Source organism: Plectropomus leopardus, chromosome 8 (assembly GCF_008729295.1).
Source record: "Plectropomus leopardus isolate mb chromosome 8, YSFRI_Pleo_2.0, whole genome shotgun sequence".
Taxonomy (NCBI): Eukaryota; Metazoa; Chordata; class Actinopteri; order Perciformes; family Serranidae; genus Plectropomus; species Plectropomus leopardus.
The window spans coordinates 14164334-14308512 of record NC_056470.1 but is presented as its reverse complement, the minus strand read 5'-3'; the positions used below and the strand labels follow the sequence as shown (position 1 = coordinate 14308512).

At 38.5% G+C, this 144179-nt stretch overlaps 1 protein-coding gene across 1 annotated transcript; it reads left to right on the top strand.

The window, feature by feature from the left end:
* Positions 1 to 37887: 37887 nt before the first annotated feature.
* cntn3a.1 (contactin 3a, tandem duplicate 1) lies at positions 37888 to 141090 on the top strand. The gene is made up of 23 exons (XM_042491562.1): positions 37888 to 37903; positions 48690 to 48833; positions 60497 to 60629; positions 64299 to 64474; positions 76106 to 76201; positions 89583 to 89786; positions 91908 to 92010; positions 92388 to 92572; positions 95354 to 95493; positions 103725 to 103857; positions 107952 to 108102; positions 118084 to 118211; positions 122549 to 122724; positions 127467 to 127584; positions 130811 to 130969; positions 131174 to 131323; positions 132025 to 132095; positions 133186 to 133420; positions 134628 to 134743; positions 135012 to 135198; positions 137306 to 137418; positions 139795 to 139963; positions 140791 to 141090. Exons 2-23 carry the CDS (start codon positions 48779 to 48781, stop codon positions 140880 to 140882), a joined length of 3090 nt encoding a protein of 1029 aa, XP_042347496.1. The 5' UTR covers positions 37888 to 37903; positions 48690 to 48778; the 3' UTR covers positions 140883 to 141090.
* The last annotated feature ends 3089 nt before the right edge of the window (positions 141091 to 144179 follow it).

The following is a 144179-nucleotide window of genomic DNA, read 5'->3' as shown; positions in this document are numbered from 1 at the left end:
AGAGAAATTGGGTAATTGCTGAGTGACTTCTTTAATCGGAGTGCCTGAAGACACAGTTGGACACCTGGGGAGTCCTCTGAGGGAAAGTTCACCGCAGGAGAAACTGCAAGTTCACAGCAGGGCCTCTCCTTCTAAAGCCATGTATGCATATCAAATATATCTCACATGCATCCTGCATGGTAATAGATGTTTTGCACACCAAAGCATAAAGACCATTTCTAACCTATTTCAATTCTATTTTGAAGTCATTAAACAGGATTTAATTTAGATTTTTCAAAGGCTGGCAAAGAGTAAATGCTTTCCTCCTCATTTGTTGTGATCACCACACTCAATGACAAAATAATAACTATTCGGAACAAATTTAAGTTTCCAAAATCAACCTCTAAGTAATTATTTTAAACTCTTTGGAGCTCTGAGGTTTGAAGGGTGTTTTGACAGGCAGGGTGCGTTTTGCCGAGGAAGCTAATTGACTTGCAGCAACTAATTAATTCAAAGGTTGCAAGGTTGTGATAACAGTGTAATGAGAGAAGGGAATGTCAACACCAGTTGATATTAGCCATGCTAACTATAGGCGAGATAATGTTCGACAGCTTTTCTACAGGGAACTGGGGTTCCAGATGTAAAAACAGATGGTGATGACACAATGTGGAGGCAACGGAAAGCTCCACGTTGTACGACAGGTTACAGCATCGTGTTAGAATGGACCTACAAAACTCAGAGTCATGGGAGAGTAGTTAAAAACAAAGCCTCTGTTATTGAATTAGAAACAGCTCACTAATGCAGTAATGGACACAAGCAAAGTGGAAACTGCTACACAGTCATAAAACAATTGCAAAAATATATTGCAAAGCTGTAACAATATTGACTTTGTAATCAAATAAAGGCATTCATTTTTTCCATTACAAAGCTCTTGTTTACCTCTGTAAAAGTTGAAGTTCCCAATACTGAAAGTAGTGTAGCTTCTTTCCTTCAACACGTATACACAAAATTAAAAACTAGAATTCAGCCGTCTGGAGTTTATTGTCACCCTCTCTTGACATGCAGTAGGTGGATGTGGCTCTAGCATTGGTTGTAATAACGCCTTTCTGCATGGACTACACCTACCCGTTGTAATCCAAACTGTCAAAACCCCCGCTGACTTGTCTCAGTGTCGAGGCAGGCATTTCTACCTGAAAGGCAGCGAGCCTTTTAATAATCCCTTCCACTCAAGAGACCTCAAGCATTCGACTTGTATTAGAAAGTTAGAAGATCATGGCGATTCACCAGGTAGCACAGTGACCAAACAGAGCTGTCAAAATAGTGACACGTTATTTGAATATTTCAGTGTTGGTGCTGCACCATTGACTGTCAGGTGTTCAAGATATCATCTGACATTTTGCTGTAAATGTGATTGATGTCTACCAACTTTTTACTGGCTATTACTGGCTGCATCACTCATGAATGGAGATTATTCCCAAACATCTGTTCTTGACATCTGTAATACTCCATTTAAAGGTCCAGTGTGTAGGATTAATAAAAAAAAATTAAAAATGGCATAATATGAAAAATGGAAAATGGAAAAATTCCATAAAAAATGTAATAATGATATATTAAATATGTTTTCTTTAGTGAGTAACCACTTAAAAGTACTCTCCATATATCTGCAAAGGAAGCAGGTCCTCATCCATGAAATCTGCCATGTTGCGCCACCATGTTTCTACAGTGGCCCAGAACAGACAAACCAGACCAGTATTTTTACCAGTTTTAATTAACAGGGTTGATTTATTTTGGAGAGGGGGAGACCTCTGCAATTATTTGGCTCCTGGTAAAACCTTCAGAACATTGAGAACTAACAGAATCCTAACCTGGAGTTCATGCACATCGGAGAAGTTTCATCTGGTGGCAATCTGCAGTCCTCCCCCTCTAGATGCCACTAAATCCTACACATGGCTCCTTTAAATACAGTTTGACTGAAAATTATATTTTAACCTCTATAGGAGGAAAAGGTGGCCAGTTGTGAATATATATTGCATGGATCACTGCCTTTGGGGTCTGAAAACAACAACAACAAACTATTAAATCAACTGGTCAGGAATCAATCTGTTGTAATAGGGACAGTTGGGGCCCATTTGGTTGACCTTGCAGTGAGGCTGACCCAATTGGCATGTCATTGTCTGTTACCAAGAAAACCACTATTTGTCTTACTTTAAGCTAAGATGAATCCTCAAGGGTACACAATCTTGGTACTTAAAAAAAGAGAGAGAGAAAGAGAGACGGAAGCTAAATAAACCAGATGAGCTACAAATTAACTGCTGTTAAAAACACATTGTTCCTCGAATGTGTCTCGGAAGACAAGCGATGCTGAAAACCTCAAGAGGCATCTTAGCTCAATCATGTTTTCCTGAGCTTGAACATATTTTCTAATTATGCCCTGTCCCCTTTGGCTGACAGAAATGTTTTGTGCGCAATAAAGTTGTGACATTTAAAATGAGGGACACCAGACAATTAAGGCTTATGGTGGGTTTCTGCTCATATATGACCCTGTTGCATGATGGGATGGAAAGCTGAGTTCAACCCAGTAATAATGCTCTTAATGCTTGCTGCCTCATATGCTTTATTTGCTTGTCCAAATGTCACATCAGATGGGGGATTATATTTTTAATTTTTTTTTGTCAGGGAGTGCTGCGGTGAATATGGCATGCCGCATGACTGTAACGCCACTGACATCAGTTTAACCCAAGGGTCCGCCTGCAAAATGTCAAGTTTCTTGGCAATTTAAAGGAATAAACCCCTGAAATTGTGATAAAATGACAGTGGCCAAGATGTTTACAGTGGTTGGATATTTTTCAAATTGCCTTCACATGTTTGTGTTAATGCAAAATGTAAACTCGTATTATTGTGCTTATCCATATTGGCCAGTTCTTCTACAAGAAAATGTAGAGGAGACCTGAGGACACAGAAAAAGAGACAATTTATCATGCCATCTTGAGTCAGTGTCAGAAAGTAACACCCATCCACTGCCTCCTCTTCAGTGGCTGCATAAATAGCTGCTGAGATCGCTGATTGATAATTATCCTTATCTCCAAATGTCTCCTGTTACGAGGAAACAAATAAGGGGAGAGGGAAGCAGGAGCTGGCAGGCAGAGGTCAATGGGAGGACTTCTACATTTCAGCCGGCACACATTGAGAGATGGAGGTGCCACAGAGTGACAGTCTCCGACCCGTAGGTGAGATCTGAAAGGGATGATAAAGGCAACTGACGGAGAGAAAATTGGCAGATAATTACAAAGGCTAGAGGGGCACATTTTGTCTCCCCCTGTCCCTTTCTCTCTGTCATATAACACACACACATTCATCCACACACAGACACAATCTCACACACACACACACACACACACACACACACACATAATGCAACCACAGTGACCAGTCAGTGTGAACACTGTGCAACATCCACAGGTGGGCACTGAAATTACCCCAAACTCCTGTTCCGCCATTATACCAGCTTGTTATTTCGTGTGCTTTGGCTTGTTTTCCAAAGACACGGGGAAAAAGATATTTTATTTCGCGATCCTTCAGAGGAAATATCCTCCATTAAAAGCATATATGTCTCTGCTGGAGACGCTAATAAATTGGCTCTCCCGTATGGCGACTCTGCTGGTTTAAATAACATCAAGGACAATGGAACATTTGATTTTATGTAATGTTTGTGAGGTTGCTTCACCTCATTTGGGGTTTGAAAATATCATCTACTGATCAAGTCACATAAACTTAGATTTGTTATTTACTGAAGAAACAGAGGGAGACTGCAGCGTCATTGTCAAACAGACAGGTGCAGCACAGCGAAGCTCTCAACTACTAACAGCAGAGAGTGTTGCCAAACAAACCCCATGTCCCTATAGGATTAAGTCCATATTGGATGATTCCACACCTCACGATTTACATCCAATGTCAACACGAAGTGTCAACAAGTAAAGCAAGGGTGTGGCGGTCAGAATGATGTATGGTGATGCCTGTCTGACTGGAGTTCACCTCTTGTTACAGATGAGCTGTAGAGTGCTCCAGGGATGATGGTTTTCATGTAGGCTGAAAGCGTATGTTAGTATTGCCCTGGTTCCCTCAACTAAAAGCTGATGGGATTCGTCCATTGGATTTCAGACTTTTCTGCAGAAAAAAAGCCCTGTGGCAAACCAAAGTTTATGATTCTAAATGTTTTGTTCACTGAGATAATTTACAAATGTAAACCACTTTTATCATTTTTGAAGAGTAAATACAATAACCATAAGTAAACAGCTGACATTAAGCTAGAAAGAAACCACCACCACCAAATGTTCTGTTTCATTACCTGAAAGACATGTCTTCTTTGAACATAATCCAAGCGGTGATTATGTTGCCACAACAATCTCATAAAAAAACAGTTAACATACAGACGTAATTTCTATGAGACAGGGTTGTTTAAAGACATTTAAAAGCTTCAAAATTTGTGGGTGTGATTTTTATTGATGTACTTTATGTCCTAAAACAAAACATGAAAGCCTCCTAAGCTTTTGTTAACCATGGACCTAATTTCAGGCAAACCAAAAATCCATTCAAAAAAACCCATTGACTTCAAGATGAGGGAACCTGGAGCGCTAAAATGCTAACTCATGCATAAAACATTCTACTCATGTTAGAGTTTTTATCAACTTAAACCACAATCTCTATAACCTCAACCAAGTGTTTTTATTGCTGTGCTCCATTTAAACCTTAGCAGAGCACCACATAGATGTACTAATGTGCTTCTATAATATTGTTAGATTGACAAGTAAAAAAAAAATTAATGCAGCAGAAACACAGATATCACCTTTTTCATTCCATGCATTCTTTCTTCTGAAAGCCTGAGGCCTACATTACCCACAGTGCATCCAGAACATCCACAGCTCAGTCTGAGATTTGTGTGTGCCAGTGGTGGCTAAAAGAAATTATATTTTTCATTTTTAAAATCGTAGTCTTCCGCCCCAGCTGTTGCTGACTCAAGTTACATCACATGAGGCAATTTATCAGATTCTGTGTAGCTCCCTCTTCAGCCACAAATGGCTTCATACAGCTCATTTCACAGTAATACCCTCCAAGACCTGACTGCCAACCTTAACTGTATCGCCTTCTACAAATATTACAGTGAGAAAAACTAAAACTAAAAAAACAGAGTAAAGAAAACAAAACAAAACTTTTTTATGCCCTCCAACAGCCATATTTGAGTAAAAGACAAACTAAAATTGAATATATCAACCAAATCTACTCAGGGACATTTTTCACACGTCCTGACCTTCTACCTGTTTATCTATAATTTCCCTGAATTTTGTGTTTGTGGCTGTTTTCCATCCTTTTTCTCCCATCAACCACCTCTGTTACCCATTAATCATGTCATGCGTCTCTCACTGGACAAACCCCGGGGAGTGCTGAGGGGATAAGTGGACTGAACTGCACTTGAACTGGAAAAAATGCACCACAGCAGCTAGACCAGCTGCACCAAATCGTGTCTTAAGAAGAGAGAGAGAAAGGGAGAGAGAGACAGTGAGAGAGAGAAAGTGGTGTTAGCTCACTGGCAATACGGTCCGAAAAGGATATGCTTGCCTCTTTAGTAATGTTATTCCTCCTGAAGTATTTGATTAATCCCAAACATTGTTTTCTTTTCTGTACAGCAGCCCTCGCTGATTCAGACTGACAGAGGCGAGGTGGGCGCAGATTTATCACATTCTGTTTCAGAAGTGATGCCTTGGTACACACGTATAGTCTTCACCTAAAAAGTGAGAAAAATGGCAGAAGACATTGTTCTTTTTAAACTAAATTACATGTAGCTGAATAAATCGGAGGCATGTGATGTGTGGGTGTCTGAGCTGTAAATCTTGACTGACTCAAGAGCTGAATCCTCTCGCTGGACTGCTGGGAGTTAGATTTATTGTTCTCCACACACAAGGTTATTGTTTTGTCTCTCTGTGCTGTTTTATGGACGGAAACAAATGAGGAATCCTCTACTTGTTTACTTGATTAGTTTAAAGGTCCAGTGTGTAGGGGTATATATTGGCAGGAATAGAATATAATATAACAAGTATGTGTTCTTCAGTGTATAATCACCTGAAACAAGGAATTGTTGTGTTCAGTTTCTGTATAGGGAGCTGGTGCTTGTTTATTGAGATGTTGCACAGCTATGTTTCTACAGTAACCCAGCACGGGCCATTTGTCCGTTTTACATCGACCACCATAGTAATAAACCCAACTGCAAAGAGTGGCGTTGGAGATAGGCTGATTTGTAACTTTGAACTGCTTTATTCTGTGTTTTTCCTGGTTTAAATCACCTGCTTCATTTGTTTTGAAGAGGAAGAGCCCTTTGTGGATAATTTGGCTTCTAGTAAAAACGTCTTGAGCGTCTGGATCTTATCAGAGAAAAATTGTTAGCACACATTATCAGGTAGTGCATGAGCCACCTATTAATTTAATCAGTGTTGTAGTGTCAACACTACAAAAGGGTGTTGCTACAGTCTATTAATTTTGAAGAGGAACAGACCTCTGTGATAATTCAGGTCCCAGTAAAAACCTCCTGAACTATGAACACTGAAGGAATTCTAATTGGGAGAAGTTTTAGCTTGTTGCAATGTGCAATCCTCAGGGCTAGGCGCCACTAAATTTGCCCACGTTTTAAACACTTCACCTTTATGATGTATAACATGGCTGACTCACAACTTACACATTAAAACAATAGATCAACATTTTGGGCAACTTTGCTTACTTGCAGAGAGTTAGATCAGAATTAGATGTCACTTTCATATCTGTCTACTGAATATAAAGCTACAGCCAGTAGCTGATTAGTTCATCTAAGCAGAGAGGAGCTGCACTGTTAAGCCACTGATTCACTAAGTGTCAATGGTGATTCAGTATCGTCACTTTGTACATGTACTGAACACCTTGTATGAGAATGTGTTTGTCAAAAGGTTTATTATAATCCCCACTGTAGTATGCCAAATCAGAATACCATGGAGGAGGATTTCTTGGCATCTTGATAAGCAGCTTAAGTTTGATTGCTCAATTTCATTGCCAATAAATACTTTTATGATTTTTTAAAATATTTTTAGTCAATATTTCATCCTTCCCCCACTTCCTGGATTCAAAGTATGCAATGCAAAAAAAAAAAAAAAAAAACCTTTCCATAACTCAGCGCAAGAAGACAATGATTTGACACTGATACCTTGGCAGATCAATAGCCTTGTTGACAGAGAATCCAGACGAGCCAGCATTTGCTTTAGCAATGGAGGGCTTGCTTCATTATGCTGAACCTAAGACTAGGGAGGATAGCCCTAATTGTCCAAACAACACACACCGCATTCCTCATGTGATGCGGCATTGACATCTAACATATTGGATTCCATGCTTGAGCAATCAGGCCAGGACTGTAGCGTTGGGGCACTCGGAGACCCGACCAGGAGCCAGGATAATTAACATTTATTGATACATGACTGCTGTAAGCCTGTTTGCCCAGTGAATTAAACCAGCTCATTACAGGCTTAATGGTGGGTAGGGGAGATAAATAATAGATGCCAGTCCACTCACTGGCACTTTAGCATGCATCAGGAGACCCCTCCACCACTGCCCCCACCCCCCATCAACCACCACCCCCTTCCACCACTCCTGACATCAATTTGCCCTACACAAAGTCAAGACATCCTCCCTTGAAACCAAAACTGACATCACCACTTCAATCCAATCAAGTGGTCTCATGTGGGTTCAGTTGAAGGTTTTAATGATGGCGGCTGTGGATAAAGGTTGAGTTTGGTACTAAATCAAAATTATGTGCACGTGCAGACACATTTTCAATAAAGTGAGGATGTAATAATCAGTAGCACAAATGTTTATGTTGCAGCTCATGGGGATTTTTTTTGTACTCCTGGGGGCGTTTGATGATAAAAAACACAGATGTCAAGACAGAGAGAGAGAGAGAGAGTTGTTTCTAGGTGTCAACACTACAAAAGGGTGTTGCTCTGTTTTGCCCTCCCTCTCTTCTGCCTCACCTCTGCTTGCAGAAATGAAACAGGAGAAAAACCAATACATTTTAGTGGAGCGTTACAGCAAGGCATCCTGACAAACAGATGATGCTTTTTGTTGTGCTTCTTATCTTCTGTGCCTCCCCTGTCCTTTCCAATTGTTCTCCTCCCTGACAACATAACTTTCACACTCCTGCTCCCCCACCTCTCTCCTGTAACCCCACATGAAATGCTGCCTTATCCAGTTTAAACCCAAAAAAACGGTGCATTTTCATCTGCTGCGCTGCCTTGTAAAATCCACTCAATTCAAAAGCTCACCAACAGCCAATGCTGGGTGCAAGGTGAGAAGTTTGTTTTATTTCTCTCTTGATGCATACCACTACCAGTCTCATCTTAATTTTTCTATTGTCCAGACTTTTTTTTTTACTGGCATTTAAAACATTAAAGGGTGGACTATGCTTTAATGAAAGTTTCATAGTACTTTTCTGATGTGATGCAGCTAGGGGGAGACTTTCAATTGATTATGATAAAATACTTTAATAATAAACTTTATTTAAGAAGTGCTTTCAAAACAAAGTTGCGATTCCATTCAGTATTTGATTTTTTTTTTTCCACATCGGAGGCCATGTTAGTTAGACCATATAGTCTTGATTTGTAAATATTATTGGTTAGCCCTAACAAGTACAAATTCTTCTTTAAAAAGACAGGCTACATTGTACCAAGTGTGATAGAAAAGCCCATTCTCATTCCCAGGAATGCTGTGTCAAGCCCCTCGAGGTGTGATATCAATGCCAAAGGCACCCTTTAGCATGTTTATGAGACACTAAACTCGACTACACAACTAACTCTTGCTCGAATACTTGATGCTAAGAGCAACTGATATAAAGAGTAAGAAAGACTGCATAGGGTTGATGGAGTTGAGGTTGATGGGTCAAACAAAACCAGACTTTCAGCCAGGATACCACAGTGTGTTTCCCATGTGAAAGCAAAAGGCAGCATGGTTTTAGCATTATGCACTTTATGTACGGTAGTTTAGGTACGCACTGGCGTCAGTCGTGATGTATTTACTTCACATTATCATATGTAACAAACCTACTTATTTTAAAACATGATGTTTCTTTTTAAAATCTAACCAAGTAGTTCTGATGCCGTAACCTGACCGCAGGCAGTGGCAGGGAGGGAGTGAGACACTGCACAGTCAGGTGAAGATGTGGTGAATTTACAGCTCACAGTTAATAGCATACAGTCTCTGGCTTTTGTTGATATCTGAAAAAAATTTTGTTGTGCATTTGCGACCTGTTGTTTGCGCAGTTAACTTGGTTCCTACTTGAATGTTGCTGTCACACTGATGTCCCGTGAAGCCCATTCAGGCTTTAAAACTTGTATTGAAGAAAAAAAACCCAACGCAAATCATTGAATATTCATATTGAACAGCCAAATCCTATTTGCCTGGCAAAATTCTGAGTTGGGTACAGCCCTAGTTTCAGCTGTGTGTCACATAAAGGGTGCCTTGTGTGTTGCTCAGACGCCAAGTGGAGTGGCAAAGCGTTAGTATTTGATGGCCACAATGAATATAATTTATTCTTTTTCAGAATGCACCAAGCTAAGGCCATATGGCCCAGTTAGAATAATTTATGTCAAATTTCAGAAATGACATCCTATTTCACCTGCCAACTGAGCGAACACAAAAATAAACAACACTAAAGGAGAAGGGTACAACAACAACAACAGGTAAAGTTTCCTGACCTGCTAAGAGCCACTTTCATTTTTCTTCAGTTTTGCACAGAATGCAAACTTTAATCTTTCTGTCAAGTTCTTCTGCATCACAGCAACAAGAATAGATGTTAAACCAGTGGAAGTCAGCAGAAACAAATTTTTAGTGGTTGTTCAAACTCATTAATGGTTAATTTCTCGTTATTTTAACCTGAAACTTATCTTCATAGGTTAGCCCTCGGTTTGTCTGAAATTATATTTTAATGGAAACACATGTTGCCTATCTTACTTAAATATAAAATAAGTTAAAATAATGACATTCACTGCTTCTTTTCCCAGTCTAATGTAATCAAGGCAAGTCTTGATGGTGGGTGAATCCTGTGGCGCCTGTGTGGAAGAAGCCTCTCTTTCGGCCCAATAATTGCGTAATATCTTAATAAAGGCCAAGTTGTTTTCTTTCTTCCCTGTTGCAGTTTAACATTTACTTCTTCGGAGGGGCTATTTAAAGGCTCCACAGAGACTATACTGTATTTTGCCACTTCCCCAAATATTATTATAGGAAATGTAACTAAAATCTGCTTTGAATATTACCTGACAAAAGCCGCATTTTATTTGCTGCATAATAATATGCTACATGACAATTAACCTGTATGTACAGTTACAGAGAAAAATGGGAGAAAAAAACAACATAAGAGCAGATGCATTCATTTTCAGTTGTTGCATCACAGGTGACACAAAACATACTACTGAAGATTTCACACAAGAATAAAGATGATAATGAAATTTTACATGCAGGACGTTTTTTTTCCCAATAATCTTTGACAGTTTTTTAACTTGTCAACATGAATACGTTTCTCAGATGCTAGAATCAAACAGGACAGATGTTTAGTAAGACACAAACTGGAGCTGTTCCCCAGACAATGAACGACTCAGAGCTTTCATAAGAAGTTGGATTTCACAACAGCAGATTGGAGTTCTAAGCAGCACCTGAATATAGTCCTCATGCACACAAATGGTCATCCAATTGGCAGGTCCAGGCTGCATCTCCAAGAACAAGAACTACACTTAAATTAGTTGCACTTAGTTATACTTAATTCAATATTATATAAAGATTGGAGCCAGGATTTCATCAATACACTTTATATTCTGTTATTTTCTACAAAGTGACGTAAAGGTCAGGGGATGAAAATTCAACACTCTGACCATGTCTCATGGACTCTGACAGCATTCAGTATTCACTTGTAAGAGACGTACTCTCATTGTCCTCATTATGTCACTTCTGACATTTGTGATACTTTTGCTGGCTTGTTTGTTCTGGTTTGTAGGAGGACTCCTCCGGTGCCACCCATGAGGGTCTATCAGTATCAAAGCAACACGTCAGAAACCTGACACACATCACAAGGCTTTCTCCAGCACTGCCAGGGCTGTGCTGGGAGTACACTGAAGTCTATGTGAAGCAGGCTCTTGTGAATCATATCAGAGGGATCTAAGAGCCCTCTCTAACTTATACAGTTATGGTGCAAGTGAGCATATAGATGTGAGGGTACAAGCAACTGTATGGTGTCAGTTTATTTTCTTTTTTTCTGTTAAAAGGATAGAAATGAAAATGTAGAAGCTGGCAGTTTTGGGGGGAGGATGCTGACATACCCAGAGCTTACCAATCTCCTTAAATATTGTGGCTAGAACTTCCATTCTAAACACATATTACACTGAATGTAATTTTGGCAATATTGCTACTGTTTTCAAAATTTATTATGACTGATTGCAGGATACCTTTCACTAGAAAAGGCTGATCTTTTCAGTTTTCAACATATATGAAAAGAAAACAACAATAACAGCGGCCATAGAGTAAGACTTCAAAATAAAGCCTTGAATACTAATTACTCACCGGAAGATACAATTGTAAGCAAAATGGAAAAAAAATCTAAGCAGCAAAAGGGTCAGTATTGATGACTTTTTGATTTTTACAGTTTCAGTTATGATGTAAAACTGAGGGACAGATTTAATTTGGACTTTGCCTGGGCAGCTAGAGAACTGGCTTGCAGGGAGGCTGAATGCAGACACTTCGCAATAAACTCTAATGTTTTAATAATTAGAAAGTTGAAATATTGCATTATTGCAAAAAAATCACCATTTAGGCTTTACTAAGGTGAAAAAGTGGTTGTATCGATTTGGGATTTCTAACGAAATGGCATATGATAATGTCCACAGTGGCACAATTGCCACAACTGATAATTGAGACAAGGACGGAGACAATAAGGACTGAGCGACACTGCGCTCTCCTAGGTGTGTGTATTTGAGAGAGGGCCGGAGACAGAGAGCAACAGAGAGAGGGAAAAGAGGGTGTAAGGTAGACTTGCAATGTCTGCAAGAATAAGTATTAATAACTTACTCTGAATGCTGAACTGTCAAATAAAGAAAGATGAAAGATGATTGCATTATCCATCGGCCCAACCCTAGCCTCAATAAAAGCAAAACGTGACAAAGTGCAATTGAAACAATAAATAAATGATGATGAACATGAATCCTGTCGCATAAATGTCCAAGGAAACTTCCACTCCATTGAAGAGATAAAAAATTGCAGCAGATGAAAAAAAATCCCGTTTGGGGCGATTGGGGTGATGAGGAGGCTATAATCTTCCTCAAATTAATACGTAAAACAATCATGAATGCCATAATTCATCCACGTGGGATGGCTGTGGCTTGGGAGGTACATCAGGCCGTCCACTAACGGAAAGATGAGCCATTTGATCCCTTGCTTCTCCAGTCCGCAGGTCCAAGTATCCTGGGGAAAGATACTGAGCTCAAAATTGTGCTTAAGCTGAGTAAGAGATAGCACCTGTATGGTAGCCTTGGCCATCAGTGTTTGAATGTGTGTGTGTGAAGGGGTGAATTTGGCATTTTGTGTAAAAACGCTTTGAGTAGTTGGATGGCTAGTGAAGAGTTAAACAAGTGCAAGTCCATTTGTCACATTTTTATTATGTTTTTTGATCATTTCACATTTGACTGATGCTCTTTTTCATTACATCATCTCATTGCACTGCATGTCTTCAATTTAGTTCAATTCAATTCAATTTTGTTTGTAATGCCCATGATCACAAATCACAGTTTGCCTCAGAGAACTTTACAGGATACGACAGCCCTCTGTCCTTGGACCCTCACAGCGACTTAGAAAAAACTCTTAATGGGGGAAAAAAAAACCCGGTAGAAACCTCAGGAAGAACGACTGAGGAGATACCTTTTCCAGGGCAAACAGACAAACAGACAAACAGACAAACAGACAGACATGCAATAGATGTTGTAAAGAACAACTCCAACTCTTCTTAAGCCTGTTCCTGGAAATTAGTTTCAAATGAATCAGTGCCAAATGTGGATGGGTTATGATGTTCTGGAACAGACAAATTTACAATGCCATTTGTATGATATCAACTCAGTAGTGTTTTTTTGTAGTACTGTTAGCAGACACTCGACTTTTATAAGGTCTTTATTGTATGGCTTGAATGGTGCTTTTTAGAGCCAATGCTATAAATGTTCGAACCATTCTCGCCCTGTGAATGGATCTTTTCTGCTCTCTGAAGTATCAGCACTCAGTTAGAAGGAGCATTACAGGATGGTGTGGCTCTTCAGTGGCTGCGACTTTGATGATTCCTGACTCTGACAGGCCAAGATGACTTTTGGAACTTGTGGCGAAGTGGTATCACCCCTGCGTTTGGAACAATTTAGCTATTCCAAGCTGTGTTGGAGACATCACTGCAGAGTCTCTGTAATATTGCCTATGGGCTTGTGTCTGACTAATGGTTCCTTCCTCTTTTCTTTCTGTCAGTACTTCCCTTTTTTGTGACCTGCAAACGGATGTTTTCTCTGTCGTACCATCTGTCCCAGTAATCTAGGAGACAAAATAAGCTGATTCACTGTCTCCGTATGAGGTTTTTCGAAGGAATATAGGGAGTTATTTTTATATGCCAAGCCCTCATCCACAGGCAAGATGCCCTGCTACTTCCAGATAGAGTTTAAATTAACATCAGCAAAAAGCCTAAATTATTTCCTTTGCACAAATATAACTAATTTAAAATGATAGGTGCTTGTATTTTAAGCAGTAAATACATGTCAGGAATGGAACTTATTTTCCTGCCTATTTGTTTGCGTTAGTCGTCCCCAAAGAATACTAAAAGTAAAGTTAAAAACAAAAATTCAACATGTACAACATGAAGGCACCAATACACAACACATACACAGCTATTAGTTATTTATGATCAGCACCAGCTGTCAAACCCAGTTTAGCAAGTAGTGTGATGATCGTAGTGTAGTGAAAATAAGAGTGTGAAGGTCAGGGTGGTGGAATGGCCAATAAACATTCACCTTCAAAGTTGGCTGCCCACTTTTGTGTCGCATCTCATAGTAGCAGTCAAGGGTGAAATCTTCAGTGAGACAGGGAGGGTGGGAGATTTGCTTTCTTTTACCTTTTGGAGGGATGTGATGACTGATCATTACAAACTTAAATGCTATACTTAAGGTCCCCCACCATTCAGAATATATTTCTCTTAGTTTATGTCCCCTAAAATGTCTGACCTTGACTATACTGGCATGTTTCTGTACCAAGTTTGTCACTAAAGAGGTGTTCTAAAATCTCAGATTCAAATTTACCCTGGCCAAGCTAGATTGGGTACATCACTAATACAAAAGCCAATTAAAGTCTAATAAAGGAAACAAACATTAATGAGGGAAAACACTATTACAAAACTTTGGTAAAGAAAACCGAAGTCTCAATTGCAGAGTGGACTTGTTAGTACAGAGAGCAGAGTTTGCATGAGTATAGTGAAAGTTTTGACAGAAAACATGGTGCACAATTTTTGGACCCAAATTGAACCATGGAGCTTCTTTCTACTATTTACCAAAAAACTGCATCATAGCAGATGTTCGTGTGTGTTTTGAAACCATGAATGCTGTGTTAGCCACTGCCAGTTAATCTGCAAGCCAACAAACAATGTAAACAAATAAAAGATTCTAACTTTACTTAACATTCTGATACGTTGACCAGTTGTTGATTTTGATGCACAACAGATTCCTGATCTGAGTCATGGTTTCACTGAGGCTCAAACATGTCTGGTTCAATCAACATCTCCAATGTTTCCCCTAACGCCAGCCTTCTTAACGCACACAGCTCTTTCACTGGTCAACCTAGTGCAAACAGTACTTGAGTGAACAGACGGCGAAACCGAGTGCAAGCAGTTGTGGGCGGAGTGGAGGCCAGATCCAGGATTTCTTGTTATGTTATTGGGTATCTTAACTGTCTAAAGAATTTATTTTATTTTCTATGAAAAGCTTTAGATCCATCAAAAGAAAGGACACTGTGGGGAAACTCATATGTCTACACGAAGCCAGATGTGACCAGTTTTGGCTTTGGCTTTTTTGTCAAACCTCATGGCATTGTTTGCTGTGTTTATAGCCCAGTGTGAAAGCATGCCATACCTCAGATTCTGGACAGCTGACAATCGTGGACCATATTTTTTAGAAGATTTCTGCTGGGTAAATAGCAGGCTATTTCCTGCTCTCAGGAAATCAGATAATTATGGTATGTTGGTTTGTTTATGACTTCTATTCACCCACATTTTTTCTCCTGGGTTATGAAGCAATTAATACTGCAATGTTCACTTACAAAACAGCATGTGCAGCAAAGGTAAAAAGTGCACAGCATAAATGGACTGTAATCAAGATAACCACATTAAAAAGGCAATATTAAAACTCACTCATTTAACAACTAGCAATTATAACAACATAATGACACAATATTCTGTAATTCCATAATTGTCTTTATCCATTTCTAGTTAAATTTGTGTTTTTAAGTATTCAATTACAAATGGACTGACTTCTGATTAACCTTAAAACCTGAGCAAATTGGCTTGGTTTTTATCAGATGATGGGAAGACGGCAATGAGCCACTTAAGAAGAAATTACCCAAAATTAGCAAGAAATTAGATGAAAGTATCAAAAATTACCTCAAAATTAGCAAAAACAATAAAAGAAAAAAAGATAAGAAAAAAAGCAATTAAGAAAATTACCTGAAACAAAGTGCTTAAAAGTAACAATAATATGAAGCATAATTTAAGATATGTAATAGTAAGAATTATAAAAAAAAAAATTGCAATATTTTCCCTAGCTTTTTAAAAAATCTACTTAATCTTGCAATTTGCGTGACATTTTTTTTAAGTTGCTTTTTGCCCCATGTCTTTGAGGAAGAAATTAAATCAATTTGCCCTGGGATCAAAGGTTTAAATACTGCGTTCAGCAGTATTTAAACCTTTGATCCCAGGGCAAATTGATTTAATTTCTTCCTCAAAGGCGTGAATTTCAACAGTTCAAACATGTGTGTCATTATATTCCTGTTTTTCACACCAAGTTTTGGTGATGTGGTTATGCTGTGTAGTCGTGCTTTAATAATACCGCTTTAATATTGTAGTATATCCGAATAGGACAAATAAAAGGGATGCATTTCTCTGATTTAATAACGAGAAATCACAAAAACACATCATGAAAGTAGAATACGTTGTTGCTGCCTCCAGTCCCACATTGCACACAAGTTTGAGGAGCACTCTGGTCAAGATGAGTCAAATAAATTTTCTTTTGTAATCACTTAATCCCAGTCTGTTGTTGAAAAGAGGCCATTGCCTTGATCTGCAGTTGAACACAATAAAACCTATTCCCTGTATCTAACAGTTTTACCCATGATGATTGTTGTGCTAAATTATTCTTGATTAAGCTGATGGTGGAGACAGACAAAGGTAAAGTTCCTGAATAACTCATTTCACCTTAACAAGTGAGCCTCACCTCATTTAGTCAATGTTAACACCCACGGTTATTGCTGGCAGAGGAACAAATGTAAATTACAATCAAATTCGGCATTAGCCATGCTTCACTGATTTTAACTGCACAGAGGAACAGACGGAAACTAGCAGCCACATTTAATTGAACTGCTGCAACTGTTGCAAAGTCATTTTCAAGAGGAATGCTGGTCAATCTCTGCTGAACAGCAAAACAACATGTGTCCAAGCTTTCCATTTGTGGACTAATGGAGCTGTTGCGTCAAGATGTTGGAGACAAAGTAAACCTGAATGACATCAAAACAGCTGGTGAGGTGTGATGATGATTAACTTCTGCACCGCAGGGTTATATAAAACAGGAACAGCATGACAAGCATACAAGCGCACACGCATAGATGCTCAATACACACATCTAACCCACTAACCTCTCAAGGGAACACCTCCCCAACCTTCTGTGATTTTATCATTCAGCGTTTGATCCTGCTTTCCTTCTCTGTGTGTCTCTCCTCAAGCCCGGCCAATTCAAGTGGCCAGGTGCAGCCTCTTCAGAGAAGCTAACACAACAGACCCTCCAATCACTGTGTTCTCACCAGCACCACAATCATATGCGACAAATCATTCTGCTTTTTCACACTCTGGCACTGAAAACATCAAATCAGCTGTCCAATTTTTCTCCTTTGAAATTTTGTGAGCGGTGACTACAGCAGATATGCTGACATGCAAGAGACCTTTTCCTCTTACATCAGTCTGAGAACATAATTCACTAAACTATTACTTAATGTGTCACAAAATTGTATAAATCCCTGAGGTATGCTTTTCTCATGTATAATTTTTATGTATATACCTACGGAAAGTAATGCACCACAATTCGTATGCAACCCCTGTGTAGAATCTGTACATTGACGCCCCCCCCCCCCCCCCCCCCCCTTGTTCATTATAAAAAAAAAAACAAAAAAAAAAAAAACCCTAAACTGTTGTTAAGTCATTCAGGCCTCCACTACTTTACCATGGAATGAGCACTAATTTATTCATACAAATTTATGAAACAACCTCTAAAATAAACCTATTAAACATGAAAAACATTTTTTAAAAAAACTGCTTAAAGGCTTTTTCACAATGTTATTCCTTCTCTAATAACGATTTTATATTGCTATGGAAACTAGGGGTGTAAATTGCTGGTTTCATCATGATACGATATTATATCGACACTTTAGACAACGATACGATATTTGCTGATATCACATAGTCAACCATGATGCGATTTTGATTTGATTCGATTTAGGGGCCTGTGATCGATATGTGCCGATATTATCTGGTCATTTAACACAGTTGATTACAGGAGAAGCTTCCACCCCTGTCTTTGCTTTAGGCCTGAAAAAGTAATAACAACACACACATAATTGGAAATAATTAAAACTGGTTCATTCTGTTTGAAAACACTGTAAAAAATGTTTCTACTATCAAGTATCACAACAAAACAACTTTCTTTTGTAGGTCACATTTCCCCCACATATACAACATGCTGACGTTATAAGAATAAGCCTGTGGCATTTTACATTTGATAAATTAGCTTAGTGGCTAGCAAACTTTTCCTCTACTTATAATTTAACCAACTTACTATTATTTATGCTTTTACGTACTCACCGCTGGTTTAAGTCCCTGCATCTCCCGACAAAACAGCATGGATGATTTTCAGTCTACATGCATGTTTTTTCAGTCAAATTTGCTGAAGCAGAGCAGCTAATGTAACATTAACAAGGAGTCAGTGAAGTGGCCCGGCAGGTATGTCGTGTTTTCTCAGTACGGCTTTTGTTAACACATGACGTGCTCTGTTTGTTGACCCGAAGTTTCTCAGAAAACAAAAGATTACCACACTGATGATTTATTCCTGAGTAAACAGCTTTATCCTCATCATCTTTACTTCTCACCATCATCTTCCTGACGCTGTGTGCCCTTTACACAGAATTTCAAAATAAAAAGGGCGCGCCTGAAAGAGGATGATATGGATTGATGTTTGCACTTTGCATCGATGTGACGTCATCATTGCTCATTGAATCGATATATCAATGGATCGTTACACCCCCAGTGAAAACATCAGCAAATTTCTCCTTCAATCAGCTGTATTTATTTAAGTTTCTTGCCCCCAATTACATTTTATAACTTTCTATTTGAACACGAGAACATTATAATTTACTTTTGCCAAAAGGTCAATTATAAGGTATTCATTGTTACCAAAGAGAACTTGAACACATCAAATTGTAACTCAGTGCAACCTCCGTCAGGAGTAAGTTCTGACTACTAACAGGTGACATCAACTAGCTCTCCTCGTGCCAATTTCAAAACAGAGTTGTTGTTTGCAATGTGGAATTATTGAGAAATTATCATCCCCTGACACGTCGATAGGGAGTTTACCAAGTCCTTTCATCCAGACAGTGTCCCAGGGAAGATCTCTGGTTATCCACACACATTTTCCATTGTCCCTGTGACAACGGGACGCCGGTAGTCTCGAGCCCTGCTTTTTAGTTTCAGAAAACTGATGTGACACAACAGAGAACAGCAGTTGGGGGATTTTTCTAGAGGGCTTTCTATCAGGAAAGGATTTCAGGCCTGGAAAAAAGTTGTGGATTCTGTTAACATGAAAAAAATCTGTTAGAAAGGCTTTTCTGGCAGGAAACCTACAAGGAAAAATTCTGCTATCTGCCACTATTATCATTGAATATTATTTTATTTGCCGATAGGCCAATGGCAGTCACGAAGGTGCCTATCGGCCAATACTAATATTCAGCCAAAAAAAATGGTGCATCCCTTTGCGTGTTCATGAGCCAGTAATCTAACCTATATAATCTGTGAATTTTGACTTTTTTTAAGGTATTAACCTACAGAACTTTAAGTTAAGTACACAACTAAACATTAAGTACGTAATGTCATTTGTGGGACACTAATTCGTTAGATATCACTCGAACTGTTGCATGTGGATATGTTGCATGACAAAACTTTAGTTACATAAAGTACAATAGATTTGGGGTGCTTACAGTTTTTATAACAGTGTATCAGATGACAATGTAAGGGAGGTGGCTTGACTGCCCGAAGCTGCAGCTCCCTTGGGCTTTGGAGAGCTTTATAGTGAGTTATTGGCTCATTGTTTAGCTGTCTGTTATTGCAGGTAAAAGGTCTAAGTTGTGGTCGGAGGATTTACTGTACAGTAGTTCAGAAAAAGTATTTTTCAGTATGGTGTTGTAAGGTCAAGTTATTGACCCATAACAATGCCTTGGGGCTATCCATCCCTAAATCTGGGTTAGCTAACAGTTGATGGGACTGAATGGGGTCAAAAAGTGAGGTTATTGGGATAAAAACCAAATCAAAGTCAAGCTACGGTCTTTGTCTGTGCTGTAGCATGACCTATGGCTACTCTGTGGTTGCAGCTGAACAGGAAACATAATAGGATGCATCTGACATTTCCCACTGGTAGACAGGGATAGCACAGATCCTTCCAATAACAACTAGCGTGCCACAACATCACCACAGTCTCATCTATGCGCTAGCCAGTGTAACTATACAGTCACAAACAACATCTGTTTAATTACATACCATTAAATCATTAGCTGATGTTCACGTAATGAGGTCATCAGCGGGGATGTTACCGCTTGATACACACCTTCTCTAGCCTTGCACTGACTCCACAGCCAGTGTTTGCCGGCTCAATGTAGCAACCTATCTAATCAACCCCTGCCTCGCTTACGCCCACTACCGCCACTGCCACAACTACCTCTCTCAGCCATTATTCTGCTCCATTGAGTACAGAGCCACTCGTGCCCCTCTTCTTCTCTACTCAAGCAGAATCATTGGCAGTGACAAACATCATTATAATGTTCCTCAATGAGCGCTCCACCTTTAGCTGCATGTTGTAGCCTGCGGGGGGCTCTTCTCCTGAGTGGCATCTATGTGCTGACCCGTGTTTGCATGCTCACGGTTTGAACGTCCACTCCAGTGAATCACACACTCAATTCACTTCCCCGTTCTCTCTGCTTCTAGAATATTGAGCATCAGCTGGGATTTTTTTTGGGGGGGGAGAAGAGTGACATGATGTAGCATTAGATTGTTATTTCATTATAAGTTAGTGAAGTCCTGGTGACTCCTACATGACTGATTGCTGAGAGTATGAAAAAAGTAAATAAAGAACCAGATTCCTTTTTTCTTTTCACATGTTTTTGGAAAGGCACTGCAAAGTAGTTTAGGCAATAAACATGACACGAAAGTTCAGTAAGTTTACATTTTACTAATAAATAAAGCTATTTTCAGCAGGACATTAGCAGTAAAAGTACCGTGTACTATCCACAATTTTTGTCAATAGAAAACCAAAAAAGAACAGTTCCAAACAAGTCAAATCAAACTGTGCCATACCATTGCTATGGAAATTTGACTATTTATGCCAGAATTACTGCACAATATCCTAAAATGAATGGGACAATTGGTACTCTTGAGAAATGTTCTGCTTATACAAATAATTAAAGGCTTAAAATATATGAAAAAATGTATTTAGGGATTACAGGTTTGTTAATAGATGATGAACAATCACAGGTTATAATGTGCATTCAGGTTTTTTTGCTATTTTGTGGTTGGGTTCCTCCTGGAGAAATTGGGGGTGGGGGGGGGCAAAATACACATTATGTGGAATTAAAGCTTTGAGTATTGATGATTTTCAACATTTGTGGAGCTGTTCCAAATGCATCTTATACCAACATGATTTCAGCATTTTTGTAAAATGATGAACTATGGTACAAGACCTGGCATCCTTGCATTCAAGTAGAATGAAACAAGTTAAGATTATTATTATAATATAGATGTAATAATATGTACATACTATTTGTATGTATTTGTGTGATTATGTCAACTCAATCTAAAGAAATCTGAATTTTCTTTCATTTATTAGTGTTCTTCTTCATGTGAATTACAGTAATTTAAGGACCTAATATGCATTAAATATTAATCTTAGGTCTATTAGAAACACACTGCTACAGAGTCTGTTGGGGGCTTAAGTGTTCATTACGACAAAGCTGTGCTCGGGCTAAGTCTCCTGCAGACTGTTTCAAGTATTAACGCTTTTAGTCCTTTGTGGATTTGACGTAATACTAAGCTTCTGAGAAAAGTCAGGCATGTCCGTGGGCAATTTTTTATTTATATTTATATCCTAAATTATTTCATCGATGACTTGCACATGTAATTCTGACAACACCATTAATATTGCTAAAACCCTGGACACATAATTCATTTTGGGTCTTAAAACAAACAACACAGTATGTCCGACTTCTTATTGCTTATGCATCTAATGTGGGTTTTTGGAGGTACATCAGTGATATGGTTCTGGTTAGGAAGCATGTGGTGACTTTGACCTTTTCTAACCTTGGCAAGAGGATGCTGTGACCAACTGTGAGGCCGGCTGTCCGTCTCTCACTGGGTCCCTTTCTTTAAGAGACAGGCCTGGAAATTTTGCCAACACATTTCTTTTTTTTCTGATATACTGATATAGAGTCATGGAGTTATTATGACAACATATTTGTTGCCAAATTAAATCAAATGTTTTAATAACCACGAGAAAATTAAGACCACTCTGTGACTGCAGGGAAAAATCATCATGTTTGTGCTGACGTTGTAACGGCCTTGTTAGTGTTGCTGAATGTGGTTCTGCTGGTCCTTCCTGGGACAAATTATGAGGAACAGATGTACCTGTTGTCAGAGCTAGAAGCCCCTGCAGGGCGGTGCTAGCTCCGTGCTCTGGAATAATGTGTCCACTCTGTTATCGAGTCCAAGACGTGTGTGACACATTTGTGACAGGTGGATTGCCAGGTGTCCCAGTCGGTGGCAGGGCTTTCATGTGCTGAGGCCTGAGATGTCACATACAGTATTTTCACGTGAGTGCTTGAGCGGCCATTAGAGTGTATATGCAGATCTGAATGAGTGAAGAGGTAACCAATACAGCTCCATGTGTACCAAAGTCTCCAGCTATGTATTTTTGCTTGGTTGTTTTCAGGTATGTGTTTTCAGATCCTTCAGCACAACATGTAAATTCATTTTGCTTGAATCAAATTTTGCTCATTGATTTTTTTTTCACAATACACAGCTCTTCAACATTACCAGGCTATGTATCTTTAATACCAATGTAAAGACTGTCCTGCTCTGTGGTTCTGAGACATGGAAAAACACCAAGGTACTCACAAGCAACTTACAGTGTGTTTGTCAACAAATGCCTACATCCTAAAGCTGTGGTGGCCCATCAAAACCAGGAATGAGGAAATGTGGAGCATTACCAACTAGAGAGACATAGCTACCACAATCAAAAAGAAGAAAGTGGAAATGATAGGTCCCCTTAGGAAGCATGGTTTGATTGTAGCACTGCCACCCAGGCCTTAGGCCCAGGGGCCCAAAGTGTCAGGGACCCCCTGGCCTTCACCTGCAAAATGTCACTCAAGTTAAAATGTACAGACTAGAAAGAGACTTAGAAATACAAAGAGATTCAAAGAAACTACAAAGAGAGACACAAAAAACCCTCAAAAAGACATAAAATGACCTCAAAGAGACACCAGATGACTACAAAGGGATGCAAAAGAACTGCAAAGAAACAAGAGACTATACAAAGAGAAAAAAATAACGACGAAAAAGATGCTAATAGACCTCAAAGAGACACAAAGTGACTACAAATCACCAAAAACATCCAATAGGATGCACAGTATTACCACAAAGAAAAACAAAATGACAAAAAAAGATTAATAACAAAGAAAAGAAAAAAAGGAGGCAAAACCATCACAAAGTCTGTCTTCCTGTGGAGGATAGGTGGTGGCGCCTTTTGCATCACATTGTCTTATAATCCCAAATCAGATCACAAGACAAGTCTTGTGCTGCAACCCACAAGGTAAGAGGAAACCGGTTAGGCCGAAAAATACCTGGGGATCTTCCATGCTTCAAGACATGGAGAAAATCGAAGTAAGCGAGCAGAGAGCAAAAACACAGGCGCATAAAAGAATGAGATAGTGAGCTCTGGTAGATGCCCAATGTCCCAAGATAGGGTTAAGAGTCAGTCAGCGTACCTTAGTTAATACACTAAAGTATATGAAATATGATCAGTAACATCACTTGAACGAAATCAGAAACAGTGTGGCACATGTTTCCGTAATTCCTGAAGTCGCTGCATTTGAAAATACAGTATTCTCTGATTAGCAATGCAAAAACAGCTTCCCCTTAAAAGCAGGGACAAACTAAGTGGCATGCAAAGTAGAAAGGTGAGATGACTCCTGAAATCTAATGTTACTGTGTGTGTGTGTGTGTGTGTGTCTCTCTGTGTGTGTGTGTGTGTGTGTGTGTGTGTGTGTGTGTGTGTGTTTGTATCTATATAGGAGGCAGTACACCTGTAAGCCCTGCACTCACTGGAGCAAAGCCTATTAGAACAAGCATAAGACATATCCCTCAGACTGTGAACTGTGAACACACACACACACACACACACACACACACACGCACACGCGCGCACACACACACACACAAACCCATCTGAGGCAGACAAGACATTGTACAGCGCAGGCATGAATTACCATCTTGATCATACCCACAGCAGCCGTGATGTCATGCAAACGTATTGTTCTGTCTAATGCTGAGGGTCACCTTCAACGAGACAACAAGTCTAGCTGTCTGCAACTGTGATGCTTTGTTCTAGCGATGAAATGTATTTCTCAGACACTGCAAATGCGTATTCATCAATCGACAGCGGAGAATCCGGTGACTGTCAAGGGTAAACTTATTGTTCCTCCTTCTGCAGAGGTTGTTGAGTTCGAGAAATCTCCTGTAAACATGAGGTGTGGCATTCCAAAGTGCACTTAATGCAACAGTGATGCTTCTCCGAGCACAAAGTTTATTTCTAATCATTTCTAAAAGATTATTCATTCCATTGACAGTCTAGCTTTTAGTATCCCCGGCCTCTTTTGTGCATCGTCCAATATTTGGTGCAGATTAAATATTGATTTTTATACATTTTGGAACACAGTGAAAAATGTTCCCTTGAGTTGGATTATATGGGGCGTTCATCTTTCTGATTCCGGCGATTTGACTCAAAAGGTGAGATTATACCATGTGCTTGGCCTTTTAGTCATTGAGTATTCTGTAAGCCTTTCTCAAACCACTCGTCTCCAGCAGTGATGAAACTCCGCTAAACTTACTTTCCAGTGTGCTAAGTCCTTTAAGCAATCAAGGATGATGAGAAAATAGACAATCTCCAAGAGAGTATCTCATGCTGATTTGCTCGCCACGCTTATCCAAATAGTCTGGCTCCTTATCAAATTGGATTGGTTTATTTGAATGAGACTGAAGTCCCTTTTGGTCAGCAGAAGATTAATATTGATTTAATCTGAAATTGTTAAATATGGGACAGATGGTGACAGTAGAAAGACCTTGAATTCTGAAACCGTTGTCTATAATATAATACAGTCTGTTCTTTTGGTGTCTGCCTTCACTTCTATAAAAAGATGAAGCATTTGGAGATTCTAAAAGTATGTTCTTCAGGGGGCTAAGCAGCATTTTAGTGAGAAATAGCAATAGTTATAGACCTCCTGTACATTGTAAGACATTGATAATTTCACATGCAACATCGAGACTGAAAATACATAGCATCCTCAACCTGCTCCTGCAAAATGTTCTCTAATAAACTAAAATGCTAACACTCACGGGACTGCAGAAGAAAGTGCAAGACTTGACGATCCTAAATGAATGTCTGTATGAACACATGTTGTTTTCCACACTCTAATATTTTACAAATTAATAAACCATGGCTCGCTACTCTCATCCTCACTAATATGCCGCTATGATTACAATAGATGTTGCATATAATCATTTCTCTTGGGTGGGTGATGTTACTGATTGTAAAAAATGATTTGAATTGGTCGGTTCAACTGTAGAAATAGAGGCTGTTTCAGCATCCTTGTCTGCAGCTCATTAAAAGCTCCCTCCTTGTGCCAGTAGATAATTGCAAAGGATTTACTGCAAGCCCTTGCCTTGAAATAGGGTAAGCCTTGTCGGGGGCCACGTCTCGACTACCTGTTTCATAGGTAATCACAGCAAAGATGACACAGTCAGCACAGATCAGGTTCAAATGAATTTCTAATTACAGATATTATAGGTAGTGCAATGATGTGGCCTCTGCTTTCATCTGAGCACCAGGTAGTGAACTCCGGAGTATCCACGAGTGCACTACAAGCTTGATGCTCGCCTTGTTGTTATTCTTTTATCCCACTACCCCACACAGGAGCAGCTTTTGAGCCTCTGCAGATGCTGGTGAGAGCTAGGAAATCAATGCACTCAAACAGGGATAAGAGGGACTTGGTTTTGGATAACTCAGGATGTCTTAGTGTGCATTATTCATTAGACGGGAGGGACACAGTCACAATTGCTGCCACTGCAGAGGTGTACTGGAGACAAAGAATATGAAAGCTTAACCATATCACTCCCTAAATCTCAGAGCAGACGTGCCGCAATTCCTGTTATTTAGCTTTCTCTCGCCCCCTCTGTGTCATCGCAGGTACAGTGTCTGACGGTGTTGTTTACCTGTTTGAAATAGAAACAAAGATGAGACCTTTTCTGAAGCTGGCCTGCAGGGGTTTCTGGTTTGATGTGGGAAGGACATTGCAAATGTGTAATTATAATCACTGTAAACTTGGGCTGCGACTAACAATTATTTTCATTATCGATCGATAATGATATTATTGATCAATATTGGTATGAGCTCCATCTTTAAATGTTTTATCTGGTCTACAGTCCAGAAATCCAAAGATATTCAGTTAATTACTATGTATGACTGGGAATAGCATTGAATTCTAACATTAAGGAAGCATCTTTTTTTTTAAGATTATTTTTTTAAAAACAGAGTTATGAATTGTTATAGTTTAGTTATGAATATTATTTACCATCTCTGCCCCTAAATGATGCCTCTAAATCCTACACACTGGACTTTTAACACTTTGAAATCTGGGCAAAATGGCTTGATTTCTTTTAGAAACATGGGAGAAAGGCAATAAGCAACGAAAGAAGAAACAACCCAAAAATGAGTAAGAAATTACAAGAAAATAACCTGAAAATTAAAAAAAAAGAAGAAAGAAAATGACCTGAGAAAAATGCCTAAAAGAGTATAATAGTTTTGTAACATAACTTTAAGTACATAATCATTTTAAACACATAAAATTATAAATATAGTTTTTCCCTTTTTCCCCCCAAGACATTTTTCCCTAGCTTAAAAAAATGTTTAAAAATGTATTTATTTGGGAAACATTTCTTCCCAAGTTGCTCATTGACTCATGACGTTACCTAAACATGATAAACTTTAATTGCCACATGATCAAATGCGAACAAGTGGAAAAGTGATCAGGCAATCACTTGTATAGGAGTTTCAAAGGCTTCATCAGAGGCTAAATCTTCTCTAAAGTTACAATGCCTGTGTATTTCAAGATGGCGTATTTCCCAAAAATGTGGCCATTGGATCATGCTAACCTGCCACTCGCCACCTCCGCTCTACAGTTTTGGAGAGTTTTCAGTACAAAATGACTGAGCCTCCTACAGTTTTCCAAACAAACATAATTTTTACGTGAATCATTTCAAACGCTTGACTCTGACCTAACCACCCTGCAAATTCATCCACACACACTGGTTAGTTTACATGTGTGAGACTGACTGTCACGGTTTTTGTACTTCTAAGGAAACTCAAAATCTCCCCAGAATCTGATGAAAGAGTTGGCCAGTGTTGGCTGGATCAACTTGCTAGCTCTTGATTGGCTGTAAAGAATAGATTGCAACATGTAAAAAAGCATCTTTATGTGAGGAACTGCAGCATGTGTGACCCATCATGAGTAAACACTGGTTATACACCTTGATCCGCTGTGATCACACTTTACAATGGACACACTAGCTGAGAGAAAGGGAAGGGAATTTGCTCTGGATGTAGATCCCTGTGCAGTAAGCCGTAACGGCCACACTTATGGGAAATATGGCAACTTCAAATATATTAGAATATTCCTCTGATGTCCTCCTGTTTGTTGATGTATTTCTTTTTGCATGTACTGTACATGTCATCACAGCAATTTTTAATTTGCATTTCCCTCAGGGAACAACTTCTTTTCAAGCTCTGAGATGAGAGTGAGGAGTCTAGTCAAAAGCAGCGTATACCTGCTGTAAGAAGCAAATTCAACACTGATTATCACAACAGTAGAAGAGTGTGTTGACATTCATTTTTAAATCATCCAAGCTCATTAAGTTCAGGCTAAATATGTGAATATATTAATCATGTCGCTCCTACACAAAATAAACCCACAAGTCGGTGGCCTTGGTATGCACTCAGAGATTGGCATACAGCTGCAAAAAGAATATCGGAAAAAAATATAAAATAGCAAGACATACATCTCCCGTACACCTCTCATATTCAAATTTGTGAAAACACCTCAAGGGCATGCATTTACACACACATTCACGCACCAACCCTACAGCACTCACACACAAATATACAACTTTTTCTGATTTTAATGCACAACAAAGGTGGAAGTTGTCATTTTGTCACTGTCAGTTTGTTCTTTGAAGAGGTAACTGTCACTTTAAATCTGGAATATTTCCTAACTACCATAGTGAGTAAAAACTCCAGGAGATATGTATCATATAAGTCTTTTAGGTGCATTTCTGATTCTCTTTTAAAAGTGTGACGTGTTTCAGAAAGTATTCAATTTGCATAGGTGCACGGTACACCACACAACACACACACGCAAATCAAAATTCAGAGAGAATTTTTGCATGCAGGTTTTGCTTTGATTGCATTACATTCAGTGGGTGATTTGCCACATTCCTTCATCCCCTTTCACATCGCTCCCTGGTTGCATTGAGACAGCTGGGTACACAGGCACTGGATAGTACTCACACTCTTATAAATAAATTTTACTAAGTCTGGCAGCAGAGGCCCTTTGGATCAGGATGAGTTTGACAAATTAATTCTGCTTATGTGTCATTGCATCTGCTGCGTTTGGACAGGTATGCAATCCTTCATGCAAACTTATTCCAATAACAGCCATGTGTCAAGTGTCCAGTGTGTTAAAATGATTCATTAGGAAATCACTTTGACATTAAAAGCAGATTGAAGTAACAATGTTCCGATAATGATTCGACTCAACGACTTCGTGACATTTGAAATGGCAATAATTGATTAATCTTGAAGTAGTCTGGGTTGTAACCTCCTTTCAGAGGGACAACTACCTCCATTTCATGGTTCAAGAACTCAGCTTTTCTTCGTGAAAAGACAGATTGGCTCAAGGTTAAACGCTTTGGCGAGACAGTCATTAGTGTGCAGCAAGTGAAGGCTGCTGGTAAGAAAGAAAACCCTCTTGATTTTCTGCGAGATATCTCCCACACAGACAATTTGGCCCGTGAAGCCAGGAGTCACAAGTCAATATCAAAGCCCTTGTGTTAGACAATTTCAAACTAACATGAGTAATTAGAGAAAAAAAATAGTTAAGTCTTCTTGTGGAAGTATTTCCAAGTGATTTCTTAGACATGTGTCATTGGATAACGAGTGTCCCTGTCAAAATACTTGTTTTGCTTAATTAAGCCGATGTCAGTTGAGCTGGATTTGTGAGGACTGCAGCTGATCCCAGGAGTGCTTTCCGACAGAAAAACTGACAGAAACTCTTTCAGCATCTAAACACAATAATTATTGCAAACAATAAGAATGTCCACATTGACTTATAATCACTTAATTTATTCAGTTGTACAAAGTGTGTGCGAACAGTGTAGCCTTTTCTGGTTTATCAGCAACAGGTTTATCAGTGAAGTTTATTTTAACAGATAATATAATTATTATTGTTACAGAAAGTTAAATCTTACCTAATTATTATTGGCAGAAGACATAAAGTATTAGGCCTTTAAATTCCATCTCACTGACAAAACAGGAAAGGTGGACAAGATAACTCTGCTTTAACAGAATAAAGGAAAATTGCCTGCAGATACAAAAATAGAAATATGCTAATCTGTCATAAAACTTCACTCAAATCCAATACATCACTAAATGCATTTGGCTCTACAATTTTAAAGTCCTGTTCCCAGCATATCTCTCTTTTCATTAGCTGTTTAAAGATGTCGCCTCATGGGGAAGGTAATCAAGAAAATTGAGATTATTGACCCTGTCTCCTGAAAATTATGTTCATAACAACAACAAACTTGTATCAGCTCTATGGTTTACAGGAAATGTACTGTTAATTATCAACATGATAAGACACATTTGCAGGATGTGCAAACTGTTGCTTTGGCGTTCTCTTGGCAAGTGAAGCAAAAAGGTGCTCTTTGGTTAAAAAATGGGAAAATAGTTGAAAAACATGGCTAAACCAAGGCACTCTTCTTGTAATAAAAATATTTATTATCAAGGCCAGGTTGTGGTGGAAAAGATGAAATTAAGCCAACATGATGCAGATGCAAAATGCATTTGCCAGGATAGCAAAGGCACGACTCGCCTTACACTCCCTCTCACTGCTAGTACATGTTGCCTGTGTTTATCAGATTGGTCAGGTTTAGGCAAGAGTAGTGAGATTGGTTAGCGTTAGGGTAAGAATGTCAGGGTGAGCCAATCAGAGGCAGAGTAAGGCAGGACATGCCTTCACCCTCCTGGAAAACCCAAATTACAAGCTGGACAGTAATAATGCTTTCTCCAAATATTTTTTGTAGTGGCATAATATACATTACCTCAATTGATGCTCTGTGTTCTTAGATGCTATGATGATGATGATGATGATGATGATGATATGCTCTTAACAGAAAGCCAACATTAATTTGTACATGGACACTCTTTTCCTTTGTCAGAATGCGGCCTGATGCAGACCAGCTCTTTAAAACTCTCCGAGTTTGCCTACACCGCCTAGTAGAAAATACACAGTCAACTCAAGCCCAACTGCTTTTTGCTCCTTGTGTCTCCGCCAGGATCCCATTTGTGGACCTCACCTCTGCTTTCAACACTATTACCCTAGACCTGCTACACAGCAGTGCTGCAGCTTGACATTGCTCCCTCAATGAGTGGGTGGATATTGGACTTTCTGACAGACCGAAGGCAGCTTTACCTGTCAAACCTCAGGCTGCAGGCACAGGTGTAACACAGGGATGTGTTTTTTTTTCCCTCTCCTACACTCACTGAACATCTGTGACTGTGTGTCCTAACTTGTCCATCAAGATTTTGCAATTTATGAGCAGCGCTTGTCTTGTGAGATTCAGCTCCAAAAATCTATCAGTCAATAATCTTGATGAACGCACACATGCAAACTGTGAAGATGAGGATTCACTTTCATGTAGACTGTAGAGCTGTGATGATTGATTACCTACTCATTACTTTACTCATCGGTTACCGGTACTCTATAAAATGTTGGAAAACTGTGAAAAATGTCCATTATGAGCTCCCAGGGCTCATGATGATGGTTTTAAATTGCTTATGCAGTCCAACCAACAGTCTAAAACCCTAAGGTATTTAATTTATAATGCTATAAAACTGCTATAAAATGGCAAATAATCATATGAGGATGAAACATTTCAGCACCCAAAACCTTGGTGACATGCCTGGTTCACTTCTGAATTAAATGGACACTGTGAATGTAAACAAATTACTCATACTCTTCCTCACACCATTACATGGATACATTTTAATGTCAGCCATAAAACATGGCCGGGCACTGCACTTTTAATTTGGTATTTTTATTTATTTCTCTGTATCAGAAATAACCGTTTAATGCCAATAGGATGACTGAACTCTTATATGTTTTTGACATATTGGGTAGTCAGGAATCCATAATTATTCATATTGTTATAGTTTAAAGCAACAGGGGCATATTTCTAAATCTTAAAGGGACAGTTCACTCCAAAATCAAAAAATACAAATTTTTCCTCATACCAGCAGTTTTGGTGTAAGTTATTGAGTTTTGGAGATATCAGCCATAGAGATGTCTGCCTTGTCTCATATATATTGGAACTAGATGCAACTTTGCTTGTGGTGCTCAAGGTGCCAAAAACATTTATTTGAAAAACTCAACAGCAATGTTACTTTCCAGGAACCTTGACCAGGTAACCCAAGATAATGCACAGACCTTTTCCTGAGCAGTTTCAGGGCAGAACTACTTTTCTTTCTACCAAACTACATCCACCAACCGTATCACTGTACAGAAGGGAAAGTGCATTTAATTAGTTTAATTATTTAATTACATGGTAAATACTGCATTAACTGCGTATTCACCTATCACCCTTAGCTAGAATAACATTATAGCTAATCTGGGAGGATTCCATTAATGTTTAATTAATCGGTTGCTATCACAAGCTGATCATCCATGATGCTAACCCGGTCTAATTACCAACTTGTTAATACAGACGCTTGGTTAGTGGCCCTCCAAGGCACCCTTTAGTGGCAGTATAAGGTGCACCAGGGGGTGGCACTTTTTTGATGCTCAATTTCAAATTGTGAAACGCGAAAAAGTCTGCATATTTCGGGTAGGAAGTCAAACAATGTCTGGACTTACTCCCAGGAGCCTGCAGCTCATGAACTGCGTGAAACTAAAAGTCAGTTAAGCTATTTAAGTATGAACATATTATGTGTCACATACTATGTTAGTGACGTATGTCACATGCCGTTACATTTTGATAGTCCAAACATGCATGTTTTAATCCAAACCATGATAGTTTTTTTTTTTCAACCTAACCAAGACGCCGAAGTTAACCTGAAAATTAAGTGGTTTACCTACATTTTAAGTTTATTTTGAAAAGAGACTGCATGCTTTTAACAAGCAGAAACTACATTTCCTGAGAAAACTGAAGTTTATTTTGAAAAAAACTCAATGCACTTAACAAGCATACATCGAGAAACTGTCCCTGTGCACTCAAAACACACGCAGGAGAGGTACCCAGTGTGTCATATTTTAATTCACTGGGCTTCTGACCAAGTGTTGGCATTTTACAAATTTGGAGTGAGAATGAGTTGTAGATGCACGCTTCCTTCTGCATGGTGATACAGTTGGTTGGTGTAGTTTGACACGAAGAAAATAGTTCCTACATGAAACTACAAACAAAGTCTGTGGATTATTTTGAGTATGATCATTATTATTTCTGAAAAGAGACCTTGCTGTTGAGATTTTCAAATGAATGTTTCAGTGCTTTAAGCATGGCTTGGATTTTGGAATTTGGGGTGAACTGTCTCTTTAATCAAGTTTGTGGACAATCACTTTTTACTTAATGTGTGGCAATATAACCGGTCCTTATCAGGTTCCAAGTTTCGGCTGTCCTTAGAATTAAACGCAATGAAATATGTCCAATCAAAAGCCAAAACTAAAAGATCAAATAGTGGATATCCTGCCCACTGCACCTTGAAAAATCTGAACATCACAACTATTCCTGGTCTAGTTTTGCAGGTCAGGAAAGTATTCTCACATCAGGCATCAGCCTCTGGTTTCACTCCACGTCCTCCTGTCCTAAGGATAAGCCCCAGTGTGCTGTCTGCAATGCTGAGCAGGCGACTGAGCTGTTGACTGTCCTTCATTTGATTAAAAGTGAATGACATCATGCAGAGACAAGGGCAGGGAGGATTGCCCTAACTCAGTCAATGCTCACCCAGGTTACCATCTGTGCCAAAAACTTTGCTCTAACAGACAGCAAGTCCTGTTTTAAGCCCCCCTTCACCTCAGTTGCTTCCCATAGGCACAAATTAAACCAGTTTCATTAAAAAGTCAGAAAGAAAAATGTATAATTCAGAGGTAAAAATAAGGTTTCGGATTTGTTAAAATTGCCTGAAATGATGTATTTCTCTTAGTTATCTTGGTTCAAATACATCTATAGGTGAGTAATAACTGGCATATGAGCTTGAGTATGACATAGATAAAACGTTTGCAATCAAATACAATATTTTATTTAACCCTTCATGCCAGCTTTAATATTACACACATTGTATTACTTTGCGCACAAAATGCACTTTCAAAATCAAGCTTTAAAAAATAAAATACATTAATGTAATTGTCTTCTTTTATTGAGTTATTTTTTAAACATCAGTCCTAATCATGAATATCAAGTATTCATTCGTTTTTCAGAATTTCAACCCTATAAATGCAAGTTTTTTGTCATGGTGCTTCAGTGTTAGATGAACAAAAGAAAAGAAAAATGTCCAATATACTGCACAGTTAGTAGATGATTATTTTTTGATTATCACAGCCTGGGATATGTCAGTGATTAGCAGCAACATTGATTGTGACAGTGCATTTAGTGGAAATAGCATGTATATTCCCCATATGCCAAAATGGTAAAAAAAACAATGTCATCTGGTGGAAAATAGCAAAAATGACAAATTCCACTGCAAAAGCCCAGAATGACACCAAGGAATAATACAATGTATGTTTTATGCTTTGATGGCCTTGGGATCAAAAATTGCAGTTTGAATGGGTTTCAATTGTGCATTTTTTGCTTTCACTTTATGAATGTAACAATTTTGTTAACACAGTATATTTTAGACCTATTGTAGGAGATGAACTAGAAATTACAAGATTAAACAAAAAATACACAGTCTTGCCAAAAGTGATGCCATATGCATGTAGCCTAAATTTAAAAAAAAAGAATGCCGAGTGTATAAAATGCACCAAACAGTCCCTAAGGGTTAAGATCATTGGTTTGGATGTGTCTAAAAAAGCGTGTGGCAGTGTGACACCTCTGCAGAGAATAATCTTCCTTCTTTTGCTCTCAGAGAAAAACGCTTGTCTTTCTGACTCCTGGTGGCGTTGACAAGTTGCTCATTTCAGCATCTCATTTACTGCCTCAGGACAAACGTAATTCATGTATTTAAATGACATCTTCCAAACAACAATGAAAAGCTCATTGTCACATTGGGATGGTCGCATGCAGTATCTGTCTCCTTGGAGAGCAGAGGGAAATGAGTAAAACTGCATGAGGTAAAATTCAGTTAGTTTTCTTTTGGAAGAAATCATCACAGTAAAAACGATAAGAAAATTTCCCTCCAGTCTTGAGCATTAACGTATTCATGAAATATTCAAACCCAGTTGCAGATATTTGTGTTTAGGGTGGCTATACTATTAAGTGTTCCTTGGAGCTTTGATGTGCCATTATTAGCTGGTGTGTATGGGTGGCTAAGGAATACTAAATGTTCATTCAGTAGCTTAATCCAAATACTCTTTTTTCCCTTTGCCTTTCCAAGGCTCAGCGGGGCATTCAGTAATTTCTGCTGTAATTATCAGTCTCCCATTGGCTCAAACAGAAGTAGATTCTCTTAAATCCAACTCAACATTATGAGTGGATTATGAGCCAGAGGCATAGTGCATATAACAAGTTCTGACTGTTAAACTTCATGAGCTGGCATGCTGTCTTGTTTTGTTGGATAGAGCTATGAAAATTATAGAAAAAAATGCATAATCACACCCATACCAACTGACAAAGACGTGTTATTCCTGATACTAATCTGCTTCTTTTATATCTTGTATTAATTTTGTGTTAATTTGCCGCACCACACACAGGGGGTGGACAAAAAATGTTAACACCTCATGAAAAAATGCTGTGACTGTGAATAATTTTCCCACAGTTACAACTGCGGCTACAAAGGTAGGTTATTTAAGGTGGAATGCTATAATCATCACTTTTTTTGTGTGACTCAACGCAGCAGGAGGAGGCAACCAACAGAGCCCTAAAGAGGCTGAGAACTTCTGTAACCACACTAAAGTTGCTCTTAAGAAATCACATTTAATTTGTCAGTCAAATAACACATCTACGTTAATTTTCATCAGTCACAGCGGAGCAGCTTTTTCAAGATGATTATGTTTTGTATGAAGAATCTGAATTTGTACAAATGAGTACAAAGTGTAGGAAAGAATAAAGTGCAAGTACTTCAAAACTGTACTCAACCTTGAGTTGAGTAAATGTACTTAGTTTCCAATTATAATGCAGTACATAATTTAAAGCAGTGTAATCTACTCATGGCCTGCGGGTCAAATCTGGCCAGTAATAGTGTGCCGGCTGGCCCACAGAACATTTTCTACTTCACAATTAAAATAAATTAATTTATACTGTGAATTTATTTTGTACAATGTAAGTGAATAAGGTGCCAAAGTGCAGTTAAGCCCTAAATGTTGTCAAACCCTAGAAACTGGACATCGGCCTCCTGTCATTTTGTAAAAGTTGCCCCCAGGCAAAGCAAGCTGAGTATCTCTGGTGTAAGGGGTCGACTGAGGCTATCACTCTGACTGTGATTTAGATACTTCAAAGCTTGGGTTCTTTTTAAGTTGTGTATTGTGCCATTTCTCCAATAAAAATCTGGGCTTTAAGTCTCTTTTTTATGACAAGTTTGGTGCCTGTATCCAAATCGACAATTTCAAATGTACATTTACTTAAGCACTGTGCTGAAGTACAATTTTCAAAGTAGGCCCCCTGAACTTTACTTGACTTCATATGTTTGACAGCTGTTTCAAATTGAAGGCTCTGCACACCTACATGTCTTTTTAATTTAGCTGATTGGTCCTCTTGTCAGGTGTATGATGGGTGGAATAAGGTGATGTCACGTGCGAATAATTTAACTACTAGCATACATGAATGGTGACAAGGACAATACAAAACCAACAGAAGAGTGAGAAACGTATCAATTAATCCCCATACAGGCTTAGTAGCCCTGGGAAGTAGAGCTCTAATTAGGCAACATGAGGTGGCTGTAGGCAGATGGTTCATTTTTCCAAGGAGGAAGTGGGTATGGTCTCTGATAAACTGGAAGATTGTTTGTTCAAAATCTATAATCATTTTACAAAATGTGATGCCTTCTTATTAATCTTAGCACCAAGCAGTATAAAAAGTAGGTTAGTAATCAGCTTTACCTGGACCAACTACAACATTAACCCTTTGATACCTGAGCAAATTTGCTAGATTTCTTTCAAAAACACTGGAAGAATGCATTCTGCAACTTAAGAAGAAATATGACCCAAAATTTAGCAAGAAGTTTATAAAACAAGGAAACAAAAGTTATATAAAAAGGTGAATATATAAACAAATGGAAATGAAAAAAACAAAAAATAATTCTGTAACAATATAGAATTATGGTAATCTTAAATATAGTATAATGGACATTTTTTTCCTTTTTTAAATAAGAAAATATTTTCCAAATCTACTTATTTTGTTTAATTTGTGAAACATTTTCTGCCAAGTGGCTCATTGCCTCTTTCACCATGTCAAAATAAATCGCACATATTTGCTTAGTGTTCAAAGGTTTAAAAAACTTTTGAAAGGTATCTAGTATATAAAGATGTAGGCTAACAAAGAAACAGTCCATATATCACCTTTTATTTGTTTGTATATTTTTATTGTTTAATTTTTGTTTGTCATTTGTCTTTTTGACAAGATTTGGCTTCTACGATCACTTACAATTTACTTTTTTAAGTTGAACTGAAAAAAAAAACCATTTGAATTTTGATACTTTCAGTGCATTTTTTTCCTTTCCATATTTCTATTTTTTTTTACTCCATTTTTAACGCAGGTCTCTTTTCACACCATGGTATTGCTACTTTAATTAAAAACATCCCAATATTTTCATCCAACAAAGAAAACAAAACATTTTCATCCCTTAAACTCCAGGAAAAAAATACAACAACAGAGGAACAAATATACAAAACAAACAATCAAACAGCAACTAAATATTTTTTTTTCTCATTTACAGGCTCGTGAGTCTTCGTGTGGTCTTGAGGATGGGACATTTTAGAGGACGTGCGTTGAACCTGCAGCGTGAACAAAAAAAAAAAGAAGAAAGAAAACACACCTCCTGTGTACCCACCTCTGATGCCCATGTGCCACTGCCGCCGCGCGCGCAGGCAACTACAGTCCTCCTCCTGTGGACTAACCGGACGCTCAGACTCAACCCCAGACCGTCAACACTTTCTACTCCTAAAATGAATTAACACAACGACATTTCAGAAATCTTCACACCGCAGAGCTCGTCTCTGAAAGCTGCGGGTTTAGTTGGTGTGAGCCTGGCGGCGGAGCGAGCAGGACTGCCGGGTTGCCCTAAATGAATGCGCCGGGGACTGGAGTGTTGAGAGCGGAGGACCGGGCTGCGAGCAACTACTCGGACTCAGAGCTCACCGAAGGCACTTAGGGTGGGGAAGAGTGAACGCAAGCGTTAGGGTATCCCTCTTCCGAGTTTGGGGCCATTTCTACGAGAGCAACATCCGCACTTTGAAGAGACGAAGTTCACTGTCGCCGTCGACTCGATGCTGGGAGCAGCTGGGCTGAAGGGAGCGAGGAGATGCGCGGTGTAACATGGATATCCGAGAAGGGATAAACATCAGAAAACACCGCAGGGGACGTACTCAGGTAAATAACTAATGTATGCTCTTCTTTATGTTGAGTTTGAACTGTAATTTTCAGTATTGCTCACACATCATTGCTTATTTTCTGTGCAATCATCAGGCTGCTCAGTCTACACAAACTTCCACTTCTGGCATCGAGGATAATTACAGGAAAATAGTGGAATAATTTAGACATTCACCCAAAAAAACAGCATATATGCTGGCTTGTTTGGAGGTGGTTTCACATTATGCTTATTCTGTATTTCCCTCACAGTCTATAGTAGGCAACACACACACACACACACACACACACACACACACACACACACCGTTCAGGATGTAATTGCACATGTCAAGGCATACATTTGTGTCTATGTCTTTTATAGGCATGTGTCAATGAATAAACTAACAGTTTAAAATAGTGGTTCCCAGTTGAGTTGTTCAGTACCCACACAACCCCTTAGAGAGAATAACATTCTCTGTCCTCTAATTTCCATGAGCATCATTTATAGCATGCATGTTTTCTGTAAGGGGGCACAAATGCACCTATTAATTCTTCCTGATTTAAAAAGCTCTGGCAGAACTCATTTGTCGTCAGCGATCAACAGGGGATTGGACTCAGTCCAGTCTCATCATCTCTCCCTTTCTTTGATTGCGCCCAGCTCCGAGCCTGATTGCTGCTCAGATTGTCTAAAGTCCTTTAGCGTGTGACTCTGGTGGTAATGGCTATCCTTATGAAATCAAGTGCCCATATGTTTGAGAGGGAGCTGCCTTGCACATCATGATTCTGCTATTAAGTAAATTAGCAGTGGCTCAGGATGGGGTTCTTTTGACAATTAACATCTCTGTAACTAAGTGTTTACAGTTTGTGTGTTCCTCGCGCTTTGTTTGCAGGGAAGCTCAGTGTTGTAAGCACTTTCTTTTGTTTCATGTTGACATAATGCCAGCTGGATGTGCCCTGGGCGTAACTGTTTCAACCAAAAGCTGTGGTTTAATTCCCTACTCAAACACCACTTTGGAGTGCAGTTACTCCTCTTACCTTTAGTATCCAAGCAGTTGGGATAGTGGAGCTACTACACATCTCCTTGGGGAAGTGTGCTTATGGCTGGACACATTTTTGATGATGTCACTGGCTCAGAGAGAGGAAGAGGGGGGAACATGAAGTTCATAGTACCCCGCTGAGCGGAGACTGGTCTGCATGAGAAGTGGGATAACTGCACACGGACTGATGGAGGTTGATGCAGGTAAAATTATGTGCATTCTGATAGGTACAAGTAGGGTTTGTCATTTTTCCAGTGTTTTAACAGAACAGCAGGCAAGCATAGGTTGGATAATCCACATGGTTTCTTCTGAAATCTGTTTTATGTCTCTGCTGTTCATTCAAAAATAAATGAAAAGAGTAGACCTACCTGCAGAGCTAAGCTAACCTTTATCTTTTATTCAAAACTGAGTGGAGGTATGGTTCAAAGGAACATACTAAATTCTTCACACTGTATCTTTCTGACTTTGTAAGGTTATTCTATGCAGTATGTAAAAACTAAATCATTTTTGCCTTTTTAAAATCGACAACCCACATCCTTACCTGCATCAAAACATCTCATTCTTTGACTACATGTGTTTTTTTTTCCAATTTCTCATGCACAGTAGCTCAGTTGGGTGCTATAAAGTTCATGCTCCATCCTCCTCCTCTTTTTGAGTCAGTGATATCTTATATGTCAAAAAAAAATAAAATTGCGACGGTACACACAAAAATGAAAGCATGCAGCGGAAATCTCAATTTTGCAATGTGGTTTTGATGGACATCACAGCTGAAATTCTCCCGGGACAGCTCAGATGACATGAAAGCAAGGTAATAGATATCGGGAAAACATTTTCACTCACTATTTGTGTAGTTTTTACGTTTGAAATTGAAAGGAGCTTTCACAAATTGTAATTTGACTGATGTGCAATATAGTGTCAACAATAGACCACGCTGTGTAGCTTTGAACTGAGCTACAGTTTGTATGTTTTTCCATATAGTATAGTTTAGGATAGTTTATTCATACAGTACTATCTGCCAGATTTTTTGTGATCAGCATTCCCTCAGTCTGTATGGGCGCTTTAAGCCTCAGTGCTCACATACACTTACAGTTTTTTGTCCGTAAGAGGATCTTTCATTCCTCACAGTAATAGCAGCTTACCCTTTCTTCATCGTGGGCTTAAAATTGCCTCCCCATGATAACTGCTGGGTACCACCAAAGTGTTTCACCAAAGACCTAAACTTGTGTATTTAAGGAACTATTAGTTGGCAGGTTCTAAAAGCCTAATGGGATTCTTAATGAGTACCTTAGTAAAGGCAGGTGCTCTGGAATTGTCAACCGCTTTCAGTCATCAGTTTCACAGGAAATACACAATGTGTTTGCTTTGGGTGCCTAATTAGAGTGATTAAAATCTAGGCCACTCCAGTTTATTTCCAATGAAATAAAAACTCTCAGTGATTTATCCGTTCACAAACATCTGTTTCAGGGTATTTACAATGAATGCATTGCTAGAGGTTTTAACCAATGCTTAAAGGGTCTTCAGAAACTTTCTAACCGAATTTCAATGCATAGCTCTATAACATTGTGTAAATTATTACCATATACTGTGCTCATTATGTTAAAACCTGGGCTTGGAGCATGCGTGCAAGCAGGAGGAACCTTTCAGCAGACTCCATTGCTCTTGTCACAGGGGAGAAGGGGATGAGCGCTTTCGTGGAGCGCCCCTGTTGTGGTCTGGAGAAATAAAGAAGCTGGCATGTGTTATGTCATGCCTGCGGCTTGTGTGCTTAGATCAAAACACCATTAGTCTCTTTGTCTTGTGCCACTATTTGAGGTAGAATCTTGGCTAGGGAATATGTTGGCACTTCCTTGACTCCCGTGGTGTGCCATTTGTGAGGAATATAAAAAATTGGGTTGGCTTGCATAAAAGCTTCAAGAAAGTTTTGAGCTTGGTGGGTTGTATGCGCATAGATTCTTGAAGAGCAAGATTGGGAGAGGGAAGTTTAGGTTGTTTTGTGGCTTTTTCATGTCTGTGCAGCTTTGAAAGTACTGCTAGGTTCAGTGTTTACAGCCTGTACAAGCAGAAAGAAGCACCTTAAAAATGCCTTTGGAAGTGTCGTATTTTTCTTGTTAAAGTCCTCAAGAAAAGGAAGTTAGAGAGTTTTGGCTTCTGTTCTGTGACGTGTTTCCCGGTGAAATAGAATACTTGAGCGGTGCAAAGTTACAAGATAGATTTAGATAAAAATTTTTGCAATTGATTGGACTGGTAAAAAGTGGGCGGACTCAGAGTTTCGCTCTATGCAGAGTCTGCTGCAGACTGTTGGCTGCACACACTTTTCTCACAGTTAGATCAGAAGGAGAATGAGATGAATGAATTAGACATCTGCCACATTGTTTTGGAAATGGAAACAAAGGTTTTTCCTACTGATATCCAAACACACATCTTTTTCCATTTCTCTCCATATCACTGTTAGCTGTTACAGACTTGAATGTAAAAAGAGACCTGGATACAGCAATGGAAGTGGGCCCCCATTCATTCCTTCGGAAGTTACTCAGTGGCACATGAAGCCATAAAGGCTCTATTTTCGCTGTATGAAATTACCTGGATCTTCTGCATTGTGGGGCCCATAGAGCATGCACACTAGAGGCTTATGGCAGCCGAATAGCGCAGTCAAAAATGTGTGTCATTGGCTCTCTTTTTCAAAAATAAATAAATAAATGAATGAATAAAATTCAGATGTGAGCACTTTGTGCTTATTGTATTAAATTATTATTTATTATTATTTATTTAATTTTTCTTAAACTGATATCATCTCCCGTTTCAGCACCAGATGGCTGCTCACTCTGCTCTTCACTCTGCAGGCAGGAAGAGACGCAGAGGCCAGGCTCTGTTCTGGGCTTTCTGTCCTTCCTCCTGACTGGAGCAGGGAGCTTGAGAAAAACAGTGTGGAGAGTTTGTGTCAGAAGTCCCCGTCCAGGGATCACAAGACTTCACCTGAGAAGGGCAAAAACAGATCAGGCAGGTTAAGAATCTGACACTCAGTGATCCATCGAGGTGGTCCTTTTTCTGCTGGAGAAACATGTGTCTCAAGCCGCCACACAGCCGGTGTGTCTCAGGCATTAGAAGCCAACTAATGCTTATTTGGGGGTTGGGCTTGGTAAGGCTTGGTGTCAGTAATTTCTATAATGATCTCAGAAGGGCCGGGTTCAGGCTTAAGTTCAAATAGTTTTGTTCAGTTTGGGTCGTAATTTCATTGACATTGACCATTGAGAACTCTAACCTTTGTCACTATGTAAGTCTCTAAAAGACTTTTTGGGCCCCATGGCATCATGTCATCATGTGATGAACCCGGACGGTGTCATTCCACTTTTGGCCACTGTGTAAAGTTCGCTTCAGGTCAATTTATTTATTTATTTATTAAGTCAAGTCCGGTTTACTTATAAAGCCTATTATCGGAAAACACGGTTTGCCTCAAGGGCTTTACAGCATACGACATCCCTATGTCCTTAGACCCTCACATCGCCTAAGGAAAAACTCCTTTGGTGATGGCGGGGGGGGGGGGGGGGGGGGGGGGAAACTCAGGAAGAGCGGCAGAGGATGATGAGGGATCCCTCTTCTTACCAAAGGTGCAATAGATGTCGCAAATAACAGTTGAATTACAATAATGACAAAAAGGGAAAGAGAAAGAGAGAGGGAGAGCTGCACAGCAATTATGGTAGCAAACGCATGTCATATTACAATAATGATAGCTGTAAAATTACTTAATGTACTCTATGATAGCATGGTATGTTATTTACAAAAGCCTGGTGCTGTTTCTGAGAGCTTTCCTACAACACACAAAAGGAAAAGTGGCGTTTTGTATGACCAGTGTGGCTAGCCAGTCGAGACATGTACAGCCACAGCCACATTCAGTTTAAAGCCTACATGACATGCCCTCTACAACAGCGCCCACCACCAGCATCGGACAAACCCACTAAAGCGACAATTATTTGAACTCTGCTACAATGCCAAAAAATCAGTATTTTTATCCACTGACTGTATTTATAATACAATATGAAGTGATTCATTTTTTACAGTAAAGTGATGCAACTCTTTCCCTAATCCTGACCTCTACCACCGATCTTTTAATGTACCACTTCATTTTCTTCAGGGCTCCTGCTTCCAGACCAAGAGCTATACCTACTCAAGCTAGTCGCCTAAAGTCTCATTTGATTGGAGGAACTTTTGTAAACACTCCTGACGGCAAGGTGATTCATCAAACATTACCTGGTATTATAAGGTATAATAATAGTATTACCCGGTGTTACAGAAAGAGAAAAGAATATAATAATATAGAATATAATAATAAACAATATTCTGATGCAATTTTTTTAACATATATTTGGCATAAGACAGAGACACAAAATTAAAACTGGAATATGTATTTTTAATTTCCTGAAGACTTTAAAATTGTAGACGGAGCTACAAACATGCTCTGTGGGTTGAACAGATGTGACACTTACACGTAACAAGGAACATGTCCCAGTTGGATGACGAGAAAGAAAAACATCTGCAACCTTCAAAGAAAAACAGTATAGCTATATTGGTCACTATATAAATGCATCCCACTGTCAAAAAACAAAATACAACAAACATCCTAATTGCTGTCTTGTGGATGGCTGCATATTTGGTTCAATAATTGAATATTTAGTGTTTAAAAAAAAACCCTGTAAAATACTATTATCTGATTAGGACTCGGTATCATTATCACTGCCACTCTTCCACAGAGCTGCTTAGTAAATCTTTGATTCATGTGTGCGGTGAATCAAAGTGTGCAGGATTAGGGAGGAATTTCACGTTCACTACTACTACGAGTCTCAACTGGAGCACCACCAGAAAATGAATTTTAAATGACTGGAGGCACTCAGAGCCGTGAGAGGAGCCTCACATGCAGGAAAACACTGATCGAGCTGGTGTCTGCAGATTAAGTGAAGTCACAGCTCAGGTGATTAAAGATGCAGCATTGTATGCCATTTTTCCTGGTCTTGTCTCGTTGCTGCAGAGTGTGAGAGTCTGGTCTCATTCATGATTCAGAGCTCGGGGGGTGTGGGCGTGTGTGAGTGTGTGTGTGGGGTGCTCATGCATTTTAGCGTGAGTTTTATCTTCATTTGGACTCTTCAGCCAAAGGGACCTGGAGTACCCCTCTATTAATACATTTTTGAGTCCTGAAAAATTGATGGCAGCAGAGAGATCGGGTGTAGTGGAGAGGGTCGAATCAACTGACATCACTGTCAGCTTCTATGGCTGACTGAACTACAATCTGTGGTTTATCAACTCCAGCTGGTGCTGTCAGAGAAGAAGAGGAAAAGAGGTGTCACTTTGACAACACTGAAATTTGGAGGAGCGCTTTGTCTCCACAGATCTGAGGCTTTCCTCAAAGCAGCTGCATTTCCTCAAAAGTCAAATAAAATAAGCCGTTCAGTATTATTTCCAAGCTTTCTGCCGTTCCAGCGCACAGCATTGATTTCATGTGATTAGATGAAGTCCCACTATGCTGGGAAATGAACCCTGACTGGCCGCACGCTACAAGGAACTGATTAATCAATAAATTGTTGAGCATAAAATATCAGAAAAAATGTGCAAAATGCACATCACAATTTCCCCAAGTATGGATAACTCAAAGTGTGGTCCTTTTATTGCATTCTTTTGTCTGATCAACAGTCCAATTTTTAATTCTTAATGACCAATTAATCTATTGTTAATTAATTGTTATCATTCCTAGTCTGAACCCTAAAAATATTCAATATACAATTAAATATATCTGAGAAAAGCAGCACACTCTCACATTTGACCAGCCTGAATAAGTGAATCCTTGACATTTTGATGACTTGATAAATCATTTTTATGAATCATCAATTATTAAAATTGTGATTGATTAATCTTCAAAGGAAATATGCTGGGATATTGATGTCCTCATATGAGACCAGAAATTATCTGGGATGTGGGTTATTATGAAGATGACAATGACATTTGGGCGTTTAACACAATTGTTATGGGAAATTTTACCCACAGTTCATGAGGTCAGGGACGACAGCTCCGAGCTGCACCTGACATTTCGCAGGTCTCTTCATAATCATGACTTGCTGCTAATTAAAATGTTTTGATCTCCCAGCATCAATCAGTTTGGTTTATCATTATAAATGAAGCTCAGTGGTGCTACAGAGATGAAATGGCTGAAATTATATTTGAGCTCCAAGGGAACATGCTTGTTTAGTATAGACCCCAGCAAAAAGCAAATCATGATCACTGCTATGAATTTTCTGTGAAAATGAAATGCAAAAATGACCATTTCCACAACAATCCCAATTCACATAGCAAGAGCAAAATAACTGCAATCTTATTTATTTGCATATTGTGCAGCCATAATTCATATTTCACCCAGAAAAGACAAGTTTACTTGAGCTGAAAAATATAAAATTTTTTAGGTAGGAATATGAAGCATTCAGTAGTAGGGCTGGGTGTCTGTACTCGATGCATGTAAAGGTCCAGTGTAAAGAATTAAGGGACATCTATTGGGAGAAGGGGAATACAATATTTATAACAATGTTTTCATTAGAAAATCACTTGAAAATAAGATTATTGTCTATTATTGTCTTTTCATTACCCTAGCAGGAGCTGCTTATTTCTACATACAGAGTGTATCCTCTTCCATGGAGTCTACCTTTTGGTTTCTACAGCAGCCCAGAATAGTTCAAACATACTCTGGCTCTAGGTAGTGCTAAAAACATTTTCGCATTGACCTCCGTAGCTCTCCTACGTGCTTCGCACCTGGGAGAAGTTTCAGTTCTGCAACCTCACTGCTAGATGCCACTAAGTGCTACACCCTGGACCTTTAAGGTATTGACTGAAATAACCCAGTAGTAAGTAGTCTCGAAACTTCTCCAGTCAAATGATACTTGCCTTCAATCCTATTTGTACCCATATATATAGGAGAAAATAACTATTTGTATGGTTTTGCTCACAGCCAATCACTGCAAGTGTACTTTGATTCATTGCCAAAAAAAGAAGTGTGAATGGCCTACTGCCGCAGCATCTACAACCCATACATTCTGTGGTGTAGTGAAGCCAAGTGTTTTCGACAAAGTTGCTAGTTCTGGTGGCTGAGATGCCACCAAAACACTCAAAGTATGGGCCATGTGAGACACCTGTGGCATCTGACAAAAACAAATGCCTAAAATGGGAAAGGATTATTTTGGTAAAAACTGGGAATATGAGTAAGATGATAAAGCACCTTATAAAACATTGAAAAAACGTCACAGTGGACAGCTTCACTGTGTTCACGAGGGCAAAAACATCAAAAACAAAAAAAAACCCATACCAAATGTGGTACTTTATTTTTTTCGGTATCACTTTTAGGGTTCTGGGAATGTACCATTATTAAACAATACCAAGCCATATCTGATAGGGATAATGCTGTTTGCAGCGTCTGAAGTGTGGTAAAATCATTACCCTCAAAGAAAGAAAATTTGTCTCATATTGCACTTAGATTTTGTGTGTTACCCTCCAGTTAAGTCACCTGCATTTGTGAAATGAGAGGCTGGGGTCATTGCTGTTGTGTTACATTTAAATGCAGTTGAGTTTGCACAAATTGGGTCAGGAAATGTTTAGGCCAGGACTGTCATCCCAGTCTTGATCATATTCCATTTTTCAACGACTGCCTTTTTCCCGAGACATGAAAGAGAGTGGAACTTAAAAGGCAAAGTTTGAAAGCCTTCCCTATCATTAACTTTCATCTAATACAGCAAACAAATGAGAGAATCAATTTAGGATGAAAGTAAGTCATTGGCCTTGTCACTACCACTTAAGGTCACAAGGGTAATTAATTTGTAGTGAAGAGGAAGTCAAATAGTGCCATGGACACTCCCCGACTCCCCTAGCCATCATCTCAGTGCTGAGCTTCCGTGGATCAAAAGGCCGTCTCTAATCCCCCCCACACTAACCTGCTCTCTGATGTCTCGTGTCTCTGGGTTTGCTGAGTAATAGAGATCAAGAGATTGCTGTTAGAGGCCATCAGATACCTGCTTTCATGACTGGGGTGCCTCAATGGTTCACATGTTCTAATCATGTGCAGTTGTGGTGCTGTCGAGGCAGGGTAAAGAAATTTTAGAAGACGAGGGTGTCAAACATTTACATGACTTACAAAACAAGTGTTTTTGAAGACATGAAATGCCAAATCCGCAGTCTGTATTTACTTTGTTAGTCAAGTGAAAACTTGTCGTAATTAATGTAAATATAAATGTTAGATGTTAGAACCAAGCATTTAAATAACATGATAAACGTGTGAAGCTGAAATTAAAAAAAAAGTAGTTTTGCTGAATTTCTAGGCTCCTCTTTTTTTTTTTTTATCTTAAAGACATTGTGTGGAGTAATTTATTCAGCACATCTCTCACAATTATTCCCTCAAAGGAGGAACACTCCAAAAATATCCAGGAGCACAAGAAGGGATTTGAAGTCTCTCTGTTTTATTATTAAAAGCCAACATTTACTCATGACATTTGCATCCTAATAACTGCAAGATAAGTTGGAACTAAGATGACACTCTAAACCCAATCTCCATAATGAGATTTATAGGGGAAAAATGTTGCCTTTTAATGGTTTAGTACACGCAGAAGGAAGAGAAGTGTAGGCGAACGTGTCAGGGACGCAGTTGATATATTCACATAAGCATCAGTATGCTCTGTCATGCCTTTCAGTGGTGCAAAGATAAGAGGCGTGCAGATAACTGGGAAACTATGAGAGTGTAATCTTTCAGTTGTTTCTGTGTTTTTTTTGGCACTTGCCTTTTGATAGACTATACTGTACGCTGTTATTAATTTTTTTTCCTCTCATTAATTTCAGCATGCCGATGGTGTGTAGTCAGAAGAAACTTCACCATCAGTCAGTTAAATGTACCAGAGAGAGTCAGTTTGAGCAAAGACAATGGCTAATTTCCTCTCTTCATCTTCTCTCACTCTATAACCAGCCCATCATATGCAAACATTTATCTGCTGCTTTATCAGAAAGGATCATAGCTATCAACGTGTCGGGGGCGCTTGGGGTATTTAGACAAATAAATACATCACTTTTTTATCAGTGACAGGAGGGATACGTGTCATTATCGTTTCACAACTTTTTTGGGACTTCATTTGAGTCTTAGCTGGGATAAATTACGGTTTAGTCCTTGAGAAAATCAATTTTGTGAGTCTCCCTGGGGACCGAAAATGGTTTTGCCCTGCGTGCAGTCATCTCTTTATGTCAGAAATACATAATCCCCCCAACTCAGACGAATTCGAGGAGCCAGGACAGTGCTTTATTACATGCTAGGGAAAGTGTCTGACAACCAGCTTGCTTTTTGTTTTGTCTCAGCAGGTTTGAGTACAAGCAATCCCTTTATGTTTCTCTTGCAGACATGATCCCTATTATGCAATGTTAAGCACACTTAAGCAAACTCTACAGCACAAGTGTTTTGTAAGTGCTTTGCTTGGACAAATTATTTTCTGTTTGCAAAGACAGAGCAGCTTCTTGATCATTGTTGCAGATATATATGCACATTATACCCCACAGTGTATGCGATTCAAAACAAGGCTGCTATTAACTGTCACCTTGACCTGAAAAGTGCTTGCAAAGATTAAATGTTATTAAAAAAGATCTTTTTACTGTCCTCTGGTGTTTTATATCATAAAAGTCATTGCCTGGTAAACATGGACAATTACTGTCCACTACTATTAAATTGTGTCTAATTGCTTCCCCCTTGTTTTCTTTTCATTTGACAGAAGAACAGTGAAAGTGCTGGAAAGGACAAAGCCAGGATTCTTCACACCTGTGATTTGATGTGAGCTCGTATTGACCTGAGACCATTAAAATGGAGTTGCTATGGAAACTTATACTGCTGCTGTCATTGGTGGAGTGCCTGGCAGGTAAGCCTCCCAAACATGCACTTTTTTATGTTGTTAGCATAGAGCTTATGAATTGTTATATATAGATTTTGTTGTGTGTGATGGCGCCTTGGCATACAGAACAGATGGCACTTAAAAGCAAAATGGAAAACTAAAAGATTTTATGGCAAAGAGCACCCCAAAGCTTTCCTCCGATTTTGTCAAATGGTAGGAAAGGTTCACCTTGTTTTCAGCTCAAGGCAGCAAATCAACATTCCTTCAGTTGTGCATAGCAGCTACCTTTTTTTTTTTTTCCCCCGCAGTGAATCCTGTTAGAAAAAGAATAAGCCAGGTCTCTATCTCTGAAAGACAGCCCCTATCAGGCAGTTGAATGTGTAGTCATTCATTTTAAAAGGCCCTTCAATTGTTACCCTAATTGAGATTGCACTGGCAGTAGTGCAGAAATCTCGCCATTGATCTTGCTTTTAATGAGAGACCTAATTTTCCTCCCTTACAAAATGTTCAGGGTCAAATGCTAGTTCTCTTCAGAACGTCAGAGTCTGAAGCTGAGAACAAGATGAATAAGGGCTTTGTCGCATGAGCACAGTATCTTGAGGAATGAGTAATCTTTCATGTTGCCTTGCTCTAAATCAGCAGCCCCTCCTCACAGCTGGGACCTAAAATAATTAGCGTGCGTGCGTGAGTGTGTGCGTGCTCTTGGAACTGTCACTGTGTGTATCTTTTGTGCATGCGCGTCTCTTTTCAAAAACACAACAGCACGTCGGCACCTAAATTTGCCTACATGGCAATTAGCACCACTTATCACTAAATCCAGTACACATCAGTGGATGTTTAATGAGGCTTTCTGTGGGGAACTGTGACTCACTATGGGATTAGGATCTACACCACAAGTCTGGATCACATATTATGTCCTACTTAAAGCATTCTGTTAAATATACAGACAATTGAGTGTTTTCGATGTCGGTGGAAATCCTGCCACAAACCTGACGAGAGTTTTGATCTCAGACAAACAGCTCGAAGGAGACAATTCAAGTCTGAGGTGTGTGCTGCACCGTAGATCCATGCCACAAAATTTACTTCTGCAATCATGAGGTGCAGAAACCACATTCAGGGTTATTTATTCAAAGCAAATTAGTACTTAACAAAGGAGCAGAGGGCAAATCGTTTCTGAAAAGCATTGTGTTGCACAGCCCTTGCCTCACTCTTGAAGCTCACACTCACAGTTGGTAACACAGAGTAACCTAGCATTAATATTCAGTGAGGGGTTACATTACATATGCTCCGCTTGCAAGACAAGTATGGCGCAATATAACGATAGACCTCCAAAGCCTCTGTGCTCTGAGAAAGACTTGATAAGCATTTTAGTATGCAGACACGCAGTACTGGGTGGAGAAAGCACAGTGTGAGGGTGTTAGATAGGTGCTTCTAGGTAGTTTATTTATCCAGACTTGGAAGTGTTTTTAAAAAAAAAAAAAAAAAAAAAAAAAAAACAACAGTAGGCATCGGCTGTGTGGGAGAGCAATGGGGCCAAGGGGAAGTCATTCCCATAGCGAGTTCATCAGGAGTTAACCAGCCCTCCCCCCATCCCTCCCAGAGGGCCTGAACGGCCAGAGGCAGGGGCGTGTACTGACAAACACACATAGTGTTTGTGTGAATGCGTGAGTGAGTAAGACAGAGCGAGGGAGCAAAGAAGAGGCGTTGAGGTACGGCTGGATGCAGTTTGCCCCACACAGACACAGCTAACCTTCACACAGCAAACCACTTCCAGCACTCGATCAACAGTCTCCATCTGACAGAAGTGGTTTTGTCATACAGTCCTAACCTGGCTGGCAGAGTGTTTTGACAAAGGTGCATAACCAAGAATGCTTCATTTATTATATAAAGTAACTCATTATCTGTAAAGACTGGGCAAGGGTGAATTTCTGTTCAATTAACAATGCAGTATCCAAAAACATCAAAATATATCAAAGAGACAGTGTACAGCAATCCGGTCATTAGGAAAAACTAAGCCCCGGCTGTGAAGCTCGCTGTACATATTCCCTCTTACTTCACAACCACTTACCAAAAACATAAATCATTTGATGCAAAATATTGATTTCAAAACATTTTACTACAAGCTTAATGAATATACAAGCATCTGCCTAAAAATAATTGGCAGGAGTGCAATCAGAAAAACATCTGTAGTTGGCATTGAAAGGCTACAATTTAGCCACACTGGAAAGGGAAATGTAAACAAATCCAGTAAGATTGCTGTTGAGGCTCTAACCAGCAATCAATTGTGTTGTGCTTTCAGAACAATTCAAAATTAATATGGGAAAAAAAATCATCCATGGTTAGCTGAGTGGGTGTCAACAGTTTCTGAGAAGAAATACATTTTTGGCACAAGGTCTAGGTGTTTAATTTGATGAAAAAAATCAACAAAGCCTCTTGGACTTGTTGAAAGTGGAGTGATATGATTAGATGTCTAGTGTTCAGAAATAACTCAGCTTAGACTTTTTTGATTGGCCAATCAACCAAGTGTTCAACAAAGCTGAAATGAGTTTTTGCTGTGCTTTACACAGCAGTCGGTGTATTAAAAAAGTCTATTTTGATACAATACTGACATGTCTGTGTGTGATATGGGCATTATTGGTTGCTCAAACTGTTTCTCCTGTCCATAGTGGTTGTTAAGTGATGTAATACATGAGGGACAACATCCTCAGTCTTTTATTCGGGGTAAAAATGGATTTTAAAGTTTTGAAGCTAAAATAAGCCTTCAGCAGTCTGAGTTGGTCAGATCATGTGGGTAACTTCAAGTTTTGGGCATTTTTGTGCAAAATTCCCTTTTTTGTAGTTGTTTCCCCAGACAGTGTCCTTGCATAGCTTCAGGGAAGGCACAGTTACAAACAGGGATGAAATGGTTAAATGGTTTCACAATAAACCATGGTAAAATTTCTGACATTACCGTTTCAGATTTTAATTCTCATAAGAACTGTGTTTGATGATGTGCTTTGAAAAATTCACAGCAAATACTGTCAAGCATCAGTGTCAAACCTTCCACAAAGACTTAGTCTGAAGTGTAGTCGAATTTTGGTTTTTAGTTCGAGTGAAACTTGTCTATGTAACATGAAGAAAGAAAAGCATTGCTTAAGGGGCAACATCTCTAAACACTGTCTGACCGAATGCAAAACAAATCAGTATTATTGCATTTGATATAGTTTTGAAATGTTTACATATGGTATCGGCTGTGTTGTTATTTTAATATTTATACAAACAAAAGGTGCAAAGTGCTGCTAATTTTGAAAAATATAACTTGGTGAAATGAGTTTTTGTATCAGTAATAATTTTCAGCATATTTTAATAATACTGCTGTAATACTGCTTACTGTGATCATTTTGGTCACTGTAATTGTGATTTAACATTTTAATGTCCTCTTATGTTTAGTCACAAAAACAGTTAATTTGTTTTTAAAAAAATTGGAAGATAGCTTCATGTATTGTGTATTTGCAACTGCTGAACTGTCGTATTCGCTTTGGTTAAATGATGGAGTGCATTGGTGCACAGAAAGAGAACTGTGGTTTTGTCTACAATCACTTTGAAACACATTCAAATTGCATTTGTAAGAGATTTCTTCACAGCCAGTGTGAATAGGAGAAGGATCACAACAGAAGGAATGGTTACACAAACCAAAATAAATACTTTAAATGTACATATCGGCAGGGGAGTATATAGGGCCGACTTAAATACATGTTTACCTACGAATCCTTTAATACGACACCCCCCACACACACACACACTGTTCTGTTGATTTAAAGCAGGTTCACATCTTAGTGATGTGAGTGAAAATGAATGGCTGCTTCTGGCCAACACTATAATCTCCTGGAACTACTTTTACTTTGCTCTATATCCCCCCCGTGTGCATCCCAGAGACGACTGGAGTTTCAAATATTGACTTCCCTCATTGATTCATCAGAACATGGCAAAGCCTTTTAGGAATCCTTAAGCAAGGATTTTATTGCGTCTTTGAAGTTCTGTATATGTGAAGATGTGGAATATTCCCCAGTGAATCTTCCTCCCAAAGCTGGCTGGATTTTTTTTTTCTTCATCCAGAAATGAAAAATCATCCAATTTAAATGTGTTTGCGTACACAGTGTGTAACGTTAATTATAGATGCATAATAATGTGCATGGTGTATTATTTCTTGTAAATACATAACGATTAATTAAACAGTGATTATATTTGTGTCTGGATACATTATATAGCCTGTAGCACTGCTTTGAGTGGCGTTTATTGGCATATTTCAATGTCTCCTGATAGATGCAATTACTGGTCTGTTAAAGATTACTGAACATTAATGTGGACACTTTACCTGTATTATCTTATAAGTAGAGAGAGGACAGTAATTATGCTGTTATCACTAGATTGATATTCATTCAGCAGGGCTGCCGTGGCAAAGGAATTTCCCCTGCTGTGATTAAGGGTGGCACAACAGCGCAATATGCGCTATTACCCACCATTTTTTGTTGTTTTCGTTAATTAGCCCTCTTAATATATTTTGGTTGTAGTGCTATAGATAAGCTCTATTGTTAGGCTAATATTAAGTAAACATAACATCACAGTTTTAAAACAAGTTAGATACTTGTCTATTGTTAAAATGCAAACTACAGAAGGGCAACTAGGCACAATAAGATGAACAGAGTTTTTTTTTCCATTTATTTATTATTATTATTATTATTATTATTATTTATTTTTTTTTTTAGCTGAGATGCTTTGGTTGCATTTGGTTATTCTATAAAATATCCACAGAAATAAGTCTGTTTGCACATGGTGCAGTATCTTCTCTTTTAGGAAGAGAGATGGGACCCACTGGTCTGTGTGGGTTCAGTATTAATTTCTCTTTCATTGTTGTTGTTGTTCGGTGATGTAACGGTTCGTCTTTGTGGTATTTGCACTGCCCCTCCTTTGCTGTGACTGCTGGGTAAAAAAGGACAGTGATGGGCGGCAGCAGCATTGCACCCAAAGTTGAATAATTTTTAGCTATCTGCGACCTGGAAAAAATTGCAGACGTGCAGAGCTCAGCGCAGAATAGATGCAGAGTTCCTCGTCACACTGCTTGAATTCATAATATAGTGTTAATATGCATTGCTCCAGTGAAAAAAAGAAGAATGTAGCAGTTGTGAAGGTTGCTTATAAATAGTGTTGGTTTCAGGTTATTTCAACAGTAGTATTAATCTAGAGGTCCCGCGGCTCCTTAAAGAGTCTTAAAAGGCACTGTATTCATTAATCTAAAAATAAGGCCTTAATTGTTATTAAATTGGCTTAATTCATCTTTCAAAATATTTTTAAAAATATTAATTTTTTTGTTTCTTTCTGACGTTGTTTTGTAAAACAATAGGTACAATGTTTACATACATATACAATACAACATCCTTTTCCTAAATTCTCACATGCGGAGTTACAAACACAAAATCACCCAGAAAACTGTCCAGAAATAGCAGATATTTCCAATTATTGTTGGTTAGCCAAATAGATACCTTTATAATAATATAATATGTTTACTGTCTTCTATGTGGTCCACTCTAAAAGGGTTATGTAATCAACATCTGATGTCGATAATCTCACTTTTTCTCTGGATGAAAAAACATCATGTTTTATATTACAATAAACTTAATTTCAAGTGGCATTAAAAAGTCTTAAATAGTCTTAAATCTACTTTGCCTTAAGCTGCAGGCACCTTGGAATCAGCAAGAATTAAACATTTGATCTCAGCATCACACTAATCATTCACACATACAGTGACTTCATTATTGAGTGTAAAAGTGTGTGTTGTGCAGGTTAACAAAATAAATATGTATATATATAATATATTAACAAAAAGAATATATAGGATAGTTATTATGAGATGTATGTTCGATTTTGTGAGAGACATTTACAAAGTACATGAATCCACACTGTCAAAAAAAGAAAGGAAACCACTAATAGTCAAATCAGGCATGATGTAAGTTATGGTGGTTGGAAGCATTATGGTACAGTCAGTTTTAAACCATGATGAATGTTTCCATTAGTGTAGACCATAGCAGTTGGTAAGTGACAAATAACCTTCTAACCAATCTTGAGGAGGAAACGGTTGCAATATTACCACAATTAGATGACAAATGGCGTTCTCAGAAGCAATACGTTCCCGGGTTTATGTAGACATTCAGCAGAGAGAACAATAACAAGAAATAGCTTTAATTTGCAGTTCCCACATATGGAGTTAGACCTAATCAATTCTGTGTTTCCCCAGTGAACATGGCATCGGATACCCTGGATACAAAGAGGTGTTATTGAATTTCAGATGCACTGGCTTTGATTAGCCTGAGAATGGTGTGACATGGTTGGATATTGGTTGGGAATGTGTTGGCCACATTCCTCTCCGTACAGACTGTGTCGCTGAAAATGTAATTAAGTTAATTAGCGAGAGTCTGCAGTACAGTACAGTACACCCTAGCTGATAATCATAGCTGTAAAGAATGGCTTGGAACATTTTGTATTAGTTTGACTATTGGGCTGTTTCTTTTTATGTGGTTTTAATATATCTTCTCACTACTTCTTTAGTGCTGGATATGTCCAGCACCATTCACTATTTTTCACAGTTTACTGGTAAATTATAAATGGTTTTTATTACTCAGTTCAGTGTTTCTGATTTTAAAGGACCTTGAAGAAAACAAGTTCCATAGATATTTCAAATGTGTAGACGAGATGTGATCAAATCTATACTTTGCTCAAAACAACCCAAACCTTCCTTCTGCTCTGGAGTAACATTTGCTGCCCCTGAATGAGAGACCTTAAAGGTGTACCTTATCGGCCTGGACAGAGGGGAAAGATGCTTTAAAAAGCAAGATTGGCTTTTTTTATTTGATGCATAAAACCCTGAGCTGAAACGAATGGATTTGGGACCTCACAAACGGCCGATACCTCCCCCACAGCCGACTCCCCATGTGCCTGTTTATTCATGCTGAGGTAAGCTGGAGGAATTCATTTGCTGTCAGCTAGTATTGAATTTGAGATTAGCTTTTAATTCAGCCTCCTAAACAGCTCCCTCTGCCTTCCACTTGTGCTCCGATGCTGAGTCTTGTGTTGTCTGAGGAGCCTTCGAAAAACGGCTGCACATATCACCATCTGGCAGCAGGTGACAGATATGAGTGGAGGCGGCCTGTTTTTTTTTTTTTTTTTTTTTTTAAAGACCCTTTCATAATGACCTCCATATCTGTCCTGCGGCATTGTGCAGTCAACTTCCTGTTAGGATTCTGGATCAGTGCACTTCTGTGATAGAGCGCTTTTTCATCATTTTGCTTTCCCTGCTCTGGGGTGTTGGACCTACCATCAGATTCTGACATTCTGGTTTCAGCATGATTTCTTGACTCCTTTTAAGATCTTAAAAGGGGAAACAGTCTGTCAACTGAAGTGGCAGTGTTGATTTTAAAATTTAAACATGGCCAGATGTATTTCCAGAATGCATCCTCAGTTTGGTTAAGCCAGCAAGTATGCCACCAAAATGAAATCTTACTGGAAAAAAAAAGACAATTCCCTCTGTGTCTTCGTTCGGTGGATCTCAGTCTGGTGTGGCATCCCTGTGTTTGATTACCAGAAAGCAAGCCTAAAAATTATTCCACTTTTCCCTACCGCATCTTACATTCATTCCCGTGAAGGCAACGAAAGAGTTTCAGAGAGTTTGCATCAGTTTGAACTGAGTCCCCAGGCACAGCCTCCGGAGCTCAATCCCTTCCCATTATTCTGACACTTATTCACCATTATAATAACAGTTGCGATGGTGCTGCTAAAGATCAGGTCAGTTCAGCCCTGCCTTAACTGAGAAAATGGGCTGCACCCAAATATCTATGTTGATTAGTTTTGTGTTAATTGAATACTGAGTTAGGTTTGTGCTTTACAGTCCACTTAGGGATTGATTAAGAGTGTAATGTACACCAAGGTTATGCAAAAATATTCTGACAGACATGGTTCAGCACAATTAGGGTGTTTGCTTGTGAGTGCAGAAGGGGTAATGCGAGTTGTTGTGTTGAGCGGTTGTTTGTGCTTTAAGCGTAGCAACAGCAGGGTGCAAGTGATAAGTGAGAGGTCCAACACATTAAATAAGCACCATGAATCGCTTACTGTGCTTCAACAACATTTTGTCCCACATTCGTAATCAGGTGGTCATGAAAATAAGTTGAGGATGAGCCATTTTCTTTTTATAGTTTCCACACATTTGTTGAGTTGTTGGGACACAAAACTACTGCAACAACACAGTAGTAAATAATAAGGCATAAATACAACTCAATGGCATACAAGAAGACATTTATTTCAGTATAATAACCTTTATTACACAAAGCTGTTGTTCTTATAATTGCCACCCTGGAAGGGTATAATTTAATAATTGTGGCACCAGCACAGTATAATGTCTGTTTATATGGGTTGTATTTATACTGTATGTATGTATTGTACAAATCCCCCATCTGTGCAGGTCACATGTTGACCCACAACAGTCGGTGTCTCACACATAATTAGAATACATACGTGATGGTAACCGACAAAGAGGAGTGGGGATTTAATGATTTTCTTGTATGTGTGTGTCCCTTTGTATCATTCTGTGTGAAGGTTAATTAAATAATATAGTATTTAACAGGGCTATAAAAAAAGATCGCCTATGGATTGAGCTTGTATTCAGGTGGGAGAATAAACTTACCTGATGGAACAAACACAAAAATGCAGTGCTGTTTGTATAAAAGTTAATTCTGGATGAAACTCATATTTTCAATCTAATGATTTGTCTTTGAGTTCTGACTTTTGAATCGCTGCAAGTTAAAGTGCTAATTAATAACTAAAGGGCTGGATTATGTTTTGGGTCTGCCAGCTGAATTGCCCCAATTTAAGCATTTTTCAAAAATGATGCTGAATGCAAATGTTTGTGACTTGATAACTGGAATCATTTATCAATTTAATAAGGCACAGTGATTCATCTCATGTTTACCGCAGGCTTTATCATCCCTCCAAGTTTGTGTACAACAAGTGCAAGGATTTGTGTTTGAGTGTGGACTCTACAAGAGGTGTCTTCTGGTAATCAATCATCTCTCAACGCTGCTTCAAGGGACACGCTTCATCTAACAAAGATTATAATTAGGCGGCCTTTTATTCTGTGTAACTTTCTGAGAGGTTTATCCTTGTGGAGAGGAACAATCAGTGTACAAGGTCCCTTGTCAAACATCCCCACCCTCTCAGAGAGTTATTTTGAGTCTTGAGGATAAACCTGTACTCCCATGGTGCCACAGACTTGAGAAGGATACCTGCCTCTCATACAAATTAGTTACTCTACCTACAGTCTTCCATCCTCTGTGTCATTACAGAAATGCAAATGTATTCTGACAAATCCAAATGAATTCCCCTTCCGTCACAGAAAGAAATGTTTATTCCAATGAAGTGCTGACTACCCCATGGGTCACTCTTACTGTGGGCTTTGCCTGCGAAACATGCATCCACTATTGTACCTTTGTAATTAACTAGGAAATGGATGTCACACTAGACATGCTGCTGTCTTTGTTGTTTGTGTTTTCTTGTGTTCTTGTTCTTGCAAAGAATATGAATCAACAATGCAATAATATCACTGTGTGAATTTAGAGCTACTGTACTAATTAATGTACTGTGTGCCATAGGGCTGGGCGATTAATCGGATTTTAATTTCGATTACGATTTTGGCTTTCCTTGATTTTCAAAACAAGGTAATCGAGATAAAACGATCATGTGCAGCATGACGCGTCTTACAATGTTGCTCCTATTTTGCCTTTTATTTTTTTAAATCAAGCGCACCCTTTCCTCGTCCTCCACATTTATAATAGATCAATGGTGCTCCAAAGGCCGAACACTAGTTTTAGCACGTGTTGAAAACAGCAAGTCCCAGCGTGCTACTTCTGGTGGGTTTGAAACCTCGCGGTCTCATTTCGGATACAGACAGCATGCGCAGCGAGACCACGAGCGGCGACGAGCACAAGCGCGGAGAGCAAACAATACAACAATGAGCAGCTCTCATAGGAATGAATGAGGCCCCGCCCCCACGGCTGTATCCAGACTTCTTTATCATACATCCATGTATGTGCCGGTGATAGTGATAGTGATAATAGTGATAGTGCAGCGAGAGGAGCGGACAATATGACGTGAAACGCGGCTGTGTTACGTATGAACAGTTGAGGCTGTTTGTCAGAGAATAAATGCTACCATTTCGAAAGACTCGAGACCATGGATGTATTATAAGGAAGCTCGAGACGCGTTCCCATGTCTAGCTCGCCAGCCGCTGATTAAAGTAACAGAAGTTAGCCCCGAAGTTAGCAAGCTAAGTTACCTTCCCATCGGAAACAGACCAGGCTCCCTTAAGGTGGACTGTTAAAGTGGACCAGCTTTTCTCATTGTAGTGACACTCCCAGCTGCTTCTAAACAGATATTGGAGAAATGTCTGTCTGGTGAGTCTCTCTTGAGTTAGTGAAACAATCTTTGATACCAATTCAAAATGTATTTTGCTGTTATTGATACAGTAACTGTTATGCATTGTTAAATTATATTTAGTTGGGTTTGGTTTTATTATTATGTGAATGTGAACAAAGTACAGTAATGCAAGATGTGTTACAGTCATGGCTGCACCACAAAGCTTTCATTGTTTTTCAGTTGACTTGTAGGCCTAATCAAAGTTAAAGGACATCCAGTGTTTAAAAATAAACACCAAAGTTAATGCTCAATAACTGCATGATGTTCTGGAGGCCAGTGAGTAATCATGTTAAATAATTGTGATTTCAATATCAATCAAAATAATAGCGATTATTCTTTTTGCCATAATCCAGCAGCCCTACTGTGCTGTATATATTGTATTTTTTTCCTTCCTTCCTTCCAGCACATTATGAATAATTATGATAACAGCCAGTGTACGCACAGTGCAGAAACACTGCAAAAGTGTCGTTCAAAGATACTTGCAAGCCACACTGGTGATTTGTTGTAAAATTGCAAACTTGCATTATAAACAATGATGGGTAGTTTGGATGTTTTTTTTGTTATGAGGAGATGGAATATAAACAATTCAGAAAGAGCAAAAGAATTTGTTTTGATTTGGTATTTCAGGAAGGAAAACAACTCAAGTATTTTCCTCCAATTTTGGAAATTATGGCTTTCTTCTCCGTCTGAGTCACAAAGGGCAGTGCATTGATGGCACAAATAAGAGGGGACGATTTTAGAATAAGACCACATTACTCTCAGTATTTGTTATGGCATTTGATTTCAAATTTCTCATCGGATGACATCCTCTTGGAAAGTGTTGATAAGTTTGAATGGTTTAGATGGAAGTGTGCTGAAGCTCAGTGGCAGCGCAGTGTGTCTTTGACAAGTCTGTACATTCAGATGTTTGCGTTAAAGTTTTATGAAGGTTACCAGCTGATTATGCAGTACCTCCGGGACCTAGGAACTTTTTATGACAAACATAAAAAAATGCTGATGGGCTCTGCTCACATGGCTGACAGGACCATGCTAAATGGAGATTTTAACCCTCTCTTGTGCTGCACTGTTTTTCCACTTGCTTCCTTCCTCTGTAAGCACCTCGATATCTACTCGCCAGCAGAAAAATGTGAGAATTGGTTTTCGTGCTCACTTGGACATCAAAGCTGATGTAGTTTTTCTGCTTCTCCACCTAGGAAGTGGAGTCCTGCTGAGGCCCGTGTTCACCAAACAACCTGGCAGTGTGGTGTTTCCCCTTCAACCTGGTGAGAATCGCAGAGAGGTGGTGTTCAGCTGTGAGGCCCAGGGATATCCTCCGCCCTTTTACAGGTAACACCTCCAGGCATGGCTTTATTCACACCGTTTTTGTTACGCAGAACTTTCTCAGAGCTTTCAAATGAAAGATATGCACTAAAAACCAATTGAGACTGGATTTATTGCCCTGGGAAGAGCAGGGATTTGTGGACCTTATGGCTCGCTGCTGCGCACTGCCTGCAGCACTTGGCGTAACTGCCAGTCATGGTTAATTTGACAATGATAAACTAATTAGCCTCTGTTGTTGGTCTATTGTATATGTGCATTGGCGGATGAACATTGATCGGCTGTAGGATTCACTTTGAGAGCTTCCTGTTATCAGTATCACTGACCATTGGAAAGATCAAGTGACCCAAGAGAATCATGTACCAAAACTCTCCTGCTCTCATGACGAAGATGGCGAGGAAAAAAAACACCAATGGAGTACTTTTCACATACGAGAAATGATGTGGCAGAAGACGTCTTTCCATATCGCAGCTTAAGACCTGCTACAGTTACATTTTATGTGCAGCGTCACCGCTTAAGGCTGCATAGATATTGCCACAGGGCATCTGATTCAGAAAATATCACTACATGATAAACATGATTCAAAATAAGCAATATCACCCAGGAGGATCTGCTGTGATGTCATTTGAGCATGACAGTGATGTGGTTAGGATGGAGGCACTTGCGCCAATATCTACAAGCATCACTGAAGTGCTCAAATGACGTTAAAGCACTACTTCGAGTGTAATATTGAGATTATACAACTATTACCAACAAAATCAAAATATATATTCAAAATGTATTAATGTTTTGGGGCAATTAGCTCTCAAAATTAAAAAGATTATTTGGAAGTGTAATCCCCATTTCCATGGAAATACACAGTTTGACTAATAAATGGAAAACAATCAGTCATGATAGTAGAATCCTATATGTAATGAACCGCAGTTTACTACTCCAGCAAGTAGGTTTTTAGTTTGCAGTTAATTTTTTTTAGTTTTAATTTTATGTTCCAAAATGCAAATGTCAGTTTTGTCAGTGTTTATAATGTGTGTGTTAAGAACATGGCGGTTTATGCAGGGCTTTTGTCATTTTTGTGTTAGTTTATAGTTTACACCATTAGTGAGTTACTTTTCATAATTTCAACTGTAGTTTCCAGTGGAGAGCGTTTTGACGTTACGTTATCAAGTCTTTATGAAACCTCCTTGAATTGCTTCTTGTCACTCAACTGATGAACATGTCTGCAGATCTGGATATTATGCAAGTGCAGTTTTTAAGAAGTTGTGGACTAAGACTTTCAGTGATAAGGAAGGTGTGCTGTCATGCAGATTTGAGCACATTCGAAATTGTCTTGTGGACCAATCAGATTGTTTGGTCGGAACTACATGTTTTATATTCACGTTATGGACTGAGGCGCAGAAAAACTGCTGGCAGTCATTGTCCTTCGTCAGCACGCTGGCCCTCTGAGGTTGAGCAGCAAATTGGGACAAATTGATGCCCAGTTCCTCTGCCGCTAAAATGATAACAAATGAAAACAAATGACAAACAATGATTTGCTTTAAAGTGCATCAAGCGCACAAGCTATTAATTCATAATCTATCAAATGGGGCCACATGGCTGTTGTACTCCTGTCAGTGTAATTAAATGCAAATTGCAAAGCCAAGCATTTAATGTGTAATAGGTTGAAACGATCCCTCATAACATCAGCATATGCGGCCGTTAATGTAGCTTGAAGATCCTTGATGTTATGCCTAATGGGCACAAATTGAAATGAATGTACAAGATCTTATCACTTGGATCGGCTGGAATACTTATTAAGCAATCAGTCGCTATTTCCCTGTCTAGATAGTCCTACTTTTTATAATAAAAACCAATTTATGAGTTCAAATCTGCGATTTTTTTTTTTTTTTTTTTTGCCCTTCTGAGTTCAAGTTCTGAGAGCGTGCCCGGCTCCATACCAAATCAAATTTTGCTTTAATGAGCTCTTTAATTACAGCAAGTGCCACCAACTGTGGCAGTTGATATACCACATTAAGAAGTGATCTTCAGATTGATCACAAGCTGTTATAATATCATACTTTTATCCCTTTAATGATGGGTCCTATATTTCCAAATGGACATATTGCTGTGTTGTTAGTTCAGTCAGCATACATCATAGTGCTGTCGTCCCCTTGGCAATTTCCTTTTTTTTAGCAAAGGTCATTTGTGCCAGCTTTGGAAATGAGTTTTGGGTCTTTGAGAGGTTCAGCTGCAGGACACCATATGCTGAGTGGCTCTCCACTGCTGCTTATGAACGCAGGTCCATTTCAGGATCGCCAAGGACAAATTAATTTGTCTAAGAATACCCAATGACCGCTAGCACATAAAGCCCCCACTCCAAGTTGTCACCATGGCCCCTTGATTTGTCTCATCTGGAGCTGTTGGACCAGTTCCAGCTGCAACACCAAATCACTAAATCAATCTAATCAGCCAATCTGCTGTTGAGCACCGCTCTGCTGCATATGTCCCTCCATTCTCTCCCTTCTTCAACCCTGCCTCCCGCTGTCTTTGTCTTAATCCTTCCCGCTGAAAAAGGAGACAGAAAGTCAGAAATAAAAACCTCAAGCTTCCTTTTTCTCGCAGAGCTTTCAAAATGTAATCAAGACCAGGGAGCTAACATTCAACCTAATTGTCCCTTATTTCGTCAATGAAAAGCTATTTCTCCTTTTCTAAGTGTCACTTTTCTTGTTAGTCTTTGTTTATTCTCTTTTTTCTCTCTCTTTTTCTTTCTCTCTGACCGTAATTTGAGAATAAAAAGTGCCATTTGCACACTAACTTTGCCCGGGTATGACAAAGACAATCTCAGTTAGCTACTGTGGTGATGAAATGTATCTGCAAACATTTAGAAAAGTTTTCTGCAGAACACTTTTTTATTCTTTTAATGTGTTGTAAAATCTGTGCTGTTCACAGTGAATAGAAACTTGTAGTCGACATCATCATTTAGGAGGTCACATGCTACATTTGGTATAACTGGCATCATCGACTCAGCAGGTTTTTCTAGACTATAGGCCTTAATTATGCAGAGAACAACATCAAGTCTCTTAAATCAAGCCACACAGGCATCTTTCACAGTTAAAGGCTGATTGCTGGCAGTTGCATCTTGCTGGACTCCCATATTATTCAAAACAAGAGTTTAGTCAAAGAGCAGCACAATCCTGCGCTTTACATGTGGCCATTTTGTATGAGCCATCCTGATGCTCAGAACTTCCCGTCTGATAATCATTATGATTGGAGGGGGTTGTTATTTGATTCATGGTGAAAGGGCCTCCCTCATGCGGTTGTCACTGATGGACAAACAGACTGAAAAGAAAAAGGGAAATGTCAGAGGAATGTAGAGTATTTGATATGTGAGTATGAGATGTGTTTGAAGTAAGAAAAAGCCTGAATAGAAATGAACAGTCTTTTGATATGACTGTTACTGATTGCTTCTGTTTCCAGTTATACTCATTTTTTTGGTCTTGCTGCAAGACACATTAAACTGTGTTATTTCTCTCTGCTTTATCCAGAATGAGAGCTGTTTGGTCACAGTTTAGACCGCCGGGTAGTCCGTATTTTACATTAATTGGACTTTTTGCATCAGTAACAAATAGTCTGATAAATGGTATAATATAGGACATCTAAACTTTCTGATATTTGTTGTGTATCATGTGCTTGTATTTACAGGTGGAAGCTCAATGACTCCTTCATCCAGCCCAGACCAGGGTCACGCTATTCTCTCATGGGAGGAAACTTACACATCAGCCATCTGAATAAAGAGGAAGATGTTGGCATTTATCAGTGCCTTGCATCCAACTCTTTCGGCACCATTGTCAGCAGAGAGGCCAGCCTGCACATTGCATGTAAGTCCATAATGTTTTTGACCAAAAAATGGGTTATTTCAGAATGAGTGGTATAGGGCTACACCTTGACAGTCGGAGATTTGAATCATCATTTGGAGACCCCTTAGTTGACAGAGATTGCTTCCAGTCAAGCTGTTGTGTTTTGTCTTAGATGGTCAATTTGCAGCATACGGTGAATTGATACGATACAGTCTCTGGCTTTTGTTTGGTAGCAAGTGTTGGTAAAAAATGTTGTTGCACATTTACAACCCATTGTTAGCACTTTTAGCTTGTTTACTATATTATGTGAATGCCACTGTAACACTAAACGTCCCACTGAGCCTGTTAAAATTTTAAAGCTTTGTATGGGAAAAAAAACCCGGTAAAATTAGGTAAAATTACATTTTTAGCTTTTGAGCTTTTTGGTAGAAGTGGTTCGTAATTGTTTGTGTTAATGTTCACTAGTGCACTGTTTGTTCTAACAACATCTGGATGTGTTGATGAGGTACTAACTGGCTAACAAGTGTCTGGAATCCACCCTGCCAGTCTCTCAGTTTCCATTTTTGAATGATGAAAACAGATTATAGCCGCCTGCTAGTATGGATTGTTATTTCCTCTCACACAGGTGCAGAGCGTGCATGCTAGTTGGCTGTCCACTGTCGTAATTGCAGTGTGGTCAGTGCAACTTTTTGGACAAGACACAGGCAACAAAACTGTTGCCTTCGCCGGTGGTTCTTTGATGTCGGTTTAGTGTAATGCTAAAATGCTAAATTATTTAGTCCTAAAATTTTAAACCACCGCAGCATTTGTACAAGAAGGTTAGTGACCAGGAAACTCACAGACCAATTGCATGCCCTAAGCTACTCTACATGATTATTACTAAGCCAATCGAAACTGTGCATTCTAATGAGCATTGTGGCTCAAGAGAGTCACACACAAACACACACACACACACACACACACGGGAGGAAAAAGACAAGAGACAACAGTTGGAGAAATAAAAGAGCCAGAGAAAAGGAATGTCTCATTGCATCTTCTAAAGAGAGATAAGCAGACAAGGATTCTTCTCACAAGCCCTTCACTTCACCAGTATCTCTCATCATATGTTCTGAGACTGTAGATTTTCTAAAGTGTCAATATGAAGTGCCACTATGAGACAAAGCGCATCTTTTAGGCAAAGATAGCCACTCAGATGTGAACTCAGGACACGGAAAATACAATATGTCATATCAATCAAGGGACACCTCCAGTGGATTGGCACTGAATCAGAATGCAAGTTAGACATTTTTGTATACAAAAATATAATGGTTTTATCGTCTTGAGCAATTTGTGTCACTTTCAGTTTTATCATACCACATTAGCTGAGTTTATTTCACCTTAATTCAACTTTGTTTCTTTTGAGTTCAGTTCAGTTTCTGTTTGCTTTAGAAAGTAAAAGTTTCATTAAACATCAGTCGTTCTGGTTCGCTGAAAGTATAATGACCCAGTAGGATTCTGTAGAAATTGCTGTCAGACCTGATCTTCTCTAGCAAAAAAAACCACCAGCGACAAAAGACTGTTACAGTAGACTTGTACTGGTAAAGTTAATAATGAGAAAACACAAATTAATCGCCCATGTTCCTGTCATGCTATGTTTTTATCCTTTAACCCTGATTAAAGCTGCAGTGCTGATGTTTACTCTGTTAAACTTCTCACAGCCCTGTGATGATTGTCTGGTGGGCCTTGACAGACCCTGTAGAGTTGATGCTTTACAGCCTCCATCCATCACATTTTATAAGACCAGAGTCTAAGGCATCTCTGATGGCAAGGTGAACTTGAGGCCTCCACTGTTGATGGGCAGCCTATATCAAATGACAGCCCTGATATCTGTGAACAGATGGTGCAGCTAGATTGAATTCTGATGTCTGTTTCTCTGCCATAGAGGACGCAGAGATGATCCTTGGCAGGGTGAGCACCAGAGGTATCCATCTAGCCACGATTTGGTGCCTCTTTGTCACAAAGCAACATTAAATCTTCAGCATATAGTGCAAATTGGTGCCATGAGTTGCCAGCAGGCTGTTGATCATATTCACATTTCCTATCAATTTTTCGAGGCCTGACCTGAACTGTATGTCATCGTGATTGGTCTCATCCATAGCCCGGGCCTGACCTGGGACCCGCTGCTTTTGTCAACAGATGAGGACAAGCATCAGTGCTGATGTGTCATACATCTTATTTATTGCTCTTGGTTTAACTTAATTAAGTGTGCTCTGTGATTGAGCGGGTCTCAGGTCAAGGGAATAATTCATAGAGGAGCAGCCTGTTATGAGAGTCAGTATCATGTCATTTGTAACAGACTCTGACTCAGAGTAGCTCAATATGCTCTTGCAAACACCAATGAGCTTGCACCTCTCTCTGTCTTGTAATAGCTGTGTGAGACAAAGACCTAGGTAAAAGCCATTAATTAAGAAAATACAAGGACAAGGAAAACAATGCTTTTGGGGTCTCTGCAAAAATACAAATGCACAACAGTGATTTCAGCATGCTCATTATCAAAAACACTACCTACTTTAACCATCTATATTTGAGGATTTATTCATGGAAGCCCTTGCTGATGTGCTGAACAAGATTAATGTCTTAAGATTTGAACCAACTAATGATGTCCCACAACATCAAATTTGTATTGCATCGAGGTGTAGCACATACATATAAGAGTCAGGATAGCCTACATTTTTAATCCTCTGGAGGATGGATGATATAACAGTGTCTGCTACCATCTGGTAGGGGTTTAAACCTCTGGAAGTATAAAGGGCCCTGATCCTGTTGACAATACAGACTTAAATGTTTAAAAGGTTCTGCTCGCCTGCTGGGAGTGCTGGAAGGAATAATCTGGTTGGTTATCGAGCCAGATTGATTTTCCTAATCTCCAAGGGATATTTTTGGTGTAAGTGTAAGGGTTTTCACTCATGCAAGATGCAACATTATACAACAGACTGCAAAGGCCTGCAATGCAAGCAAAGCAATACAGGATGCCTGTCCTGAAGACCGAACATGCTACAGACTAAATGCTGTGCTGCTTATGGAGCCACCAGGGTAACACAGTGTTTAATGAAGGGTGAAATAGCTGTATTTATGAAAGCAATGCGGGATGCAACTCCCTTGTATCTTGGTGCTCATGATTTCTCCGATCAGATTCTGTCCTGTAATTGCACATAATTTGCATTTTTTTTCTTATTGGTGCTAGTCTAACCTAACTGTCTTATCTGTGTAATTACTTTGCAAGATTTCTATCCCCCCCTATTTTCCCTTTGCTTCTCTCATTTCCATCAGCTCTGTACACTTTATTCATTGCTTTTGCCTCGGGGTGAAAATTAAGTCTGTTTTGAGCTGGAGAGCATCTGAGGAAGGGACAATAACATTTATCGTCAGCACTGTGATGCTAAGTGCTCAATCTGGGTTTCAAATCCTCTTTTAGGGAGGGAGGCAGCCGCCTTTTTCTGAATGCAGCACTTCACAACAGTGTTGTAATTGTCAGGAGACATCAGCAGTAGCGCGCTGTAAGAATTAGGCCCCTTTGATGTTTATCGCTCCTCAAATGTCATGTGTCACTCACTGTTAGGGGTTCACTGCATGATGCATCTCTGAGAAAGAACGGGGGAGTTGATGGATTTTTTTACCATCTACCAGTATTATTCGTTTAGGCTATACGAACAGTTCAAACTGTCATTCATAACACTGACACTCAAATTTTTTAAATTAACATTTAGATGTTACGCAGCTCTTCTTGTTTTTTCGCTGCATGTCTATTCATTCTGTTGAAACCTGGTATTTCTGCACTGTTGCAGATAAAGATTAGGCCCCACCAATAATATAAGTATTGTACTGTTTTTAGAGCGAGATTTCAGTGGTGACTGCGTAGGACTGTTTCCAGCTTGTACGATCCAAGAATTTCAAATAACTCCAGTCCAAAATTTATTTAAAAAAGGAAGATGAAATCATTTCCAAATTTCTTTAATCCATATTTGATGGTGCCTAGCCTTTCAAAAATAACATTTTCACTGTGTTATAAAAAAACTGTTTGGTCTTCGACTTACTGCACACAAAGGGAGAAATTACCTGGATTAACACGGCCATCTATCAAGAGTCTAACTGCACAATACGTTACATTCATTAATCAAATAAGGTTGATTTATTAAAAAAAGACTAATTTAATTCAATGAATCACTTTTTTAGAAATTGAGGATTTTGATTATTTTTTAGGCTATTATAACAGACACTCAAGGCCACATTCAAAAACCTTAATATAAAATTATTCATACTTAATTTATTCTTTTTTTTCCCTTCATGGCAACGACCAAGGCTTGACATTAGAAGCATACAGTAGTTGGCATCTCTTCTCCAGGTCCATGCACCATGCCACTCCCTCTTCCTCTCATTACAGTTTTTCAACCACGCATACGGCCGAAGTTACATCAAGCAGAAGTGGCAGTATGAGCCAAAATAGCACATTTTTTAAATTAATTTATTTAGTCAGTTATCACATTTTAAATGAGAATCAAATAATTGTTAAAATGCTGAATATCATACCAAATAGTCAAACAGCCTTATAGTTGGTCGATTCCTACAGATGGACATTAAATATCAAGCTTTGATACAAGAAATATGCATTTCATACTAGAGGAGCTGAGTATTTGATGACTAGTATTGCACATTTTATGTAGTCTTGATTGGGGTCTTCACATTTGAAATTTAGATTTAAAATCTAGATCTTTAAGAACATTAGCACACAGCACAGTCAACTTTAATAAAATAAAATGTAATTTTTCATCAACAAAATTGTGTCTATGGAAAATGCTTGGTGGCCGTTAAGTTTGGAAAAGTACTTGCCACAGTGGCTGGTGAACAAAAAAATAATCAAGCCCCGGTCACAACATATGACAACTAGATGATTACAGTGGTGACCTGCATTTAACTTTAATTACTTGTGTAGCTAGTAAAAAAGTTGACATATATTTACTTTGTGATTAGTAAACCTTTCACTTCCCTCTGCATCTATAGTCATTTTTTTTCCAGTATTCAAGTGAAGAGGAGACCTTTGGTCAGAATACTGACTTGCACCTTAAAACTGTGTCATTATTATTGCATTAAAATGGACAGTTGTGAAAAGTAGATAAATGCTTCAGAAAAAGTCATACATCATGGTAATAGCGCAATTCAATAGACTTTACTTTAGAAACATCTACTCTGTCAATGAGTTCAACAAACTATCTTGAAAATTCAGAGTTTTCCATCTAAAATCCCACATACTGTGTACTTTGAAGGAATAGGGATACAATACATTTCTCACAGTCTATTTTTTTGGGATTTACCCATTAAGAAAGGTTTTATCAAACCTTGCTGCACAGAACAAGTGTTTTTTTTCTCCTTCTCAAATAATTACAAAAGGTTTTGACTCAGCTATTGTGCTTGGCTGCATGTCAGAGTTTTCTATTGGGACTGCTTGTCCTTCATTGTTTTCCCCCCCGAAACCAAATTGCTTCTTTGAGGTTAGATGTCTAATGACCAATTCAGTGTATGTTTGTTTCTGTCAGAAAGTAGAAATTGTAGAGCTGAATAAAGTTGTCACTTGTTAAGGAAAAAATCAAGCTGAATTTCCATGAATTCTGACTGACTGCAGTGACAGGTGATGCAGTGCAGCTGGTAAACAGTGCCTGTTTTCTTAGAGTTGGTCATGTGTATGGTGTATGTATTACTATGATAGTAAATAGCTGATGTGAAAATTCTGTATAGGAGCTTTAACCAGGGTTGGAAAGATCCCAGTGTTCATGTAATATAAAATGTATATATAATAATCTCAATGCCTCTGCGCCTGAGTCGTTAGCCTGACAAAAAAAGTTCTAGCTTTTACTTGGCCTTTGTCCTTTCTGTGCTTTTTCCATTTTTACTATGTGTAAGTTTTCTCCAGGCTCTCCATTATCCTCCCACGCTAATCACATACATGTTAGGTATTACACATTCTCCTGCCATTGCCACTGACTGAGACAGGATGATAATAATGATGGTATTTTTTATTTGTGTAGGATTAGGATAGATTTTTCAATCAAGGAGGAGAGCTTTTCAGTGCAGACGACGTAAAAACATAAAAACATAAAAAAAACAGCCCTATAAAATGACGCCAGGAGTTAAAAAAAAAACAAAACAAAAAACAATATCAACAAGAGTAAAAACAAATGTAAAATATAGTTTAGCTTGACATAGCTACATGATAGGGCCAGATAAGGCGAATGGTCAGACAAGATGCACAGTTAGCCCAAGAACTAGAGTTGGTCTTCAGTGAAAGTATAATTTGACCGGGAAAGTGTGTAGATAACACAATAGTAGAACAAGAAATCCAAGATGTCCTTGACAATAACAACCCTATATCTTTGCACAACGCCTCTGTCATTTCTCAATTGAAAGTCCTGAATTTTAGATGTATTAAAATGCACTTTCATGCCTTTTATGTAATTGAGGAAAAGTAAATGGTTAGGTAAAAAGGCTTTATAGAATGATGGCATTAGTCGCTGTAGATGAAAAAAATCAGTGAATATCATTGCATTAAAACTGGTTCCAAGGCTCTTTCCATTTACTGTTTGACTGCAGCTGGGAGGTGACGGACCCACTGGCAACTCACACACAGCCTTGGCTGTTTCGACCTTGCAGCTCCAAAACAGATATATGCATGTTTGGTTTGGAAAGAAAAATGAGATGGTTCTTTTGAAAACTCATTCTGTTTTTGCCATTTTTGTCTATTTTTTATGTTGTTTCTCTGTATTCATTACTTTAGAGATGGCAGTGTTAAACACCCTGCCAAGCCAACACTTTGTTTCAATGCTAACCTTGGTCACTGGATTCGGATGGACTTTGATAATACTCCAGTATTTCATCTTGAGCCACCAGCTGGTTTGCATTGACGTTTAATCACAAAATGCATTAAAAAGCCAGTGACCAAATCCAGTCAGCTTTGGCTTTAATTCCATGAGTTTATACCAAGTTCACCATGTTCCGAAAGTAGTAATAGAGAAACCATTTCACATTTACCTGATGTTAATTACCATTTGTACTAATGTGGTATTTAAAATTTAAAATGAGACATTTTTGTTAACAGTGTTCTTTGATTTTGGGAATAAAAGCCTAAGGTTCATCGTTTTTTTTTTAGGATTATATTCTATCCAAACCTGCTGGGACTGGTCAACTCATATTAGAAATACAGAATAAGCTCCTAATGGAGGTAAATTATACCATAGCTGGAGAATTTCAAATGAAGTCCCTTTTGGAAAGTTTTTAAAACTCTTTATGCCTTTTGTCCAATGGTAAGGTGACAAATGTAACCAAATCACAAATTGCCCTCAAGCTCACACTCCAACAGAATGGCTTCAATTTTTCTTCTCTACAATCGCTTCTCATTCATTACAATGGGTCACATTGATGTAGCTAGCACAAAAAATGCAAATTCACATCCAATTTCATGGATCTGAAAGCACTCAAAATAGCCTGAACTCTGCCATGGAGAAGCACATGGAGGTGCAGAGCCGTGATAGGCTTGATAAGATGATCCACGGGGTGCAGAACAGCTTGGGTTGTCAGGCATTGTTGGCTTTTAGTGTGTCTAGCTCATTTACGCCCCACCATACTCCAAAGGAATATTGATCAGGAGAGCTTCACTCTCAGTGTGAGTTGAGCAACTCTGATATTTTCTAATGTGTGAGTCTGATTTTAGAAAAGAGTTAAATCTAGTGCTGTATGTTCTTCACAGTGCGTACTGACGGAAAGGGCATGGCGGGCCAAAGACACCCAGTATCTTGCTCTATTTTTCTTTGTAATTATGGTAAAATATTTGATGTGATGCACTCTTTTGCGATCCCAACTTTGTGTTCCCTACAGCAACAACACATACACATACACACACACACACACACACACACACACACACACACACACACACATACACACACACACACAAACAGAGGTGCTTGTTTGGATCAGACGCCTTACGTGAGCTGTTTCACATAGTGTTAAAAAGCAGATAAAAGGAGTTGCATAGTAAGTGTGCAAACAGTTTAATCAGAGGCGACAGTTTCACCTGTAAATGAAGTCTGTTCTTTTTTTTTGTTAAAGATGGGGGTGTTCTTTACTGCAGCTTGTATACTGATAGTAAATTAAAATTCTATTCTATTCATGATTTAAAAAAAAATCAACACTAATGTTTGTGTAATATGAAATTGTTTTAATAAAAAACACATGCATTCTAAGCATACCTAAAGGTAGATGAATTAAAAAATGTTATGCATATGTCTCTTTGGAATGTATGTAGTATACATGCTACGTATGTGGGTATGTATGTCGTGTTCCTGTGGATCCGTAAAAAGTCTTGAATAGCGTAGCATTCATTTCAAAATAAAGCCTTAAGTCCTTAAAATGCTAGATTGGCGAAATGGGAAGTATGATTTCAATGCAAATTTATGATTGCAAATTCATTCTGACTTTATTGTAAAATTTTGAAATAGTTGGTAACTTTAAAAAAAAAAAAATCTCCCTAACTCTAAGTAATTGATGTCAGTTCATGTTTTTTTTCCCTTAATTTTGGTCATTGTAAAATTGGTCCTAAATTTAATCGGTGTTTTAAAAAAATAAAATAAAATAAAATAATAATAATGATAATAATAATAATAATAATAATAATAATAATAATTAATTACAGTTAAAACAAAAAAAAAAGAGAAAACAAAAAAAGAAACAAAGAGGCAAACCATCAGGGAGCAGACTGACCAGAAGATGTAAAGATTTTTTCAGGAACCACCCACATATTCTACACACAAAATGTTTGGCTATATAACAGTTGAGCACAATCTTTTTGCAGCAAATCTGAAACCACAGTTGACCTACGGTAGGTAGCAAATTATTTCTTATTAACATTCAGAGGACATCGGTGTGCAAGATATTTACTGAAACCGAAGGATTCACAACATCAAACCATTCAGAGTCGTACTTACTGCAGCTGCAGGGACGTTACTGTGTGACTCAGCGGCTGGTGGCCCTGCCAGAGCAGCTATAGTGTGATATGTTTCCAGATAGCTTTTTTGCCTGCTCTCTAAGCCAAGAGTATGTGGAGGCAGTTGGAAAAAAAGAGCAACTTAAAAAAGACTCATTTTGAGAGACACTAGTGTCTTGGCTCCAGGGATTTCAATGTCAGCTGGTTGTTCCGCCATAAGTGGATCTTCTGAAATTTTGCACAGACATTCAGGGTCCCTAGAGGACAGATCTTACTGACTTTAGTGATCACCTGCTTTTTTCTGTAGCATCACTGGCAGGTTGGTGACTTATGCAGTTCTGAGTGAAACGTCACAACAATTAAAGGCCTTTTTTCACAGCAGACATTCCACTGTAAGAAAAACATAGTTTAAATCATAAAATTAATTATGGCTTTTCATTTGGCTGCTTTGATTTCTGGGTCTTGATATTTTGTATACTGGCTGAATATAAGACTGATTTAGAGTATTGACCAGCAAGTGATATGGTTTGGAGCTTATGCAACAAAAATTTAGTTTCCAATAGCCGATAAACTGAATCTGAACATGAAGTATTAATAAATGAATTTATTCATAATTCAATTAAAATGTAAAGATGACTGAATGGATTCTAAAATGACCAGATATAAAAACACCATTTACAAAAAAGTTGGGTCACTGTGTAAAAACATAAGTAAGCATTTGGAAACTGAGGACATTAAATAACTGTTGAAAACTTTGCCCGAGCATCAAAGTGCAGGTTTTCACAGCTGCTAGCGTGGCTGTAGATGTTAGTCTTGTTTATAATTTGTTGGTGTAATCGCAATTTTTTTAAATAAAAAAAGATGAATTAGGATTAATCTAATGTTTTCATTATCCAACAAAAGTTTATCTCTGTCGTTTTGGATTTCTAATGCTGACAGCTAATATCTGGGAGAAATGGATCTACAAATTGAGTTCAGTTTGAAATTTGGCTGAGAGAAGCAAGATTTTTTTTAAATGACATTTTTTATGGTGTTTATTTCATTTATTCATTTATTTTTTTACACAGTTACATTATTGAACTTATGTGCCACTGTAGCAAAACAACTGAATTGTGTTCCATTTTCCTCTGAGTTTAACTACCTACCAGTCAGAGTTTCTACAGTTGCTATGGGTGCTTCACCATCCGCTATATCCGCTACAGGGGATAGTGACTGCAAAGAACTTATACTGATACCGTTTGGTAACGAGGGATAAATACTGGGAAAAACAAAGCACTATCCTTTTCCTGTTTTGGTTGTGCAATGGTGGCACACTTATTTTGCGCCGTAAATCAAGACCTTCTTTTTCCCAGGAGATCATACCTGGTGGTATGACGGAATTGAATAGTGAAAAGCACAGTGAAAGCGAGGTTCATAGGGAACCAATCTTAGCATCAATGGTTTCATTTTTCTACAGCCATTTCATTATGCTGTCAACTTACAATTCATAAAGATAAGTTAAAGCAAAAAACTTGTCTAATTCTACATTGAGACGTGAAGTCAAGCATGGCATTACATGAATGTCGTCAAAGATCAAAAAATGATTGCTTTTGCGGCATACACGGCATGAAAAGGATAAATTAATACATTTCTCACATTCACTTTGGAGCTTAATCACTTCTAGAGGGATCTACAGTGAAGATGGCTTGCAGGTCCAGAGGGACCCTAATGGTGCCCAGTCTGTTCATGCACAGTGAGGCTTCATGCAATTGTTACCCATGGATCAGCCATAGCTGTAGAATTGGCCACTGAAGCATCCACACAATCTGTCCGCATCAAATATGAAAATAACTTAATGATCTACTCATTAATCTGTGAAGTCATACAGAAGCTTTCCGCTAAATCACGGCGAACAGACAGAAAGCTGCTTTCAATAGTGATAATGTAATACCATTCTGCTGGATGCAATTTTCCATTACTCACAAGGTCTGCAAAGATCACGTACTGTATTTATTTATGCAGAGACTCATCCTGCTGTGCTTGTACACAGGAGGTGTCAGTTTTGCATTCTTCCTCCCTGTTTTTGAATTCAGTCTTGATTATGTCATTATATGGCAGCCGCATATGGCTGCACTGCCTGCGATATCTCCAAGAGCCACAGCAGGCAAGAAAAAGCAAAGTGTTCAAGGATTGCTGTCTCTATTTGCTTTCTCTCAGCAGGTTGTCAACAAGTAATCGGTCTCCATACAAATGATGTTTCAGTCTTAGTCATTTAATTGTTACTGGTCTGTGTGCAGTGGATGAAACACAGAAAGTGATAACAATGCGCAGTTCCAATTAAATTCACTCATGTGTGACTTATACTTGAGGAATTGCTTTCTGCTCCAGTCAGGAGTGTTTAGTTCTTTACAGCACTTTGTCTAAATTTATGCAAACATAGCGTGTTTCATGACAATATGCAAAAGTTCTGCATCATATGGCAGTGTTGAACTCTGGTGTGAAGCTTTGTTCTAACCAGATACGAAATTATTGAGCAGCCACAGATATGACTTGGAGTGCATTTTTACTTCTGTAAACAACTGGGCATGCCCTGTGTGCTTATAGCTTTTGTGAAGAATTCATTTATGACTTTTGCTCTATTGCTTTTGTGTTGTGCTTTACAGACTTGGAGAACTTCAAGACCCAGAGAAGAAGTCCGGTGAGGGTACGTGAAGGTCAAGGAGTGGTCCTGCTGTGTGGCCCACCACCCCACTCTGGAGGTAAGATGGCCTACTTTTAACTTCTTGGTCATGTGAAGATGTTTATTTTAATCACTACCCTACGCAATTATTAATTTGGGCTTCTGTTCAGCAAAACTATGAGTATCAGGACTCATCTACTGTTTATCTGGGCAAAGTGGAAGTCACGTTTGTGCTCTCCCACTCAGATCTCCTGGCTGTTTGTTTGTGTTGTTGAGGTCAGTGGAGTGAGTCATTTTTACTTTGGGACACTCGGGCCTGTCAGCCTGATTTTCAATGGGGGCGAGGAAAAACTTTGGCATGCAGACTGGAGAGGCTGTCTGTGGCTGGGGCCCTGCCAAGCTGAGTAATAGAGCTTCTCTCTGAAGGTGCTTTGTTTGCTTCACATCAGCCCTTTGCATCCATGACATTATCATTGGGAGTTAGCATCCTGTGCTATTAACTCCTACACAGGGGTCTGGAGATGGGAATTTAGTTCTACCAGTGAGCACAGCTGAAGCTAATTCTCCAATGGAGAATCTGGATGAATAGTGCACACAGCAGTGGTGGAGAGGTTTCAGCTGTTATTTTTAAAGATGCATTTTTGAGAGTGTGATGGAAGTGTTTTTACCGTAAGTATTTACTGTTTCAGACCAAAATATCCCACTCACTCTGTTTTCTTTTGACAGCATTGACTTTCGTATATCTTATGATGATCTCTACAACTAGTATTTCCGGTTGAGCCAGGGTGTAGAATGTCTTGTGTGTTACGATTAGAAATATATATATTTTTTTTAGTAATGTATTTCTGCCGGTCAAAGCTGGGAAATAATTCTGTTCTATCGTATATTAACATTTGGTCAGATGGAATTGATCATAAAGTCTTATTTAATACTGCTCCAAATTAATGATTGCAAGCACACTAGAATTAAAAGAAAATGTGCAAAAGAAGTTATTTAGGCATTGATTTTACATGTGTGAAATGAGTGCTGTCTCATGTAATGTATAAGAGTTGAACACAGTTAATTGTATCTAACATGGTTTAAAATATAATTTTGCTTACATTTGACATATCATGATCATAGACTGCATAAATGATAGCTCTAACCACCTTGACAACACCTATTGGTTTGTTGATTGCCATTTTAAAGCCTTGAGTTCAGCATTTTGGCCATCACCATCTTGGATTTTTAGAGCCAGAGCCATATTTGAATGAGAGGAAGGGGCTCACCCTAAAACTAGCTGCTATCTATCGTGGTTAGCACGATCCATTTACAGCTATCGTTTATTTTGATAATACTAATACAAAGGTAGTTTTCGGAGAATGATGATTGACTGTTGTCTGTTGTCTCATTTTCCCCGACACTTTGGGTTGGTTGTTTGGTCCGACTACCAATCTTACAAAGAATATATATCTTACAATTTAGCATCTCTACTGATTAGGTCAGGCTTAGTAAAGATATCATGACATAATTTTACATACTTGACGTAACTCGACAACATGCGTTTTAACATATAGATGTAACTTTAAATAACCTGGTAGTGCATATTGGTTTTTCATGGGACACAAACCCCAGTCTCCTGCATCTAAGTCCTGTCTTTGTTTGACCTGTCCACCACCCCAACCTTCCTCCCTATATAGGTATAAGTATGGAAATTAAATGAGAACAGCCTTACTACCCCATTGAGGAGCTGCTAACAAACTGAAAAACAAGCACTTAAAGCTTTGGTTGCTGGATATTATATGTAACATAAACACAAATTGTTAGTGTTATTTGGGGATAAACTCGAGGCCACCAATGCACACTGTATGATACTGTGTGAAACCACGCTGTTCAGCTGCCGAGAGGGAATGGGATGAGGTGCCTTTTTTTTTTTTTTCGCACATTCACTTGCAAACCTCAGAGTACGCTTACATTTGTAGTGCTTTGTTCTGTAAATGTTATAATGAGACATCTCACATTGTGTTGACAAGAAAAGCTGGGACAATGAGCCATATGCTTACATTTGGCAGTGTTGTAGCGTAATGGCTTCTTTTTTTTTTTTTCAGACACATCCCCTGTGGAAGGTGGCCAAAATGCCAACACACACTCCGGCCAGCTAAAAACAAAACAGCAGCATTGTCAGGAGTGTTGGGCTGTAGTAGCAGTGTCATGACAGTGTCCAAAAATATTTTGAAAGATTTTGGCAACAACAATTTAAATTCAATAGTTTGTTCATTATTCGAAGGGAAACAGCACAGCCTTCGTCAGGACAGTGTCCCATATGCAAAAGTCTGTCTAGTTTCTTTCTAGAACCTTGATGCACTGTCTGTTGTGAAGGCAATCGTGCAGGCACCAGGCTAATGTTTACAATTTGGAAGAGGCAGATTGCTTCTTTTATGTGAGTGCATTTACAGGGAGTGTGGCGCTCCCTGGGCAACCTTTCGGATTTTAGCGATGAGTGTAAGAATGAGTCGACATTGACTGACTTCTCCTCGGAAGCATTACACGTGCTAAATCCTTTTGGGTAATTTGCAAGCAGGCTGCAAGTGCTGTTTGCAAGCCAGTCAGAAAATGGTGGTGTTGAGTAACCAAGCATTAATTTATTCACTTGGAAATGTATTGATGTAGTTTAATGAGTCACCTTTGAGTGGAGGACATCATCAACCACACAAACAATCCATTGTTTGTGTGGTTAATGAATGCTGAAGTCCATGTAGGTTATACCATTTTATGCCTAGCTATGTACTGTATTGTGTACATAGTTTTAATTGTATTCAGTAGTTGCAGCAGTGTTTGATCTGCTTTAGTAGGTCAAGTCACTTATAGTTAAGTTTCAGGTGTTCAGTATCTACTACAAGCCATTGTTTCTATTCAGAGCAAGGGATTCATTTTTTAATTTTGTATTCATATTGTGTGAGAACAATCCTTATACTTTTGGCAAACTGAGGCCAGAAAATATCAATTAAAGTGGGATGACATGTCATTTTACCAGAGTATAAGGTACAGACTGTCAAGTAGACAATTTTTAATCAAATTATTTGTTAAATGTCCAGATTTTTCCTGATGGCAACTGTTCAAGGACACAACTACTACATGTGACATAAATAACTCTGCCCCTGACTGGCTTACCCTGACATTCTTAACCCTCTGGAAACGGGACAAATTGGCTTGATTTCTTTCAAAAAAATGGGAAGAAGGCAATTAGAAACTAAAGAGGAAATTATCCAGAAATGAGCAAGAAATCATAAAAAAAAGTAAGTTACATGAAAATTAGCAAAAACAAAACAAAAAACAAACAAACAAACAAAAAACAAACAAACAAACAAAAAACAAGCAAAAAAACTAAAGTAAAACATGGTAAATTACAACACAAAACAATGATTTTCAACACATAAAATGGTAATTTTCAATATAGTTCTCTAAAAATCTTTCCCTAGTTTTTTTTTTTTTTTTAATTTGTTGAATCTACTAAGTTCCTGCAATTTGTGGGATGTTTCTTGCCAAGTTGCTCGTGTTTTTTTTTACCATGTTTTTGAAAGAAATCAAACTGATTTGCTTGGGGTTCAAAGGTTTAAACACTTATTAAAGGTGTATGAATGCAGCACAAGAACAGTGACATCAGTCCAGGTATCAAAGGGTTAACCTAACCCAACCAGTGTCACTCCTCATGTTCAAACTTCACAATTCCAATCAATGAAGGCAATGAGTAATGTCCTAGGAAATGCGAATTTGCTGGATGGTTACAGAAGAAAGTCAAGTTTTTACTTTCTACATGTTAAAGATTTTGTTAGATAAAAGAACAAGGCCAAAGGAAATAAGGGACATTTCAGGCACTTAGTTATTTTCACATTTTCTAACCTCAAAAATGATTCAGACGTTACTTGGCTTAAGTGAACACTGGAAGTGTTTGATAACCTTGTCTAGGTGTTATAAGACTCATAATGTAAAAATGACACCTGAATTTTAAAGCATAGAAACACATCTGAAGATTAATGAATCTAACTGTATTCATGTTAACAGGAGGTGGGAGCTTCACCCCTGTGAGAAACATCACGTGTCATTTAAAAAAAGAAAAAAAAAACCCTTTTACCTCTTACCTCCTCTAATCATGTGAATTATCTTCATGTTATTTTTTTCACATTTAGTCTTGCTGTGAGTGGCGCAGCTTTTTTTCTTTTATGGATGATGAAATGTTTTGTATGACCTTTTTACTAACAGATGTTTAAACCAGCAGGGGATTCTATATTCTGTGTCATCTTTCGTTGTTATACTCTTATGCAATAAGGAGACTTCAGGACACCATTTTTATTTAAATCAGCATTAATAATGTAACATCTCTCTTTATAAACTCATTTTCATAACTTTTAGGGGAACTCCCCTGGCTTCTGATGTTGCACTTTGCTCAAGAACTCCAGCTGCTTTGTTGTGACTGCGATCTTGCAGAGTTGACAACATCACATCTCACAGATGTTTGCAAAGAAGTGTGCCACAGTGTGTTTGAGTAAAAATGTGACTAAATCATTGGAGATACTATAACTGGGTCTTGATGTTTTTGTCTTCAGGGAAATGTTAATAGACTTATTCAGTAACTCCCTTCAATAATTCATGCTCATCTTGTCTGTCATTTGTTACCAAAACTTGCTCCTTTTTATTTTAGACCCCAAACTCCCTCTGGACCTTTCTCCAACATGACACTGATCATTTGGGACTATAGTCCTGGAGGGGTTGTTGTCAGTAACCAACACTGTTACATTGCACCTGGCCCATATCTGTCACATCTAGTCTCCTACGAAGCTTTTACCTGCTCTAAAAAAGGAACGACAATGACTCGCACGTTAATATGAAATCTGTAGGCCTGTTAAATGCTTTGCCAACATTTTATTATCTAGAGAAAATGCAATGGTTATATTTTTAATGTCACAGAGACAAGTAAACAAACATTATATTTACAGTAAATGCTTTCTCTCATTACATGAAAATATTATGTTATGATTTTAGATGTTTAGATGTTAGATGTTTTAGTATTTGCTTTTGCTGCTTGTTCCATGAATCAGTTTGCAGAATGGCCCTTCTGACTTATGTGTCAGTGTTATTGAAGTGCATGCATGCCGGCTAAATCACTGAAGGATAATGGTTGTCATGCACCAACTATTCTTGAGATTATTATTTTTTTCTTTAAAACCATCTTTTGGATTATTCTTAGGTACAAACAGAATCTACGCACACTTGGGTTATTGTGTTTTCTTCAATGCTATAGTTGTAGCATTGTTGTTATAGAATATACATTACAATTCAATCATTTATAATAATTTTTAGTAATTATTTTCCTTATTTTACAAAGAATCAGGGTCTTTTACAATTCAATCACATAAATGATGTTCTTTGTAACCATGCCATCCAGTAGTTAGTGATTGATTGCACTATTTATAGGCCCCAAGTAGGTCTGTTTGCACAATGACATATGTAATGCTGCTGCAAGATGTTGCAGATCATGGGATAAGGACAAAAACACATCTTCCAGGACCATGTAGATTTCAAACCTGTCCCCTTCCAGCTGTCAGCATGTCTCTTCTCCGATTTTAGATTGAAACTTTTTATTTGTTTCGTTACTTCACCAGTTGTGTTTTTCTCCAGTTACAGAGTTCACTAAATGAATAGCCTCCCATGGAACCTATGTTTTTTTAATTTTTTCTTTTTTTTTTTTTTTTTTTTTTTTACTATTGTCACTGCTAAATTTAATGGCTTGTTAGACATTCACTTTCTACAGAGGTGCCCCCACTTACACTGCGGCACTTCTTCTGCCACTAGACGGCAATACCTGTGACCAATCACACCTGAAGCACTTTTTGCACTTACTAAGGGTTTTTTTCCTTAAGTCTAAATTCTTGCTTGTGTTGTACGTCGCTTTGGATAAAAGCGTCTGCTAAATGAAATTGTAGAATTGTAGAATTGTAGAAGAACTTATTGGTGAATGAGGGCGAATGTAGGAAAGCTTGTCTACAGGGTCAAGGTGAAGGGAGGCAATAAATATGACTAAAAAAGGTTTTGTGCACGCAATTGAAGTACACATAACAGAAGTGTAAAGGAAAAAAACTAAACTGCAATCTTGGCTTCACAGAAGAACACTTGACTTATACAACTAACTCAAATCATCGATAATGTTAGACAAACAAAACCAAAGATAGTAAATAAGTTTGTACTGCTATAAATTAAAGATGGAACAAACTTTGTCAGAAATACATGAGTGTAAATGTGGCAAATCCAGTGTGTAGGGTTTAGGGGGATATATTGGAAGAAATCGAATATGGTATGATAAGTATGTTTTCTAAAAGTCATCTGAAAGATAGAATTTGTTTTTTTTTTGTCTCATTACCTTAAAATGAGCTGTTCATATCGACTTAGGGAGCTGGTTCTTGTTTATGTAGATCGCCAAGTTGTGCCGCCATGTTTCTACAATAGCCCAGACTGGACAAACAAAACCAGATAGGGACATTTGTGTTTCTACGTTTTTACATTCCTACATTTTTGTGTTTTTGCGTCTGCCACCTACAATCTGCAGTGACTCATGCTGATTTGTAATGTGAAACTGCTTCATTGTCGCTAGAAGCTTAAATGAACTGGTCTGTTTACTTTAGAAAAGAAGACATCTCTGCAGATAATATAGCCCCAGGTAAAAACCTCCGTAAACAATCAACACTGAAGGAATTCTAGCTGGGAGAAGTCTTAGCTAGTTTGCCATCTGCAAATTAGTGCAAGACCCCACCAAATCCCCTAAATCACACTAAATCTTACACACTTCACCTTTTAAGTTGTTCTTACTACAATCCTCAATTCAAACACTGCAGTGGAAATAGAATGATATATAGACTGTGTGCGTGAATGAATCAGCAATATTACAAAATTACTAAAATAAGTATGGCAGTCTTATGTCAAAGGCACACATCTGTCTTTTTCCAGGAACTATCTGTGACAACAGACCGTCAGAAACAGTTTTTTTCCTTCTGTTTTTCCTCTTTATTTTTCTTGAGAATTAAAAAAAGAATGAATCTGACTTGTTCAGAAAGTCTCGTTTGGATAAAAGTCAAACTAATTAATAAATGTGATGTCCAGTCAGTTGTTGTAACTTTCCGTTGAATGAATTAAAAAAAAAGATAAAAAATGCCATAGATTTTGTAACTCCAGGAAGTAAGACTTTTTTCTAGGATACATATTTTGTTGTAATAAATGCTCAGAACTGATTATCAGTAAAACATGCAAGTCCTCTGATAGGATAACATGAAACACAGGGCTGTTGTAAATCCAATATGCATAGTCAATGCTCACACACTGTCAGCATTCATTTTACTTGGGTGCATGATGATTAATTGCTAATCTTGGTCAAATTCATTCAGACTGGGTCACTTTGCCTCCCTGCTGTTTTTCTCATATCAAACAAATACAGCCAGAGCTGCTTTTGTCTGACCAACCAATAACATACAGCCTGCTTCTGTTTATACCAGCAGCCCATTCATTCCTCCTTGTTGCGGTGGATAACAGGTGTTCTCTGGAGACCTTGCACAGTGCTTGGAATGATCCGTTTTCTGACAATATTTTCAGCAGCTGTCATTGTAGATTATGCCTATTGATGGAGATGTTGAGGATGCTGAGATGTGCTGTAGGATGAATCATCTCCAATTTTCAAACAACTTTGCTCAAAGGCTATAGCCTGACCATATCTGCTTTGGTAATGATATATCCCCTTTAAGTTGCATGCTCACACATTCATACCTGCACATACTGTACACCCACTCACATTACAATCACAGTCTCTTGTCTTCAGTCAGCCCTTTCTTAGACTACAGGTATGAATGGCTGTCCTGCACCTGGTCACTCTTATCCACTGAGTACTTTTTAAAGAAAAATAGGGCTGCAGCCAAACCTAATTCTAATTTTTGATTCAACAGATTTATTATTATTAATAAATTATCAATCATTTGGTCTCTATATGTAAGCACAGTGTGGAAAAAATGCCCATCACAAGTTCCCAGACCAGATGATGACATTTCATATGTCTCGTTTTGCATGAGCAGCAGTCCTAAGCCCCAAAACACTCAATTTATTATCACAGAGGAGTCAGGAAATCAAAAAATGTTTATATTTGAGAAGCTGTGCTAAAAAAATATTACTGAAATGATTCATCAGTAACAAAAATTGTTATTTTTCTTTAATTACTGTTGATCAACAATTGAAAAATTGATTAATGCAGCTGTAAAAGCTGTGAAGGAAAGTAAATATACATATAATATCATAAATAATATATATTTGGAAATTTATCCTGGGGTCCAACACAAAAAAATACAATTCAACAATTGTGTACATTGCATATATTCAAGCATCCCATGTTAAACACAAGCAAAATCTGTGAGCAAAATAAAACAAGTTACATCATGTCATTTACTAATCTTTCACACAGTCAATTGCATTAAATGCTATTTTAATGTTTAATTGAAAGTTACTCTAGTATAAAATTTAATAATGTGATTTGGTGCAGAGTTCCATCCTGTAATGGCTCTGTAAATAACAGTAGATTTGAGGAGAATTGTCCTTGGTCTAGGTGGAGATAGACTAAACTGGTTTATCTTGTCAGACACTTATGTACTGATGCACTCTAGCTTTTTTGTAAAAAAAAGAAGGCAAAAATTTAAAACCATCTTCATACCTTGAAGCTGAAGTATCAACAGAGAGCTAAATTTGTTCTCAGATGTTTTTAGTGTAAAAACAAGTTTTGTCCTCATTTAGAAGAAAACATTGTGATATCTAGCCATCTCTGTACTCTCATAAATATAGTTTAAGATTTTAAATTGGATTAGAATTAGCAGAGAGATTTTGCTGGATATTCTTACACTAGGTAAAAAGGAATATAAAGACTGAACTGAAAAATAACAATAAAAAGAGATTAAAAAGATTTTGGGAAATACGAGATGCATTCATGGAAACAATACGGATGCAGGTGTGACAAACACGTGATACATGCTCTAATCTACTTACAGCACTATTAATGTAGTGTTGCTCATCTGAAATACAGAAAATCCTGACTGGCATTTGAATAGACTCCCACAGTGTTGGAAAAGTGAGAAACATGTTCTCATAAAGGGTGACGGGACATAATTCATGATCAGCGCAATACAGCCTGCCTTAGACAAGGATCTGCCTCATCTCCCCTTTAAAGGATTTCAATATCCCATGCATGATTCAGGAGGCCATTATTTCATTTTAACGATGCCTCAAAACCCTCCAGACAGCTGCAGGAAGTAGTTTGGTGCAGCCAGGATGCTCTAAAACTGTGAGGCAGTTTCATGTTGCACTTAAAGAATGACCAAAATATTGTCTTGTGTCCAAAAGGAGCTCCGGTGGTGTTGTCCCACTGCGCTGAACTGTATTTGCATTAGATGTCAGTCTGTGTCATCTTCTGCTTTGAGAGGGGTCTGAATGACTGTGGTTAGTCCAGCACCTAATGCATCTGACCTCCTTTCACTAATGGAAACGGGCTTTTTAGATTTACTCAAGGCTGAAATCACTTGTTCTCTCTTTGCAGTGCATATATCTCAAAACAGAGGCTGCTCTCTGGCCAGTAACAACACACATAGCTCGCAGGGATTTTTCCCATGTGCGTGACCTAAGCCATTTCATAGAGTGAACTTGTTGTGTGTTATGAATACAGATAGGTAGCCCTGGTTAATGGCTGCTACTGTCTAGGGAAAAGACTTGTGAGTACAAACTTTGACACAAGTTGTGCATATACTTTTCTTTGATACAGTACACACTTGTGCATAAACCCACTCTGGATTCAGTATGTCCTTGGCCTGTCATGTTGCATTTTGCTTCCCTCCTCTCAGATCATTAAGGGAGAATTGATGCTGCCTGTTCATTATACAAGGGCTAAATGGAACCACAATGAAAATCTGCCACTCACTGTCAGTCATGATTGCATTATTCCATTACCGCCCATCTGCAGGAGGCTCTCAAGTCAAATACTCAAATACAACCATTGGTACTTTCCACTTCCTATTTCCTGCTTCCTGTTTCTTACCATGAATCTTTAACTAACCAATTAGTAACCTCTTATTTGCTGTTGTTCCAGTTTGTCATTCCCTGCACCTTTGGAAGATATTGTTTCAAAAACAGACATTAAATATACATGACCTTGTCAGGATGAGAGCTGGAATATATTATTTAGGGGAGAGAGGATATTACAGCTGTTCTCTCTGCGGGTCAGATGGATCAAGCCAAGAAGTTACAAAAGACAGAGGATAGGATGCAGTTCATGGCAGTAGGAAGCAAAATAGCTAAATATTGAAACTGTAATGCAACTCCTCCTGTGTCTCAAATCAGTCAATAAAAATCATTACAGGAATAGTTCAACTTTTTGGGAAAAACACATATTTGCCTTCTTGCTGAGATTCATGAGAGGAATGAAACCAGGAAACATTTAGGTCAGCATGACATAAAAACTAGAAACAAAAGGAAACTGAGGCTCTGTCCAAAGGTAAACACTTTTTAAAAATGCTTTCAACAGAAGTTTCTGCCTGGCAACCATTGATGATAACAACCCCCCAGAGAGTTAATGCTCTGGGCTGAAATCTGATTCAGCAAAACTGCAGATTTTAATTTTAAGGTGTAGGTTAACCTTTTGAAACCTGAAGTGACATGAGTTGTCTTGTGCTGCATTCAGATGCATTTCACATGCTATTTGACCCTTTTAAAACCTTGGCAAATTGGTTTGATTTCTTTCGAAAAAGTGGGGAAATGTCCCACAAACTGGAAGAAATTAGTAAAAGATGTCAAGAAAATTGCCTAAGAATTTTTTTTAAGGAAATCATCCCCAAAAAAAGGAAAAGAATATCAATATTAATATTAATTTTTATAAAGAAATATTTACATTTCTTAATAAAATTATGTTAGGGAAATAATATAATAAAATATATTAAATAAATATATATATTTCTTTCCAGCTCTTTTCTGAGGTCATTATTTTTGTTGTTTTTTATTTTATTTTTTGCTCATTTTTAGCCAAGTCTTGTTAAGTTGCTTGTTGCCTTCTCCCCATGTTTTTGAAAGAAATCAAACCAATTGGCTCAGGCTTCAAAGGGTTTAACAAACGCAACATACTGTGATAATTAGTGAGTTATTAAGGTTCTAGAAGGCAGAATGTTTACCCTTGGACAGAGCGAGGCTTGCAAGTTCTCCATTTCCAGTCTTTTTATTTAATAGGACTGTCAACAGTTATTCTAAATTTGGTTATGTAATTGAACAAAAAAAAAGAAGAAGATGTTTGATTGTAAAAAAATCAATATTTCAATATTACATTGTTAAAAAAACCTTCACTATTGGACTGTCTGCCTTGTGACTTCTGACATGGATTGTTCATGTCAGTGTGAGTGTGAGACAGCACCTTTCAGTCCTCACTCAAGCACCAACTATGGCATAGAGAGAGAGGGAGAGGTTTACAGTCTGTCATCGTTGCATTTTTTTATGTTGTAAAGCTTAGGTGTTATTTGTGTGCGGAGGTCAGCTGGGTGAAAAAAGCGTCAGCGATGATGTGTTTCATGTTACCCGGTGAACTTTTGCTGCTGGAAAGGCAGAGAGCTCCTGGTGTTAGTGCCACAGGAGGAGGCTGGGCGCCATTCATCTGCCCACACTGTGATGACACAGAGCTGGTTGAAAATCTGCAGTTTCCTTTCAAAAGACATGCTTATGTTTTTTAAAAAGAAACCAATAAAAAAACCCTGTACAAGTAGATATGTCTCAGTATCTCAATATTCTTATTGTTCAAACCTTATTTTCAACCTATTTCAGAAGGAATTATTGACATCTTGAAAATTTTTGGCTGATTTTGACAGCCCTGATGCTAACTTAAACTTCCATTTGTACTTCATATTTACTGTGCAGAGAGACAAATATGTGTATTTTCCAAAATGTCAAGCCTTTTTTTTAAAAGTCAGTCCTTATCTGTGAATGAGGTTGTTAGTGGATGTATGAAGCAGGGTTAGACTGTATACTTTAGTCATATATTTGTACCTCTCAAAAAGTGTATTTTTGGAAAGAAAGAGGCATCATTGGCACAAATCAGACAGACAGATGTGATTACTCTGTGTGATCCGGGTTTCAATCTCATGTTGTGTTCTCGGGATGATCACAAGGTCAGGTTGTCCTCTCCCTGTCCCGCCCACACAAAAACATCCACTCTGTACTTGTACTTGTTGAAAAGGAGCATTTTTCACATGCACCTCACAAGTTCTCAAGATTCTACGTCCCGTCGTGATTTGCAAGGTTTGCAGTAATATGTCAAAGCCCACACATCCTCTTGCCCCCTAAAGAGCTGCAGTGAAGAACACTGAGTCAGTAGATGAGTGTCCAGCTCACGTCTCAATTATTCCCCGTACTGTAGTGCCGAGTCATCGCTTAGACAAGTTTTTACCAACGGCCAAGATTGCTTTTGGGACAGGGATGCAATATGGTCCAGAGCAATCTATCCTTGTGTCAATATGTCAAAACACCATCATTCCTTTTTATAATGCTGCTGCTTGTTAGTGCAAAGCCTCTCTGACTGCACTCTATTTGGTTGATAGTACTGGGAGTCTTTCCCAGAAGTTTTTTTTTATTATGGATGATGAATAGTAGACTAGGTGTTACCTTACAGAATAACACGATATGTAATACGTTGGTTTTATTGGGCATTATACAGTTTCTTATGCAGGATCTGCAGCTTAAGGGTTGATTTAAGGTCCTCTGTTGCTACATGACAGCCACAAAGGGCGATGCTAGTTGTAGTTTTTTTTATATACAACCACTGTCTCTGTGTTTTCAAATAAATTCTTATCGGCTAGTAAACCTCAAGAAGAGGTATGAAAAAAAAGGAAGATGAAATAAAAGAAGTAATATGATAATATAGTTAAAGACATGCTGCTTTAAGCTTATTTTACACTTGTTGAGCTCATTTTGTACAAATATAACATGTTCTTCCATTAACATGGAAATTCTGCAAGAACAGCCAGGACCGTGGGTTAAAAAATGTGAAGGACTGCCTCATTTGGATCGTGTTGCAGAAAAGACCTTAACATTCCTGCTGTTAATCTAAATATCTACTTCTCTGAGTCAATCATTCGTTCTCTCTGTATCATCACTCTAACGTAGCGAACCTGTGAAACCTTTATCATATTAAGGGCATTTATCCAACAGTGAGTAAGAATAATTGCTCTTCAATTATAAATTGTGTTTTTAATCATGGAAGGCTGGCACTCGGTCCAATCCACTAATTGCATTATCCCTGAAGGCATCCACTCACACTGAAGTGATGAGACTGCTGATGAAGCCTGCTTTATCTTTACATGGGAACAGATGATGTATAAATACAGTATGTGTTTTTCACCTGTGCCTTGCGTGCCTGACTTTGTTCACAGAACTGACCTTCACGTGGATTTTCAACGAGTACCCATCGTTTGTCATTCAGGACACGCGGCGATTCGTGTCCCAGAAGACGGGCAACCTCTACATCGCCAAAGTGGAACCCTCTGATGTGGGCAACTATACGTGTGTTGTCACCAACACAGTCACTAAGAGCAGTGTTCAAGGACCACCAACTCCTCTAGTGCTTCGGGTTGATGGTGAGAGTTTTACCCATCTTATAGAAAATAAAGTAGGGAAAGAGTGATAAATTGTTTTTGTTTCAAAATCAAAATTATAGGCAGTCCAACTTTCCAGTTGTGACTTTAATTAGCAAAAGTCTGGCAAGTTAACAGGAAAGAGGTGAAAGTTTTACCTGGCAGCCATTGATTTTGCCAGCTGCTGGCTAACTGTTGCAGCAAATTTAATCATCTGTAGCTCATTTATGTGCGTGACTTGGCTTACAAAATGAAACTTTTTGCTGTTGTCTAGTTTATGTTCACTATACTTTTATTCTCTGACTAAGATGGTTTTGCAAAAGAAAACACGACTCAGTCTGGTGAATTCTCAAAAGGATTGTTATCTTTTGTGTTAGCTAAACCTGCACAAATAAGACAAAAAGAACCGTGTAACTCACAAAGCACATGCAAAGCATAAAATGCATCCTTGCTGCGCTGCCAAGCAAATAGCATCTCAGTGCTCCTGTGCTATTTGCACGTGTATAAATGAGGTAATATGCATACATTTGGCGGCAAATTGGCCCCTGAGCCTCATTGCAAAAACAGTCCAATTCACAATGATCAGCACTAATAAACAGAGGCAGTTGCAGTGAAGTTATTAGCATCTTCAGAGAGTTGATGGTAACTGAAGCACACTAACAGACTGGGATATTAAACCCCAAATGCAGTTTCTCTCTGTGATGTTAAAATTTCTCGTCTGAAGTGAAGAGAGATGCCTCTGCATTTCTTTGATAATGACCTGTAGCTATTAGTCTAAAAGTTTGAATTTTCTTTTTGTCTCTGCCATTGTTTTGCCTGACATATTCTTGGTCCTAAGGCAACATTTTACTTTGCCACGTGGTTAATTGCAATCAGATGCAACAAAAGGCAAATTGAACTCAGCTGTTCATCAGTATCTTCTGTGAATTAGACCTTAAGATGGGACAGATATTTGTTGCAATTGATGCTCAATTCAAGGTGATATCTGTGGCCGCAATCCATTCTTTGTGAATTCGCCCCACTGTTATTAAGAAATTTAAAAAGATGTAAAGTAGGCTGTGTGGTTCTGTGGGGCTTATAATGGTGATTAGTAGATGTTTGGTGATAAATAGATCACCACTACAGGACTAGAGTGTGACTTGTAAAAAAATTAAAAGAGCACTCTAAAAGCACTGACCTCAGCTTTGGCCAAAGCCAGAGGAACATTTTGCTGCTCACAATAGACATTTCTTTGTCTCTGACAAATAAATCAGCTTCTTTCATGGATATTACTAAATTCTGATCTGTTTCTTCTAAATCCCCCCGAAGGAGAAAAAGGAGTAAAAGAATGAATCAGTAGGAGTTGTTTTGCATTAATTTTGTTTTGTACTTATGTGCTTCTCAGAGGTTCCTCAGCTCTGAGAACAGATACAATACACCGGGTTGAGACTTGTTTTGACTTTTCTTTGGATGTTAACATTATTTAAAGAGCTGATTACTTCAGACCAATAATAAGCATTTTAAGATCTTAAATTAGGATCAGGCTGAGACAAGAGGAGGGCTATTTCTCAGGAGCTGAATTTAAAAAAGTATAAGAAAATGTTCAAAATCTCATAGTGATGTTATACTGAGCTCGGTCATGTCTCGGAGACATAGGCTAGACATAGAAGAGATATTATTTTGAATTTTCCTTTCCTCTGGGAATGCCCTATGTCACAATGTTAAGAAAAGTGACATATGATATCCGTCACATGATTTTGATTCAATTGAAATGTTTCTTCCTTGGTCCATGCTATGCCTTTCATGAAAATATTTATAAAAAAAATAATAGTTTTTCTGTAATCCTGCTGACAAACAGGCAAACAAACCAAACCGAAAACATAACCTCCTTGGTGGACACAAAAATAACATTTTAGGTCACAATCCCAATAGTGGTCAGAAAAATCTCAATTAGATGTTTTCCCCAAAGCCACTGGCCACAGTCTTGTGTTCAAAGACGTAGAGTTATAATTTTTTCAGCTAACACAGTCATGACCTAAACTTTCTTTTGATCGTGTTTCTTTGTGACCTTTTCAAGCCTCGAGCTGAAAGAACTCCCTTCAGACAAACATGGCATCATTTCTCTATTTCTCTTTGTAACTCCAGGTGTGATGGGCGAGTACGAGCCAAAGATCGAAGTGCAGTTCCCTGAAGTTGTTCCTGTTGCTAAGAGCTCAACTGTCAAACTGGAATGTTTTGCACTTGGAAAGTATGTCCCACTGTGTGTTATTATACCACAGTCATATCTACACCATTAGTTGTTGTATCAATCTAAGCTGCATGGTAATGTGCGAGGATCCTGTGAAGTGACTTTGGGTGCAGAAAATTTCTCATTTTAATGACTCCTTCTTGGGCTGTACATCCAGAAAACACTGAAGGAAAAACTTGCTAGTTTCAGATTAATTAAACATGCTTTATTAGTGTTTTTCAGAATTCACTGGTGTCATATATGTATATCCCCCTGAGCTATTTCTCCAGATAAGATGATCTTCAGGAGTATTTTTCATTCCGTGGCCATGCTGTGTGTGTGTGTGTGTGTGTGTGTGTGTGTGTGTGTGTGTGTGTTATTTTTTTCTGTGTCTTTAGTCCAGTGCCAACCATCAGCTGGAGAAGAGTGGATGGAGCCTCTTTTGGCAGGAAGGTGGACATAAATAAAGCCAGCGGAGTTTTAGAAATCCCTTACTTCCAGCAAGAGGATGCAGGAATATATGAATGTGTGGCTGAGAACACAAGAGGAAGAAACTCGGCTAAAGGAAAGCTGTCTTTCTATGGTGAGTAGGAGGATGGTTTCTCTGACTTTGATCTAAAACCGATCTCACTTCACATTTCTTGTCTTGGGAACAAATAATATCTTGTGCCTTTAACCTGTCAGTGTTCTTCCATCCCGACATATCATGTACATTTATAGACTTTGACCAAATTTTCTACCTATTGATTCATAGCCTCCGAGGTTCACTACAGCTGAGCCTGATTGAAAATCTTGCCGAATAAAAGTGTAGCTTTGGTGCGAGTCTAACAAAAAAGTTTAATTTGTTGTCATGCAATCTGCAGCTTTTATTAGAAGCCATATATAACTGCATCATATAGTGGAATGTGGTAATAAATTAACCTATTACCAGTAGTTCATTTCTGACAAGCTCTTTATTGTGCCAGAGGCTAACAGGGGGCCGGAGCGCACACAGATTTATACCACCTTTCAGGGAGAGGTGATTTTTCCCTCACCAACACTGGACTTATGGGCCGTATTCTGAGAAGGCTTTTAATGGCCCTTGATGAAGGATTTTTATGGTTTCTCTCTCCATTATTTTGCAGTTTATGCATTGATGATGTCTGCCCACAAGGCCCTGTAGGGATGTGCTTGACTGAAATCATCAAATCCAGATTTTTCTTTCCTGTGAAGGAGGGAGCCTTTGATATGATAATAGAGTTTTTTTGCGGCACCTGTGGGTAAGATGAAATGCTCATAGTACCTGTAGGCAGGTTGAGGATTAAACATGGCTTACTTTTAAGGGAAATGCCTGTTCAGAGAGCAGTATAGAATCTGAGCACTTGGTCTTGATGACTTCGAGGCTCTAAAACAATGGGAAGTGGCATGATTATGTTAAGGTCATTTTGTAAACAAGGTCAGAAGTTTTCTACAACCTGTAGCTATCACTGTCTTGGTACTATGTTGCATGGCCCCTGCACATTTTCTCTGCCATAGTTGTGTGGAAATCATGTTTCTCCTTGTAAGATTTAAGTCCTGTCTCATCTCAAAGCCTCACAGACTGGCCGTCCGCCAGGTGATAAAAATCTGTAATCTCATTTTAAACTCCCATAGACAGGAGCTTGTGGGACATCCATCATCTCTGTAGAAGAATAGGAGAATCAATATGGGGATGTGGTGTTTGCGACACCCAACCAATGCGGGTGCAGGAACAGTAAGGGGTGGCCTCTCTTTCGATTTCCCACTTAATTGTCCTTCTGTAGTTTCAGGGGATTTATGAAATTAGATCATGGTTTAGCAGATGACTGCATTTGAATGGGCTCACGCACCATCAGATTGACTTTGTATAGAAGCCGTTTGCATCATGTCTTCCCTTCCATTATGTTATCTCTGACGGCCTCATTTGTAATATTGCTAACCGTGTGCCATGCAGTATTTGTTTCTGTATGATGATGTATTTTCAATTCTGCACCGCTAACTCGTTTCCGAAAGTGTTTATTGCGCAATTTCTTTTCATAAAAGGAACTTAAAGTGAGCTTCTGTTTTTGATAACGAAATATTATCTCACTTTTCATATGGGGCTACTAAACACTTTGTCTCTGCAGGCTTATTAAATGTTACTTAAATGAGTCAGAATTTGTTCTTACAAAGTAAAATGCACTTTAGGCAGTGCATGCAGCACTGTTACTGAAGATAGGAAATACAAAGAGAAATAATCAGCAAGAAACACCTTCATTCTTTTGGAAACACACTGTTGTCTTAACACTTGCAGACATTTTTTCTGTCATCTAATGGTTTCGTGATTTTGCCTTTTAAGTTGACAGAAAAAACGGTTTCTAAACACAGACTGTTCTGGACAGGATACGACAGTTAACTTTTCCCCAAAACAAAACATAGATCCCTTTCTGAGCACCACATAATGACTGATTTAAGTTTAACACGCATAGCCACATTATGGCCCAATGATAGGAGAGACTGTTCCCTTGGTGTTAGTCCCTCTGTGTGGGTGAGTATTTGCCCTGCTAAAAAGTCCTTCACACAGAACGTAATATGGATACTGTTCCAGCTGTAACTGTGCTCTTATGCCCCTTGAGGGAGATAAGATGAAAAGCCTATTTCAATCAAGAAAAATAATTGCATTTTTAATAATATTATTACATTATCAAGCAACACAGCTGAGCAAGCAGACAGATTGACTCAACTACCTCGTTCTACTTGACCCTGGCAGGGCGTCCTGTATTTATGTGGGTGATTCAAAAGGGTCATAAATCTCCTAACACTGTCGCCAGAGATAAGGTGCTAGTCATTTATGTGACAACAGGACCACCATCATAAATATAGAGGCATTTTCTCTTTGGATTTCAGATGTTTCAGAAGACAAAAAGGGAATATAACCCATGTTATTAACTGCATTGCTAAAAAAAAAAAGAATTACAACCAGTTCTTTGTACTGTACATTGTAAGAAATATAATACGCTCACCTGACCAGATTCTTGTAAAAGATCAGCATCGGTGTTACTAAATCAAGCTGGTTGTGCTAAATCCAATACTTTTGTCTTTCAGCTTTTAACCTTTCATTGAAGGGTTTTAACCAACCTATTGATCCTTCTACGTGTTAAGTTTATACAGTTGTTTTTATTTATATATTTTTCAAGTAGAGGTGAACTTTGGGTTAATTGGAAGTGGATTTATGATTTGCGCCCTTGAATGCCTCTTTAATGAAGTAATTGCCTGCTTGGTTGCTTCATTGATTTGTTCTAAAACTGCTGCGTACTGGAAATGCTCAAGCGTTTGTTTAGCGTTAAAGTGTTAATTTACAGTATGTGGTGTGTGTGTGACCTCACAGCTGCACCTCACTTGACTGAGAAGCCCCAAGATGTTCAGAAGACCATTGATGATACTCTGGTGTGGGAGTGCAAAGCCAGCGCTAAGCCTAAACCCTCATACCGCTGGCTGAAGAACGGAGAGCCTCTCGACCCCATGGAGGTAAGGCGATTTTTGGTTTTTTTCCTACTAACAACACAAACAAATGCACAACCTGAATGTGAGTATGAGTTCCTCCTTCCATGCAGCACTAAATCGCAACAGCACAACAAAGAAAAACAAAACTCCATCAGATAATCAGTCAAGAGTATCCACCACCCTTTCATATTGTAATGCCAAATGATGAAAAATGTTTGGTAGAATAATCAAGTACTTTCTTTCCAAAATAGACTCCAAACTAAATCAGATTATGGTTGTGCAAATCATCTGCAGGCAAAGCTCCACCTCTTCTTTCTTTCCAACTTCATTGTTGGACTTGCAAGTTGCACTTGAGGAACAATGATGCAAAACACATGTATCTACACTGCTTAAAACATGCAACGAAAAAGGAATCATGGCAAGTTTGGCTTTGTTTCTGGAAAAAATACGACAGCAGCGCTGCTCGTGATGTCTGGAAAATGATCATTTCAAATAATGGTGAAACACTAATGCAATATGTTGAAACATCTTTCTACGCAAAAAGGCCTAATTTCTAGGAATGTCATTTATTTGACGCTTAACACGAGTGTTACTGCTTCCCAACTGAGCAGCACGTTCATTACTGACACTAATTATCCTATGGTATAATAACATTAAAATAATAATAATAAGTTAAATCATGATCGTAAAATCAAAGGTATAGTCGAATCATGGATTTAGACAATCATGTGTGAACACGTAACAGTAGAATAAACCTAGATAAATCTATATAAAGGGGGAGAGAAATTTCCACAATATACCATGAAAGTGCCAGAATTTTTAAAAATACTGTGCCACAAATTTTTGGTCATACCGCCCAGCAATAACGTCATAGTATCTATGTCCATTTATTTTTTATTGTCTATCTTGTTTACACTGAAAACCTCTATGAGCCTACTTTTTTTCCATACAGAAAACTGATCAGGAATCAATTATGGAATCGACAAAGAATCAGACCAGTAAGCAGAACTGACAAAGGCATTGCTATCAACAAATAGATTAAGTATTAACTTGAGCTCTTCAGTTTTAATCAACGCCTAGTCTTATGAAGGTGTGTAACAACCTTTTGAAAACAAAAACAATAAAACTGCTGAAAGCTGCAAGACTCATTCTGACAGGTTTGTATTTAAATGGTGTTGTTATTGTTAGCAGAGTGTCAATATATTGTTTTCATTATAACAGCCCCCAGGCAGTTAAGTGGATGGATATAATGTAATTTAATGTGGATGATAAAAGATGATAAGATTACAGTAGATTCAGCAGAGTCTTACTTAAAGGATGCACTGTGTGTTAGCGCACTGTTTGCTGGATTCATTTTGCTGAGGAGCACGTAATGGTTCCAACTCATAGGCTCGTACTTGGCAAGAACATGTCACTTTGAAATGGCTGTATTTGCTTGGGACTACATTTGGCATTAAAAGTGTGTGTGTATGTGTTGGGGGAGGGTGTTTGTATGTGTTTTGCAAAGAAGCCAAAGTGATGCCATTTTCTGCCTGTCATCAACCAGGGACTTGACAATTTAGCGCTCAATCCATCCTATCTGCTTCTCTCAATTTTATCATTAAGTCTCTTCTCTCTGGGGAGGGTGAAAAATGCCTTATCATCCAAAATACATTTCACATTTAGGCAATTTGCCTTGTTTTGTGTTATTGTGCTGCTGGAGTGAGTGTGCTTTCTGCCTAGAAAGAACGGCTTCAGTGAATCACAGTCACTGATAGTGTCAGTGTTTGGATTGGGTAATGAGCCCAAAACCAGTCTGTTGCTGTTTTGTTGGACACATCTTTAAAGGGGCAGGTGGGTTTACTTTTCTCTAACTTGAATTGAGAGCTGAGATAATATTCAAAATCTGGGGCACTTTAATTAAAGAGCTGAATCACAATGCACACACAGAGAAGAAGATTACAGAGTTTTGCTCTCCAAATAGTTTTCCATTATGGCAGAAGTAGTTATCTACAAATCCTGTGTGTGGAGCAAGTCAAATTTTAATCCCTACAAATGACTGTGACAGTGACTACATTTACAAGCACAAAATATTCTGGTTTATGCACATACTCCAAAAAAGACCATAAACCCCATTAAGCTGTTTACATGTCTAATGAAAATTAATACTGCACTAATATTCCCATTTACTTGCAGCAGTGCATACTCTGATTAAAATGCCCTAACCCCAGCCAACATTTGCATGTTGGGCCTGTGTGGGTAATAAAAGGGCTGAATTTTGGGCTGAATTTTCATACCCACTTGATGCCCAGGCCATCCTATAGCATAACCCATGTGGGGCCCACTTGGAAATACTTGCCTATGTAGGCAGTTGTTATTGGGCCATTATGGAGCCCATGGCCATTCCTATAAAAGACCAATTTTTAATCCCATTTACTACCCACATGGGCCCCACATACAAATGTTGGCTGAGACATGTAATTTATGACATCAAAATGTAGAAAATTGGAATGGCTGAAGCCATTTTCCATTGAAATAGGATTTTTACAAAGTCTCCTATCACTGGCGTACTTGTGCGACTGTGCAAGCACAGCCTACCTCTGTGGTTCCTTTAACTAAATTCTTGACAAAGTTGGGGTTACAATATTTTTGCATATCCAAAACTTGTTGATATCCAAGTCTTTCATTAAGTTTAGTTTAAGTAAAGTAGATGTGTTTCTTCATCCAACCAGATATGTAGGCTTTTATTTTGGGCATGCATCTCTACCCTTGCAAACTGTGAGCAACTTGCGACTTAATTTGTGTAAAATGCATCCATGACAATGCACAGAGCTGACCGTAAACAAGCATATTGTGGCACAAACCCCTGTTGAGACACATGTTTCAAATGTGCTGTATACATGTCCAAAGAATGCTATTAAAACTTGAATAATACGAGCATATCTTGCATGTTTTAATTGGAAAATCCTAAATTTGTAAAAAAATAAAAAAAAAAATCATAGTAATAATAGTAATATCAAAACAGAATATGCAGTATACATGACCCAAATTAAATTCAGAATATTGTCATATTCAGTATTATAGTGAAATAGTAGTGTACATGTAAATGTATCTATTGTCATCAATGTCTCCTCTTTGTCATTTGTGACTGTTGGGTGACAAAGATCACTTCCTATATTTGCCGCACATCCTTAACCACAGGAAAGCCTTATCACTCCGACTGTGCATCTCCAGTATTGATTTGTAAATAACATTGTAAAAATTCCTTTGGCAGGTGGCCAAGGTAACACATTCTCTGTACATGTGGCTATATTAATGAGGTAGGGTGTTACCATTTTCAAAATGCCACCGTCAACAGCGGCAACAGTAAATCAATTTCCAAACCCAAAGGTCAGCGATGTAGAGAGAGAGGGAGAAGGAGAGGGAGGCCAAGGGGGCCATTTGTTATTCCTCATTAGAATGGATCAGTCCTCCTCTCCTCTCTCTTTATCTCAGCATCTCTAATGCTCTCTTTCTCTTCCTTACACTCTCTTTCAAGCTTTTTTTCCCTCCCTCTCTTTCTCTCCACCTCATTTTGGGCCCCCTCCAAGGGAATTAAATGGCGCACAGGAGGGCTGTCACTTCAAAATGTCATCCCGATGAAACAAGGACCCACTCACGCTTGTATTTTTTTCCACTCCACCACCAGCTCCCCCTTTCAGTTACATACATGAGTGTGTGGTTTTTGAGATTTTTCTCCCTTCGACCTCCAAAGTCAGGGAGCTGCCTTCTGAGGAGTTTGTGCTCACACTCAGTACACCAACTGCAATCAGAAAAAGGATCGTAACACCAGGGGCATACAACAAAGCGGCCATGATTTGCCTTTTCACGGCTCAACTTGAAACAGTGCTGGTATCAGAGAAGAGTCAGGCATAATTAATGATGGCCATAAAGCAGACGAATGCCACCATTTGTCTGCAGTGATAAAGAGATTGTGATAGAGCCACCACCGAGTCTCTGAGGGTTCTTTAACAGGGCACCGGGTGCACAATAGCGTAGTTTGGCACCAGCCGATGCACTTACACAGATCTCTTTCATCTCTTTCTCCCCCTTGGGCCCTTGCACTGTGTAACCTAAAAAGGACCATCTATCATCTATTCAAAGTCACCATGACTATCTCTCTCTCGCTCTTTCCCATCCCCTTGAACACACATATAAGCATCTAGTCCCGGGTTGCCAAAAACCCAGGGACTTGTCGTGTTCCACTTGGAAACAACTGTATCCATCCTCACCCATGGCCCCCTCTGGCGGCGGTCCTTGCACCAGGTCAGACGTGTGTTCGTCGTGTGACTGGGCCTCAGAGAGAGAGCCCTGTTTGAAGATCCTCAGCAGTGTCACTGATGTTAAGGGACAGTCCTTGTCTTTTCAAGTGGCAGTGCTGTAATGATTCCAGACGACAGACAGACTGGCGGCAGGACCCTCTGGACTACTTTGTCAGTGACATTAAAAGGTCTGGCTACACTCAATGAGAAAGATCAAGGGCAAGAACAATGAGTGCTGCCTCACTTAAATTGACACAACTATAAAAAGGGAGCAGAAAGTAGTGCCAGTCTCTGTAAAGGTCAAAAGGAGGAGCAGTGGGAAGAGAAGAACAGCACTCTTCGAATGTTGTATAATTACTAAATGCACTCTGTGTAGGCGTTTATGAAATTGCATTTATTTTTAAACAAACACCGTCTCATGCTGAATATTTTTTTGTCTCTGCCACCTGACACTGTATGAGACTTGGTGGAGTATAAAATAGCCTATGTGCTGCAGCTCATTCCTAACTAATTCCTGAGAGGTTTGATTTCAGCCACCGTTTGATAACGTTTCAGTGCTATGTTAAGCAAAGGGGGGTTACATCTAGTCACTGCGGGCCTATTAAGACCACAGAAAATTAGCAGTGTTTCAATTATCAACCCCCCTGAGGAGAGAAAAAGTGTGGCTAAAGCTCGAATTAGATCAGGCCATTCATCAGAATGAACACAGTTGGCATCGTGGTACTTAAAATGTTCATATATAGCACTAATTACCCACCTCAAAGCAGTTTTTGTCCAACATTCTCTTATTATCACCTAGTATGGGATACTGTTACGGCACTAATTGGAGTGTTTATAAGCTATCCTTAAAAAAGACAGAGAAAGTGTTTCATATTTTTTATATAAAGCGAGAGGTTAGTCATTAAACAGAAAACAGAAAATATCATGCACATAGTTTATGGATGTTGTTGACAACTGTAAAGGTAGCTGACTTATGGGAATTAACCATAGATGCTAGGTCAGACTAAATTCAGGTAAATGCTCAAGATACTACTCCTAACTAGATATACTATATTAAAAAGCTCACCTGACAACTCTTCCTAACTGGACGTGAGCAAGCAAACATCAGATTGTTTCAGCGTTTCCCAATGAAGATGTCCTTAACTGCTTCGTGCATTGGCGAATAGGGCAAATGACGTGTTGCTTGTTTAAAAAACAGCTCTCCCTGGCTCCATTCTGGCGAAGCATCGTGCACCTCCAACCTACTCTCAGAGCAACAAGCCTCTTCTCGATCAGGGCTCCATCAGCTCTCTGAATGTTGTTTTTATTTGTGGTATATCTGGAATTTTTTTTAACACTCAATCCACCAATTTGCACACTAAAACATCACATTTTATCTTCATTTTTATAGGCCTAGAGGTGATGAAGTCCAGCCGAACTGCTGCTAATGTGAGAGACCATTTGCGTATTTTCTTTTCCAAAATTTTATTTCCAGGGAGCATGAATGAGGACTTCTCAATTAGTTCTTATAGTGGTTCTCAAATAATTCCCATCTACTTTTGTAATGGTTCTCTAGGGACTTTATATATATATATAGCACTTTATGAAACATTTTTTAAAAAATCAAACATTACATTTTTTCAGCCTGATCGGCCTGGACCAACACGACCATATACCCAGCCTTCCTTTGTAGATACATAATTGGCTAATATGTATGTGAATGTATTTGATTGGTTGTGTTTCTTTTCCTTTTTTTCATGCTTCAGTCCTGCCTTATTTAAATGCTGTTTGTAATGTGTTTCATGACAAACCAGAATGCTTTAGTCTTGCAACAAGATTGTTCTAAATACTGCTACGACGTGTTGCTGGACTTTCTACCTCGTTCACTGTATGTCAGGAAGAGGTGTGAGAAGTGATAGAATTCAAGTCAGCTTGTATTACCTTATCTAACCCATTTTGTTGATCCATAGAAAACCACACAGCTTAAATAATATGTTAAATACACATACAACAGTCTAAAGACATTATACATAAAATGAGCCTGTGCGTCACTACTGTAAGTGCTATGTGATTGCAAGTAACTATGATCATTCTGAAAGTGTAAAAACGAGCACCTAAAACTGCTGGACTGTGAGCTTATTATATCTACCTTAGTGTTAAATTGCCAGGCTTTCAAAAGTCATATATAATTTGAGGGAATTGTACAGAAAACTTGTTGCTTGTGGACCTGAAATGCTCCTGTATATCAGAAAACCTTGAATCGAGTATACTCTTTGTTCTGTTTATATAATGGGTATGGTTATGTAAACAGGTGTCAGCCCTTTCAGGGATTAATGTCAGATTTGCTAAAGGATCATCCACTGAGAGCATTTTAAGGGCCAGTATGGCTCATGTGAATCTGAGGTCAGTTACTGTAACCTGTAAGCATGGATGGAAGCTCAGAGGGTTTTATCTTCCTCTCTCAACAGACTCTGATTAAACGTATGTCTTTGCTCCAGTAATCAATAATTTTATATTAACAATGGTTCCAATGGCTGCATGTTAGGTGAAAGGGGTTACTGTAGGGACAAAACCACAGAGAATTATCATCCACTGTACACCACCTTCCCAGCAGAGTGACACAGTCGTGTGACTGGCTGGAGACCCAGATGTCTTTCTCAGGAGTTAGTGGAGACCAGAAAGATGGAAAGATGGTGAATATTAATCTAAGGGGCCAGAAACATGACTCCAAGTGAAAGCCATTGTTGCATCATGTTTGGAACATGTACAAAAGGTGGTTGTTAGATATAGAAAAGATTTATATGGTAATAATGTGTCATACTATATTGTGTATGTAATTTTTATTTATTTTTTGCTTTTTGTTTCTCTTTTCCCAAGTGTTTAAAAAATCTACAGCTTTAAGCATTACCATGGACATGGGACAAAACAGAGATACAGTGTGATTTTGATAATACACCAATGACATATCGTTCAGTTTAACACTTATTTATACTCCCTTTATGTATGAAAATAGATTTGTGTGGTTCAGCTATTGTAACTGTCTTTGCCCTCATACTTAGTGCTACATTTATATTGGCATAGTTACAGCCAATAGATGGCACTAGAGGGAAAAGTTTCAGACAACAACAAACAAGGCAGTGGGGAGGACGTTGTAATAATGTACCGTTTAACAGAGGCAGTGGTAGACAGCAGTGGTCTGTTAAAGACCATTAAATACATTGCGACATGTGGATGGAAAATTCTTTGACTGCCCTATTCTGCTGTTTGTTTTAAAATGTCCTCACCGTTTTCTACGGTCTTATGTTGCTTGAACTACGCTACACTGCCCCACGATCTTTGGTGATACCGCTCTAATTTGTCCGTATCCTTAAGCTTTCAGAGAAGCTTACGGAAATTAATGCAGAGTTCAGATAGAAGGCTCGCTCTGTCTGTCTCTGTATATGTATCTATCGTTGAGCATAAATGAGGCCTACGAGGTTCCCTGGCGATGGGACAATATACAATTTCATCGCAGATTGTGATGAAACAATTATAATAATAAAGAGTCAACAAATAAAGAGAATCTGCAAAAGCAGGCAGTGTTCACACTAACCTTTTTTTTTACACAAAAAAGAAAATATGTATCCACAATGCAATGAAAATAATTGCCTCTTTACTAAATTTAAGGTTAAGCGATTCCATTATGTTTGATGCATATTTTAAGCATATTTTAATGGTTATCGGGATAATACACCATATCGCAATTATGGATAATCACGACATGAAATACTGTCCCATGCCTACTAACAACAGTCCCATCATAAGGGAGGTCTTGATTGGATGTTAACCTTGTGTTGAACTGGGGCATATTTTTGCACCCGAGGCAACCACTCAAGTCCCCTGCTGACTATTCATCTTGTCTTAACCTGTTTAGTGTTTGTTGTCAGGTTAGCACAGCTTGTTTCATTTTGAATCATGGTGTTAAATGTGTGTATCTTTGTGTGTGTATGTCCTTAGCACGATAGGATTCAGGCGAATAATGGAGTGCTGACGATCAGTAGCCTGAACCTGGCTGACATCGGCATGTACCAGTGCGTGGCAGAGAACAAGCATGGCCGAATCTTCACCAACGCTGAGCTCAGAGTCATAGGTAAGCCCAGACACATAAGACTGTTGATTTCTCTGAATACATTCAGTGGAGTTGTCCTCTTGCCATCTCTTAAATTGCTGTTTGATGGATGGATGATACACACTTAAATTTGGCAGATGATTAATGCGTAAATGCTGCCAAAATAAATATGAAACCAGTCAGCTTGGTGGGGGGGCATTATAATAAAAGGTCCACATTTGAGGCCATAACACCCACAGTCATATTGGCAGAACATTTACTACACATGTTCGTCTTGTCATCTGCAGTTTTGCTGGTCGAATCACTGAGATAATTTTATGTTTTTCCCCTGCTTATGATTTTTTGTAATTTTCCACAAAAAGCCTGTATAGTACGTCTGAAGGATAAACTCAGTCAACCCCCTCTATTTAAATTAAAGCCCTTATTAATACCGAGCACATGAAAAACAACATTTGTGTCTGTTCCTGCGTTTGTGTTGAGCAGACTGAGGAAAAGGCATTTGTGTCTACAGTTCTTTCACCAGTAGTTTGCCCCAAAGTGCACCCTACTTCTGCTCTCATAATAGAGTTTGCTAGGGGATGAGCGGTTGTGCACACTGAAAACAGCAGGGGACAAGAGCAGCACTTTGCTTTGTTAGTTTAATGTTATAATATTCAAGTAACAAAAAACTCCCCCCGTATGGCTGAGTTTAGTATTATAGAGAACATTTAATCTTGCATTTTCTTTTCCCAGTTCACTGGCATTGTAATTATAGATTTGATTTAAATGTTTGTGTTATGCACCAATACACCAAAGCAAATTCCTTTTATGTGGAAACCTACTTGGCAATAAACTGGATTATGATTCTGATTATCTTTTTTACTGGAGACATTGTTTAATGTCAGCTGGCTGCATTGACTGTGATAAAGGGAACCATTCCCATGTACTCATTGTCTCTTAAAAATAATCATTAAATCTCACTTGTTAATTGTCACAATTTGCTGTTAACTATGTACAGGTTTTGGAAAACTTATTGTTTTAAATTGTACTTTACAAATTAAAATCTGACAGTACACTAACAGTTTGTAATGTGTTCAGCAATTTTCAAAAAGCCAGCAAGCAAACTATAGCAGTCCAAAAAACCCCAAAACAGATGCGCCACAACAACAAAAACAAACAAACAAATAGAAAAACTGAATATATAAAACTAGTTTTTAAATTGAGAAAATAAAAAAAAAAATAGGAGGGTTAGTCTCACAAGTCTTACTATCTTACTGTAACAAGTTGAGAGATGTGCATTAGTCCAACTACATACAATATTAAAATAAAACCTTTTAATTTGGTAACTATTCCTTTTGTTGTCTTCAGGACATGATCGCAAAGAAGGATGACCATTTTTGAGTTAAGCTCATCTATTAAGCTTGTATTCATCTAAATTATTTTCTTAAGTTTAGCTATTTGCTAACAGTTTATCAGTCTTGAATTATGGTGACAGCAAAAGCTGCAGACATCCATGTATTATGCTGTTGATGAGATAAGTTCTATTTTTAATTTACATACAACATTTTCTTATCATAGTTCCTGTTTCCAGAATGGCAGCAGAAAAGCCCAAGCTGTAGTGATGTTCTTATATCTCAACTGCATATGTTGTGGAGGAACTTATATTTATTTTATGTTTGTAACTATGGAAGCAGTGTAACTATGGAAGATGAACATTTGCATGCAGCATGTCGGGTTACAGTAAAAGGCAGTTTAATTAGTTTGAGGTCTCTCTACAGAAGTGTCAGGTAACAGGTTACATGAGAGGTTAGGATACTATAACTATCTGAAGTGTTAAGTCTCTATGTCCCTCTATTCACTAAGCTATAAACTTCTAGGTGCTTTACTGTTTTAAAAATGAACAGCAAACTATTTCCTTGGTAGTTAAGGTATTTTATATAATCACGTCATTAAAAAAAAGGGTATTATATCCTTTTATAAGCACTCACAGCACTTTTTGGTGGCAGTTTGACACAATGGCAAGTATTAGGAGTCAAGCCACTTAATTTCCTGACACAGCAGCTTTAGATGGTTGTGTTAAGAAACATACATAACTCTGATTGGCAGCGCCACACAAGCGGGTGCATTACAATTTTAGACTGAGACATTAAGAGTTATGGGAATATACATATATTGGTGACTACTCTATTCTTCATAATTTTCTTTATGTCCAACCTCTCACAATGATATATTGTTCTGTATTAGAAGTCATGGGACTTATCTGACAGTCTGCCTGCTAAAGACTAACATATCTAGACTGCATTCTCTATTAGTGTTGTAACGATACTGGAATTTCTGATTTCCATGCAAAACCTTGTAAAAAATGTTCAATACCATTTTTGAAACCAAGAGAAAATGACAATGAAAGACATAAAATTTCTTTATATATGTATATATGTATGTGTGTGTGTGTGTGTGTGTATGTATGTATGTATGTATGTGTTTATATATATATTATATATATATATATATATATATATATATATATATATATATATATATATATATATATATATATATATATATATATATATATATATATATAAAACAGGGCGAAATGACTGTTGTAAACATTATAACAAGATAGAGTAAGAAATGAATGTCAGAATGGAAACCATTTCAAATATTCAGAATCGATATGTATCATTGAATTGATATTACTACTACACTACCTTTGTTCTCATTTGATGCAGTTTTACAAACAGTTACTGCAATTAACATTTTTGATATTGTTATCAATAAAGATGACTATTATTTTACTGATTAATTGATTTATCAATTTGTAGACGTTTCCCAATAATCTCTTAAATTCTAAGGTAACATTGCAGATATTCTAAATCCAAAAATATTAAACTAGCAAAACAAAGAAAGGCAGCATCTCCTGTCATTTTATGAGGCCTAAACCAGTGAAAACGTCTTTTCTGTCATTCTGTGATTATGAATATTGTAAATATATATTATAGTGAATATGAAAATTGTCAGTGATCATTTTTATAAAATTATTGACTAATCCCAGAATCGTCCGTCCTGGAATAAAATACCAAATGATGGACTTAATTTTTGAATTATAGCTGTGTTATATATATATATATATATATATATATATATATATATTATATATATATGTGTAGTATTACTATTAGTGTTGTTGCCAGACATACTGATACCTAGGTGTCTACCTTTTTATCATACAATAGCGAACAGAACACCAAAACAATACATGGTAGAAAAGTCCTACTTTGTTTAAATGGTCCCCCTACAGACTAGAGGCCCTGTTGTACCTTGCTACATTCATTTAATATACATAGGAATAAACCGATTTTATTGAAACTATAAATCCTTCAACCCTGTTTTAAGATAGGAGTTCATCTAAATTCCACCCATGTGTAGAGAACACAAGTTTGACAAATGTCTGTTGTGTTGTTAAAGGAAACGCTGGCATTTTACACTCAATGTCATGAAATAATTGTACACGCGTATGAAAACGTGCATCGCGGCATGTATTGCTGTGTATGCACATGCACCCGCATGCGTTGGCAGGTGCTCAGCCATGTCACTGGCGCCAGGCTGTGTGTTCACTTTGAAGAGCTTTCTGCTGAGTCGGTGCGCATACAAAACAGCTCCAGACGACGGCGCCTTAGTAATTAAGGCCTAAAGGAGCAGCAACAAAGCCTCCCTCTCGTTTTACATTCTCTCATTTTTGCTTCAGAGCCCCACGGCTTAATTCTTAATGCATAATGTCCTCCTAAGGAAAATTCATGAAATTTGAAAAAAAAAACAAAAAACCCTCTACCTACTTTCAAATAAAATGTCTTAAAAATGATGTACCATGTCTGTTCTCCTGCAGTTATGCATGCATGTCTGCAAATAAGTGTGTTTGTGTGTAGAAGGGAAAGGATGTGAGAGCTGACCTACCTAATGGATAGAGCGACCTGCATGTTTTTAGGATGCTCCTCCAGTCTCATTTCCTCAATAGCTCTACCTCCTTTGCCCCTCTGTCTCCTCTGACAGTAAATATAACATCAGCTGTTTTTTTCCTTTCCTCCTGTCTCCCTCATAACACTTAAAACCCTCTCTCTTTCCACTCTTTCTATCAGCCATCGCTCCAGACTTCTCCCAGAACTTGTTGAAGGCCCAAACTCTGGCCCGACAGGGTGGCGACGTTCTGATCGAATGCAAGCCCAGGATGTCTCCTCGGGGTGTGATTTCTTGGAGGAAGGGAAAGGAAGCCCTGAGAGAGAGCCACAGGTACCAGGTTTCTTTGTGCAGAGCAGTAAGCACATTGTGTGCGGGGCCACAATTGTTTAGTTTGTCTGCTTTACTTGCAGAATCGTATTTCATCGACTTGTTATTTTATTTTCCCCTACTTTATATTCATGGTGACAAACTGCAAAGAACAGAACCACAGTGTGACACAATACAATTTGAATTGCATAACACGTTCCGCACTCCACCACTTTCCCCTGCTATCTACATTTCTTCCCTCAACTCCATTGTCCTTTTCTCTCCTGGCTGTGCACAGAGCTGGTTTCTGCACTGTTTACTTGAGGTAATTGGCCGTTCCTAGACTGCGGCACTTGGATCGATGCACTGATCCATCAGCTCATTAGCAGCATGTAAGGCCTGGAGGGTCATTAGAGCACAAGGCAGACGATGATCCTGGCTACCATCGAGACGGGAAGAAGCAGGTGAAATCCCCAAAAGGACTGATCAATGGCTAGCCGCTGAACAACATACATTCTTGTGTGATAGTGGTGGTGACACCAGGGGAACTAGCTGGACACCTTGTTTTATTAGAAATCAGGTTAAGTGCAGATCAATGCAATACCTCTGTGTGCTGGAGAGGAGAAGGAAAAGGGAAAAACAAATGTTAATCAGACAAGAAAATCCAATTCTACCCCTGAAGTAACAATGCTGGTCAAGGCAGCAGGAGGATATAAAGTCAGTGACTGATCAGGATTCATACTGTTTCATCTCACATGGCAGCAATCAGGGAGATATGCAGTTATGGTAGATGCAGCTTCAAACAACTCAGCCTTATATCATTTGCCACCGCTAGAAGAGAATTGGACATATGTTTCAAATGCACAGGCACCTGCACAAACAGCCAATTACAGGAAATATACTGTATTCTTGTACGTCTTCATTTTCTGAAATGTCGCCATTTGATGATATTTGCACTCTTGCAGTTCTCACAAGCTTGAAACAACTGACAAGATTAAATTGGAAGGAGCCAAAATGCCCTGATGTGCTATTGCACTTTTAGTTGTTGCTCTGTCAGGAAAAATACCAAACTTTTTTTTTTTTGGAAAGTGTTATGTTTCAGGTGTGCTTTCTCACTATATAAAACAGTGTCATCTACACAAATCACTCATTGATGCATTTCCACTTTCAGTTTGATAACATCTTTATTTTGTGCAGGAATGTGCCAGCAGGAGGCAAAGCACACCTGCCGGCACATGGGGTGACATAGTGGGAGTCCAGATTTCTCATTTGATATGGGATTAATTGTTCAACTGGCTCAGCATCTTTTCCACACCTAGCCACAGTAGGAGTGCAGCAAGTTTAGTCATGTCTCACCTCCCCCTGTCAGACATTATGTTGGAGAAACTAAAGCCACGATCTGATTGTTGATATAGACACCAGGCCGAGACATTTGGGTTACAGGAGAGAGATGTTTTATTTGAGGGCGAGCAGCGGAATCAGCATCAAGATTATGTGTTGCAAACGCCTACTAAATGTTGGACCCAGATTGCAGATTTATCATCCTCTCTAGTGTTGAAAGGAAAATGCATCCATACCGCAATGTGCAATATCAATCGCGCCCATAAAGGCGAGATTTCCCATTTGAGACTTAACATTACAGCCTTTCCCTGAAGTGGGTGAGCTGCATACAAGATGTTAGGCTTTGACATTATTGCAGCATCTCTCACAAACCTATTCCCCTGTTCCTGGCTCGTTAGCATTTACTTTTCTCCATATCGAAATGGGGCTGCTACCAATGCTATTACAGCGGTGGCACAACACTAATCCATCCCACTGGCTCAACTAAAATACCCATAATTCCTTCTAATCTTCCAGGGATAATGTTTTCAAGGATGTGGAGCAGGGGAGAACAAATCAACTAAGAACAAGGCAGGATCTGATTAGTTAATGAAATCACGTTACGGTGATACCTATATCAGCTCATATCCCAGGCATGTATAACAAGATAGCCTTCTAACAGGGTTGCTGTGCACTTACGCACGGAGCTACGAGGTTAACGATAAAGTGCTCACCCTAATTTAATTTCACTGCTGACCACGCCAGCAATTGTAAAACGGATATAGGAAATAGCTCTCGGGAATATTACCTTTAGATTGAACTGCTGTGTTTAAGATTGTTACGCTAAATGATATGTATTGCCTCATCATGTAATGTGAATCAATTTATAATCCTGATAGTAAAACAGCCAGAGCTTTCTGGATGTGTTGCCAATACATGCATTGCTAGTGAATAAAATATGCAGTACTTGCAAATACTGCAAGTTCATAGTAATATACTGACTTAATTATGCAATCCTTACTAAGTGGTTAAAATAATGTTTTTCATTTACGGCCTCCTGTTTTTTTTGTTGCACCATGGAGGGGCAGAGCGGGCTTTTAAATTGCAGCCAGTAGCTCACTTTAACACAGGCCAATAAGGTTGAGGTAAAGTGCCTGTTTACTATATCACACTGCTCAAGTTTTATGTACCCCACAAATTCCCCCAATACCTTAATTGCTGCAGGGCAACCTTTGAGAGAAAAGGGAACAGCGTGAAAGCATTTCAGACAGATAATGGTCCTTACATCTTTGTCTTGTGCTGTCCCTTTGTAGCTTCGGAGAGGAAGAAGCCTGACATAGGCTACTGCACAGTTTAATGGCAAGTCTTATCCCTGTGACATCTCATATCCATAACTCTTTGTTATAGTCCATTACAAAGGAAGGCCCTCAGTTCAGTTAGGAGAATATTCCCCCGGCTGCATGGAGAATGGGCACGGAAGAAGAGGCTAATGTAGTTTAATTCCTTCAGCCTTTAAGGCGATGCAGGTCATTTTTGATCATTTTGGGAGGTCCGGGCTGCCTTCAAGGGATCTTTCAGAAAGGAGCGTTCAAGTTCTTCTTTCAAGCCAGTTATGTTTGAAACACCGGCTCAAACCCATTACACCGTAGTGCCGTTTAGAAGATAAGATGGGAGCTTCTAGTGAGGATTTACAGGGCAAAGCATTTATCAAGTAAGGTAATTAATTTCTGAGGAGTCCAATGTGGTCAGGAAATTGCTCTACAATCAGAATTGAAAAGCAGTATCAAAGAATGCAATTTGACTAAATTGTCATAACTTTTCTAACCGAAGAAATTAACTTTAGATATTTATTTTTTGTTACACTTTATAGGGCCAGTGTGTAGGATTTAGGGGGATATATTGGCAGTAAATGGGATATTATATAATAAGAATGTTTGCTTTAGTGTACAATCCCCTGAGAAAAGGAATCTTTGTTTTCGGGTCCTTGTCTTTGAAGATTGTCATGTTACACCACCTTGTTTTTAGAGTAGCCCAGAAGATAGGGCCATTCTTGTTTTCCTGATTTTACCTTGGCCACTGTAGTTTTGAGCCCATCCGCACAGGAGCATTAGAAAAACACTAACTTTTATGTTTTTTTTTTTTAGAGGAAGAGACCTCTGCAGATAATTTGACTGCTGTTAAAAATTGGATGTTAGGTTAACAGAGAAAAAAGCTGCTCACACATTAGCAGGTGTTAGGCTAGTGGCCCATCTCAAACTAATTGCTTATTGCTTATTAGCAGTCATATTAGTTGCATTTTTTCTTTTTATTAGTTACTGTAAAGCACTCATTAACGCCATAGTCTGCAATACCATATTCTACAACTACAAGGGCATTAACTGAGAGATTTTCCTCAATAATTACTGATTATTGATTGGAAGTATATAAGTTGTTCTACATTAATGATGATTTTAATAAGCTTTGCTCGGTCTTGGCTTTATAGGGTGGTAGTGCCAGTCATTCTTCCTTAGTAACATTTAATAAATATGGTCTATCTAATGTAACAAAACACAAAGCTACAAGTGTTACTAGTCCAAATGACTTTAAATTATGTCTTTCTAATTCAGCACGTGTTCCCATTCTAAAGTGAGGTCTCATAACTTATAATATAATAATAGTTTGACACTTTAACTCACACAGGTTTCTTAGTTGCCTTCTCTTCACACTTTGTAAACTTTGTACTTTAGAGGATAGTGTGTATTGATTGCAGTATTTGTATGCTGTGATGGATTCACAAAGTGTAAAGAGGAGGCAACTTTAAAATAGAGAATTTGTGTGGTGTCAATGTCCAACTACCAGTGACTAGACAGTAAGTAAACGAGTTGTTGTACATGCATACATACATACAACTATTATCAGTAAGTCGTAGTTTGTAATTTATTGAGGGAAATTTCTTAGTTGATCGCCTAGAAGTTGTAGATTATGTTCAGAATAAGGCATTAATAAGGGTTTTATTTGACTAATAAATTGCCAATAGGCCAACAATATGCATGCTAAAAAGCAGTTAGTAAAAGGTGAATAAGTGTACCTTGATATAAAGTGCTAAGGATTCCTTTTCACCAGGGCTTGACTTTGTAAAAGAGGCTCTTTTTGCTTTGCATCCATCAAAAATGTTAATAACAAATTTGTCCCGCAAGCATTTAATATTTACCCTGTGTTGAAGTTTCTGTCTTTGAGAAATTATTTTGCAAGACAGAAATCCCAACACATGGCAATGATCATAAATATTCTTCCTTTGTCTGTTTAACGGGGATATCCGGATGTGAGTCTAACAACTGTTTCACATCATGAAATATTAATCTGTGAACATGAGGCTTAATGGGTATTGCCTGTTTGTAATAACTTTGATAACACCAGGCCAAATTAATTATTAGCTCAACAAGCAGTGGCTGTCTTGTTGCCTCGAGGGAATTCATTTTTAACAGTGTGATATTTTATTGATCCCTGTAGGGAATTTTTCTTCATGCCTGCCACCTCTGGGGAGATCAGAGCTGCCGGAGGCTCAGTGTTGCTTTAGGCCGGCTCTGCAAGGCAAATCCTTGACTTCATTGTGAAATCTGAAGGATGGGCTCTGTAACAGCTAGCCTGTCTTGCCTCTTTTGTTGTTTTTGTTCTCTACAGATATGCAACAGATGATGATCAGTGTGAGTAACTGATCCCTTAATTGACTTTATTGATTTCTCCAATTGTGTTGTCAGGGTACTGCTACAAGTGCATCATGTGCTGTAGATCTTTACTCAAAGCTATACTATTTAGGATTTCTGGTTACTGTTTGAAAAAAAATAATCGCTAGAAAAAGTAAAGTCAACCCCAGATTCACTCTTGTATGCCGTTTCACCTTGCTAGTTTTGTCAGCACTTAGTCTCTTGGATGCCTGCTGCTTACGAGGGGTACAAAATCGATACAGCATAGTATCACAGTATTTTGTGCTACAATATTGTAGTGATACACAGAGGCGAGGTATACTTTTTTGTACAAATTATTAGTGTAGCATTCTAATATTCACTCTAATACTACAATATTAGAATGAATTGCTTTTTAGACCACTAGATACATTTTGTTGCAATAAGGATGTCTGAAATTATATGAATGAACTGAAAACTTTATCTTAAAAGATACAATAGATGTTTCAAAGTTTTCCTTTTAGGACATTATTTGCAGTTGGAAAAAGTATGTGGTATTACAATTCATATTGCAAAAGTTTAAAATTGCAATAATATTGTATCGTGACTTAAGTACCATGATAATATCATACATGCATGGCACCTTGTCGCTACCTTTCTACAATCTTGACCTTACCAAAATTCTGCGGAGGTACATGCACATAAAAGTCCCAAACACAGAAAATAAGAAAAAAAGGAAATACAGACAGAGACCAGAGTCTCTGCAAGAAAAATACACCACCACAAACTTCTGGTGGGTTTTGAGAGGAATTACTTCTGTGTTACTTTGTACATTGTTTACTGCATTGTGTATCCTACGTATTTATTTTTAAATCTCTTCATGGAAAAGTGCATATAAAACATATTGTATTATTATTATTTTTTGTTGAAGTTAACAGGTTTTGACCTCAACTGGAAATATTTATCTGCTTAGTCTTATGTCATATTTCTAACTGTCAGTAAGTTTTGCACATTTGTAAGGTCTCAAAATAATTGCAGTGTGTTTAAATGTGACACTTTGCAAGAGATTCAGTCAACGGATCAAGAGGTTGCATTCGATGGGAGGGCATGTCTAACAGACACTTGCCTGACTTCTCAACATAGATAACAGGGCAACATCATCTTTTGCATTAGGGCCTGTATATGTCTTTATATTTAAATACATTCAGGTTGACAGATAAGCCACATTAAGACACTATAATTAGGAAAATTAACAGAAAAAGTACAGCCAAGTTTTGCACAGTTACAGCTTACTGCTGACACTTCTTCTACAGGTACAAACATATTTAATCAGTATTTATTTCAGGCAGCTTACTTTGAAAAACAAGATAAGGGAAGAACAGGGATTGCTGTATCCACAAAACATGATAGAAGCACCGGGGAAACTGTGAGACAGAAGGAGAACGCAGGAAGTCAGCAGAAACCTCAGTCACGCTGTCTTTTAAGGGATGTGATAGATTACCTCCAGTAATTACAAAGATCAAAGGAGAGAGAACAATGAAAATGTGTTTTCTAAACTAGCGGAAATGCTTTGATAACAGGAAAGACAAAAGGATCAAATATGAGCAGTAGGTATTCATGTAAATAATTTAGTGATACATTATAACAAGTGATAACTGATTATTTTTTTATGAAAGAAGTGTTTGAAATTGGATGGTTCTGTTGCATGAATGAATCGTTTTTAGGCTTTTTATCGGAGAATTCTGTGCAGCGTGTGGCCAGTTTTTCACTAAAGCGAGGTAGAGATTTTTTAGCGTCTCAGTAAATAGAAATAATCAAAACATTTTATATTTATTTATTTATTTTTGTGCCTCATTCACATGTGACCCTGCCATTCACTTCAATTTTGTGAAGTGTTTAGATGTCCTGTGTGTGTGTTGATCTTACCAAACAACTTTCTCTTAAATGTTTTTCTTCTTTTATCCTCTATCCCTGAGTACTCAAAAAATGCACTAAAAAGGGGCAAAATGAATGTCATTATCTATTTTTTGTAGTGTATTTTTTTTATGCGCATGCTTTCTGTCCACTGTGTTCAAGGTCTCGCTGATATGCTTTAAAAGACTGATTCCCTGACAAATTTCAACAGGGGGCATTAGCATTTCTAAAATGTAGATTGGGAATTTATCCTGTCATGTTACTCTGCCATTGCTTTAAAAAAACAGGAAAAGTAGTTTATGATTAGCAGTTATTCTTTTTATTCAATTGTTCTATATATTCTAATTGTTTATATGACATGGGTCAGTGCACGTTTATGAAGATTAGTATATAAATATGAAATATAAACATGCCAGAGTTAGCAGGAATGATCATTTACATCTTGTCCCTCGGCAGGGAACATTCAATTCAGTTCAATTTTATTTATGAAGCCCAGTATCTGACATCAAAATTTGCCTCAGAGGGCTTTACAACATATGGCACCCCTCTGCCAATGTACCCTCAGAGCGGAGAAGGAAAAACTCCCCCAAAAAAAACTTTACTGGGAGAGAGAAAGAGAGACAAACATACAATTTACAAGTAGGAAAAGTAAAGTATAACTGAGCTTATTGATAAATTTAACTGTAGCTGTGAGATGAAGCAGATGTATTCAGATGGAATCCAAATGTAAGGATAACTCTGCAACATGAACCAATAGACTGAATCACTTTATTCAGTCAGTGTCTTGTTGCTGACCTTACTTTCATATTTGACTTTTTGTCCCTTAACCACCTTGTTGGCTGGTGGACTGGAAGCAGTATACTCTCTCTGTCGGAGGGAATCTGTCAGGCTTGACTGATGACACCAACAGATGAAATGAGAGTCTTTGTAATTTGGACTCGCTGGTGCAATCTGTCATAGAGGTTCAACTTATTACCACACAACCAGGCGGGTCCAATTTGTTTCTCTGCTGGTGAAATTTCCCCAGCACATACAGGACTCGGATTGTATCGGATTATATCCAATAACTGGCCGGGTTTGATCCTAGTAGAAGTAGTTGTTGTTCGCAGTGTTGGAGAGTAGTGAGCTACATGTAATTAATAGGGCTGTACCCGTCTCAGAGTTATGTCAGTCGAATCAGATTTGGCCATTAAATGTGAATATTTGACAATTCCTTTTTTTTTTCCGTATAAAGTTTTAAAGTTGGAACAGGCTCAGCAGGACCTTCAGTGAGACAGTGGCATTCATGTAATGTAGTAAACAAGCTCACTGCACTAACAACGGATCAACAATGTGCAACAACATTTTCTGCCAACACTAAATATTAAACAAAAGCCAGAGACTGTGTCATATTAAGTTGTGATGAGCTGCAAATTCATCACCTAAAGGCAGAAGAGAGAAGACTAAGTTACCTCAGAGCCTCGGTGAAGAGTCACTCTGCCTCTGCGCCTCTGTCTGCATGTCCAAAGCGCTCTGTACCAAAGAGTAGCGTGATATGAAAGAGGACTCGACATCGAAATCTGATGACCAAAATGTGCCTGACTGCTCAACTGATGATTCTAATCTCTGACCTTTAAGGGGCAGCTATAGTAATTAAACTAGTAGTTTTGCAGTAGCTTTCTGGAAATTCGTCTACATTCATATTGCATTAATGCATTCATATTTGTGATTCAAGTCATTTAATTACTTTTTTTTATTGCCATTTTTGTGCAGTCAACCACTGAAACTACAAAGATATTAGGGCTATAAAAGCAAGGGAATGATATTTTTATTTTTACTTTATCATTGCCTCTTTACTGTGGTTGAACCCCCTTTGACCACAATTACTGAGAAGTATTGTCTATTGCTGTTTATCAACAAATGCTTAAAGCAATTTTTGCACGCTATTTTCAAAGTTACCTGGCTAATTGAGTAATCCTGGTTAGTGCTACCTGGACTCTAGTTTCCGAGGGCAGGTGTTTAAGTGATGGACATTGTATTCAAAACCAAAGCTGACATTTCTTGTGCTTTCCCAATGAATAGTGGTGTGTTTTATTTTTTGTTTATGTATGATCTCTGAACAAGTGGCCACTTTTTGTAATCGAATGGCATTTTTTGTAAGCAGGGATTTTCTGCTTTGTGTTTTAATAGAATGTTTGTATCACATGTACATTGTCAGTTTGATTATGCAAAGAAGTTTGAACTACTTTTTTCTAAGAAGCTTTAGTCAACCAAACTAGATTTCTCTCTAGGGTTGCTGTACTGTAGGTTTATTTTTAGTTTTACTGTTTGCTTCTTTTTTTTAGAAGTTTAGAAATTAATAGCTGCAAACCTCTAAGCAGTCATCGCTTGTCATTATGTATGAACCTAAAATTATATCATCTAAATGACCTCAGTGCTGCTTTGAAAATTAAGGTTTGATTGAATCTTTGGGACCACAACTCTGTTAAATGTGTTTTTTTGTCCTAATGTAGGGTGAGGTGTCTTAACCATCACGCAGCACTGTATGCATGAGTGCTAGATGAACTGTATTAAATTAATATCTTAGATGCTTGTAGTGCAGCGTATGTGACAAGCAGAGTTTCTTAGGTAACAGCCCACTTATATGGAAAATCATGCTCCTGTTTCATTTGGTATTCATGTCTGCAGAAGCAATATTTCTAACATAACACTTACACTTATACAGTCTGAGTATATCTATAACATGCAGTTATTTGGAATCCCCGTTGATATCCCCTTGAACTCGAAATGAGACTTTACTTCCTATCCTGCACTGTTCTTATCAACTCAGTGCTGAGGAATCAAACTGTAACACTTCACACTGAGCTTCTCCTTATGTCACACTGAAGCACAGGGAGCCAATTAAAATTTGCTGAGATAAACTCCAGGCTAAAGTTGAAATGCTTTAGGACACTGGACTTGCTCATTTAGAGTAGATTTTTATGCACTTTGAATATATATTTAAAATGACAGCCACGCGAGCTTCCATGAGTAGAGCTGTATGCCAGTTGAACTGTATTAACCCAACACTGGTGCACTGTCAGTTGGCCTGATATGGTGACATATATACATATATTCTTTTTCCCCACAGAGTTACAGTTTTGGATAACGGCAGCCTACGGATTTCCAATGTCACTAAAATGGATGCTGGACTCTACACGTGTGTTGCTAGAAACCAGTTTGGAGTAGCGAGCAGTGCTGGCAGCCTTTTGGTTAAAGGTAAAATATCATTTCCTTGTCTTCAAGCATCAACCCTGGTCGGTTTACTGTAAATGACAGCTGAATATTGCTTGTTTATTGTCTATTTTATTCCCAATAGCTGTTTCCTTGGCAACAATTGCGCTTACACATACAGCAAATGATACTGTTATAGAAATAGTCAATTTATTGAGGCAATATCACTATTATACTACACAGTACAATTACATCAAGCATGCGTTATATTAAGCATCAACAGCTTGGTTGCTTTTGTCATGTATTTTAGGAATAGGATTGGCTGTCTTGTGTTAAAACCTTTTATGTAATCCATTTGAACATCAGGAGTCCTGCAGGTTTTATTGTCCAGCTCTTGTAATAAACTAACACATCATTTACGGTTGTCAATATTTTGGAGGAACAAAGACCAAATGATCTGGCAGTCTGTCACAAGAGCTGCGAGACAAAACCGACCAGCACTGCATTTAAAATTAACCAACACTGACCCTCTCTGCACACTTGATGAACAAACAGCACGGCAGCCGTCTTTATAGCAGTCGCTACAGCACTCCTCATACCTGACGTGTATACAGTCCAATTAGTTGATTGGCTGTGGCTAGAGGAAGCGAGACACAAGGCTCATTGCATTCATGCACCTCGATGTTTAATTCATGCCTTCTTTTTTTTTTTTTTTTTTGCACGGCGGCTCATGCCGTGCTCGGTTTGTTTAAGATTTCAATCCATTTAAATCACACACTTCTGCAGTGCAATGAATTTTCTAGGTCTTTCTAAAGAGCAGAGTCAACAACAGTGCTCTATTAAAATGCCTTTTGGTGATTCCTCTTCACAAGTTTTTTGAATTGCAAATTGGCTGGCGTAGCAGCCCAATTTTGCTTTCTTTTTTTTCCCCCACAGCCTCTTAACATGTATGCATGGTGCCTTTATACAGTGTACTGTATATCTGTATGTGTGTGTATTTATAACATTATTCAGAGGTGTGAGGTAAAATATATATTAATTCAAGTACAGATTTAAGACGCTGCATAACCATGGTACTTTTCAGAATAGGGATTTAAAAGCATGAAGTGATTTTCTAAAATATTACTCAGTGTCAGTTTAATGTAACCAACATGATGTTACCAGTTATGGCTTATAGGTCAATGTATCAGTAACGTTATGATACAACACTTTTACTGTTAATTAGGACTGCAACTAGTGATAATTTACTTTAAACAAATTGATGAATTCTTTAGGGTGTAAAATGTCATTGCAATATCCCAGAGCCCAGGTCAAGGTCTTCTTGTTATTTTGTTCATTCTACAATCCAAACCAAATAAATTTCACTTTATAATGGTAACAAAGTAGAGAAATTCCTCAAGTAGGACATTTGATAAGCAGTAAACTAAAAACTTTATTTTACTAAAATAAAATGGGCAAGTATTGAAAAATAATAAGATTCCAACTAAACCACTGTTAAATGCCCACTTGTAGTCCTTAAAAGCTGAATGTAGAAATAGCGTCCATGCAACAGTGTCCAAGAATGTTTCCTGTGAGCCATCGCCACATCTGCCCTCTGCATTCATGACATTTTCAAAAAGTGCTGCACACGTTACAAAGTGTGTGTATGTTTACAAATGCACATAGCATTTTGTAACAAACATATCAACGTAAGCTCATCTGTGTATTATCTCTAATGCTAATGCTCAGATGTGTGGAAAACAGTAAATGTTTTCACATCTTTGCTTGGCAATGACAAAAGAAATTATTAATCAACCAAATTATTTAATTAAATTGATTAGCAAAATTGAACATTTCATCTCAGTTAAGTAGCAATCCATTGTTTCATACTTTTGCTCTTTTATAATTTAATTTCAATTTAGTTTGAAAATTCTGATTGTTGCACTACGCATCAGGACTGTAAGGGTTTTTATCCTCCTATCTAATTAATTGCAATTTCCTTTGCACCTGGTGTCTCAGGTGCGAATCATTCCTGAGATTCCTCCAGAGGTTTATGTCAGTTAGCATGAAATCCCAAACGTGATATTTTGACTTAAACCTCAGGCGTGCTATTTAAGATCGGCTTCCTCAGGACGCAGATTTTTGGACATAACAACGCATCCAATTTCAATGCTAATTCAAATGGAAACATTAAAATCCAACATGTTTCTTTGCAATAAAAACTACTTTTAATGGTTGTTTGAAATATATTGTCATTCCATAGGTTTACAGAATGAGGACTGCCCTGCACGGAGCACGCTGAAGGGAATGAGGGAGCCAATTTGTGATTTTCCTTCCAGTCATAACAGGAAATGAGCGTGACAGCTTAGCAATCGGAAGCAGAAAGTTTTACTCCTCTCATTTCGCATCTGGTGCCAAACTTTCCTACGACTCACCTGGAATGCACTGCCATGACCAGTCGGTTCTCCTTAGGGGGTGCGAGATAAACAAGCTGGCTTGTTTTGACAGAGCTGAATATAGACCTTTACTCCCCCTGACATGCTGCATTGGCTTGCCTGTCCATTAGTTGCTTATGACATGCATGCATAATTCACAGTGGACTGGTGTATGGGCCTCTCAGACTGCGCTATATTCTGTGCACCGCGCTGCTGTTGAATGAGACACCCAGCCGAGACGGCCCTAAGATTATGTTGATGCGCACCACGCTGAGGATGAAATAGGATGGCTTTTTGTCTCTGCACAAACAGAGCCAAATTATAGACTCTGATCTGACCTGCCGTAATGGTTGAGTTTTTTTCTTTTGTTTGTTTATTTTACTCTGTCTGTTGTTCAGTGATATATCAGACCATACTCTGATTTATGAAACTCACAGAAAGACATGCAACAAACGGTCTCTGGCAGATTCAAAAGTAATTTATCTTGTTTGTTTTACAGCCAGGTCAGGGTTTGACGAAGGGCAGCCTTAGTTTATGAGCGTGGTATGTTTTTGCAGTTATTTCTTCAAGTTCAGAGAACATAAAGAAGTAAAAACAAGCTAACTGAGAGAACTTTATTGTATACATTACATTCAGCATACAGTGTGGAAAAGGTATGTCTACTTTGTTAAAGTGTGGCTACGCCCATTTTCAAAATTCATACGTTATTCCCACAGTTTAAGACAATCCAAATACATAAGTGAACATAAACAACTCTCTCTAATCCAAAAAAACTACTGCTGTGGATGGGGCAGCAGCAAAACATATTAAGCCACCTAAAAAGACAACGTGCCCCCTAAATATTTGGGATACGGACTGCCATCTTGTGCTGGTGATGTTATTCAGAGCTGGAGTCTGCGTAGTAGTGATATCCGTGGTGATGGAGTTCCTACTAAAACACCTGTCTGACCAATTGCAAGCAGCCCCTTTGAATGTGAGCGCATGGATTGGTACATACAGCTGTCAATCATGGTGGAAAATAGCCTTTTTGTAGAACTGAATAACTCGTTAAAACCAAACTAGTCATAAAAACGATCACTTGAAAAAACATCCGAGTAATGAGAACTACCCCCAGTAACTGAAACAGACTTTAGGACAAATGTGTTATGCGTGTACTTATAGTTTTCAGTTTTGTGCATGTACCAATCACTAACATGGAGGGGCGGGCCTTATGACCTATACTGCAGACAGACACCAGGGGATGACTGAGATTGAAGTGTTACACTTTAGGCGAACTGTCATTTCGTCCATCTTTATATACAGTCTATGGACCAAGGTAAAGAAAAAAAAAAAATCAATCTAGGCAGCAATAGACCAGCAACTTCCTTGAGATGTGAAATGACTGTTTTTGTCAGTGGAGTCTGGTGGCGATGAGATAATGACTTTAGTTTCCCATCATAAAGGGCTGTCTGATGGCTAGGTAACACAGTTAGAATATTTCAAATATACTGTATACTTTAAGTGATACCAATTTTTATTTATTTTTCTTAGGTGTCTAAAAACGTAATTAAGGCAATGTTTGCTCAGCACCATTTTTTTTTATGTACGTGAAACAGGGTGTTCCTGCCACAAGTACAAATTTTGTAATTTTGTCTGTTTCAGAACAGAGATCACTTCAGTAGAATAAAGTTCATTTGGATATAAGAAAAACAAAATCAGTCTCCGATTCTTTATCTCAAGGAAGTTTCTGGTCTGTTGCTGCCTAGATTGATTTTTTTTTTAAGGAGCAGTTCCAGACTGTATACTTGATGACATCACAAGTTTTAGACTTACCTCTCTGGTTTCTGGCTGTGAGAGAGACTAGCTCGTGTTCACAAATACTGATAAAACCTTCCTAGGCCATGAAAATATTATATTGGAATTCTTAATTCAGGTAGCGTTCCCCTTCAATATGCCCCTGCTTTCTAACTCTGTGCTCCCTGTTTACAGAGCCAACTGTGATCACCAGTCCAGCAGGTCATCTCGACGTGACTGTTGGTGAGAGCATCGTGCTGCCCTGCCAGGTGTCTCATGACCCCACCCTGGACCTCAAGTTCACCTGGTTCTTTAACGAGCAGCTAATCCACTTCGGAAGCCACTGGGCATATTTTGAAAAAGTTGGTGGGGTAAGTGCACTAATGTCCTTGGGTCCTCTGTGTCTCTGTGTATTCAGGGTAAGACATGAACAAAATATATAATGCACTCTGGAAGTTGCACTTGAACCTCCCTTTTAAATCAAATTCACAAGTGTTCTTCAGAAATTGTATAGGCTGCACTCAAGTTTCTGAGTTGTTTAATTTACCTTTGAACTCCATATAATGGCAAAACTAGAAAAATATATTTTAAGCATTGGATTCTTGTGTTGGCCGGGTAGCATTTCCTAAGTTTAAAAAAAATATGTACATTTATATCCTCTTGACAAATCTGTTTCCACTTGAACTTAGAGACTGTTGTGACTTTACTATTTTAAAAAAGCTTTCAGCATCTAAAGACAGGCTTAAAGCAAAGTCATATGTGAAACATTTCATTTTAATATCCAAAATGTCTTTACATATCTGCTGTCTTTTGTAGAAGAAATCTTACACATATACAGAGGTTTATAGTGACTCACAAGGAAATGAGCTATTTGAACTCCATTAAAACAATCGTTAACACATTTACGTCTCATTTCTCTACAGTTTAATTTCAGCTTTATCTTTAAAGGGGCAAAGTATTGAAAGCTGGTTCATGATGAATTATACAGATGAGATGTTTTTTTTTTTTTACTGAACAAGAGGACTCTATGTTTGCCTGTTGCTGCTTGTTAATAACACCTCCTCCATTGACAAAGCAGCAACCAAGGAACTCATTATGCAGTGCTCAGCCATGTGTTACGTTTGATCATCTAACACCAACTAATTTTTCTCTTTTAATTAGGAAAAGCAATTATGAGGTCTTGGCTTCTCTATCACCTCTTGTTGTTTTTCTTTTTTTGTATCCGGCACGATAACAACAACACAAGCTGTATAATTGCATGTAGCCCCACAGTTCAGTGAAACACTTGACTCCTCTGCACCAAACCCATGCCAACATGTGGTTGTAGTGGAACTACTGACATATAGATGGTGGCTGGTCACATTATTTAAACTTTTCTGATCTACTGTATATGGAAATGTAGTGAGCAAAACAACATTTTTCACATTTGCTTTGTTTTGGAGCAGAGTATAAAATGCTTTTCGATATTGATAGTCTGCTGTGAACTCTATAACTATATGTAAATTGTAGGCATTGTAGCTACTGTGAGGCCTTTGTACACCATGGGTCCTATTTAGACAATCTAAAGCGCATGGCGTTAATGCGTCTAGGGGGTGCAAAAGCCCACTGCGGCACGTGGCGCAAAGGGATTGTATTTATACTCTGAATTAGTCATGGGTGTCTTTTTGGGCGGAACATGAATTAACCAATCTGTGCGTCAGCTCCAATTCCCTTTAAAAGCCAGGTGTGCCAGGAATTGGCGGATTGTAATCCAAATGACGGATTCAGCGAATAACAGATGTAAGAGGTGTTCTGCTGAAGAAACTGATCTGCTTGTGCGCGAAGTGAAGGCGCGTGAACAGGTAATTTGTCGAAGCAGCAGATATCCACCAAAAGCAGCAGAAGTAAACCATTAATGAGAGGATGTGGCGGTGCAGGTTTAATTAAATTTTTTGTAACCTCCAGAATGGCCTTACAATGCAGAAAAGTGTACAGTGACGTTAGGGGGAGGAGTAATCAAAGCTCGCCACTCAGCATAAAAATCAAGCAGAAATGGGAAGAGCCAGCTGATCTTTCTACCTGAATAATCTGTCCTTTAAAATGCAGGAGCAGACTGTGCCTTTCACTTCAGACCAGCTTTTATTTGGTCAATGGCGCATTCGCCTTCTGTTGCCTCAAAATAGCAATCACCAACAGTGTGCCTGACCACACCTCACTTTAAGACCAACACGCCCAGGGGTGCACAGATGGGTGCAGGTACATTTGTTATTTAAAGGATGTTCTGGTCTGACACTACCACGTGCTGAGCATAAGATAGAGCCCTCTCTTTTCGTATAAAAATTGTCTAAAATTTAAAAATTAGATACGACCTCACGTTGTGTCAACCACGTTTACGCACCAAATACAAAACTTCAACGTCTATCATTAAACAGCTCTGATTTTCGGAGTTTCTTTGCGTCTGTCAAAAGCTGGTTAAAGAGTTGTTTGACCAAGAAGCACTAAAGAAAATGTGATATAACGCGCAGGACAAATACATCTGCAACAAACACGACAAAGATAGTAGTGAGAAACAAGGAAGCAAATGTGTTTCTTCATTTTACCTGTTGTTTTATAGAACAATCAAACATCGGACATAGTATCTGTGCCTAATAATTAAAATATGCAAACAAAAAGTATGTACTTGGTGTGCAAAGGCCTTCAGATTTAAGTACTGCTCTCCTCGATGTCTGAATCCCAGTGTTTTGACTTTTTATATCCTCTATATATATTTCCTAAATATTCATATATCTGTTTCAAAAATCAGATCCAAGTTTACTCTGTGTTGCATCTTTGATCCAACACAGAGTAAACTGAAAAGGATCTGTTCTAAGTAGCTGATTTAGTCATATAACATTGCAAGAATTGTTATACCTCAATGTTGTAGTATTACTCCTTGAGTACACATCATGCATTAAGTTCTTTGAGCATTGCATTATGGCTCAGAAATGGAAGGAAGTAAACTCGGTCCACTCATAATAAATAGGCTGATGTTATTTTCAGATTTACTATTGAAATGATGACACGAGGCAGTTAAAAACTTCGTGTCATCATTTAATTCCACTGGTAGGGAATATTCAACTAAAACACAAGAAACTTGTGCCCTAGAAAAGGATAAGCATTCCTATGTATTACTATATCATGCAATTGTGAACAATATGAAAACCGTAAGCCTCCAGCATTATTTACACCAATCTCACTGTTGGCTACAGCCTACTCTCCTGTTTGGTTATAACAGTTTGCAGCTTTAAATAGAGATGTGTTTCTTGTATTTTGTAGGGCTATTTTTTGCTGCTAGAGCTGCAGTCACACTACTAAAAGGGCTGTGATTGATAATAATAATAATGGTCCTCATTGTGTTTGTCAGGTATGTAATTGTTCATCCGCAACTGAAATCAAAAGATTTTTGTTTAAGCACAACAGTATAGAATAAACTGAAATGTACTTTCTGATGCAGGGCTGAATGTTTTTGGTCTGATTCACTTTTTTACTTAAAGGGATACCTGTCCAATTCATCATCCTTTTTATATCTCAGCTGCCATTAGGGCTGTTGCTCAAACTACAGATTGTACTTTTGCCTTTTTGTATCCCTGCCACCATGGAACAGACACAAATACTATAGAGACAGAATGAGAGAGAGACGCCTCTCTCTTTGTCTCTCTTTCTTTCTCTTTCCCTGTCTGAAACTCAGATAAAATTGTAAAACTCGGCAGTGCTGATAAAATAGAAACCAGGATTCTGTTATTGAATTGCTCAGAAACGTATTTTAGTGCATTGTTTGGTACCAAACTGTCACCTGTATTGTAAAAACTGTGGCTGAAAACAGTGCGTTTGCCTAAAATGTTTTCAGAAACATATTTTGGCTTACTGTCAACTGTAATTCAAGATCATTTGTTTTCCAGCCAGCTCCCATATTATTTTCCTGTGTAAAAATGGCCAAGCCTACACGTCACCAGCCGGTGGGAGTGCTTATAGGTCCGATACACTGCAGTGCTGCAGTTAAGTTGTAGGTTTTCTACCTCTTGATCAAAAGGGAACACCTCAACCCTTTCTCAGTTTTCTCTGGTCATAAAGCATCTTTTTTTTAAAGGTATTTTTTTGTTTTTCTACTGCATAGAAAGTGTAGTTTTCTTTAAAAAAAAAGAAAAAAAGAAAGAAAGAAAAAAAAAGACCTTCTTTCCAGCAGTGAAATCCTTCTTTGAGATGAAAGGAAGGCGAAAAGGCTGACTGAAGGATGTGTTGGCAAACCCCAGTAAAACAAAGTCAGCATTTTCAGTATTGAGTGAGAAAAATATCAGTGTTACTTGTACTTATCTAATATTGCAGTTTCTATTTTGCTCATATTTTTTTCTATGTAACCCAACACCCCATAAAGCATGAAAGTCAGCCTTAACATAAAGCAATTGCACTGCCTTGTAGATATGTATGTGAGAGAGAATGCCATTTACCTTTTTATTTTATGTCTAAAAGCCACAAGACATATGATTACTGCATTTTGCAGGGCTTTTTAGAGTCTCACTTTAGGTAATAAGCAAGCTTGGAGGTTCTTTTTTATGCTGTTTATGAAATTTGCCAAAGTGAGAGATCTGTGACCCACTCCATTCCCAGTTATATTATTTTAATGATGGCAGGGAGTTTCAAAGAGTGAATGACTTGCAAAATAAATTTTCATCTCTATAAAATGTCCCCGATTATACATCAAAGTCATTATCAAGTCTCATACTGTTTCACAGTCCCTTACTTTCATAGATAAGACATCAACTTAACATTAGCGCTAACTTGAAAGTTCAAAGCTAATAATACATTTGGCATTGAATGGTTGTCTGTTGAGTAAATGGAATCGGAGGGGATAAAAGGGATAGAGCTGAAAGAAGCTTTTTAACTCCCCACAAAGAAATGTCATCACAAAAACCTTCACTCAGTCACTTGGTGTGTCCATAGACTTGCCCTTCTCCTCCATAATGTAACAAACTGAATGCCGGAGAAATCACTGTGACATTGCACTTGTTTCTGCAGTAATTTTAGTTCATTTTGCAGCATTTCACAATTTTTCCTTCACTCTTACTCTTTTATGTTTTTTTCTAATGTGCACTCACAGCGGTCGGCTGGTGACATCATGATCCGCAACATTCAGCTGAGGCATGCTGGGAAATATACGTGTGCAGTTCAGACGAAGGTGGACAGCGTGTCTATTGCCACTGATGTGGTAGTCAGAGGTAAGGATGTCCCTCTTCCTCATGCTGAAAAGGAATCAAACCTTGCTGTCAGATTTGTTTTTCTGCATTAAGAAATGCAGCGATAATGTATAGCTGTATTTAGCCAAGACGTCTCTACTACCAACCCTCCGCTAGCCAAGAACGTCACTCTCTTTCATAGTAAATGAAGGAGTATAAACACAAGTACTATAACTGAATGTATGGCAGTAGTCTCCTATACAATAGTGACAAAAACAAGCCTTGACATCATCACTCTGCTGTATATCACAGTGAATGAAAAAATAATCTATGAATAATAATAAAATCTATAATTACAGCAAAATTTGACCTGCTAATATATGCCATAATCATATAATTTGCATGTTGGAGGCACATTGTGGGCAGAAAGATTTCAGCAGCTTTTTAGATGAGCCGTGTCACTGTTTTGCCAATGATACATCGATTTATCCCTCAACCAAACCCAATAACCTAAATCATCTGTCCTCCCTCCCAGGCCTGTCACAATAATTATGTTTTTAACTAATTGTATTTAGTTTTGCAGCCTTATACCAGTTTGAAGGTATACGGTGATATGAAAATAGACAATTATTATACAGTGTTCACTGGCTTATCTATGATAAAAAGAAAAAAAATGCAAATGGATAGAGAATCTCATGTTTATTTCATGTCATTTTCAAAAGGGAGACTTTTTACACAAATTTACATTAAAAAGTTGTTTCAGGTCTTAATTAAAGTGATAAAGCATTTGTTCAAACAAAACTAACACTTCTGTTTTCATTCCTTAAAGGGTCATTCTGACTAATAATAGTAGTAATAATTCTGTAATACTGTGATACAATGAAACCATGATATTTTCTGTGACAGTTATCATACCGTGAAAATCTTATGCTGCTGTAACCCTAATTGTACAATATATAGACAAAAGGTTGTGACGTCAGTCATTTTTTCTGACCTTGATATCTGCGTTTGTTTGTTTGTTTACAAAAAGTATGATACTAGAACAACAACAGGGTTGTGCTAACCATTATAACATTTGGTTGCTGCGCCTAAGCTTTTTTTTCACCGGACCTTAAGCCAAATAAGTAGTAAAAAACTATTCTGGGACATATTTTCTATCAGTTTGGTCAGACTGCTTCTGCCCTGTTGTTTGCTTTCTGTGTCTGAGTTTCACCATGGGCAGGCCTCAGGCAACTCCTACTGATGGTTACTGACCAGCCAGAAAGTTTGGAAGAATAAATCCAGTCTGGTTTCACTCCACAGCTTCGGTGTGGGAGCATTTTGGGTTTAAGTAGAGTGAAAGAGGAGAGCCCATTTTTGTGTGTTGTGTACACATATCTATTACACGTCCCTCCGTCCTGGGAGAGGAATTCCTCTTCAGTTGCATTGCCTCTGGTTTCTTCCATTTTTACCCCATTACAGGTCTTTTGAGGGGGTGTTTATTACTTATCTGCTGTGACGCTCCTGGGACAGAGGATGTAATATCTTGTACTGAGATCTGAGGCAAATTGTAATTCGTGATATTGGGCTATAAATAAAATTATAAATGGAATTCAACTTAATTTAATGAGCCAGTACGTCAACTTTGTTTAAAGACAGTGGTACCAAAAAAATGACAATAAGGAATTAGTGACTCCTCTTTCAGGTCAAATATTTAATATTTCTTTTATTGCAACATTGTTAACAGAGCCCAAGAGTCTTTTATTTACTTTGGTGTTTTGGTGTGTGGTTTCATTTAATTTATTTATTTTGACTGAGGATATTTTAACATTTTAACATATCAAACCTGCTACTAAGAATTTTAGTAACCATTAATTATTTCCGATAGCCATACTTTAACAATTGGTGACCCTTGCGTGACACCTAATCACAAAAAGGGTTGCCCTGTGTCAAAGCCAAATCCCTACAGAATCTTGTCATCATCTTTGAAGGGTATATGACTTTTGACCATCATGTTACGAAGCTTGTCCAATCTTTTTTCTTCAGTTGAAAAATAGTGTGAGCATCAAATGTATCTTGTCCATTACAGATCTTGAAACATTAATTCGTACTTAATTTTCTCCCGTTTATTTTAATTCCCTGTTCAGTGCATCAGTCAAGCTGCCCTAAATCATTTCCAGTTGGTTCAAAATGTAGCTGCAAGGCAATTAACTAGAACCGTCAGTCACATATTACACTTGTTCTCGTATCCTTCTTTTGACTTCCTGTAAAATTCAGGATATACTATAAGATTTTGTTGATTACATATAAGGTAGTACATGATCTTCCCACAGTTACATTTCTGATCTCCTCATATCCATCCCACACTTCGACTGCAAAACAAAAGTGATCGTGTATTCACTGTTTAAGCCCCAACACTTTGGAATCATCTTTATCACTTCATTAGATTTGCTGAGTCTTTTGACTGTTTTACTTAGCTTCTAAAAAGCTATCACTAAAGGCAAGCCTTTTTTTTAGATCTCCATCTCTGTCTTATGTTCTGCTTTGTTATAGTGTGGTCTGTCTCTCATTGTGCTGGTTTTTATATTGTAACTTATTTGTCTTGATTTATTTCTTGATTCATACTTTTAAGTGTGTGTGTTTGAAGCACTTACTTACCTTTGCCCACCTACAGGAAACCCTGTGCAGCAGTGGTTTCCAACCTTTTTGATGTCTAAGCCCTTAAAATCAAGCAATATTTATTTATGACCCTTCATCACACATTTACGTACTGTATGTTATGAGTTGTGCATTTGTTAATCTCCATTATAATATCCTTAGATTGTTTTATTTCAGTCTTTAGAAGAGGTGAAGAAGAGAAGAATGAATATGATTTTACACATATGTTTTCGTCTGTCCAATCCTGATAATAGTCTCATGACCCCCCATGAGTTACACTGCAAACCCTTGGAGTGAATCTGATCCTTCCATTGGGAACCACGGCTGTAGGGCATGTTATGGTCTTTTTATTCTCTAAATTATACCCCACCTAAGAAAAATATAACATGAGATGCAAAATCTACTTATTTTGTTCTGCTTGTAGATTCTTTTGCTTCTTTTCTGCCATCAGTGCAACATTGTTTTAAAGACTGGTGATACTTCAGTATTGCATTCACATTGTCCCAAGACTGTCTCTAATCAGTTATGTTACATCTGCCTTAAGCCTGGCCCACTCACTCGCCTCTTCATTAATCACTACAGTATAGTATATCATCCTCTGTAAGTGAACATTGATGAATCATCCCTCCAGGTCCCCCAGGCCCCCCTGTGGACTGTCAGGTGACTGAGATGACAGAGACCACTGCTGCTCTGTCCTGGGGACCCGGGATGGACAACCACAGCCCCATCCTGAGCTACACCATCCAGGCCAGAACGCCCTTCTCTCTGGGGTGGCAAGCCGTTACCACTGGTAGGCTGGTTTCATCTGACAGTCTGAGTGTAGGTTGTGTGAAGTTTATGGAGCAGATAAAAAAGAGTGAGTGGGCGTGACTGGTATCTTTTTCAAACACCACACACGAAGTGACAGTAAATAACACATCACCAGCTTGGCTAACTTTCAGTGGCAGATCTTTGCAGGGTTTTGATGAAAGGTTATTTCTGTGATGTCTCTCAGTTCCTGAGCTGCTTGGGGGGAAGCAGCTGTCATCCACTGTCATTGACTTGAGTCCCTGGGTGGAGTACGAGTTCAGAGTCCTGGCAACCAACAGCATAGGAACAGGAGAGCCCAGCAAACCCTCCAAAAAAGCGCGCACCAAAGAAATGCGTATGTATCGGGAGCTCTTTACGTTTCCTCTGCTGCCAACAGTGACACTAATTGTTTGCAAATTACGCCCATTATATACAGAGAGATCCTACTTCAGGATGGTAATTAGATCTCTTCAAAGAACTGTATTGTACCAGTGTATTCTCTGCTTTCTTAGGGGCACACAACACATGAATGAATTAAATTCACAATAAATATGTTGATGCCTGGCAGCTTCAGTCTGACAGTTTCACCTGTTTGTCTGTGTGGAGAGAGAAAAATAAGTCCCTTTTCAGGCAGTGCATAGACAACACACATAATAGATATAGTGCCGTTGGTTCACAACCAACATGCATCAAATCTAGTCACATAAGGGATAAAAAGAGTGTTAATTTTACATTTTACATTGAATGACATTTAAAAAAACACAGTGAAACATAATACTCTATTGAATTACAGTTACTTGATTATACAAACTTATACTTATTTTATACTTGCTTTTTTCAATTTTTTTTCTCAGCTGTTTGCCTTTTTTTTTTTAAGTTATAGAGTGAAAGGGGGAGAGAGAGGGGATAACATGCAGCAAAGGCTGCAGGTTGGAATCAAACCAATGGCCACTGCAGCGAGGACATAGCCTTTGTACATGGGGCGCCTGTTCTACCAAGTGAGCTACTGGGCGCGCCTACAAACTCGTACTTCTAACACTGTGGTTAATCTGTTAGTTCCCAGGGTTACTCCGGCCAGAGTGAATGGCGGCGGTGGAGGACGTTCAGAGCTGGTCATCACTTGGGAGGTAAACACTTTAAATTTTTGTTTGTGTGTTTAAGTGAGTTGATATTGATGTGAATGTGTTCTTGTTCGTACTACATTCGTATGCACACTTGAAATTGATTTTAATGTATGTATATATATTCACTTGGACAATTAAAGTCCTGGATACATGTAAGAAATTCTTGTTGAAACTTGTAAAAAGACTGGGAATTGTCCAGTACTGAATTGGGGAGTAGTTAGACTGTTCAACCATGTTTCACTGTTTCTGTGTCCAGGATTTTTTTGGGTGGGCCTAGAAGTATGCTCAATGACGGTCTGTAATAATACTTAATGTAATCCCTTCTTTACTTCATGAAAACTATGTTACTACTAACATTAACACACATAGCATCAGTATATTTTTATATATATATATGATGTTGGTATGTGCTTTGTGCTATCATTAACTGCTGTTACCTGCTGAACAAGAGGCTGTTGCCGTGCAGTGGCTCTCGTTCCCTGGTTTGGAGGGTGTGTGCCGTGCAACTACAGACTTTGTGTCCTCCCAGGGTGTGTGTATGGGATTGCTTCTGAAGTAGCAGCTAACAAGTGTCCGTTGTTAAGAATTGGCTTCTCTTCATTTCAGCTTTTATTGCGGACAAGCCCTAATCATCTCAGAACATTGAATACTGATTTTTTCCACAATTTTGAAACCTAGTATCATATACATGGCAATTGTTTTAATTGCTCAAATTTGGCTGGGTGGTTAATTGTACATTTTTCTATGGTGTGACAAACTCATTACACATTTATTTTTGCTTTACCTTGACTTAAGTATTTGTATGTTTCTGACTTCACTTTGGTTTGTTAATTTATTTAAATTTTATACTGGAATGAACAGTATTAAGAACAACTTTACAGCTCTGTTTGGATAGCTCTATTTTATTCCTCCTCAGTATAAAAACCACTTAACCAGACTGAGTGATAAGTTCGTGCAAGGCTTGCAAGTACAGTACCACCCTCAGCACTTTTCCTCTAAGTGCCATAATCCGTGCATAGCTGCATTTCTTTTAGGTATTAATATCTTTAAGATCAGTCATCTTGAGTCATCCCTCTGACTCATACCTCCTTAGCCTGTTCCTGAGGAGCTGCAGAGCGGTCCAGGCTTTGGCTATGTGGTGGCTTTCCGCCCACTCGGGGCACCGGGCTGGATGCAGGCTGCCGTCACTTCCCCAGATGCCTCTAGATATGTCTTCAAGAATGAGAGCATCCCTCCCTTCTCCCCGTACCAAGTCAAAGTTGGGGTTTACAACAACAAGGGGGAGGGCCCCTTTAGTCCAGTGACGACCATCTACTCCGCAGAGGAAGGTGTGTACTATTACAACTATATGGCAAGACGTGTTAACTAAACTCTGGGAATGTATAACACAGTCATTGCAGATCGCATGAGTTTGAGTCTTATAAGATTTTATTTTCAGTTATCTTAAACGAATACTTAACCCCCCAAATGATCATCTATCAATTACTAATCCTGTGTTATGTTGAAATGATGAAGAAAACCCTTTAAAGAAAGAAAACTGTTTATCTCACATGCCTACAGTGAACAAAGAATCCCAAATCTATATAATACACTGCTCATTGGTGTAGTCTTGCTGTTGTTAAACACGGACCCCTATGAATAAAATGAATAAATATTTTTTCTCCATTTTTGCATTCTTCGTTAACTGTGGAGGCATGTAAGAAAAACAGTTCTTCCAGAAATCAGCGTAACACAGGGTGAGTAATTGATATACAAATCCTCATTTAGAGTGTGAAGTATTCCTTTAAATACCCTGTGCTGCAAAGCCATGCATGAACAAGACGTAGACCAACAACTTGCTGGTTACACTCGTCAATTTTTATATACTCTCACTAAAGGTGAACACTGGAAATTGTTTTGTATTTTATGGACTGAGTCCAATATCCTGTTTCCAAACACCTTGGAAGTCTGAGAAAACATATTTTTTCAAACATTGTCTGACTATGATCTATGTGGTCCTACATCAATACAAAACTTTTCTGCCAAAGTTAAAACAATTTGTGTTTTTTCACTTTGTCTGAGCTTGTCCCACTGGTTTGAAGTGGGCAGGGCTCAGATAGAAAAACAGCCATGTCACACATTTTTAAGCACCAATTGGGATTCAGAAATAATTAAATTGAAATTTCGCGACAGTTTGTTGGGTTGTTTGCAGTTGCTGAGACCCACACGGTCCGTCTTATCTGATCAGTTCCCTCTTGCACAGTCTTACGAAGTAGATCAGATGAGTTTTTTATTAGTTAACTCTGTTTTTTTTCTGAACTTAATTTTAAATTGTTGACATTTAATGAGGAATATTAAACGTTATAGTTTTCGGCGCTGTTACATTGTATGCAGTGGACTTTCTGGGACTTAATATTGGAGTACTCACTCCTCCTCACACAGTGATATGGATAGATTGGCTGGAGCTACAGTGTATTCAATAAGTCATTCTGAGGACGTGGGTGGAAGTGAATCTGTGTCTTCCTCCTTATCCTGACTATCCTGTGTGTCTTTCAGAGCCCAGCAGAGCTCCAGGGAGGCTGAGGGTGAGGAGTGTATCAGCGTCCGAGGTAGAGGTCACCTGGAAGCCGCTTGCCTGGAGCAACAACCGCAGACGCATCCTGGGCTATGAGGTCAAATCAACACATGCCCACACAATAGGAATTGCACAAATGCAGTGCCAACAGCTAGTGGCATTATATCTTGGATAACAATGTGATGACCTTTTTTGCATTAGCATCTATATAATTATTCATTCATGGAGTAAACTGCAGTATATGAGCATGATGAAGTCCTCCATGGTCTGTGCCCATAATAGTGCAGTTACAGATGGAAGTTTTAAGTAACAAATCAGAGGCAAGCTGATAAAGTATAATCTGTGTATGTGTTGTGTGTGTTTAGTTGCAGTACTGGGGTGAGAGGAAGAAGCAGGACACAGCCAGTGTGATCAGGACAGTGGGGAATAAAACTTCAGTGCTGATCAGGGATCTGGAGGGGAGCAGTACCTATTACATGTCCCTGCGGGCCTATAACAGTGCTGGAGTCGGTCCACAGAGCATCATAGTCAATGTCACCACCAAGAAACCACGTAAGGACACTCAACACAATGAGGGGGGTGACTGTGACTTTTTGTGCATGGTTTTAGTTTGTTTTTACCTATGGTTAAAGGTGCATGGTCATTTTGTTTAAATTTCCTTTCAGAGAATATGTTTCAGTAATTAGAGTGAAAGTAGGAAATATTCAAAACATCAAAATAAATTCTTAAGATTTAAAATCAAGTTTTAGTTGGCTGTGGTGAAAAAAATCCTGAAATTCATTATGCAATTCCATCAACATATGAGACACTGGTCAAAGATCGAGCTTTTGATTTTTGCATTTCTTCACTGTAAGTTAAATGAAGATAGAGCTAGGCAATATATTAATAATATACTGATATCATGGTATGAGACTAGATATTGTCTTAGATTTTGGATATCTCAATATCATAAGTGTTGTCTTTACCTGGTTTTACAGGCTGCATTACATGAAAGTAAAATAATTTATAGCTGTTCTGTTATTTGTCTTTACACACTTAGTCATTACACCCACATTTCTGATGATTATCAAAAATCTCATTGTGTAAATGCTTTGTGTAAGCATCAATAGGCAACCCTGCAGTATTGTTGCAATGTCAATAATGAGGTATTTGGTCAAAAATATCGTCATATTTAATATTCTCCATATCCCCCAACCCTAAAGAAAGATGAACATTTTTGCTTTAAAGGGACAGTCCACCCCAAAATCAAAAATATTTATTTTTCCTCTTGCATATAGCGCTATTAATTAATCTAGATTGTTTTGGTGTAAATTGCTGAGTGTTAGACATATCAGCCATAGAGATGTTTGCCTTCTGTCTAATATAATGGAACTAGATGCCACTCCGCTTGTGGTGCTCAAAGTACAAAAATATAACATTTGGAAAAACTCAACAGCAAATGCATTTTTACAGACATCAATACCTGTTTATTCAAAGAAGCATGCATCTACTGCTAGCACCTGGCACTACTGAGCAAGCTAACCTTACAGCTCCGCCAAGGAGGACGCCATGAATGTTTACATGTCGTGCTGTCACAAGCATGAGCCCCTAATCCATGAATGCAGGTTTCCTCCTGCACAATGATACGATTGGCGGATGTAGCTCATTAGAAAGAAAACAGTTCCTACAGAAAACTGCTTACAACAATTATCTTGAGTGACCCGGTCATGATTTCTGACATCTCTCTTGAGTTTTTCAGATGCTTGTTTTGTTTGTTTGTTTTGTTTTGTTCCATTTAATATTTTCAACACTCTGCATGTCACTCCAAAACAATCTAGGTTAATAAACACTACAGATAAGTGGGAAATAATTGTTTTAGGGTGAACTGTCCCTTTAAAGATATCCTTTAGAGGTTTGCTCTTTATCTATAGTTAGGTTTATTTAACTGCAACGTTCAGAGTTCAACTCCCTCTGAAGGGCCCTTGTTGCAGGTCTTACAGCCCTCTTTCTCCCCACATTTGAAGTCTTATCAAAATGAATAGTGTGAAACTGATGGACATCATGTAGCATTACTGTCATTTGACAGACATGCAAATCTTTGATGTTGATGCCAGTTTAATCCACGGTCACACTGTGCGATTTGACAGGCAGGCCTTGGTGGAAAATGATGAGATGTTTCCTGTTGAGGGATTCCCTATAAACAGTTAACTCCTCTTTATATCACTTTACACTTTCCTCGTTTCACCCGCGTGCCAATAAGTGTATACATGTGTGTCTTTGTGCATGTACTTGCAGAGCCCAAGTTTCAAACAAAACAGGACCCGCTCATCGTAACAGTTCTCCATGGAACCACTTATGTTTAAAACTTCACAGGGCTCTGACAGATGAGCAGAACCTTATGCTCTAATAGATAAATGTAAATTAATATCACACCTTTAATATGTCTGTTACACACTCACGTGTCTTCCTCATTTTCCCCCTCACAAACAGCTGCACACTCACTCCCACGCACATATTCCTAGAGTCACTGCTCACTCCTAACAGTGGGATGATAAACTGATAATGAGAAATCTCCTTCATGCTTAGTTGGTTCTGGACTTTACTGTTTATTGAGCGGGTGGCTTGTTGTTTTTCTCCCTCCTCTTCCTTTACCTTTCCTTTCCTCGTCCTCCTCCTCCAGCACCCAGTCAAGCCCCAGTGAAAATCATGTGGAACACTTCCAACTCCAAGGTCATCCTGAGGTGGGACCAAGTACACGCGCTGGAGAATGAGTCAGAAGTCACAGGATATAAGGTAAAAGATTTTTTACGCTAGAGAGTGCTTAAACTGGACTGCAGCTTTGACGAGTGAATGATTTTATAGATTGTAACATAACAGAGAATGACAGACTGTCAACTGCTCCATTTACTCCAGATGAGGGCTCCGTTACTTTTTTTTTTCCAGTTTTGACTGCACTCATTTTTGAATACACTGATTTTGCTGATAAGCAAGGAAGCACCTAAACCTCTCACCCTAGCGTTAATTACATTTAATTTGAAGGTGCAACAAACCATGTTCTAACTATTTCATATTGAATTTATGGTGGTGTGATGTGAAGCTGCATATTCATTTAATTTTGAAGTCCTCCACAAATTGCTCCTCTCCTTAAAATAGCAATCCCTTGGTAACTACAACACCCACATCCCATTATTTTTAGCCACAGACAAAAATTCACAACCTTTCTGATTGTTTCTCAGCAGGGGAGTCTTTTTTGGAAATTATACTAGTTGCACCTTGATTGTCATCTTCCCAGTTTGTAAGATTTTACTTATTTTTAGCAGCATCATATGTATAATACATATTTTGATGATTACTTCAGAGAATGTATTTCTGGTTGTTATGAATCCTTTTGAAGTGCCCTTTGGTTTATCAATCTGAAAAATGTTCAGACAATGATTTGAAGCCTCTTACATGTAGAATATAAAACTGGGAAATTGGTGTCTCAATTGTCTGCAGTCGCAGCACAATGCTCTCACCACATTGAGGGGTCTCCTGAGAGTAGGGCTTACTTTATCAGAGTGCATACATGATTACTGCATTTTAGTAGTTATCGACTACTCCCAAAGAGTAGTCAACTATTCGATTATTCGCAGGAGATAAACATATACTTTTTCTCACTCAATAACAATGATCAATTCATGTCCACTCATATAGGTGGGATCCATGTGGGGATGGGTGAAATACAAGCAGCATCCTCAGGGGCTGAATAATGAAGCCACCCCCATGTTAAAATGCCAAACTTCACAGCAGAAATAAACAATGTTTACAGCCTGGTACAAAAAAAATGGTTTTGGTATCTATAGTGTCAACATTTATGACAACCTTATGGAGATGTTATTTTTTTTGTTTGTTTGTTTGTTTTGATTGCTTGTTTTATAACTCACCCTTTTACATTTTATCAAGGCCAAAAATGTTGTGTTTTTTTATGGTGGGCTGCTTTGAGTGACAGGCTGTCATTGAGTCGTCACTACAGTATCTGAGTCAGATCCACCCCTCATTCCTCCACAGCTTCAGCTTCTCGTCCAAATATGGTCACTTCTGGCTCCAAAAATTCAAAATGGCTGATTTCAAAGTGGCAGTCCACAAAGTAATGGGTGATGTCGCGGTCACTACATCCATTATTTAAACAGTGTATGGTGAAATAGCAGAGTCTTCAGTTGACTCAGAGAGGCTGTTAACGAATGAGCCAATCTTATTGGATTCGCCAGCACACATGCTGGAGATACAGGGTCCGCTCCATTTCAGTGTGTCTGTGCACTCCTTAACACAGAAGAAGAAAAATCCATGTGAGATTTTCTTGTTGACAAACTATAAAACAGTAATGCTCACAATACGATTTAGTTAAATCCCGAATGACATTCACCAGTTGTCTGTCTCGTAATTGTCCTCTGACTTGTTTGTGTTTGTATGGCCCATGTGGTCGGGGTGACGTACGTGCTGCAGTAACAACGTGACTGCTTTCTTGTAGGGATAGCAGCAGCATTTACTTCTCTAAATACCTTCAATTCTGTTTATTTATGACTTAGAGTAGCATCGATCTTTTGGAGGATTGCAGAGCCAGTGTGTAGGGTAGTATGTGCTTGTGTGTGTGCGTTAGGAATGTACAGTAAAGATATCAAGTGAATGTACAGTAGTGTTTACTGTTAGTGCACTTATAAATACTGCAGCTTCTCAAGACCAGCAAAGTATGCCTGCTGTAGATGCGTTACAACTGCTTCAATACTGAACTGTGACTGAATATAGATGAACAATTAGTTGTCTGCAACGCACAATGTTGACTAGTGATTTTGATATTAGACTAGTTGGGTGTTCGGTGAAACCCCCACTATATAGTAATTCCAGAGTCAAGCTGCAGTTGACTGGATTGATGCATCTCTACACTCCCCTTATCTTTGCTGCACTCTCTCCTCTGGTGGTCCATCACAGCCATGTTCATCTATCTACAGTAAGATTCATCCTTGCTAGTTTCAGAGTCCGCACATTACATCTCATGGAGCTGACTGAAAGAAACAAGAGTAAGAACTCAGATTTTCTTGCTGATGATCAACAATAACACTCTCGGAGACCAATCATATAACGCGTGGAGAGGCTTCACACCGTGCCTCACATTGTCCTCACTGCTTCCTGCAGGTGATGTACAGCCAGGACAAACACAGCCGTCCCAGTGTGGTGGAGACCAACACCACCTCCTTGGAGTTGTCACTGCCGGTCAACCAGGACTACGTTATCCAGATTAAACCCTTCAGTGAGGGAGGGGAAGGCAGCAGCAGCCGCCAGATTACCATCCCCAAGATAGCAGGTGGGACAGCACTGAGGCATGAAACATGAAAATGATGTCTGTTTGTGAGACGTCTGTGTAAAAGCAGATGAATTCAGTTGAGCAAGTTAGGAGTCACCCATACACTGGTGTTGTGAGCATATGAAGAATTATTTTGTGTACAGTTTTCCCTCAATTTCTTTTGTCTGCCTCTCCCTAAATTGACAGACTAATGTGTGAGTGTAAAAATATGCACTGTAAACACAACAACTTCTGTAGCTGCATTGCATTATGGTCATTTCAGGCTGCTGCGCTTAGATAAATTGGTCTCTCTGACTCTGGTATGAGGTGTTTTTCCCCCATTAAATGTGATGCAAAATGGTGAGTCTTCAAATAAGCCATTTCTCTTTGACGCAAAGTATGAATATTGTGCGTTTACAGTTGTCTGAACTGTAAAAAAAAAAAAATTCTTACCCACAGACTAAGAAATATATATCATCAAACAATAGAATAGGATCAGACTTGCAAAGAATATTGGCAGAAGCTGGTTGTTTTGGAGTGTGTTTTTTTTTCTTTTTAATCAAACTGTGTCTAATGCTGTACCCACCCCACATGTCTCCAGTCTAGCAGCCATAACTGCGTGTAGTGTACTAGTGCCATCTATCGACATATTTGTGTACTCACACCACACTGTACTTCTTTGTGCTGAATTCATTGTATAATTGACTTACTGGGTGTTTTTTTTAGTCTAATAATTACCTTGAGACCTCTCTAAACATGCGTTGCGATCACACTCCAACCATGATTACAGAGCAACATTTCTTTCAAGATATACACCTGTTTGATTTTTATCTGTTGGTGTATTTCAGGCTCCATAGCCACAGGAGCAGCTTCAGAGTCCTCTGCATTTCCCTTGGTCAACCTTGCAGCGTTAATCCTCACAGCCAGGACTGTACTATGACAAACATCTGCATTTAACAGGCAGTACAGCTGCTTATTAAGAGGAGAAACAGCAGGCCAGAGACAACAAGAGGCTGACAGCCACATTTCCACCTGCTCCTTTCCCTACCCTACTGTGTCTTTCCTCCTCTTTCTACAAAGGTCTCTTTGTAAGGAAGATTCTTTTCCTCCACCTTTCTGAAGGAGTTATTGAAAGGAACTGGCTCTTTCAGGGGTTCCTTTTAAGGAAGTGAAAGGACACCGTGACTCAACTGCAGTCTCTTTGAAGATGTTTCTTTCTGTACTCCCGTCTGACCAGTGGATATTCTCATACGGTTTTAACCTTTGAGGCCCAGTGGCGTGTGATGCACAATCGGATGTGTATATGTTTTTTTTCTTTGTGGGACTGTGCCGGTTCTGTTAAACGGATATTGTATGTTCCGGACTTTTCTTGGATGCTAGGATTTTATCCCAACTAGGGATGGAGGAGACTTTACAAAGCTCATATTTATGTGAGTGAAGTTATATTTAAGCTAAGACAAGAGATGTCTTTTCCCTCCTTTTTTGGACTGTGTTTGGGAAACTTCCTGCATTGTCAAAGAAGTAAAAACAACTGTTACTAATCCCTGCCAAAAACAGGGAGCTAAGCCTCATTGCTTTATGACAAACCAGAATTTGGGACCTTTGGGACTTTGACTGGATTTTCTTCATGCTTTTACGTTACACCACATTATATCAAAACCTCAGAGTTGCCATGAAACTGACTGTAACCAAAGGTATTGAGCCGACAAGATTCAGTTCCCCCTATTGTATCATTGTGAAAAAATGCAGCGTGTAGGCCCCCAATATGGCTGCCATTGTAAACAGCAGACTTGTGTTAATTAATTGATGTCTTACCTTCCTCCCTCATCCATGACAAGTGTGTAACAAAGGCACGCTGAGCAGTGTGAGCCACATTGTTGTACACTGTATGTATGAAATCCTCAGGTCCCAAATGAGCCTTAAGTCTTATGATTATTATCCATGTTGTTATTATTCAAGAGATGTTTTATTTATTTTCCTCCTCTATTTATCCGCATTGTGTTTTGGCTCACTCATGCTATAATTTATGAATAACTGACCTTCGCTTTTTCAGAATTTTTCACTTTTGTTACTTTTTAGATCATATTTTTGGGCGTTTTTGGCTCAAAACAACATGCCTTTCTCCTATGTCTTTCATGATGAGCATTGTAATACAGTACAAGTAGCTGTGTTTACTGACTTTTCTAACATAGCTTACAAAGGAGGGATGGTATTTTACTGTCAGCTGCTGTTTGGCATGAGATTGGACAGTGTACGTACCTATGTTGCTAAAGATGTCTGAATAGATCAACCTGCTTTTAATAAACATAATGCCATTTTCTTCATTTTGTTCATTAATGTCATGAAGCACGAAGAAAGTATATGACATTTTTAAATAATTAATTTTTTTAACTTGCTCTACAATTTCATTTTTTGTTTTGTTGACATACTATCCTGTGACATTTTGACAGCATGCTATACTATGAGATTTTTAAAAATGTTTTTAAGTGACATACTTTACTAAAACATTTTTTATGATGTTTTGATGATACACCATGGTATGAAATTTTTTAGGATCTTTTATCGACGTACTATTCAGCGGCATCCATCCATCCATTGTCATCCACTTATCCGAGGCCGGATCGCAGGGCAACAGGTTGAGAATAATATTCCAGACCTCCCTCTCCCCACCAGTGCTTTCAAGATACAAGGTATGAGATACAAGGTAAATTTATTGGTCATTTTTTAAACTATGTTGAAAAAACTAAATTAAAATTTGTCCTTATATCCTACTGCATCTAGGGGAGTTGAAGGAGGAATTCAGGATTCTCACAGCCTGGGGAATGAAGCTGCTCTGTAGTTTGGTGGAACGGTAGCAGATACTTTCTAGCTCCTCCTGGAAGACCACCAGACGTTCTCAGGCCAGACAAGATATGAAATCCCTCCAGCTCATTCTGGGTCTGTCACAGGGCCTCCCACCAGTTGGACTCAACTGGCCCCTTTCAACGCGAAGGAGCATCGGCTCTACTCCGAGCTCCTTTTGTGTGTCCAAGCTCCTCACCTTATCTCTTATCAGCCACCCTAACCGCCCATCCGTCTCACACTCCATTCAACCCTGACTAATGAACAAGACCTAGAGATACTTGAACTCCTTTGCTTGGGGCAGCAACTCCCTCTTCACCAAGAGGGGGCAATCCACCTTTTTGGTAGAGAACCATGGCCTCAGATTTGAGGGTGCTGACACTCATGCTGACCGCTTCACACTCAGCCCCTAACAGTCCCTGTGCATGCTGGACACCACTGTGTGATAAAGCCTAAAGAACCACATCATTTGCAAAGAGCAGAGATGCAATTCTGAGGTCCCCAAACCAGAACCCTTTCTTCCCCCCAGCTGCGTCTTGAGATCTTGTCCACAAATAGCACAAACACAATTGGTGACAACGAACAACCCTGGTGAAAGCCAACACCTACCGGGAGCGTGCTTGACTTTATGCCAAGTATGCGTACAAAGCTCTGACTTTGGTCATACAGGGACCAGATGGCTCATAGCAGCCCCAGTGTCCTGTATTCCCTCAGTACCCCCCACAGGACTCTCTAAGGGACACGGTCATAAGCCTTTTCCAAGTCCACAAAGAACATGAAGACTGGATGAGCAAACTCTCACGACCCTTCCAGCAGCCTTGCGAGGGTAAAAAGCTGATCCACCATTCCACAACCACAACGGAATCCGCATTGTTCCGTTTGAATCCTAGGTTCGACAACTGGTGGGAGCCTCCTTTCCAGCACCCTGGAGTAAATTCTTCCAGGGACAGTGAGCAGTGTGATACCCTGATAATCTGAACACATCCTCCGGTCCCCTTTTTTGAAAATGGGAAACACGACCCTGGTCTGCCACTTCAAAGGCACTGTACCAGATTTCCAGTAGAAAACCTGTGCCAGCAAAGACAGCCCAACAATGTCCGAAATCACGAAAAAATATGCCATAGTATAGTGTGTCATCCAAAATAATGACAAAACCAACACAGTATAGTATGTCATCCAAAATCATGAAAAAAAGTCATAGTGTAGAATGTCATCCAAAGTCATGAAAAATCATCATTGTATATTATGGCGAAAAATGTCTAAATATAACATGTCCAAAAGACAGCTGAAAAACACATTTAATAACTTGTCGATGAACGTCATAGTATAGAATGTCAAATAAACGTCCAAGAACATGGTAATATAGCATGTTGGAAAACCAAAACAAAATGCCATA

Excerpts from the sequence above, each read along its gene's own strand:
- cntn3a.1 (XM_042491562.1), top strand. The coding sequence starts at position 48,779 with ATGGAGTTGCTATGGAAACTTATACTGCTGCTGTCATTGGTGGAGTGC. Across the intron at positions 108,103-118,083 it reads GCCCTGAGAGAGAGCCACAG|AGTTACAGTTTTGGATAACG; the intron begins GTACCAGGTTTC and ends TTTTCCCCACAG. Across the intron at positions 130,970-131,173 it reads GTGGCAAGCCGTTACCACTG|TTCCTGAGCTGCTTGGGGGG; the intron begins GTAGGCTGGTTT and ends GATGTCTCTCAG.